The sequence below is a fragment of the Chionomys nivalis genome, chromosome 9, assembly GCF_950005125.1.
Source record: "Chionomys nivalis chromosome 9, mChiNiv1.1, whole genome shotgun sequence".
Lineage (NCBI taxonomy): Eukaryota > Metazoa > Chordata > Mammalia > Rodentia > Cricetidae > Chionomys > Chionomys nivalis.
In genome coordinates, this window is record NC_080094.1 from 60,008,515 (window position 1) to 60,152,693 (window position 144,179).

The following is a 144,179-nucleotide window of genomic DNA, read 5'->3' on the forward strand; positions in this document are numbered from 1 at the left end:
ACAAGAAAAAAATGAAAGTATCTCTTCTTTTCTCTATTGATTTTTATTGAGCTCTACATTTTTCTCTGCTCCCTTTCCTGCCTCTCCCCTCCCCTTAAAGTATCTCTTCTAATCAAAGAACAGAACAGAACAAAGTTATTCACTATTACTTATGGCAATGTATAAGAATGGCTTCCTCAATGGAAATAAGTTATTCCCTTTAGTAATCCCTTCATGAGCCCCCCCCCCCTTTATTCAATACAATATAGGAACTAAGTGCCATGAACTGGTGACCTAGACTGGCACTGGGTATATACAATAAAGCAAAAACCCTCCATCCTAATAACCACCTCCTCCTTTTCCTGAACCCTGCAACAGGAACACTAAACAATGGTAAACGTCCTTGAGTGCCTTCATTCAGGTGGACTGATACTCTTACACTATATTCTGAACCATTCTGTAGATTGCTTTGAAATACATTTCCATGTTACTCTCTGACTATTGTATGTTTTTGTTTCATTCTTAACTAGGAAGCCCAAAATCTGGAAATATTAAGCCCAGACCCATCCATCCTCATCATGTTTATTCTTCTAGTGGCTTTTCTGTTTTCACATGTCATCTTGATGGTAATTGTCTTTCTTCAGCTTCCAGGTAGAGAATTCCCTTAAGTATCTTTTGTGGAGTGATACAGTGATCAGAGATTCCCCTTACACTTTGGAAGATTTATTACTTGTTCATTCATTCATTTGGTTTTTCTAAACAGGGTTTTTCTGTGTAACAGCCCTAGCTCTCCTGGAACTAGCTCTGTAGGCCATGCTAGTCTCAAACTTACAGAGATCCCCCTGTCTCTGCCTCCCAAGGGCTGGAATTAAAGGTGTGCACCACCACCGCCTGGCCAATTTCCAAGATTGTGTGTGTGTGTGTGTGTGTGTGTGTGCATGTGTCCTTCAACTCCAAATTATAACCTTGTTAGGTGCACTAATAATGATTTTCAGATTGGCTCTTTCTTCAAGATTTGAAAAACACACTTCCATGTTGTCTGAGTCTGTAAAATTTCTTCTCAGAAATCTGCTATTAGTCTAGGGGCATTTTCCTTAAACTTCACCTAGTATGTTTCTCTAATATATTGAAGAATTAATTCCCGTGCACTTTTAAGATTCGGACTAAAAAGTTTTGCTGAGGATCCTCTCTGTTCGTGTCTGTTTGGAGTTGTACAGTCATTGGCATCCATTTATTTCCCAAGATTAGAAACATTTCCTTAACCATCATTTCTTCCCCTTCATGTATAGCAACAATGCAGGAGTTTGATTTTTTTAATGATCTTCCAATGGTAAATAACAGTTACACTTTTCCTCTTTTCTTCATGTTGGAACACGATAGATACTTCACAAGGCACAGGTTCATACTGTCTATGCTGTGCCTGTCTTCACTCTTCATTAACATCAGAACGCAGCTACTTTGGCCTCCCAATGGGGAACATGGACTGGTAATTTTCTAGGAATTCTACAGGTCTTCAGCTTCAGATTGGTATTGCTGTGACATCCTACTGGTGAACTTTGCAGCTATAGGTTCTTGGCCTCTCTTATGTGAAGACAGTCACTGTTGGCCTACCTAGACCATGTCATGTATGCCAATCCACTAAATCCCCTTGTGCAACTGTGAGTCTGCTTGCCTAGAAATGAGACCTCAGCCCCTTCCTAAGCTATGCACATCTGTGGATGAGGTAAAAGCTTGGGACTTGTCTATCCCAGAGTTAGCTATGTTTAGTGCCGGGTAGGTATCATATGCAATCTAATATAACACATCAGTTAATGTAATATAAAAATCTATGTCTATCACCCAAAAGCGTTGCTTATTTGTAGAGATTCTGGAAGTCAACAAAGAAATCATATTTCCACATGTATCTCTCATAACATGTAGGTATTTTAAGGCAACTAACCAGCTGCCCATTTGAATGGAAAATTATAGTATGGTAGTCAAGGGCTATCCCATCTGCAGGACTTATACAAGGCTGTACAACATTTTCACTTATAAGTAAAGAGCACAGTGACTCTTAGCCCATACATGTGCTGTGAGGTTTCAATGAGTTACAGGCCCACAGTAAACAATAACACATATGTTTATGTACATATATATGCATATGTAATATAATAGATAATATAATTACATACACTCCCATGTGTATGTCTTTACAATTAAAGTTCACATAATTATTTCTTTTCTCCTGGATGCTCAGGTTCTTGTTCATGCTAGGCTAGTGCTCTGCCTCCAACCTATTACTGTCGTATTCTGATGGCTTCCTGTTTGATATTTCAGGGGAAATACCACTTTTCTGGGCTGCTGAGGAATAACTACCTGTAGCATCACTTGACGTGATTATCGGAGTCTTTATCAATAAGTGCATCAGTGAAACATACTGCCAAGGCAGCAGAATTCAGTGACAGCTTGCAAGCTTTTATTACCGGCAACAGTATTTGGCTGTGGAGAGTTTCCTTAAGGAAACTGGCAAAGGACTGAGCTTTCGGAGGCAAGTTTTCTGTTCACCTGGCTTGTTGGCCCTCCAAGCGAGGCAGTATTCATTTGTATGTAATAGCTTTAGAGTGCAGAGCACAAGCTCACAGTGCATTTGAAAGGTGGATCTCGTGGAAAACAGCTCAGTGAGTTACAAAATAAAATCGGCTATACTGAAAGGAAACCTTTTAACTTGTTGCCATTTACTGGGTTAAAGTCATCTATATGGCATCTGCGTGGAAAGCTATGCATATAGGGTTCTTGCTAAATCAAATGTTCTTGAAATTTGGGCAAATTATGTGTAGGCAAATGGATAGTAGTTAAAAATAAGTTTCTGCTATTAACTTTTGGGAATTTTAAGAAACATTTTGCCAGGATCCACCATTAGTACGTTAGTTTGATCAACATTAGTGCATGTGTTTGGGAGTAAACTAAAGCATTTCTTTGAAAATACTGTTGTTTTTGAGTTAGACTCTCACAAATTTGGGTTGGCTCTCCTTCAAATACTATTCTTGGTTTGAATAAACTCTTCTCTGTACGTTTCTTGCTGGAACAGAGCACAATGTGAGAGTCTAAATTTCCTGCTCCTTCTCATGGGGTTTGGAGAGTCATTCTGTTTCACTGTAGCAGGCATGGAAGAGACGAACTCAAGAGCTAATTTAACATCAGTTATTAAAACCACAGGTGATAACCACTAGACAACAACCTTTGGATTCATCATAGAGCTCATCCAGGTCAAATTTTTAAGCTTCTCCTAACCTTTGACCAGGCATTAATAAACCTAAAACATTGGTAGCGTTCCATTATAGGCATGGAATTCCACTGAGTAGAGAATCCACACACAAACAAAAAAATAAACCTTGCTTCACAAAAAAGTAAGTACAGAATTGGGCCAGGTGCACAGTACCTAAGTAGTACATAGTGTGCTGTTTAGGTCAACTGAAGTCACTCATATAAATCAGCAGGAATCTGCCAGGCTGGGTGGTCATGTCTGAGGACACAGGCATAGTGAGAAACCAGAGATATCTATATATGACACTCACTAGGAGGAAAACACATATCTGGGAACCAAGGGTTGAAAATAATAATTGCCAAGGGCCCATTGGGGAACTTTGTTCCTTGCCTCTCACAAATTTAGCCAAAAAATATTTCTAGGTCTTGCTCTTCAAAACGGGCTGAGCAGGGATTCATCTTACTTCAGATTACATAGTCAAAAGTTTAAGCACCCTTTATGCAAGGACCTTCAGACTAGAGTAATGGATCATGTGGAGGAATGAGGTTTCTCAAGGTCACCCACCTACTGAATGCAGGAATCCACTTGGGTTCCCTTGTCCAACTGTACCTGTGAAATGACTGATGATGATCAGCTGATCCAGACTGCAAAGAATCTAATGCGCAATGACTGCGACCCATTAGGAATGACAGGGAAAGCAGTAAGGAATACATGCTTATGTGGTTGCTGAGCTTTACGGGAATATGGAGGGGACAGAGAGCAGTGCATGTACCAGTGAGGACTGAGGTTCACTGCATGTCAAGGGCTGTCATTTCTCAAGCTGGCTTCCATGTTAATGTCCTAGACAAGATTGCAGACACCATGGAGCAGCTATGTCACAGCCATTCTGACGAAGGGTTTCAGATTCTCTGGGCGCTGTGAGGTCCACTACAATGATCACACCAGATCAAACGATCCCTGAACAGTTCTCCAAGAGTAAGTACAGATTAGATCCTAGAGCTAAGCCGCTGTAGCTCACTTTGTGGTTCTTGTAAAGGACAACTTGGGCTTAGAATAAAGGTTTCTAAGAAGAGACAATACTGAAGCACTGGAATACTAGATCAACCGGGAAAGTTCATCCGCTGACAGAACATTGAGAAAGAAATCTCAAGGGGTTAAAAGGACAATGCAAAGGGGAATATAAAGGTGGTAGGTAGATGGTGGGGAAGCCTCTAAAAACTCGTTGACCTTGGTAAACCACCTGGCTTCATCTTCCATTACTCTCTCTGTCAGTCTTCTCCAGATACAGTAATCTGCTTTGTTCTTCTGCTACAAACTTGAGGATCACAACCTGTGCCCCGAGCCAAGTCCCTCCACCAGTCTTTAATTAAAATCCAATTAAAAGAGGCAAGTTAAAGTCGAAATCACAAAGGGAGATTTATTCTCATGGCTACATTGAGAAAATGGATTCGGGGAATTCACTAGATTTCTCTCTGTGTCTCTCTCTCCTCTCCTCTCTTCTCTCTTTCTCTCTCGTGTGCGTCTGTCCAATATTTTCCACGTTTTGCATATGACTCCCCGTTGAAACTGTACAGTGTATCACCTGCGTTCTTCAGCCCTGCACAAACTCTGTGCTCAGGGGTGTAGGGAGGGAGGTTGATCTGGGCAGCACCATTTGATTCCAGGAACCCCAATGATTATTAGTACTTCCATGATACTGAGTAAGTACTGAACAATGTATTGGAGATTAGATTTTCTTTAAGGTTAATGGAGTGCAAGTTTCTTAGTATTTGTACTAGGAAAATGATAAAAACAGCACAGGAGGCCTAGACCACGCAGCCTCACTGGTTCACAGGACAGCGATGGAAGTCTCAAAGTTAAAAGTGTTCCGGCATTAATGGTTTCTTCAAGAAACGAGAGAGTCTACGTTCCCTTCCAGGGGCAGTGTTTCAAAACTCAGCGCTAGTGACTTGACTTATGTCCCAGCCAAACCCAGACCCTCAAGCGGCTTAATAAGGACCTCGCCCTTTCCCCGGCAGCTTCACTGCCCTTACTTAGGTGGTTACGTTGTGCCTAAACTCCCCCCTTCCCCCCCCACATTTGGCCAGTATATCCATGTAGCGGGTAACGGGTGCTGAGACTACCTACCCTGGACGCCCGTTTGTTCAGCAAGGTGCTGAAGGGGCAGTAGGATGGTCGCGGACAGGCAGCGCAGCAGACACCCGGGTGAGGACCCGCGTGCGTCACTGGATCCGCTACGGGGCCCGGGCCTGGTGTCCGCGCCTGCCGCACGCACGCGCACTGCACCCAGCATGAGGGTCGCGGCCCTGATCAGGTAATGAGGAAGGGGGTCCATCTCCCTCCTCCCGGGCAAGGCTAGGCCCTGACTCTGCCGCTGTAGGCACCTCGGGAATGGCTTCTGAGGGAGCCGCGTGGGCGGGCCGGCGCCCCGGCCACCGGAAGAGGCGGGACGATCTGCTCCGACTGTCCCCGGCCTGCGCGCTTGCTCCCTGGCTGCCTTGGCAAAGCTGCACTGCGCTGCTGCCTGGGTCCTCAGCCCTGGGCGCATGCTCAGCACACCTGTTGGACTTTTAAATCGCTCTGAACTCTGAGGCCCGCTGTTAATGTCACTGACTTGTTTCCAGTTTTCATCCTCTGTATTTTCCATCAGTCTGAGAGGTCTTTCCTAGGCTCTCACTGGCCCAACCTTTCTCATAAATTCTCATCTCACTTCCCACATCCCGAGCTTGGCGGGGATGGCCTTAGGATCCTTAAATAGCTTATGATTGCTTATACGTGTTAAACCCCTGCATTGGAAAAACCTACTGACGAGTAATCTTCCCTCTGGGTGGAGTTGAGACTCTGCTGGTTTAGGCTAGAGTTGCCTGAACTTGTATTGGATGCAAAGAATTTGCCTTATCCACCTTTGGCAACCTAAGGATTATTCTAAAAGTAGTTTGAAATCCATAGTAAATTACAAGTCTGGATACTGTAACTGATAAGCAAACCCAGACGGATCTCTGTTTCAGTTTCTATACCTGAACATGATAATTGAAATACTAGCAATGTTAGAGACAAAGTTTGAAACCCTTAAATATTTTTGTTTCTTGAGATACAGACCCCAGTAAAGTGTAGGTTCCATTATATTGCTTCAGGCTTTCTTGTTACCACAATGAAGCATACATAGAGAGCCTTGTTTAATGCCAAGGTAAATGATGTTAGTCGATGGTGTCTTATCAGACTTTTGATAGTTCAGTGCCTCTTTAGTGACAGGAAAAAAAAATGCCGGTTCTGTTAATACCATGCCTTTTAAAGGAAATTATACTGTAATACCAATGTAATTTAATAAATTTTCTCCATAAAGTGAATAATGACGTTTTAACCATTATGATTATTTGGTGAGGAGAGATAAAAGGTGAAAGTAGGCCAGGAGGCTAGTGATTGGAATTTAGTTCACAAAAAACTCAACTGATAGAACAAGTGAAACTGGAGAGGGGGAATGGTTACTATGCTCTGTTCTCAAAATACTCAGTATTGCAGTTATCTTACATTGGTAATACGTTTCTGAGTAATGAAGTGCTATTTGAAAATTTGCCCCATTTTAAAGGACTGTATGCTAGAAGAATCCACAGAGTAAATATACCTATTTTTGTGTGTTGTATATTTCGTGATGTATATATATATATGTGTGTGTGTGTGTGTGTGTGTGTTGTGTGTATCACATGTAAATTTATTTAAATATATTTGTGTATAATGTAAATATACATTTAAGCTTCATTGTGATAAATAGTTGTATTGTGTATGTGTGTGCATGCATTGTGAATGTGTGTGTCCAACAGCAGATTTGGTATAAGTATATTTCAAGACAAAATGGAATACATTCATACATATCATTAGTTCAAGGAATTAAGTACCTCCCAGAATTTCACTGTTGAATGTAAACTTGAAGATTTATCTAGGCAGGATATTTTCAATGTATATTGAAGCATATAAACCTAAATACATTGTCGCTGAGCTTGCACTTGAACCCTTTCTCAAACAACAACAACAAGAAAAATCTGTTCTGCATGACTTACATAGTGTGCCCAGGTATTTATGGAAGATTGCTTCCAGGACCCCCAGGGAAACCCAAATCTTCAGTTGCAAAGTCCTTTGTATACAATGATTTGTACATCATTTTATGAACCTTTGTTCATCCTCCCACCATATGCTTTACTATCTTTACATGATGTGATACTGTAGAATAAAATTCTATGTTACTAGCCATTACGTTGCACCTTTTAATGAATTAACAATAAAATAAGCTATATGTTCAATAGATTATTATTAGAGGTGTCTGCCCCTAAAATATTTTTGATTTACAATTGGCTGAATTCATACATGCGAACCCCACTGCTATGGAAGGTTGGCAGAAGGGCTGACTGTACTTAGCTACTTTAGCGAATAAAGTTGTCAGCATTCATAAGATTCTTTAACCTTGAAAGCTGTTTGTTCTTTAAATACTCTGTGTTCTGCAGAACGTAGCTTGGGAAATACTTTGAAATCATATCTAAAGAGTTGACATATTTTAAACCATAAAGCTAAGTAATGATTTTGGGTGTTTCCCCTTGAATCCTCAATATATTATACAATGTTGTTGGTTTTTCTTGTTTGGGAGCAGCATAGTAATAGGTTCTGAGAGAGAAAGTTATAAAGACTTGCTTAGGAGCATATCTGAAAGGAAAGATCCTGGGCTTTCTAAAACACTCCTTTGTCCTTTGCATTCTCTCCCTCTTGAGGAGACTTACAGTGAAACTGACTAGGCAGTGATGGCTGGCATACTGATTATACTAATGTTTGACTATTGATATGTGTCAGCATTTGGATTCTCATTGTATAGACTTTAGAATCAATCATATCAGGCTCTATTACACAGTTTGGATTGAAATTTTTAATATCATTTGATGGGTATTGGTAGACAATAGTTAGGTTTCATGTAGTTGAAACAGATTAAATAATGCTTTATGTTTATGGGTGTTTTACATGCATGTGTATCTACACACCACTTGCTGACCTGGTGCTTATGGAGGCCATAATGGTATTGGATCCCCTGGAACTGGAGTTACAGATAGTTGTGAGCATTCATGTGAGTGTTTGGGATTGAAGCCAGGTCTTCTGAAAGAGCAGCCAGTGCTCTGACCACCAAACCATCTCTGTCCCCCCCACCCCAGATTTTTTTTTAATTAAGGACTTTCATCCAAGGAAGATATGGTATAAGCATTTAGCTAGGATATAGAATATCATTTTAAATAAGTTTTTATGTGCATAGCACTTTTTATCTTATGTAAAACCACTGTTACAAATATACTTTGATTAGAACTTCTGTATTGTAGACGCATGTAATTTTCTAAGTTCCTAGAAGTAGCAGCCTTAGACATTCAGATTCATGTGCTCAGTTTTCTTCCTATTTACAAATGTGTGCCATCTTATACTGTAATTGTGGTACAGTCCCTCATGGATCCTGAAAAGCAAAGTAGTGATGTGACCGATTTTAATGTCCATTGAATCTGTGTTTAATGATGATCAGGAGCCTGACATTCATATGCTTCTCTCTCCTGGCTTGTTTTTCAGTGGCGGGAAGGACAGCTGTTACAACATGATGCAGTGCATTGCCGCGGGGCATTGCATTGTTGCTTTAGCAAATCTAAGACCAGATGAAAACCAAGGTAGGGATCTGACTTTTTTGGTCCTTTCTCTAGATGACTGCAGCTCTCCTTCATTATTGCAGGTCGGTAAGAAATAGTCTGCTGCCTCACTGGCTCTTAGTTTACAATATATGAGTGCTACTGATGGAAAGGTGCCTTCCACTATGTTAGATGTAGGGAAGCCTGTAAGCCTTCCCTTTGTACTCACCATAGATGATGAGCCTCATGGGAGGGGATGTAGTATCTTAGACTTTCCTTTGAATGCCACCCAGCTCTTGGAGGCTCTGTACATCTAGTAGGTGCTTATTGACGGACTAGTGAGTACTGAACTCATTTGAATTAGCCAGTTTACTTCTGGGGGATATTTGAATAATTCTGGAAGTGATGTGGGAAGATGGAAATTGGGAGTATTTCATAAGAAGAAGGGAAACACGCTTTCAAAGGATGTGGGGTAAATCTATGCTTTAGGATTTCAGGCTGGGCTCTGCTGATGGGTGAACTAGGTTTTTAGACGTAAGGTTCCTGAGAAGGACTCTCTAGTGCTATCCTAAAGCATGAGAAGTCTCTGAAGGTGATAGGACTACTTTTGTTATGAAGGTGAAAGGACTGTGCTGCAGCTTTTATTATGAAGGTGGTATTTATTATGACGGTGATAGGACTGTGCTGCAGCTTTTATTATGAAGAAGCAGCAAAACCCTCATACAGACCGTGCTGTTACCAAAGGGGAGACCCTATCTATCCCTTGCATCAAGTTGGACAAGTGAGTCTTTTTGCCTGTCTTTAAAATTATTAGTACTAAAAAAAAAAGTTCATATGATGTTTACTGCACATATGAACTGATTTTCCTCCCTTGAATTTCTGTTGTGTCAAGCTTTCAACCTGAGCTATTTAGTGTGTAAAAGATCATTATTGTATAATCTTCCATGTGTTAATTTTGCTGAGAGAACAGTGAAACGACAAGCAAGTATATCTTTTGCACTTATTAATACAATGGAGGCCTTGATTAGAATATTGTTAGTGGTGGAAAAATTAAATGGTAAATGCAATTAGAATATTATGAATTAAAAAGCTGGGAATATCAACTTACCCTGTGTAATTGGTGTAGATCATGTTTTAAAAGTATGTAGGTAAATAAGTCTAAATAGATGAGTTTGTTGCAATTTTTCACAGACTAATATGCTCTGCGTTCCTCCAATAGAGGACAGAGTATGAATTACCTCTCAAAATGATCTCATACCATTTACATTTCATACAGAAAAGATATGGGAGAAATGATACTGAAACTAGTATTTAGTGCCATTGAAACTGTTTGGTTGTGACAGACACATATGTACATGCATGTTTTCAAATGTGGAGGGGAAGGACTAACAGTGTAAATGTCTTTCAACAACCAGGAGTACCATCACGTGCCATCTCACTTTCGCTCAACTCCCACAGCAGCGTGGCTTCTTACAAAACAATGGGTCAACAATGGACAGGGTTTGGTAGTATCGATTAAAGTCAGCAGGATGTTGGAACTGTTGAATGAGTCACCGAATGATTTTTTTTTTTTTTTTGGTACTCTTTAAATGGTCTGAAAGGAACCTCACTGAGAAATGCATGGCTCCATTGAAGAGCAAAGCTGGGTATAATATATTCTCAACGTATCATGCTTTTCACAGTATGGGTTTACAGTAGGTAATGGGCATAGTGTGCAGTTGCCATAAAATTCCCAGAGCCATCCCTTTCAGTCTGGAGTGGGAGGTTTTGTGGTGTGCTAATGCAAGTGCTTTAGGCCACAGTGGAGGCTTTGGTTTTCTTTGCTCTCACACCAGGAGCTGCTGTGTAGTTTCCACTCAGGAGGCTGCTGTGGTGAGGACTACATGGAGCCCTAACGAAAACAGATTGGGTTTTGAAGCCATTACAAGGTCTAGTAGATGTACTCATTTCAGGATGCTTCTTGCTATGAAGCTCGTTTTGTGGAATAAATTGATTGACCAATATTCTTTAGTAAAAACACATTAAAGACTCGCTAACTTGGTAGGATGGAAGATTGAAAAGTTTTAGGGTGAGCTGACTAAATCTCTGTTTCAAAGTTTAGGGTAAGGACTAGACTTACAGCAATGTGCGAATATTGTTTTGTAGGAAGCCACGCAGCTGTGGGAGTCGAGCGAAAGTGAGATGGCACGTGATGGTACTCCTGGTTGTTGAAAGACATTTACACTGTTAGTCCTTCCCCTCCACATTTGAAAACATGCATGTACCTATGTGTCTGTCACAACCAAACAGTTTCAATGGCACTAAATACTAGTTTCAGTATCATTTCTCCCATATCTTTTCTGTATGAAATGTAAATGGTATGAGATCATTTTGAGAGGAATTCATACTCTGTCCTCTATTGGAGGAAGGCAGAGCATATTAGTCTGTGAAAAATTTCAACAAACTCATCTATTTAGACTTATTTACCTACATACTTTTAAAACATATTTGACATGTAATCTCTTTCCATGTTTAAATATTAATATTTTATGGAATTTGTATTCTTGAGAATAGACTTCAGAAAATGCATCAAAGACTGCCTATCATTTTATCATATAACTATAATATATAATGAATGCTTTACTCATAATGATGTGTGTGGAAATTTGAGACAACTGGTGATTATATCATGCATTAGATTGACTTTTCCTATTTCCAAAATATGTTGGTAATTGCTCTAACAAATTGTGAATTATATGTATATGTTTTGTTGATATATTTATTATAAAACATAGCAAGTATATCTATTTTTTTCTGCCAAATATGATTTACTTACTAAGCAGATATTTATTTAAGAGAAGTTTTTATTAAAAGTCTAGATGATTTTTTGAATAACCTGAATGATTTGAATAAACTTATGTAATATAATTTCTAATTGAGTAAACTAATTAAAAATTTATTGGGTTCATTATTCTCATATTTAAGAATTGTATATAATTTTAAAAATATAAATGTAATCTTGTTACTAATTAGAAACCCTGATGATTAGAGCTGAGCTGAACTGAATTTAGCTGAGACAAATGTGCAGTGTCCATGTATTATCTCACTATAACTGCAGGGAGATACGGTACACTTTCAAGCTTAGTGTTGACTAGTCTTCAAATGAAAAAAGCTGCTTCCTAAAGCCTATTTGTTTTTACTCTGTCTTACTAATTATTTCTATTTAACTATTACAGTGGAGTCAGATGAATTGGATAGCTACATGTATCAGACAGTGGGTCACCATGCCATTGACCTGTATGCAGAAGCAATGGCTCTTCCCCTGTACCGCAGAACCATAAGAGGACGGAGCTTGGAGACAGGAAAAATGTACACCACACGGGAAGGTGATGAGGTTGAAGATCTCTATGAACTATTGAAACTCATTAAGGTATGCAGAGTGACTAACTATCCCTTTTGAACTTTGTAACTTTCATTTATTGAGTTATTTAATATTAAATAGTTCATATCTGTTCATAGCCCAGCTATTTTTTGAAAGGATATTTTTATCTTTTAGGTGGAAGGTAACAAAACATTTGCTGGCATGTCTTTATGTTAGACTGTGGAAAAGTAAGACTTTAAGTATAGATTTGCATCTAGGCTTATAACATGATTTTTTTCAACATATTGTATGTGTGTTTTGCCTGCATATATGTTTGTATAACATATGTATATCTGGTACCTACAGAGGCCAGAAAAGGGAATTTGATTTCCTGAACCGAGACTTACAGATGGCTATAAACCTCCATGTGAGTGCTGCATCCCAGCGCCTTTAACTGCTTAGCCATCTCTCAAGCACCCTCATCAAATGGTATTTCTTTTCCTTCAGGGTTTTGAAAAACAATAGCAGTCAATCTTTTTCTTTAACAGATTTTGAATCCTTACTAAACAAATTGATGAGTTCCATTTCTTTATTAGATTACAGTTTCTAGTTGCGAGAGTAAGACAAGGAACAGAAAACATGGCTGCTGTGGAAGAGTACTGTGAGAAGGAGTGAAGTGAGGCCAAGGTGACAGCAACTGCTAGCCTGCGATAGCCAGGGATGTACTGGCTGGGATGGCCAGTGAGAGCTCTCCCATAAGGTTAAGGTTACGCAGACTGGAGGCCAGAAGGAAGGCAGTCAGAGCTGAGCTTTCAATAAATTTGTCAGAATTATGAATTAATAAGGCATTATATGTATTTTTTGTTGTTGTCCGTCATTCATTCAAGAATAGTTCCAGCACAGAAAATCTTGGAGAGAAATGTGGGCTCATCTATATCCTAGATACCTCACTCAGTGAATGTACGATCATCCCTGCATGCTCATTGATAATCAGCTACTTGAGGATAGTTCAGCATTCTTCCTAAAACAAATGTTTATTCAGCCGCTGTACATATTCAGTCCACATAAGGCATCTGATGGGGGACTCAAGTCAGTGTGTACTGAATATCTCAATATTTTTACAGGGGACAGAAAAAGAGTCCCGTCCTTTCCTGCACCATTGCATTCGCTCTTTAGTTCAACCCTCTCCCAAGTGTGTAATGAACATTTCTTAATTGGAAATTTATAATATTAATCAAAATTTTATATTGGTTAACAGTTTTGATTAAGAAAAATACCAGATAGCCAAGTACATTTAAAGTAGCTTAATGAAAACAGTTCCTATTTTGTATGTCAGAACATTTTTATCCTCAAAAGAAGCACAGGAGCTGTTGTTTTGCAGTGTGCTGTTTAGTTTGACAGCATGTGAAGCGGACACTTTGCAGAGACTGGCGTTGGGAGCTGCATGCTCATTGTAACTACTGTGATTGCACAACAACGAGGAAGGAAAAGACTTGCTCTGTATGATTGTCTCTCTAGAAAGGTTGGAGATGTAAAGATGAGATCCAGATTTTGTCTTTTTACATTTGTTTTTCCAGACTCCACTGAAACTGGATGTCGACATTTCAGTATAAAACAATATTACAAAATGATGGAACGTGCACTAGAAATAATTGGGTTGCTTAAAAATCACAAATGTGGTAACTTTGAAGAAATCCTGTGATAATAACAGCCATCCAGGAAAGGGAATGATAATAAATTACTTATCAGTTTAATTAAAAGTGAGCAGATTAGTAGTAATTAAGAAGAAATCCCCTTTTTCTCCATGTTGTCTTTGGAGAAATGGATGCTTTGCCATTATCTTGATAGTAACCGTCAATTATGACATAAATTAATGCTAATGTTAAATCTTGACAACTTCTGCTTTGGAATTTCATACATGATAATTATAACTATAGTTGAAAGAGATGTTATCAAGTTGTCTGGGACTAAATAGTTTCTTTTCCTATGTAAAAATATTAATTTTACTATAGGATATTTTAAAGACATCAATATCAGTAATCCATTACTTTTATGAAAGAAATTGTATAGCTAAGCTTTTAAAGTTAAATCCATTTGTGAAACACTGGTACAAAGATTTCAGTAGAAGTCTCATAAATTCTAATGAATAATTGAGTAATTATAGAAAAAACTAACTTAGAAAGGGCTATAATTTCCAAGTTTGTCTCAACTTTCTATAAGCAAAAGAACTGCACTTTAAACTTTTGAATGTTAATGCAGTATTGAAGCACCAGGACTTCCTTTTGTTTCAATTGTTTATTCCTAACAGGTTTCTCACTTATTTCTTTTGTTACATATGTCTTTTGTTTTTATAGATTTTTCCCTTCAAATATGAGAGCTATGTTTTTCTAGGGTGAGCTTCATTTTGCAAATAATTCAATCTGTTTAAGTAGCAAAGTCCTAGGATTATAAACTCCAGGAAGGTTAGAATTACAAGTTTTCTGTTTTGTTGAAGTCAGAATCTTTCATCTCTCTTTAGTTGTTAGGTACCTGTGAGTCTCATATAGGTATCTGAAGCTATTTGCCGGGTGGTGATGGCTCTCGCCTTTAATCCGAGCACTCAGGAGGCAGAGTCAGGTGAATCTCTGAGTTGGAGTTCTGTCTGGTCTACAAGAACTAGTTACAGGACAGGAAGTTGGTTGTATGATGTCTCTTTTGTATTCTAGTATTGAAGTGTAATGTGATTCTCTTCTAGTTTAATATGGTGTAACCTTCTTTTTCTGAAACCAGTAATTTATGAATTGTGTTCAAGGTTTTTTTTATTGAAGCCTATTAAAAGATACAAATTGGCATCATTTTTTTCTATAGAATCATATTTAAGGATCTATTTTTTTCCTCTCTTTTGATTTGGCACTGTTTCTTTCTAGATATGAGGTTTCTTCCCACTATCCCCATGTTGGTGGAATGTTCCTTTTTTTTTTTTGGTTTTTCGAGACAGGGTTTCTCTGTGGTTTTGGAGCCTGTCCTGGAACTAGCTCTTGTAAACCAGGCTGGTCTCGAACTTATAGAGATCCTCTGCCTCCCAAGTGCTGGGATTAAAGGCGGCGTGCGCCACCACCGCCCGGCTTAGTGGAATGTTTCTTTATGACATTTCCAAATGGCAGATCCATTCAAAGTCTTACACTTTGAAAATGTTTGTGTTTTGCCTCACAGTTTTTGCTGAACATTAACGAATGCTTTCCTGTAAGTCTTCTATAATTGCCTAGTGATAGGATATCTCTTTGAAAGCTTGTCCCTGTTTGGTGACAGCCTTACGGCCCAAATGATAACCTTTATGTCTAGCCCACTTACAATAGAGCCTTCCTCTTCTGTCTGTACTGGACCAGGGATAGTTTGTCCTAACAGAATATAGCACTGGAAATTGACAGAAGCTGTGTTCTTCCACTTGTCTAGAGAGAGGTTGACTATGGGATATAGATATTTAATAGCCTTTGCTTTTCACTTTTTGTTTTGAAAGGGAAATAGTTAATGTCAAATATAATAGAAAAAATGGCAGAGCCAGATGACTTACAGTGTAAGGATGGTTCTGGGAAGTCCTCTTTTGTGACTTGTTTGATAATTTTCTCTTCTTGATTTTCTTCATGTCCCCCCCCACCCCACCCCGCACAAACACCCGGCACTGCCTAGTCAGAAATTACAGTTTGTAGGATGAATATTTATGTAACTTCTATTTTCCCAAATATTTTTCTTGGCTGTCATTAGTAAGGATAGATGTTCCTTGGGGACCAGAATGGGTCCTATCTGGTTTGTTGTTGTTGGTGGTGGTGTGTGTGTGGGGGGGTGGTGTGTCTGGGCACATGTGTACATGCATGTGGAGGCCAGAGGTTGATATTAGGTGTCTTTCTCAATGGCTTCTCTACCTAATTTTTTTGACACAGCACCTCTGAGTAGGCCAGGAGGTCAATAATTGGACAGAATACAGAATATCTGGCCAGCAAGCCCCAATAATCTTCCTTTTTTTGTATCCTCAGTACAAGGAATACAGGCAAGCTGCTATATCTGGGTTTGTTTGTTTTTTGGTTGGTTGGTTGGTTTTTGTTTTTGTTTTTTATCTCGTTGCTGGTAAACTGAACTCAGGCACTGCATAGGCTGCATGCTTGCCAGGAGGCCCCTTATCTACTGAGCCATGTCCCCAGCTGTGCCTTTTTGTTATTGTTTTTTTGAGAGTGCTTCTGGAATCCTTTTTATTTTTGTGTTGAGTTTTTTAAAGCAGTATTTCTCCAATAGCTAAGAACTTTCTTTATTCACTGAGCTTTCTTTTTCCTATAGATAATTTTCTTTTTCTGTAGTAGCCACATCCCTTGTATCATTCTTAAAATATAAGTACAAGATTTAAAATTCTATCTGGTGCTTCCTCACCTGTTCCTGTTTTCTTTGTTTTTTTTTTTTTTTTCTCGTGCTGTGTAAGAATAAGAGAAGAGCTGACTGTGACTACATTGGTTTTAGTTTTCCCAGCCATGGCTCAGACTTGTGAACTTGGAGTTCATGATAGTGTGGCTCCCCTGGCTCCTTCTCCCTTGTTCTTTTCCAGACAGCAGCAGATTATGCTTTCTCTACTGATTCATCAGTTATCAGTCTTTATCTTCTTTCTGATTCACGCAAGAAGTTGAGATATTCTGGCTCCGATAGATCCCTGCTGCTCTTGTTTTTGATAGATTGTACCTTTGTGTCATTTAATAGAATTTCAGCATCCAGAGCCCTGTGTTAACTTGGTTCTAATGGGACATATCTAATGTGCTTCTGACACTTGAGCATGCAGCCTCAGTCTTCCTCTTCTGACCTTACTGACACTCCTCTTGTACTCATTTGCTCATAGGCATCTCAGCTTGGCAATGACCTTAAATTCCTTATAACTTAAATATGGTTATTAATGAATAATTGCTTTCTTAAATGAATAATTTAAGAAATATTCGTTATGGGATAATTTCTTAAAAATGGAGTATTTACTGTTAAAAGTAAATTGTAAAATGCAATACAAAACCAAGGTACCTTCACCTTTGCTTTTAGAGAATATCGGTTGCTGTGTTACATTCTCTGTTGATTTATTTTTTGCCAGGGAGAAAAAGTTCTAGCCAATCACTTTATCACTTTTATTTTTATTTTTCTATTACTTTTTTCTTTTATTAAAAATAGATTTTTTTTTAATACGCTATATTCTGGTTATGGTTTCCCCTTACCCAGTTTGTCTGAGATCCTCCCTCCCTCCCCTCCTATCCTAATCCACGTCCTGTCTGTCTCTCCTTAGAAGAAAAACAGACATCCAAATAATAAAATAAAACCAGATAAGACAGAAACAGACAAATCAGAATAAGACAAAACAGACAAACAGCAGAAAAAAAAGTATGAGAAACATATAAACAGAGAGACACAGGATAGCACATACAGGAATCCCATAAAAACACAACACAGGAAGCCATAATACATATGCAAAGACTCTGTAAGGGGTAAAATACCCCGATAAAACATTATGAGCAAAGAATTTTCAGAGATGTCATTGTTTTCCTGTTGTGGGACCTACCATTAATAGTGGTTTGTATTCCCAGTGAGACTCTGTTGGGAGAACTATTTTTTCATTTACAAGTGGCTATCAATTGGAAATAGCTTCTGTGTTAGGAATGGTGCTGTGTCCAGTGCTTCTCTCAGTGCTGGAATTCCATCTGGCACAGGGCTTGCACATGCTCCCACAGTGCCTTGCGTTCATATGTGCGTCAGTCCTGCTGTGTTTAGAAGGCCTTGTTTGTTTTCTTGGTGTCCTTCATTCCCTCTGACTTGTATGATCTTGAACCTTCCCTTTCTCTTCATCAGGGTTCCTGGAGCCCTAAGGGGGAGGAATTTGCTAGCGACCTTCCTTTGAGGACAGCTGACTGTTCCAGTGTCTCCTACTCTCTCCACATCCTCTGCTGTGGCTCCTGGTTAGTTCCTATCTATTGTGGGAAGAAACTTTCCTTTCATGATTCTTTTAATGATTTATTTATTTTTGTTGTATTTGCATTAGTATTTTGCCTGCATGTATGTCTGAGGGTGTTGGATCCTCTGGAACTGGAGTCACAGAGCAGTGAGCTGCCGTGTGGGTGCTGGGAATTGAACTTCAATGTTTCAGAAGAGCAACCAGTGCTCTCAACTGCTGAGCCATCTTTCCAGTCCAGAGGAGGAAGCTTTTCTGATGATGACTGAGGAAGACACTGATCTATGAGTATATCCGAATGTCATGAGTAGTCATTTTATGGCTACGCTCCTTTATCAGAACGGTAATATTTGTTTTTGTTTTTTTTTTTTGTGCTGGGATTTTTTTTATTCCAAGTGACATATTATTATTATTATTATTATTATTATTACCATTATTATTATTACAAATTTTCACCTCCTCCCCTTTTCCCATTTCCCTCCCCCTCCCCCACTTCCCTCTTCTCCTCCCTCTTTAGTTCAAAGAGCAGTCAGGATTCCCTGACCTGTGTGAATTCCAAGGTCCTCCCCCCTCCATCCAGGTCTAGGAAGGTAAGCATCCAAACAGACTAGGTTCCCACAAAGCCAGTACATGGAGTAGAATCAAAATCCAGTGCCATTGTCCTTGGCTTCTTAGTCAGCCTGCCATGTTAGCCAGCAACTAACTAGTATCTGATTGGATTTAAGGCCCACTCCATGATATGGAGCCCATTCTGATACTGCTCAGGAGGGCAAGACCTGGGACATATAGGTCTGGAACCTAGGGAAAAACAAATATCATGGAGTGGGCCTTAAATCCAATCAGATACTAGTTAGTTGCTGCCATACATGTGTCACTATTGCCCTAGCATATCACTACAGGCAGACCATTGGATGCTGAAGAATGCTTTGGGGGTGTCATTTACCTTTCTGCTTGGTTGCTTGCAGACTCCCTTCTAGTACCATGAACACTGGTCCATATGGATAAAGGTTCTAGGCAGGTACCAACATAGCTGCTTCATGTTCAGTGAGTTGTGTATGGTTTGTCTTTAGCAATAGGGCCTTACTGTTAGTTTTTTGGAGAGTAATAATTGTCTGAAGGTTCTTATTGGCCCCTTTGGCCAACAACTCAATTACATGTGACCAATTCCTGGGACTGAAAGCTTTGTTTGGTGATCAGAGATATCCAACTGGGGCTCCATCTTCCCCGTTTAATCAATTTTAAATAAAATATAATTTGTTAAAAATACTGTAAAGGTAAGTTTAACAACAAGTGAAAATATAGGACCCAGTTAGATAATCAAATGCAGTGTTCTGTTTTATCCTGTTTTATTTTTTCTCTCTCTAGCCTCTGTTGACTATTTAGTCAGAACTCTTGCGGTTAGAAGTTAGTTCCTATTTACATTCTTTCTAGTGTAATTCTAGAAAAAGCTCTAGTCATCTTACACAGCTTAAAGAAAAATATCCAATTTTATGTCATTGTTCTTTGGCCTGACATAACATTCTCAAGCCAGTTATTGTTTCTAAAAGTTGATTTCATTTGTAAACCAATCATTTCTGGAGAAAGAAGTAGAGAAATTATTATTGAATTCTGATAATATATTCCAGGCATAAACAAATGATGAATCTTCAGTTTAGATCAGGTTCTTGCTGTTAGAAAGATGGACTATGGTAGGGGCATAAAGAGCAGCAGGTTTCCAGAATTTAATAGGTTCCAGATATGGGCAACTTTGGCAAGCATGAGAGGTGATTCTTTGACCATTTCCCTGTGTTCATGGCCTCTTTCCCACTGCATTCTTTCTTCCTTTCTTCCTTCATCCTCCTTTATGTATATTTTTTAAAATTAACCATTGGCTCCACAGCCTTGACTTTGCAATCTGATATTTTCATAATTTAGTTATTCATAATTTCCTGACTTTAATATCCTGTAAGCATAGTGAACCTAGCAAGTTGAAAACTGAAAGTTTCTATAAGAACATTTCAATTTTTGTATTACCTTCTTAGGAATTAGACCCCATCACTCATTTCAAAACCTGAGTCCCACGACCAAGCTTGAACTTTTGCTTAGCTCCTCCTTTACTTCAGTCGCTAGTATTCTTTCTTTGCAACCTGTTGATAATACTTTGACGAAGTATAAATCTGACACGTTGACTTCATTCTTGTCATGGCTGCTTGTCTGTCTGTGGTATATAGCAGTCTCCTAATGAGTCATTCACCGTGCTTTGTGTAGCTCTTCCAGCACGTTGTTGTCAGGGAGACTGTATGCATGCTTAAGACACCCACTGTTAAGACACTTAATCAGAAGTCCCTGTGTCCTATTAATCTGATCCTGTCATTCCCATATAAGCCTCTATGATAAAATTATAACCAGTAGGCACTTTAATTTCAACTTTTTTAAAAAAAAAGCAGTGACTTTAGCCTTTTTAAAAAAACATCTCATTTCTTTATTCTCCTGAAGAACTTCATCTTCATCCATTGTGAAATCTGTAATCTTCCTTATTTTTGGAGCTCTAACGGCAACTTGTCAGTTATTTAATTGTGGCCCTGAGCATGTCACTGTGATCATTTATATGGCTATACTGGCTGTTGGGCCATGAGACCTTCAGCACGATGTGCAATGCTCACTTTTTCTTTTGTGTCATAAGTACCTGGGAAAGGTTTTGGCATATGTAGGCTCATGAAGAATTGTTTTAAAGGGTAGTTAAGTCAAAAAATTATCAAATTAAATTTTTATTTCATAATTTATCTAATGTAGGAGCACTGGTATTATTTCATTATGTGATATAATCCAGTTTTTTTCTATTTTTGTCCAGAACTTAAGGGGCTTCGGCATCATGGTGAAATTTTATAAAATAAGACATCCTAGTATTTGTGGTGTAATTATTATCTGTATTAAGCGTCATCTCCAGCTGTAGTACATTTTATACAAATGCTGAGCAGAGACTTTTTCACAATATCCCTATATTAGGATACCTGCTTTGTGAGTCTTTTCACTTCAGATCTTAGGGGGAAATGGTCTAGAATCTTAAGTGACTTTGAGGTGAATCCAAAGTGTTTAAAGTGGGAGGAAAGTATAATACGGCTTTAAGATTTGTAGGGAGGACCCAGACAGTGCTGGCTAAACAGGACATAGCTCTGCCCAGATTGCTCCTGGCTCCTCAGCACTGCACAGATTCTCTCAAGCCCTGTCAGTCCCCAAGATAGTGGGGTTCCTTGGCATGATAAATGTGTTTCTAGTATTGACCCTGGTCTCTAAACAGGAAGTGTTGGCGCTGTAGTTAGCCAGTGTCGTTCCGCTCCCAGGTGCAGTGCCTTAAGACTGTGCACTATTTGGCCTGTTAAGATTGTAAATTCAGACATGTGTAAGGAAATAGAAGATGATGGATCTCTCTAGGAAGTAGAGATGGATGGTAATTTTCAGTTGTTAGAACTTCCTCATCTTATCATGGGATCAAATTTTTCTTTTGTCTTATTTTCCACACCCAGATAGGGTTTCTCTGTATAAGGCTAGGTGTCCTGGAACCCAGTCTGTAGACCAGGCTGACCTAGAACTCAAATATCCACTTTCCTCTGCCTCCTGAGTGCTGAGGTGTGTACCACCACTTCCTGGATCAGACTTTTTGTTTGTAGGTTCTTCCTAAAACTTCAACTTGAGATGCCTTCATTTTCACAAGTTGATTGTTCTCATCTGTGGACTGTCTCCACTTGGTGTTGCTGACAGTGTCTATATACTGTTTGTGAACCTTACCTCTGTATTTCTGTCGTTTTCTCATCTAGTGACCCTCTTGGAATTTACCAATTGACTTTATTTCTTGTATTTGTTTATGCTTTCCAACCTCTGGAGTCTCTGTCCCATTGACTTTTTGCCCTTTCTCTGAATGTATAACCATTATTTTCAAAGAAACCTTTTGTGGCTCTCTTCTTCTGTAATTGTGCCATCTAAGATGCTAGATTTATGTTTCTGTCCTCTAGTCTTTTTTTTTACACATGTAGTTTATCCTGTCACTATGATGTTCACAATTAAATGACTAAGAACGTATGACAGATTGATAACAGTTTCTTTATCCTTTTGTTGGTGGCCTTGCATTACATTTCAAGTAGGACTTTATTGATTGTCACACAACATAATCATAGATATTATAAAGATCTTTTTAAAAATACTGTTTTAGTTGTGTGTTTGTGTAGGGTTATGTTCATATGAGTGGGAGTTCCTATGAAGGCCAGAGGAGTTGGATCTACGTGGAGCTGGAGTTAGAAGTTGGTGTGAGCTCCCAACTTTGTATCTGGGTGTTAAACTGAGGTCTTCTGCAAAGCAGTGTTCACTCTAGCCCATAAAATGAGTGTTTTATGATGGATTTTTGTCTTTAAATTTAGAAACATTATTAGAAAAAAGATAATAAAGTGGTTGTAGGAAGCAGTTATATATTGGGTATGGTTTTTGACAAGAGATGACATAATAGAGACTTCATTCTGTATTGACATGAGAAGAAATGGAGTAATTGAAGGAAATTGTATTTGACGGTTTGTGATGTTTCCTGAAGTTTCCATTGGATACACACATACATATGTGCTATAGCTAGATCATAGGATAGTTCTACATACATTTTCGTTTTTTTATATATTTGTGCTTTGGAATTGACCCCAAGGCCATATGTATTGTGGTATATGGCTAGCTCTCTTTCACTTTTATTTTCAGACATAGCTTTACCAAGTTGCCCAGACTAACCTTTAATTCATATTGTGACCTAGGCAGGCTTTGAATTTGAAGCTCTTCTGCATCAGTCTCCTAAGTGTCTTAAGATTAATATAGACCTGCACTACTAGGGCTAGGTAATTTAAATTTTGAGTAATTTTTATATTTTTTCCACAATGTTACACTCATTTCCATCTTTATCAATAATGTACGAGAGTTCTATTTTTTCTATATCCTCACTTCAGTTTTTAGTAATAGTTATTTTTACATGGGTATAACATGTAGTTTTAATTTACATTTCTTTCATAGTTAATATATTGAACATTTTTTCATACAGTTGCTGCCTATTTTTATTTTTTTAAGAAGTATCTAGAATAGTTATTTTTAAGTTGGATTATTTGGATGATACTTTTATCAGTTTCTTATGTTCACTGGTTTTTAACCCTTTGTTGGGTGATCTATGAACAGTGGTTTCACTTATCTGATGGGTAGCCTCCTTCAGTCAATAACCGTTAAGAGGCTGGAGCAGGTGGGAGCATGACATTTTGAGTGCTCAAGAAGACTGCCAGTCAGTTCTTGCTCTCTCTTGTTCTCATGTTCCACACCTTGAGGTTGGACCCCTGTTCCAGATCCACGAGTTTTTCCCTTATAATAAAGAATAATCTTGGAATCTTTTGGAGTTAATTTGATATTATTTGACTCACACCCCACCCCCACCCCAGACATGTTCAGCTTCATTTATCCTGGCTCCTGTTTTTAATTTCACTGTTGTTTACTTTGTTGTGGAGCAACCTTATGGTATACTGTAATTCTATTAGTCTGTTGCTTTTGATATTAAAAATAACACAACAGAATAGCCTTTAATAATGTCTTGAGTATCTCCCTGTGTTCTTGTCTAGTGGTTTCTCGTTTGCTTTACTTATACTTGGATACTTTATCCATTTTAAGTTATTTATTGTCCATGCTGAAAATTGAGAGTCAAATTCAATCTCCATGTGGTTTTTTTGGTTTTCCTTGCACCATTTATTGAAGAAACTGTTTGCTCTTTCTCCAGTATGTGTTTGTGGTACCTTAAATCAGAGTCAGTAGTTTATAGATGAATGGACTTACTTCTCAGCTCTTGTTCTCATCTACAGGTCTCTTGTTTTCATGGTACTACTGAAGTCTTTCAGTTGCTGTGATTGTGTGTTGTGTTTTGTAATCAAGTGTTATGATGTGCACACATTTGACCTTCTTGTTAGATTGGTTTGGTTGTTGTTTAAGGTGGTTAGTGCTTTCATATGAAATTGAGGAACATTTTCAGTTTTTTGAAGAATACCATTGGTATTTTCATGAGAATTTAATTTATTCTATTCATTTGTTTTACCTAGTATGAACATTTAAAATATATTTTTTATAATTCATGTTTATGAGAGTTCCTTTCATTGCATTGTCTATACTCTTAAACTTTCTTCCTTCGGTGTTTTATAATTTTCATTGTAAAGATCTTTTACTTTCTTGATCAAATTTATTGCCAAGTATTTGTTATAGCTTTTGAGAATGAATATCTGTCATTATTTCTTTCTTGGAAATCTTACTATATAAAAAGGGTGCTATTTTTTATATTGATGTTTGTATCTTGTAAATGATGAATTTATCAGTTTGACAGGTTTTCTGGTAGAAATGTTAGGTTTTTGTGTATACAATATTATGCCATTTGCAGATAAGAATAATTTCACTTCTCCATTTTCATTTGTGTCTCTTTTATTTCTTACCTCTTTTTTTTTCTTAGTTGACTACCTGTTTGAGTACTACGTCTAATATATACATGCATATAATACTATCTGCATTTATGTATGCAGCTGCATGTTTATTTGTGTGTATTTACATACATATGTATTTCTTACTGTTAACAATTCTTAGAGTAAAGATTAAAAGCCACTACCCCGAAGGGTTACCCAAGGAGTGACAGACAGATAGAGTTGCAAGTTAACTTCAGAATCAACTGGTGGAGCAATGATAATGCAAGTAACAGATTAGAGAAATGCTATTCCACAGGCAAGTTCAGGTTGTGAATGAAGATTTCAGAAAGCTAGAAAGTTATGTGGGTAGTAACCAGGGAAATAGCAATCACACAAGTGAAGGGTGTATACTGCAGGGCACTAATAAAGCTCTTTGATGGTGTTTCAGTAGCAACAAGAAGTCTCTATGTTAAATGCACAGTGCAATAGCTAACTTACACAGCTTTTGCTGGATAATATTCATAGCCGAAGTCAATTATATAGTCATATATTATAAATATTGTGCTGTTAAATTTTATGACATTATGTTTTCTCCTTAATCCTGGGCAGCATGGTTTACAATCTGCTTCATATCATTCTGGATTCATTGACTGAAGTTAAAGTTAATTTTTATCTTGATAGTTCTTTTAATTGGATATTTAACAATCTCTTATTAAAACTTTGTGAAATATACATCACCTAAAATGTTTTGACTTTGCTTCCTAAAAATAAATTCTGTAAATTCTCAAAAAGATACAAAGTGATTGATAATAATGTATTTTATCATAATTGCATTCCCATGGAGATACATAGTTCAAATTACTGTTGTAACTACATATAAAAGTTATTCACAGTCAAATAAGCAAAATAAGGAGTCAACAGGTTTTGTAGCCCTTGGGCATGATAGCAGATAGGAACTGGCTTTCTGGCTGTAAGGGAAATATTGCCTTTGTGCTGTGTTTGTGATGTCTCTCCCTTGGTTTACTGTGCACAATTTATTCTACAAAATCCTGTGAAGTCCACTTTTCCTAAGTGTGTCTGGTCACATTGCTCTCTTCAGTAGAAATCATCTTTACTACTGTGATGGTTAAGATCCCTGCAAAACAACTTCTAATTATCTTTCATCTCTAGCTATATTCCCAATATGGACTTTCTATTCTTCCTATTGTTTATTTACGGTTGTAACTTGAAAATTTGAAGTTGTATTATATTTTTTCTCATGAGTCCTAGTCTAGAATAGATACTATATTGAACTCTGTTCCTCTTGAATTCAGTCATTTTGTCTGCAAAATATGGACCCATCTTTCCTTCTGTCTTGTTTCTCTGTTTTGAGAACATGTATAAATGCCTCTTTAAATTTTTTTGTTCTTTAATGTATATGGATATTTTGCCTCCATATATGCCCTTCAACAGTGTGTTTATGAAGTACCTGTGGACAAAGTAGGATCCTCTAGAACTGTTGTCAGATTGTTGTGAGCTGCCATGTGGGTGCTGGGAATTAAACCACAGTCTGTTAGATTAGCTAGGGCCCTTAACCACTGAGCCGTCTCTCTAACTCCATGATGACTCCTGAAGTTTCTAAAGCAAAGGAGCTACGTTAATTAGGTTCCACTTTCCGTTATCCCTTCACGTTCATGTCAGTCTCGGGTCTTTCTTCTCTTTTATTCCTTAGCTCCCAAAATGATCCATTAAAGTTCTGTAGAGTTATTTTGTTCCATTGCATACAGAGTTCCACTGGAATAGTAATATTTAATAGCTATTGTAAGGGAACACCAAGAAAAATGCAAGTATTGTTATATTTAGTAATGTTATGCACAGGAGAAAAGAGTGATAGCTATGTGGAAGAATTAGATTTATTTATACTATAGTTTGGGGTGAATTTATCCTTATCAATTCATTGCCTATGGGTTTTATCCCTCTGGAGTCTTCTTTAAGTTCTTTCAGTGTGTAATTCAGCTTTCTAAGAACTATGAAATTGTTTCCTCTCAAGTGTTCTATGTGAGTAGACTCACGATTGGACTCTTTTCACTGGACATACAGAGGGTTGAACCTAAAGATGGCAAAGGTCATAATTTAATGCTTTTTTTTCATTGAACTTTATTTTGTCATGTTCTTTTAGATCAATATTTGGGATTTCCTTAGACTGCATCCATGTGCTTCTGACTTTGAAAGACTATAAAACTTGAACTTGATCACAGACATCTAATAAGAATTGAACTTGTGGACTTCTCTGGAGGATATTGTGATTCTTTAAGAAAGGGTTTCTATTCGAGACCAGCCTGGTCTACAAGAGCTAGTTCCAGGACAGGCTCCAAAACCACAGAGAAACCCTGTCTCAAAAAACCAAAAATAAAAAAAAAATAAAAAGAAAAAAAGAAAAAAGGAAAAAGAAAGGGTTTCTAAATCTGAAAGAGCCAATTTTATGCAGACTTTTGAATATATAAGTTTGTAGGGAGTGAATTTTTTGTTTTTCTCTTAGGTATAATAGTAGTCAGTTCTTTTTAAAAGTTTAAAGCCAAGTTTTTAATCATTAGTTACAGAAAATCTTGGAACCTAGGCATATTATGACCCTTTAGTTGAGAATCAGTGGGGCTCTGATCATATGATCACATACTCTGCTCTGTATCTGGTGATAGACTCATTGTGTGGATGGAGCAGATGAGGATGCTGTAGATATATCTAGAGAAAAGATTAAGCAGTGCTATTTTACGTTTTTTAGGAATGGAATAATAAGGACTAATAAACACCATTTTGGCTAAGACCTCCAGTTCCAGTATTTCGGAAGCTGTGGTGAGAGGGTCACCATGAGTCTGAATTATGACAAACAAAAGAAGTGAGGGCACTGAGGCCTGTGAAGGAGCTTCTGGCTAGGAGACCTTGTTGTTAGGAAGTAGACCTATGGACTTTATGCACTGGAAGCTGAGAGGCAGTGATGTAAATGACATTGCTTCTGACCTCCCCAATTGTGTTTTTCCTTTCTGTTACTTTTACAAGTGTTTATCCTGTTATGCTATTTTTCATCATTATTTACATGAATAGCATATTCTTTCTATTCACTTATAACTTTAGCTAGAATTGCCTGATTTTCAGCTTTGGGCACTCCTCCGCATTCGTTGTAATGTCCTAATTGTAGGAAGTACTTAACAGTTTTTGTTGTATATTTGCTCCACAATGTTCTTAATGATTTTCATCAATCACATAGTCAATTCTATCACAAATTAAGGGTGGAATTTCTCTCAGGAATTACTGTTTGTAAATATTTTGCCTTACTATAATTGTGTACTTTTTATTATATTAGCTCTGTGAATCATATAGATTTTTCCCATTGTATCATGTATTGAAAAATCCACAATTATCCCTACAAACTTTCTAATTTATATTCTGATTTATGCATACATCATCTCAATGGGGCATATTACCTTTAGTTTGCAGATACTTAAAATATAGGTTAAGTAACTTGTCTAAGGTTATACAGCTAAAAAGTGATAAATCATGTCTTAATTAGGGTTTCTATTTCCATGAAGAAATACCATGACCATGGCAAATCTTATAAAGAAAAAAAATTTAGTGGGGTAGCTTATAGTTTTAGAGGTCTGGTTCATTATCACCAGTGTGGGACATGGCAGGATGCAAGCATAGTGCTGGAGAAGGACCTAATCTGCAGGAAACAGGAAGTAAACTGAAACACTGGGCATGGCTTGAACATATAGGAGAGCACAAAGCCCACCTCCACAGTGACACACTTCTTCCAACAAGGCCATACCAACTCCAACAAAGCCATACCTCCTTAACAGTACCCTATGAGCTTTAGGGGCCTGTTGTATTTAAAGTATCACATTCCACTCACTGGTCCCCATAAGTTTATAACAATAACATAATGCAAAATGCATTAGTCCAACCTCAAAAGTTCCCATAGTCTATTACAGCCTCAACAATGTTTTAAAGTCCAAAGTTCAAAGTCTGTTCCAAGACTCGTACAATCTCTTAATTGTAATCCCCTATAAAATAATGTTAAAAAATCACACACTTCCATGATACAGAGTTTCTGTTCCAAAACATAGGGAAGGGAGCATAATGAGGAAATATTGGACCAAAGTAAGACCAAAAACCTGCTGGGCCAACTTCAAACTCTGCATCTCCATGTTTAATGTCAATGCTCTCTCCATATCTCCAACTCCTTTCATCTTTGTTGACTGCAACCTACTTATTTTTCTCAGGCTAACTTCACTCCCTGTTAGCAGCATTCCTTGGCAGGCATCTCACAGCTCTGGCATCTCCAACATTTTAGGGTCTCCAAGGCAATCCAGGCTTCAATTTCACAGCTTTGTGAAATGGCCTTTCTAGGCCTCCATTCATGGAACCCCTGACACATGCCTGGCCTTACTGGCTTTCCTTAGTCCTGGAGGCAAATTCTGTAACCTTTCTTCTGTCCTTAACTCTAAAGCCGGAACCATGTGGCAGAAGCTCTGGGTCTGGAACATCTTCACCAACTTTTTGTTTTTGATGGTCACCTTCTCTGTCCTGTAACTTGCTCTGTGGACCAGGCTGGCCTTGAACTCAGAGATCCACCAGTCTCTGCCTTCTGAGGGCTGGGATTAAAAGCAAGCACCACCACTAGGGGCTCTAAGCTTTTCTTTAGTTCCTTTCCACAAATTGGAAATTTATCTGGGTGGGATCTTGCCCTAAGGTCACCATTCCCTTTAGTCCATTTCTTAATCTGTTTATCTCTTTGATCACAGTATTTACCTTCATTCAACTTCCTGTTGCTCCTTTTCTCCTCAATTGCTCCTTTTCATTATAAATCTCTACAAGCATGAACACTAGTAATCACAGGACAGAGTCTATACTAGGTTGTTTTGAGATTTCCTCTGCCAACAACTTGAATCCCAATCTCTTTTTGTTAGCCTAAGGCAGACTGTTTGGACAAGGGCAAAAAACAACCACTTCATCAAAATATCACAACACAATATCTAGGCAACATACTAAAATTCCACCCCATTGAAACCTCTTGAGCCAACCCCCAAAGTTCAAATCATTCTCAGTCAGCATCATTAATAGTCTTCCATTCTCCTAGTAGTGTGTCCCATTAAGCAGTGCTTAAAGCTTCCCATTGCTTTCCTAACACTCCAAAATCCAAATTCCTCCAAATGAAAACATGGTCAGATCTATCACAGAAATACCCAGTCCCTGATACAAACTTCTGGCCTTAGTTAGGGTTTCTATGGGTGTGAAGAGACACCATGACCATGGCAATTCTTATAAAGAAAATCATTTAATGGTGTAGCTTACAGTTTTAAAGGATTAGTCTGTTATCATCATGATGCATCATGATAGCTTGCAGACAGATGTGGTGCTGTAGAAGGAGCTGAGATTACTACATCTTACCCCTGCAGGCAACAGGAAGTAAACTGAAACATAGGGTATGACTTGAGCATGTTTGAGACCTCAAAGCCCAGCCCACCAAATTTATGCACTTCCTCCACCAAGGCCATACTTACTCCAACAAAGCCACACCTCCCAATAATGTCACTTCTTAGGAGTTTATACAGGCCTGTACTCCCACAACATACATTTGTACTCACAGTAGATACATTTATAGCAATACATGTACAACGGAATCCAGTATGCCATATAGATTGACAGTGTGGAAGAGGGCAGTCATATGACTTGGTAACAGCTACATAGGTACTTAATTCATATAATCTGTGTGTGTTTGATCTCTTAGGCTCTCAGAGTAACTTTGAGTTCTGACTTCTGAGAAAGATTTTCTAAGGGCTAATCGGGTACTTGCATGATGATTCAAGATAAGATATATGCAGGAAAAGCACATAAAAATTTACAGTAACTCCAATAAATAATTTTATATTATAATTTGTTGAATCTAGTAATAAAAATTTAGCTTTATATATTGCATTTTCCAGTAATTTTATTACCATTATTTATTTACTTTTATTATATTTTAAGAAATGTATTTTTAAATCTTTAAATTTATTTTATATTTATTTATGTGAGTGTGTGTCACAGTATACTTGTGCAGATCAGAGGGCAGTGGATGGGAGTCCATGCTTTATTTCTACCATCTGAGCTCCAGGGCTCAAACTCGCGTTGTCAGATCTGGCAGCAGATCTCTTTGTCCTGATGACTCTTATCTTTATGTTTTACAATATTGTGCTAGTTATATTGCCACTAACCAGTAGGATATACTGGAGAAGCTGAGGCAGGAGGATCTCGAGGTCCAGGGTAACCTGGACTTCCTTTGGAGTTAGGAGCATAGCTCAGAGGCAGAAGTTTACTTAAGATGCTTGAGGCCTTGGGTCAATTGCCATCTTCTACAGATGTATTAACAGATTGTTTTTTTTTTTTCACACTTAGTATTTCTTATAAGAATGGTGTATTTAATTAAGTCCTTGATTCACAATTAAAAATATGAAGATATTGTCCATCACTGATAGTTCTAGTTTCTATCCTTGATCCATTGATATCTCTAATAAAATAATTAACGTATTAAAATATGTTCACATTGTTTCATGAAATAAGAAAAAGTCCAGAGAAAGAACAAGAAAACATTGCTACTGATACTAGCTGAAGGTTTTCCACTTACAAACAAGAGGTAGCATTAGTGAGATAATGTTTGCAATTCCAAAAGATTTTAATTTACATTTTGCATGAGGTAAAGAAAAGCTCATATAATTCTCTTTGAACCATGCCTCATTGGTGAAATAAAAATTTGATGAAGAATTCCTTATTGTTTTTTGTTGTTGTCATTGTTTTTATGTTTTGTTTGTTTAATGTTTTCCAGCATGTATCTAAATAGTGATACAGACTAAGAATATGAACAGGCATTTTACAAAGAAAGAAATTCACATGGGGAAAAAATGTTCAAAAGTACCTTAGCAAAACAAAAGATAGTGTTCTTGAGAAGTGGGTGCTGTTATGAGTTTTCAGAAATCCTGTAAATTGGCTCAAGTTTTCTGGAGGATAATTTAGCAGAACTCACTAGACACAAAAATGTGGTTTCACTTGGGAGATTTATCCTAAAGAAATAAAATGTACTTGACAATTTACAAATGACTGGCAATCTAAATTATTATGCATCTATATGGTAGAATGCTATATGACATCAAAAATGAAGTTTTAAAAAATACATGTAAATGTACTACTCAGAGTGAGAAAATACATTGTCAATATTTGGTGTTATAATATTTTGTAGGATGCATTTTTACTGTACATATGGAGAACAATACCTGAAGGCTGTATTTTACGTTTCTATATGGACAGTATTAACAGGGTTTGCTTTTGCATTTTTTTAAATCTATAATTTTGTCTTCTAAGAGGTATGCATTGCTTTTGAGGCTTCTTTGTTGAACATATGACTGATATTTTTAAATATTCAGAATGATATGTGGGAGAGGAACCCTAATAACCAACAGGATGTCAGCCATTCCCTGGTCTCTGTGGAAGTTCATGAGGAGCCTGTTTGCCTTTTGGAGCTGGTCTGTGAAAGCTGTGTTTGAGAGGTTTTTGTTTTGTTTTCTGTGACGAATGTCTGTCATTTTCTAAACAAGAGAGCCAGTGTCCTAGTTAGGTGTGTGGAGTTCTTTTCATTCACTGAGGACCCTGTTGTGTTAATACTGAATAAGCAGAGACAGCCTGACTGCTGGTGAAAGATGGTAAGCCAGCCTCAGGGCTTTTCTGGTCAGTCCTAGCCCTCTGATTGCCACGCTTTCCTAATTTCCCATTTCCAGGGCATCGCTAGAGTGACCTTGCTTGCTCAATATGTTGCTCTGAATCCCCAAGACTTTCACATGCATTTGGAAGTGGGCAGCCAGGGATTGTTTACAGGAATCCAAATGAACTGTGCACTCACAGCAAGTTTGATAAACACACATTTCCTCCTTTTATCAGTGAGATTGCAGAATGTGAAGTATGAGTTTCCAGTTTTACTTATTCCCCTCAACCCTCTTCCTGTTTAAAAATGTAGACATAGTAATTGCATGTTGCTCTGTCCCTGTTTTTCATTCTGCTTACTGGTAGTTGACGGTTTATCCCGATACTTACCTAGGTATAGTTTGGAAAACTTGCAAAAATAAACTTTCCATGTATTTAGCTTAAAGGAGATTCATCCTAAGTAATGTAATGTGAGCACTAATTAACAGTAATGACTGCTAATCACTTTGCTTTTTATACTCCTTTAGGAGCCCTGCTATTATCCAATGTAGTTAAGTAAAATCGTTGTATATGAATCAACAAGGCTGCATCCTTTTAGTGGCTATTGCTCACAATCAAGCTTTGCATAAATTAGTAAACAAAAATTGATTTTAATGTGCTATGTTTGTAAAATAGTAAACTAAAATATCTTGTTAAAATTCTGTCTGTCAAAGGATATTTTCTGCTTGTTTTCCCAGTCATCCTTGTGGTAGATGAAGAATACCATTCCGAGTACACTGTCCACAGCTTGTGACAGTCTGTCCTTGATTTCTTTGAAAACACATGTGACTTATAGTCACAGCAGCACTTTGATTCTGTTGAAAGCATTTATTTTATCAAACAATGAAAAACAATAGGCTAATGTTTAATTTTTCTTAATTTGTGTATTGACTTCTTAGAGGATCTCAGAGATATTTAAAGCGATATAGCTTGTTTGTATAACCTTGATTCATGGGATTGCACGTTCAACATTCATTAAAAGGGGTTGCATAGTAATGTTTAGGCCCCTATAAAAGCTTTCTGTTTATTTACACACATTCAACACACCTACAAACTGCCTTGCCTCGGGAGGAGACTAAGTAAGACTCATAAATTAATAATTTAAGAGAGCAGTACTCAAGTAGCATTTTGGTTAAGCTAATAAGTTAAAGCCTCAGAGTCAGTACCAGCAACTTTAAAGGTGCTTTACTTTTGACTTTTATTGGCTGGAAATAACTTGTTAAACTGGGGCTTTTGTACTAAAATGAAATCTTCCTGCCTTCTAAATACCCCCCCACCCCCCCTTTGATTTACAAGCAGGTTGACTTGTTATTGTAGAATTCTAAACACTTTTACAGTTCCGTGCTTTGATCTCAAAGAAGGTGTTAATCTCCTGGAAGTTGGAGAATGACAGAATGTGTGGGACAGTGGATTTTCTTGGAAAATTTGGACTTTCAATTAGGAGTCCAGGCTTTATGATGCTACCTACGTAAATGGTGTTGTATGTACCATGGGATATGGTGGTGTGGTTGATGTATGCTAAAGGAGTACCTTGTCTCCTTTTTCGTGTTACCTCTCTTGGGACAAGATAATGCCATTCTCATAGGGAATAGATGTATTTCTACAGAAGTTCAGTAATTCAGGACACTGTATTTTAATTATCCAAATGAGCTAATTTGAGTTTCCTTCAAGTTTTGTTATTGGTGGTATCAAAAAGTTTATATTTGGATAAATAAGGAAATATAAAAAATAAGTGGTGGTATATGAAGCTTTATATCATATGTATTCATTTTACTATATGTTGAAAGCATAGGTATTAGAATTGGCACTGCATATAATTGAATTTAGTGTCAAAGAATTGTGACAGAAATGATGTAAATTTTTATTGAATACTATACATAGGTAATTACTCAATTTTTAAGTAGTGGGTAGCATTTGTTTTAGATCATGGAACTATTGTCTAGTAGATGTTTATGAGAAAAAAACATGCTTTTTAAAATTATGTTCTGATTTTGTGTATTATTGTGTGATAAAATGTTTAAAAAGGTAAGGATTTCAGTTTTCAGTATTGACTTTTTTCCAGTGTTTACTTTCATGTGAGAATGATTGATCTGTAGCTGTCATTTTACCCAACAAGGGGACAAATGGAATTGGCCTTTTAGACAAAAGTGTGCAAACAGGCTGCATCCTTTCTCTGGATAGGATTGTGGAAGGATTGCAGGAGGTGCCACATTCGTTTGCTGCTGATTGTGAGGAGGGTTCTGCAGGGGTGCTGTTTGCAGTGGATAAGGAGGTGCTATGATTAGTTACCTTGCCTGTGAAAGCGCCACAAAGGAAAATGCAAAGCACGTGCCTTGCGCTGCGCTCAGTTTGACAGTTGTTTTTGTTAAGTTTTTCCCCTCATTGAAGTCCGGTCTATTTTGGAAAAAAATACATTTTTTTCCTCCTTTATATTAAGCTTAGTAGATTTCCATGCATTTGACCCTTTAGAGAAATTATAGTATTTTTTCTTAAGGCCTCTATTGTAAAGCTTCAAAGCTGGTGCAACAGTGCCCTCTATAGTCTTTCAGGACTCAGTAGGTAAATGTGGATGATTCCCAATGACAGGTAAGAAGCTAAGAAAGGGGATGTTGAACTCTAATTTTTTTTTTTTTTTTTTTTTTTTTTTGCAAACAAGAGATCCCTTTCTCCTAGGGAGACATTCTTGGTTTTCACTAGTGGCTTTACATTAGACAAAGGGAACAAAAGGCCATTCTGAGTTTTCGTGTAGAATTATTGGCTACCTCTTGTTGCTACCCCAGTTTTATCAGACATTTATCAGAGTAATTTGATACAGAAGGAATATTACAAGCTGTATGGCCTCTTCATGAAATACCTTTTTGAGGTTGAACTCCAATAAGAGTATTTAAAAATAATTTAATTCTTTCATACTTGCTTCTTAATTAGAATCTTCGTGGGCTGCCTAGAACTTAACTTTTACTTGTTCTGGAATTGGATAACCAAAGCTTTATACATGTGATTATTTAAATTCAAACCAAGGCGGTTACATAATGACTAAAGTATTTTTCCTTCATTAGCATTGATTTAAATTGTAGATTTCCTTCCTCCCTTTGGTTAAGTATTTGGTATTTGTATGTGTTTGAGTGGATAGTTAAGTCTTTCATTGTAAAATACAACTAGATGTGAACTTATTAATTGATAATAAAAGTAGACATATTTAATAAACAAATATTTTATAGATTGAATTTATTATAATTTTAAAGGTTTTTTAATTTAAAAAAATCAACCTAAAGCCTAGATTCTGTAATTTTCACTAAGTAATATGGTAAGCAGAATTTCAAGTATTTGAGCTTGTTTTTCAGTCTGTAAAATGGGACTATCTTATCCTTTGAAAGTGTTGGAAAGGATACAGTGTGTAGATACAGTAGGCATTTTTCAAATGGTAATTTTTAAATTTCTCACATAAAAAATAAATGACTTTGTCTAACAGGAAAAAATTTTAATAGGAAATCTATAATGCACACTGTTTTTAACATTCCTCTCTTGAAACTTCTGGTAACTTACGTGAATCTGAAACTTGGCACAGAATTCTTTGATAATGTTCAGTAGCAAAATTAAATGTGCATTGACTTTTAACTCATACAAATATCATTTCCAAACATCTTAGTTATCAACTAAATCTCAGTAGATAGTCACAAACATAGCAATCTGTGAATGCCGATAATGAGTAAATGTTGGGAGATAATAAAATAGGAACATCTGGATTTCTCCTTTAGAGTTTCAGAACACTAAGGGTTCATTTCATAAATAACTTTGGTTGACTACTCATCTCCACTGTAACCAGGCAAACACTTGCATCTATCTTACCATATCAGTATTTTTAATAACTAGTGGTCAACCTAAGTTGAAAAGTTCTAAACAAACATACATGCATTATAATAAGAAATTTGTTTTTAATAAATTATTCTAGCTACAAATAATAATAGAAAATGAATAGCAGGTATTCAGAGCTTGCTTTCAATATCTTGCTGGTTAGCAGCTGCTGGATTTGCACAGTTGGATTTCCTTGAAGATTTAGACATTATTGTATCTGATCCATGGATAAAGCAGTCTCACAGAATTTCTAAATTGAATCTTCTCAACATTTAGTGTTGCTTTTCATTGTAGGATTTTTATTTATGTTTTATGACAATTTTGAGTAACTTTAAATTTAGCATTATAGTAAGTAATGCTATGTTTAGTGAATAGATGGAATTAAATTGGGAACCTTAAAAGTACCTATTTCATCATTGTAATAAAAACAATGTGACACATAGAAAAATGCAAATAACAAAGTTAATGAAATACAGTAGTTCTTTTTAAAAGCATGACCACTTGCATTAAGATGCATTTTTAAATTTAAAGAGTAACTTACAAGACTAACAAGATGCTGTCTGCCACAGGGAGAGAGAAGGAGACAGTAGAGAGATTTTTTTTTCCTTGCAGTGAGAGTACCAAATTAAGGATCTGCTTAATTAAAATAGTGATAAATGTAGATTACATTACTGAGGACAGTGAAATACAGCTGCTCTCCTTGGTGATGTCCTGCATAATTTACCAAGAGTGTACAAAGAAGCAACAGAGCAGCCACTGCAGACTGTTGGAGCAAACGTCCTGTTTATTCTACATACATTTCTTTTTTTAATTAAAATGTCAATGATAATTTTATAGCAGGCCTCAAAAAGATCCATCTTAAATTTTTTCAAGGTGGTAGAAATTAAATGAGATCTTTACTGCTGCTGAATGAAACAGATTAAACCTAAGGAGAAAGTAGCATGCTATTATTTTTTTATTAATTCAGTTTTTTTTAATTATAAGCTAGCATTGAGTTATATAATTGTTTTTCATGTGAGTCTTGCATGAGAGAAATGTGGCATAATTTTTGGCTATATATTTTATTCAAAAGTTGTATGAAGCACAAGCAAAACTTGGGTGGAGCCCGGTATAATATTGATGAAAAATAAAGGTATGAACATTTGTGCTGGGAGCTTTCGGTAGTACTGTCCCTCTGCTCAAAACCTGGCTTGTGAGCCTATTGGTGGTGGTGCACACCTTTAATGCCAGCTCTAGGGAGGCAGAGGCAGGCAGATCTCTGAGTTTGAGGCCAGCCTGGACTGTTACCCAGAGAAACCCTGTCTCAAAGAAAACAAAGCAAGCAAACGAACCAAAAACCTGGCTTGGGTGGGGGACACTCACATGAGTGAGTGAGACCAAAGCACTGTCTCAATGTGAAAGTGGTTTAGAACCTGTTTATTTCCTTGAATGGTGACCAGTGAGAGATTTGCAATTCCATGTATTTGAGAAAACCAGCCTTGTACTAAATAATAGTAATGATAATAATAATAATAATAAAGTTTTCAGTTTGCGTTGCACTGTTGTTTTTCAGTTTCAAGAATATGGAGGGACTCCAGGGTAGTCTTGCCTGTGTTCTAGGTGCCCCCAGATGGTCTGACCTTGATATGTGTTACAGTTCTGTGGCTTTGCTTTCATGTTTGTGAAGACTGATATTACTCCAGTGTAAAAATTAATGTATTTGATGAGATAATATCTGTTGAGTACAACATGTGGGGTCGTCATAAAGGTTAGCTGCTGTGCTCTTTGTAACTTGATACAATAATTTTTATTTCCCTGAGGCCGCAGAGCACTCACACTAGCTAACTTTATAGTGTCCTTGTTCTCTGTCGTGTGTGTTTCCATTGTGTTGAGTCAGTTCGCATTGCCTCTGCTTCCTCGGGTCTTGTTTTGTGGAAATGCTCCTTATTTATGTAATTATTCTTCTCTTCAGTATTGACCATAGGTTGGCACATGGGCACTGGTGAGTGTGATCTCAAGCCTGTGCTTTTCTGCTTTGGCTTTGCACTACTCTTGATACAGAGTTCACTTTCCTAAAATGATCTTTTAGCTGGCCATCTACTACATGATTCTTAACTTAGAAAGCCTGGGGTGGGGGGGGGGGGGGCAGAATATCAATTTATCACCAAGAAAAGAACATGAGGAAAAACTATAAGGAAGCCCCTTTTAAGATGATTTTGTTCTCTGTGTGTGTTTTTCCCGCGAGGCTTCATAAAGTAAAAGGGACGCCACATGCCGTCCAGTCACTACTGATAGTGCTCATCATCTAGAGTGTCAGCATTTTCATCATCGTCTTTATCTAATTTTTGCAGTCTCTTGGTAAGTAACTGAGGATGACCTTGAACTCATGATCCTCCAGCCTCAGCCTCCTCATTGCTGGAAATGCACGCAGTTCGAGCTACACTGATTTTTTTTTTTACCTCCATATCTTGGCGTTCTTCTAAGTGCTGGAGATGTGTCTGACTGAGGCATGTGTAGGGTTGATTGAAATACATTGCCTGTGCCAAAACAGAATTTTAAGGCAGAAAGTTCCAGCTGTAAACTGATAATCTCTTGCCAGTGGTGAAAGCATGGCTCTTTGTAATGATGTGCCTCCTTTGAATGTACTGCTTCTCTAACTCCATGACTTTTCTGTCTTGCCTGGCTGGCCAAAGTCATATGATTCAGAACTAAATTTGCATCAGATATTAGTTCTATGTATACTAGAGCCATGAGTAAAGCTATTTACTTCTGTTTGTGCCTTTCCTTCATTTATGCTTTGCTTCCTTCTTTTAAATTAGTTACCTTATGATGCCAGATACCTCTGTTTATCTATAGAAGAATCATCTAATTAATCTTACTATTTTATATAGTTTTAGAATCCATTCTGTGGACTTCAGTGTTAGATGTATATTAAAGAGCTTTGTTTGCAGAGGGAATTCTTGAACTTTTATACTTCTGGTAAGATTTTGACTTTGATTTTCCTTCATATCTTTTACATATGGTTTCTTTTAGACTATTACTTCTGTTCATTTTTAGAAAAAGAAAGACAAATAACAAGCAATGATAGTTTCTGATAAAATACTAAACATAGGTTTATACTTTCTGCTTTATGCTGAATTGATTGTAATGAGTCCCTGACATGTAAAATAAAATACATAAAACATACAAATAAACTATTCAGTCCTTATTCACTCAGTTCCCCAATTTATGTAGCAGATTTGGTGTGACTATAAAGTCCCACACCCTATCTTCATGCTTTATCAGCTTCAGATCAGCTCATTAACCAAGCCATCTATAATGGAAATAGTATAAAGTATTTGCAACCAAACAAGCTTCTAAGTAAAGAGAAGAGGAAAATGTTATGTTACACAAGACTTTAACTCATTAGCAAAGTAGCTGAAATATCTTCTGTAAAAAGCCACTTTACTTGCATTCATATTTAAGTGTACAATATTCACTATCTGAGCATATTAAAGATCTGTTTAAAATGTAATTGTGAAAAAGGAGGAATATTCTGTCTTCTTCATAATATACAGAATTTGGATATGTAAAGTTTGTTTTAATTTTTAATTTCTTTGTGTATAACCATTAAGTCCTTGGTTTAAGGAGACAAGATCTCATATAGTTTATGATGTCCTCCAACTTGGTATGGCTGGCTTTGAACTCCTGATCCGCTAGCCTCTACCTCCTGAGTGCTAGCCTTACAGAGTATACCACAGTGCTGAGCCCACTGTTTTCCTTACTTAGTGAATTCATTTCACTGTAACGTTCTAGGCCTCTCATTATCATTCTTCATGCCTTTTCCATATTGTTTAAATTTTTTCCTGGATTTCTTTGTCATTTAGAATGATTTTGTTTTCTAAATTAAAGAAAATAGATAAATGTGTAAAACATATGAAAATATTCCTCAAAAGTTAACCATTTAGAGTTAATTTTAACATATTTTATGTATATTTAATGTAACATACACATATATATGCAATGTGCATGTGTATAACTTTGTACGTTGTCTTTTTAACCAAAATATAAAGGACTTTTTCTATGCTATTAAAATCTTCATGAATATAATTTAATATCTACTTAATATTCTCTTGCATGACTGTATAGTAATTTCCTTAATGATTCCCTAATTTTGTAAATTAAGTTGGATGTAATTTTTACTATAAATAATAGCACATTGATATGGGTGCATAAATTATTGCCATTTAAAAATTAATTCTCTAGTATGTATTTCTAGGCAGATTGATGATTAAAATCGTTGATAATATCTAAGATCTCTGATACATACCGCATAGATGTTTCACATGAATATTATGCCCATTTATATGGTTATTGTTTGTATTTTAAAATTCTGAAACTTGGTTCACTTGAGAAAACTTACCTTGGAATCTGTTTTTATAGTCCCTAGGATTTGGAGAGTGTAAGCCGGGAATAGTATTCTGCCATGTTTGACTTTATTTCATTCTTGGAGCAACACTGAAGAGGTGTGTTAGAATGGCTAAGTTACATGAGTCAGAGCCTAAGAGGATCTCCCCCATTCTGTGGAAAGTTGGGTTCTGCTCATTTGATGGGACTGCCTTTGAGAGATAACATGCACACTCTGCTGTGTCCTGGAGGTGGACACAGCAAATACATACTCACATGGGCGTTTTGAAGCATTGTGTGATATTACGTATAACTTGTTTTTACAATAGGTTCCTTTTTCCATCTGGTCACAGTTATATCAGCCGACTTATTTTCTATCAGCATCATTAACTTCAAGAACATTTAGACATGATTTCACCTGAGTAAATAAATTATGGTATAATAATGGATTAGTTAGTTATAGTAATCATTTTGAATACATGTGCTTTGTATCAGATGTACCAGTTTTAGGATACTTAACATCATACAAATTATTACTGTATGTTTAAACACCATTTTAGGTCCACTGACTGTCATAGAAAATAGTTTGTGCTTTCCATATTTTCTTGTTAACTTTTATTTTAGTAGTGGCAGTACTACCTTGATATTAAAAGTAATGAAACAAACCCATGGAACCATTGTTTTAATTCAGCTCCTAGACTTAGTCCTGTAATTGTTCTTTTCATAATAACTAATCAGTGCTTACTTTAGATAACTATTACTAAATCGTTATTTAAGCTTGGAACACACTAATTAATCACACACTTGTTGATATTACTGCCTTTGACTGTCAGTCTCTAGTTGTCAGAACGAGTTCTTTCCGTATTTTCTTCTGTTGTGCAACCAGAAAACATCAGCTTCAGAGACACTTTGAAAAATGCTGTTCTGAGTAGTTTCTTGTTTGTAATATGCACGTTCTACGACTGCATGACTTGACTGAGTACAAGTGAATCTGTGTGATTGTGAATATACCTGTGTATGAGCAGACATGCGGGTGTGCATGCCCGTCTGTCTATGGGTGTGTCTATGTGTGTGAGGAAGTGTTGCTGAGAAGGAATGGCACTGCCTTCTCCAGCTGGGTGTCTGTGTTTCTATGTCTAGTGTTCTACTGTACACACTTAAATGCATACCGTGCCAACCAGCAGATTTCCATGTGCCCTTGTTCTTCTTCGTCTTCTTCTGTTTCCTTATGTCCTGTATTTTTCTCTCCTTTTTCACATGAGCATGTACGTGCACATATACACACATTAATGTGTATTAATGACGTTTTAAGAGTTGACTATAAAAAGAGCATGGTCTTTTTTTAATTTCACTGTTGAAGTGTTCCACCACTTAAAATGTAGCCATCTTTGAGGCTTATGTTTATATGAGTCCAGGTTGTTCTGATCCTGGCTGGTTTCTCAGTGAAGAATAATGGAAAACCAGTCCCACTCTTAGACTGTAGAGTCTTCAATTTTCTGCAGATACATCATTTTGATTCTTATTGAAACGTCAGGTTCTGAGTTAGCGTGGATACAGGGGATTTTTGATACATGCCCCAGTGATGCTGCTGCTTGTCCAAAACCTTACATTGAAAAGTCAGGTTCTGTGGTAGTGTAGGATGCCATTTATTTAGCATAAGAATATTCTGGTTTAAAGGGCAGTTTATTTAAACCTTAGCTATGAATCCCAAGATTTACAAGGATTTTTTTAAGTACCTAATTTCTACGTCTCAGTTTTCTACACTTTAGATGATTTTTAATAGGGATTTAAAATGAAATTATGATTCTTAGATCTGAGATATTCCTACGTACGACTTCCACTGTAGGCGACTGAAGGCATGAAGTAGCATTTTGTTTTGTTAAAATTAGATTTTATGGACTACCATCAACCATTGATGGTTCTCTGCTTTTCTAGTAGTTTGAGAAGATGAAATTGAAAGAAGGGAGGTAAGATGAGTAATTGGGTCAGAGATAGAGGTCCTGGGGCACATCTGAAAGCTAAGCTATGACATGGAATGGTTGTTATGCTTGATCTTCTCTATGCTTGATTCTTCTGGTAGAATCACATTCTGTCACACTTAAATGAATTGTCTGTTGAAAGGGAGACAGTCACCCAATACACCTGCAGAAGCAGTTGCCTTGTTTTGCTTTTCAGTAAGGTGTCTTTTTTGTCTTTTATATGAACAGAAAGCTACAGACTTTATTGTTCAAACTTGGACAGAACTTGCTGCAGTGAGGCAGTATATCATTAGAAGGGGCAGTTACTTTAGAAAGAGTTTTTGACCAAGTTCTACAGTTAGCCTGCCCAGAACAGTCTAATGGTCACATTTAGCCGTCAGCAAAACACCCATGTCTTTGAGGTAAAACTTTGCTTTACAGTATTCATGAGAAATGTGTTTGATCTCTCCAATGACTGTTACCTGGGCAGCAGACAAGGGTACACATCCCTACTGTAAACTCAAAGTAGGAGACGTTTCCCTTACCAGCAAGTGCTATACTGCAAGATTAATTGCATTTTAATTTAGAGCAAAAAAATTATCCAGCATGTTTTTTTTTTCCTTTTCAAACCTCCTTTTAGAACTAGGTACAACATTTAAGTTATATTTCCAATCTTATTTGTCTCTGTGATTTCAATGAATATAGATTACCTTTCCTTTAGTCAGCCTACACTTAAAAAGCTCATGTTTTGCCATAATACAGTAGAATTATTTGTGGTAATGTTACAAGTCTCTAAACGGCATGAACATTATCCTGCTGTTTTATTGTTTTATAATGTAAAAGTAAATGCAGGCATTAAGAAATGTGCAGTGCTGTCAGGCTCCTTGAGGATTTAAGAAAATTGCCCTAACTGTTGAAGAACTGAAAATAATCTTCTCAGGTCGCAGAGAGCAGTTGTTACAATACTGCCTGGCATTTGCTTCTTTTTCTTCCCTAACCATAGTGGTGATTTGAATCAATGCTGAAGAAACTCAGATTTTATTTGATTTCAACAAACTGCTATTGCCTTGTAAGAATTACTTATAAAACACCACAGTTAAAAATAGGAAGAAAATAAAGGGCTCATTCTTAGCTCTACCTAAGCCTAAACAACATATCTGTTTCTTGTAATTGCACAGCCCAGTTTCTTGATCCCATTTGCAAATTTGATATAATAGGCACATATAGTAAGCATTAATCACAATGCTGTGAAATCATATTATGCTGCAGGCTTTTACAGAAACGAGGGAAACACAGAAGCAAAAGCATCGAACTAAAGCCTTCCCCAGAAGTTCTTATGTGTCATTCTGGATTTTTAGAATATAAAGAAATAGGCATTTCTTTTGTCCTATCTATTTTAAAATATTTCCATTTAAATGCAGATTTTGATTTTCCATCTGGGACTAGGTAGGAGCCATTCCATTATACTACTAAGAGAGTAATCCACTTTAACACAGCATTTCTCCCTAAAGGGATGGTCTTCTCTACTCACAAGAAATTCTATTTCTCAGAGTGATATTAACATTCATAATGTGGTGATTTTATCTTGATTTAAAAGATGTTTCATTCTGACAGTAAAAGGATTAGGAGAACATTGTTTGTATCCTATTGCTAAAACATAGCCTTACCTTGCTTATGTTTGAGTATTAGTAATTTGCAAAGTAGTTTGAGGTGCATATTTGATTCATATATTATCATGTAAAAACTATAAGTCTACTGAAATGGAAACCAGTAGATTCATTAAACTGAATTCTTAAACCTTGAGTTGTATAGTTTTGTTTTGCTTTGTTTTAAATAAAACAAGATACATGTTTGGTACAGCACTTCTTTCATTTTCTTTATGCCCTGAAAAGAAGTCTTTTGGGTAAGGAAAAGTGCTAGAGCCACTAGTTACTCCATTCTTAGCCATGCTGATTTTCCCTCTACCTCAAAATGAAAACTTAAGCTAAAAAGAGATCCCCTTAATTAAACGGCATATCTCAGGTAGAAGAAGGAAGACTCTGAAGGCCTTACTGCTATTTGGCAGGCAAAGTCCTGGCATGCAGAATGTAGTTGTCCAAAGCTGGAGCACACTGGGGCCTGTGTGTCCAAAGCCCCTAAGTACACTGCCCTTGCAGATTATTAGCCAGGGGCCGAGCAGTTCTCTTAAGAGCCTGCTGCTTTCAGTCAGCCATTCTCAGGTCAGAAAATGCAAGCCTCTAAAGACCTTGAGCAGTCAAGAAAGTGTTGTTGTTTTTGTTTTGTTTTTCCCCTAACAAAATAAGAGAGGACTTAATGATACTTTTTAGGAACAGCTTTTTACACACAAGTTTGTGTATATGTATTTTGTATGTGTATTTTTTCTCATTGCATTGAGTGATTTTAACAGATTAAAAACTTTAAAACCTAACTAGTGCATGTATGACATGTGTAACCTCTAGAGAAGATTTCCTAATACCATACATCCTTAAAAACTCCTAATTAATGGCTTACTAATTCATCTTGTCTAGAAGGCTCTTAATTATGGCTTAATGGTACCAAATTAATGTCACTAATTCAGAACTATATCGTATGAATAGAATAATGCTTTAAATGACTTCATACTTATTTGAAATTTTTAGTTAAAAATTGTTTGGTGCTTAAAATTTGTAATGCTGATCTTCACATCATTGTTTCTAGAAATGGTCACATACTTTTGAAATTCAAACATCTGTCTATAAACTTAGGAGATTTCAACAACCAGCTTTACATATATAGCTATATGCTAAGTTGATTATTATGCTTATTCAAATTTCATTAAAGTATTTTTTATCTTCAGCATAAAACATTTCTATTCATGTGCACAGAAAATATCTTGACATAAAATTTTTATATGATATGATTTAAAAAATAAATTTAACATAGCTTGCCAATAAATCCATCTTTCGGGTGACTACATTAAATTTATTTTTCTGTACTTCAGGTTTTTTTATAATTATCTGAAGTATCAGTAGTTTATGGGTAATGTTAATAAATCTTATTTTCTAAATAAAGTCAAGAAATGTTAACAAAATAAAAATTTAACCTTAAAATTGAAGCAAATAAGTAGATAATACAATGTAATAAATGCGTATTCTTGTTTTTCATTTTTAAGAATGAAGAATACAGTTGTCTTCCCCTCCGGAACCTTTTTCTTTTCCCCTGACACTGTCAATTTTTTAGCAGTCTCACTGGAATGTATTTTGTTGTAGTAAATAAAAGACAAGTCATTATTAAACAGATTTTGTGGTTAATTCAATGTATGATTACCCTTTGCCATAGGTACTTTTAAGGGCTTTTATCCAAAATAAAATTCATTAAAAATGCAATTAAAAAATCTATTGTTAATGACTGCTTGAGTGACTAGCTCATAATTGGCTCATTACAATAAAAAAGCAACTGTTTAAAAACGGTGACAATGAGCTACACAGTACAGTACGAGCACTTCTTTGTGAGGCCCCTGTGCTCACAGGAGCCTGAAGGTGGAGCAGAAGCCTGTGCAAGTGAGGCCCCAGAACAACTTTCCCTTTCCAGTACAGAGAGAGGCCAGCGAGCGGGTCATGACCTAGCACGGGCTGTGCATGGTGCCCTTCTTATTTACAGTGTCCCAGGCTGAAGAGTAAACTTAGTTAATACAGTCCACTTAAATGCTGGCATTCAGGCTCTTCTTTGTTTCCCTTCCCCTGAAATCTTTTCAGTTGACTTAAATTACAAAGTTGTAATCAGGAGATCTTTAGTTCTGTTGGGGCAGAGCTAACAAAGACAATATTGTCATGTAAGCAGTCATTATTACCTGTCCCTTGTTAATGTGGGAAAGCATCGAATACTGTTTTTTCAAACTGAGAATTATTTTTTTAAAACATTCCTAGAGATTTATTTTTGTTTAGCTATTTTGGTGACTTAATATTGGTATTAGTTCAAATTAATTAATTTTGATTTATGCAGACAGAAAACTGAACTGTACATGCTGAGCTTTTTCCTTATCTAATTCAAGTCTTATTTCTCATTTGTGTTGTAGACTTGCCAGTGATTTGACACACTGTGTAAACTCTGCAATGTCAGATGTCAGCCATTCTCTCTATGGGATACGATTGTAAACTATTGCAAAGTATAAATGAAAATAGCTACTAAATCTCTTGCAGTTCCACACATAAGGCAGCAGTCCTAAATCCTAACAATAGTTGAAAGGGCCTCTTTAATGAGCCCTTTATTTCCAAAATGCTTTTCCTGTCCGAGGACTAGAAAAACAGTAAACGTTTAAAAGACCAGTGACTCCGGTTTGTGTTTAGTCTACATCAGCAAAATTAATGTTGCTTTGGTGTTTGGTGACTGACTCTGGGTAATTTTTCACTACCTATATTGAATGTTGAATTGTTTTGCACTCTGAACTTTAGGCCACAGTCTGTGGGAGTGCAGAGTGCAGGCAAGGTGGTGATGTTCGGTCAGAAAATGTTGTCAAGAGGCAGAGGCAGGAGGATATAGTGTTTGAGGCCAGTCTGAGACACTGAAACACACACACACAATATGAACTTAATGTAGATCAGGGTGCTCAACAGTTAGGTTTTGTTTTATTTTAACTGAGCTCTCATTTATAGCTTAAAATAGTGAATTGCTTTAATATCATCTAAGCTACCTTGCATTCCTCTCATCACCTTATTTTGAACCTGTGAGGTTTGCTTCTGTTTTAATGCTTGCAAAAATAAACAATTGTTTATAGCTTTGTGGATTTCACATTGCCTTCTCGCTCAATTTTTCTCAAAAATTACTTCTGCAGTTTACCTGTACTCCTCCCAGCAGACATGCGCAGTCCGTTCCCCACAACGAGGGCAGGGAGGTGGTAGCCCGAGGCAGGCAAGTGCATAAATGCACACACGCACCACAGGCTTATGGCCCTTGAGCATACAGTCCTGTGAGATTTATCTTTGTAATAAACAAGGCTTTGGTAAGGGCTGTCGTTGGGCATCCCAGTGTACTGTAGACATGCAAAAGGTGGTGAAACTGAGAGGCTGTTGATTCGAACACTTGTTTGATTCATGGGCATATTTTATAATATTTATAATATGGTGACTATTTATACTCAAACCTTGTGACCTAGAAACAGGTCTGACTGTTTTGCTTTCTTTTCTTTGATGTAGTTTATTATTATTTAAGCAGAGATATCTTGTATAAGATAGAGTCATTCCCTAGAACTTTAATAAAGAAAGATATATATCTTTATTCATATTTAAATAAAATAACTTTTATGGATTGCTACATTTTAGGCAAACTGATTAGTTAAGGTTGTGCTACCACCATTGCCATATTAATGCATCATTTTATAACAAGGAGTATATTGATTTTGACTGTTAAAAAAGAAAGTGCACCCTATTCTTTATCAAATGTGTTATGTGATAGCTGTCTTGTCCTCATGGATAAGATTGTAAGGTTCCAGCATCAGTAATGCAGTGACCAGTTCTATATAGTCTAGATGGTGATTGATCATATAGCACTGCATTGTGGTTGTAGAGTTGTTCTTTTCAAACCATTGCTGTGGGAATATAGAAGAGTGGGAGATTGGTTTTGACTTCAGGAAAGCACTTGGTAGTCAGTGAGAAAACACAGATGAGAAATGACTTCTCAAGAGAAGATGAATGACTCCTCTCACTTACAACTGCATTTTTCATGGGACAGAAATGTGACAAAGAATGGCACATACCTCAAGTTTGCTGTGACTAGACTATATATAAGTAGGAAGTGATGATGAAGGGGTTGGGAGTAGTTGTAGAAAGCCATGAATGTCTTCCAAGGAGTCTGCAAACCTTCACAATAAGTAGTATGGAGTCAGTGAAAGCATGTGAGTTAAGAAAAGTTGATGGGTTTTTGTGCCAGGGCCTGGGGTATTGGTCTGATAGTCTTGGGCATGACTGTATTTAGAGGAGTGGGGACTTTGGGACTTTAGATTGTAAAAGGTGTTGAATGCTTTAAGTGGGACTTAGTGGACCAAATTAGTAGGAGCATGGAAGACAATGGTTTTGAGGGTGATTTGAAGTGTGGGAGCCTGACTTAAGAGGTTTCAGAGAAGAGGGATGGCCTAGAGACTGTTTTTGTGATACTTTGGTTAAGAACATGGCTGTTTCTGCCCTTGTCCGAAAAGTCTGCTTGAGACTAAACTGAAGAGTTTTGAATTAGTTGCCGTGGTAGAAGAAATTTCAAGACAGTATTAACTCTGTCCTGTGGTTTTTACGTTCACTCTTATGAAGATCTATAATGAAAACATTGTTTGTAATAGCCAGAACCTGGAAACAACCTAGATGTCCTTCAATGGAAGAATGGATGAAGAAAGTATGGAATATATACATATTAGAGTACTACTCAGCAGTAAAAAACAATGACTTCTTGAATTTTACATACAAATGGACGGAAATTGAAAACACTATCCTGAGTGAGGTAAGCCAGACCCAAAAAGAGGAACATGGGATGTACTCACTCATATTTGGTTTCTAGCCATAAATAAAGGACATTGAGACTATAATTCGTGATTCTAGAGAAGCTAAATAAGAAGGTGAACCCAAAGAAAAACATATAAGCATCCCCCTGAATATTAACCTTCATCAGGCGATGAAAGAAGACAGAGACAGAGACCAACATTGGAGCACTGGACTGAAGTCTCACGATCCAAAGGAGGAGCAGAAGGAGAGTGAGCACGAGCAAGGAAATCAGGACTGCGAGGGGTGCACCCACACACTGAGGCAATGGGGATGTTCCATCGGGAACTCACCAAGGCCAGCTGGCCGGGGACTGAAAAAGCATGGGACAAAACCGGTCTCGCTGAACATAATGGACAATGAGGACTACTGAGAACTGAAGAACAATGGCAATGGGTTCTTGATCTATTGCACGTAATGGCTTTGTGGGAGCCCAGGTAGTTTGGATGCTCACCTTAATAGACCTGGATGGAGGTGGGTGGTCCTTGGACCTCCCACAGGGCAGAGAAACCTGCTTGCTCTTTGGGCTGAGGAGGAAGGAAGACTTGATTGGGGGAGGGGGAGGGAATGGGAGGTGGTGGCGGGGAAGAGGCAGAAATCTTTAATAATTAAATAAATTAATTAAAAAAAATCCACGAAAAATAAAAAAAAAAAGAAAAGAAAAGGAACAAGCTGAGCAAGGAAAAATACCAAATGTATAGTTCAGAGACAGAAAGGGCAGAAGGAAGTGGAATAGAGCTCAGCACCTAAAGAGAAACCTAGTATTAAATAAAATAAGGGAGTGGTGACCTAAGGGCAAGATCTCACCCAGCTAAGCTTCCAACTCGTGAAAAGGAATTAAAGGGCCAGATTCATGCCTTTAAATCCAAGCACTCTAGAGGCAGAGACAGGAAGATCTCTGAGTTTGAGGCCTACCTGATCCACAGTACAAGTCATAGGACAGACAAGCATAGGCAATGAAGGAAACTATCAAAAACAGAAAGCTGGTGAAGATGTAATTGAATGAGGGTGCCATTTTCCATCCCGAGCAAGCAACAGAACTTGGCAGCTTTGACCGTGTGGTTCTGGCTTCAGAGTCAAGAATAGAAGAAAGGGGTTATCGGCATGTGTCAGGGTGTCCTGGCATGGAAGCCTACAAAGGCCATTGCATGACATCATGAAGATGAAGCCTGGATTGCCTTGGAGACTCTAAAAATGTTGGAGATTCCAGAGTCTTGGGCTACCTACCTATGAAAGCTGCTAACAGGGTTAGCAGAACCAGCCCAAGAGAAAGAGTTGTGCAGTCAGCAAAGCTGAAAAGAGTTGGAGATCTGTAGAGAACCTTTACATAAGACATGGAGACCCAGAGTTTGGGGGTTTGGTCTTGCTTTGGTTTAGTATTTCCTATTTATGTTCCCCTCCCTCCCTATTGGAATAGTAATGTATATCTTGTGTCATTATATGTTGGAAATATGGGACTTGCTTTTTCATTTTGATTTTACAGTGAATTACTGTTAAGAGATGGCACGAGTCTCTGAAGATACTGAACTTTGGACTTTTAAACAATTTTAAGACTGTTACAAACTAGTGGACTTTTGACATTGTACTAAATGCATTTTGTGTGTGATATGCATACAAGTCTAAGGGGCCAGGGAGCATAATGTGGTTTGAATAAAATGACCCCCATAGGGTGTGACACTATTAGTATGTATGGCCTTGTTAGAGGAAGTGTTGTCACTGGAGGTGGGCTTTGAGGTCTCAGATGTGCAAATGGTACATGTGGCAGGCATTTCTCTTCCTGCTGCCTGAGGATCCAGATGTACAGCTCGCAGAGCCTTCTCCAACACCATAGCACCATGTCTGCCTGCGCGCCACCATACTTTCAAAAAACAAACAAACAAAAAAAAAAAAAACCACCCAACCAAAAGTTTTATTTTCTAAGAGTTGCTGTGGCCATAGTGTCTAAATAATCCAGAAGTTAGACAGACGGCAGACAGTACCACTTGGAAGGCTGAAATCAGAATTGTGTAAATCGATGGTGGAGATCATCAGCATAGAATCCTACCAGCTGCATGAGCAGGAAGGCTTACCCACCTTGGTGAAGCTGGTCGTGGTCATCCAGTTGCTGTATAGTTTTGGAGATATTACCTCTCTGCCTCAGCTTTCTCATCTAGAAAATGCAGATAAAGTCATCCACTTCCCAGAGCTGCTACGTTAGTGTAGTGCTACGGTGGTGGAAGGATGTAGCCTTGAGGAGGAGAAGCTGTAGTCTTGATAAGGAGGAGAAGATGACTAGTCAGTAGCTTTGCGAGATGAAAGAGCTCTAGATATTGTAAACTATGAAAGTGGAGGGCATCTGGGGGAATTGAAAAGAAATGTGAAAGCTGATTGAACAAGACCCGGAGGTTTTGGAAATAACAAAAGGAAAGTGCAGTAAGTGAGTTAGCTTTGGGCAGAATGTGGTGAATTTGGAGACAAGAAACAGGAAAATAAAGGCTTGTCCATCTGACACCTGCAATTTTCCTCTCTCCCTAGAGGCAAGAAGATTTACTATAAATGATAACGATCAAGAACAGTAAGGAAAGGAGACTGAAGGTGGCTAAACTACCCAAAGTCAGAGGGTTGAATGGACGAGGACCATGTTTAACATTTAACATTGTAATTTCAGTTACAATAAATAGAAATGTGTGGCTTCTTTAGGTAAGGACACTTTTTAGGAAGCTCATTACTTATTTGCTTTTCAGAGGTGGGCAATGATATATTTCATCAGGAAAGACACAAATAATGAATCCCAGGGATCATGATGACCTAAGTGAATTTTCTATGAGGACAAGTGTCTACGTTAATTTTCCCAGTGGTAGATGAAACAGGAGTGAGAAATTCCTAGGAAATGAGCCTCTGGGCATGCCCAGGAGGGATTATTGAGGAGTTTAGAGTAGCCTCTGGGCATACGTATCTGTGATTATCTTGATTAGGATAATTGAGTTATGCCAACTGTGGATGGATTGAGGCCCAAGATTGAATAAAAAGAGAAGTATGCAGTAACCTTCTCTCTCTGCTTCCTGACTTTGACTCAAGGTGAGCAACTGCCACCTGACTTACCTGCCACAATGGGCTTCACCTGGAACTGTGGTACAACGTGAAGTCCTTCTCCATGATGTTGCATTGGTCAGGGTATTTCATCACAGCAACAGTAAAAAATAAGATAGCAACTTTATATTCCTTAGAGAGGAAAATACTAAGTTAGTAGTAATGTAAATTGAGTACACCCGTTTAAAGGTGACATTTTCAGAGCAACAAACCAAACAAGATAGAGTCATCTTCGATAGTTTCACAAATATCAGTGATGAGGGGCTACCATGTAGGAGACTGATGTACAGGATCAAAAGAGTGAAGCCTACTACTTCTGTGTTGATAACAGTGTGAAATAGAAAGAGGTACCCACATTCATGCTTAAATGTATTAAAAACAAATATTTATACAAGTATCTTTCAAATATTTATTTAAAAATAATTTCCTATTGCTTATTTTATTATCAATGTCCCCATTTTAATAATTGAAAAGTTTTATTAAATACTCTGACCAGGTTTATATTACTTTTTGCTATAAAGGCTGTACCAGCCCCAAAGAGTTTACTAATGACTGTTTACTTCACTGACAAAAGGAGTACTCATGGTGTAGACTCCTTGTGCAGTCAGAACTCTAAGCAGGGGAGTTTGGGTTGCCCGAGGGAGCAGTGACAAGCAGTAGTACTTCAGAGATTGTGACCTCACTTTATTTTATGTTCCCTTCCTTCTGGTAACAAAGCAAGGTTTCATTGAATACTTCCCTAGTTTCCTTTCCTACTGTTTTAACTTTTGACTGAAGAAGAATTTGGTATTTGGAAGTAGAGAAGATCAATCATCACATAGTCTTCTAACTTCAAAATATTTGTCTTATGAATGTTTAAATTTGAGATGCATGAATTTGTGTAACATCTTGATTTTCATATATTACCTTTATTTAATTAATTGATATACTTTAACTGCACATATTTATGGAATACAACAAAATTTTGATACATATATGCAAAGTGAAATGGTCACATTTATAAATTTTGTTTCCTTGAAAAATATATATAGCTGGGCGATGGTGATGCACGCCTTTAATCCCAGCACTTGGGAGGCAGAGGCCGGAGGATCTCTTGAGTTCGAGACCAGCCTGGTCTACAAGAGCTAGTTCCAGGACAGGCTCCAAAACCACAGAGAAACCCTGTCTTGAAAAATCAAAAAAAAAAAAAAAAGAAAAGAAAAAAAATATATGATTTAAAAAGTTTTAACTTAATCCTTCTTCTGTAATTCTGTTTGGGTCCTCACTTTAACACCTCCATCCCTCTCCTATCCTCTGACGGTTATTCTGCTTTCTACGTCTATAAAACTGATTATCCTGCTTCCATATCTAACCAGGAGCATGCATTTCATCTTTCTGTGTCTACATCTTTCTTTTCCCCTTAACCATGTATTTCTGTGCCATGCCAAAAAATGGCAAATTTTTATTCTTTTATGGTTAATAATATTCCACTGCAATATGCCATTATTTAGTATGAATATACATATGTACATATATTCACAGATATAGGCATAAATATATATAATGCTGTAATTCATGGTGCTAAACAAACCTGGAAATGCAGACATTTCATTTGCTTTGGATACAAACCATGGAGTGGCATTGCCAGATCAGATGGTAGATTGTGTTTTGTTTTTAAAGTGTTCCATAGTTTTTAAGTATTCACTGTACTAATTTACATTCACACCAATTCCACCCATACCAGCTTTAGTTATTTGGATATTTTTAATTATAGCCATTCTAATTGAGGTGAGAGTTTCTTTTTCCTAAAAACTAGTGACACCTGGCATTCTGTTATGTACTTTTTGACTGTTTACATATTTTAGGGAACTATCTATTAAAATAATTACCCCAAAATGGTCATATATTGATTATAATCATAGAGAATACCAGAGCAGCATTTAAAATTGAGTATTAACTCACATGTATAGACATTCAATAGTTTACTCCCCCCATGCTTTGAGCATTTTTGAACTGTTGTTTTGAATATTTTTTTCAGTCAAAAATTAAAACATCATGGTTCTAGGTCATTTAGCACAAAGCTTGAATCCAATCATAAACATCTTCCAGCTAGATGATTAAAAGTGAACTGCTGTGGGAGAGTGCTCGGTCTGATCTTAAATTAGATAGCCTAAGGTCAGAGTTGAGGGCAGTCCTTTCTAGTCTGCTTTTTAGTCTGGTTAGAAAAGCTGCTAAAGGATAGTCACGCAGAAACACACACACACACACCAAACAAACAAACAAAACAAAAACATGTGAATAAAATTTAAAGCAGAATGGCTTTCTGCTTTTTCATAAAGACAGTAATTATCCAGTATAGTAATTTGTGTTTTTGAAGTTTATTAATGAAGTAAACGAAAACTAAATTTTATACAGAGATTTGTTTACTCTATTTAAAACAATAATAAAAAAGAGCCCAGCAAAATCTCAACTTTACTTTCCAATATTCAAATGTACTAAGTAGCTTCTAAAGTTTACATTTCAGTAGAAAATTTAAGCTGTGATACTCATTTTTTTGGTGTGTGTGTGTGTGTGTGTGTGTGTGTGTGTGTGTGTGTGAGAGAGAGAGAGAGAGAGAGAGAGAGAGAGAGAGAGATGTATATTATGATGGATTCCTAGGAGAATTTACATAAATCATCAGTAGGTGTTAGTGGATTTAAAAAATAACTTGAGTCTCTGACACTAGAACTAATGCCTGAGAATAAACAGTTGTGCAAGCAGGAGTGCTTCAGAACCTCTGGGTCCATGGCTATGCTCGAAGACATGGAACACAGTATTAACAGACATGGTTTTCAGAAGAAAATGATGTAAGTGTGAAGGAAATTATTAAATGTTTGATCGTATTTCTACTATCAGTTTAATTGTCACTATGGCATTGGGGAAATAACTTACATATGGGAACACATAAGAAGGGAAAGGGAAGGGAAAAAAAAAACAACAGTTGTAAAATCACATGACTAATCAAACCAAGTCCTATCTCACTTGATATTTTAAAACTTAGCTTTCACAAAAGTCTATATTAGAACTTGGTTTATAGCCGGGCGGTGGTGGCGCATGCCTTTAATCCCAGCACTTGGGAGGCAGAGGCAGGCGGATCTCTGTGAGTTCGAGACCAGCCTGGTCTACAAGAGCTAGTTCCAGGACAGGCTCCAAAGCCACAGAGAAACCCTGTCTCGAAAACCCAAAAAAAAAAAAAAAAAAAGAACTTGGTTTATAGCCTATTTCTAATAGACAAGAATCTTTATGATATAGCATATTTGAATAAGCATAGTGCTTTTTGGACAGTCCAGTTGTCATTAAATGGATAAATAATACAAGGGAACAAAGCAGTGGAAATTTAGCCTTTGTGTAAACGCATGCAAAGAGGCATAGCTCACACTACTTGTACAGTAATCACTTAAGCTATTAAATCACAAAAAGCTTCCTGAGGTAGTTAGCCTTCTTCTAACAACAATCTTATTCTATCCTTTTCTGTGATCACTGGACTGCTTTGCCAACTGATGCAGCTCTCAGGAAAAGGAGCAAATGTCAAATTAAATTGACTTGGGTTATGATGAATTCCTTGTTAGTCTCCTAGAACTCTGGCAAGCTGAGAACAGTTATTTACCAATGACCTATAAGTTGATTTTATCTGTTCATAGAAATGAAAACCTCATGTCTAATACAAACAAACAAAAAATAAAAAATCCATACAAAAAGTAAAACAAACAAAAACAGTGCTTCTGATTATTAGAGACTCTGTCAGCATCCTGGGAAAAATCTTGTTGACATCATGGGGGGTAATTCTGGTACTGATTATGTGGTGGCATCTCATATATTCGTTATCCTGAAAAATAAGAAATAGACGGCTGCTTAAACATTGGGTGAAACGGTCCTCATTTGGGGTGGGAATGGCAAACATCAGACATATACTTGTAGCCAAATATCTCATCAACCAGAACTTGGTAGGGATAAAGCAGGAAGGGTCAGTCCCTGTTTTGTATAAGTGCTGATATCCTGGGTGCAAGACTATTCCACTGGCTTCTACTTATAGCATTTCAAATGAAATTGATAAGGCAACAGGGACTACACAGAACCATAGGTAGTATGTGCAGCTGTATTATATAACTGGACAAAAAGGACAAATGTAGAATAATAGAACACTACTGTCTAGCTTTCTCACAAAGTAACAACTGTTAGAACTTCCTGTGCTAAGGGGATTAATTGGAAATGGCTATCCCATTGAAACAGTTTGGTACAGCCTTAAATGAAGTTCTAAAACCAATATGTATGTACGTATAAGATACAAAATTGTCCTTGTGTTTTGAGAGTATTTATGTATCACAATCACAGGATAAGAGACTTTCAAAAAAACAATATAGTGCAACAGTAACAGAAAATTAACCAAATAGACTTCGTTTTAACTATTTTTAATATATTTTAAAAATAGTTAAAACATTTAACAAGTATCCATTCTTTGGAATTACATAAGTATTTTGAAGGATGCTGTTTTATCTACTCCCATTATAGAATAGTTTATCCCCAAAGGAAGAAGCATTGTTTTTGCTGGCAGCAGTTCCTTAGCTGAACTTCCTGGGAGGCAGAGAGATGTGGAATGGGCAAAGGGAAGGAGTCGAAGAATCCTAGGTAATCTTAAACGTGTGCTTCAGTGATATGTTCCTAACCATATCAATGCTCTGTTTCTTATGATAATCAAGGAATAAGTGAATGTCTCCCCAAAAGGGATTTGATTTTTCTAACTAAAACTAGAGAGAGGGGTGAAGAGACAAGGTAAGTACAAACTAGGACCAATATATGCTTTCTGTTAAAAAACCAATGACCCACAGCTCAGGGGGTCTTGTCACCATTGTTGAATGTTTTATCAGCTCTGTCTATTTTAGGCTATGTTTCTCTGAAAGCTCTTAGGTTCTTGAACATGACTAGGGAAAAGATTGGAGGAAGTGTTAAGAGTGTGATATTTTATCTGGAAACTGGTGTGCAGACACCGTCCTCCACAGGGGAAGGTGACAGTCGTTAACACATTGAAGATACTCTACCTACTGATCTTGCATATGCTCAATTTATAGTCATTTGTGGAGGTTTGCTTCTAATGTTGAACAAGGGTGAGTATAGCTCAGTAACAGACATTATTTTACAGATGAGTATTATCAACCATGTATTAGATGTCTTGTCTAAACTGTAATATTACTTTTACATTCTTGTAATGTTAGGGTACTAGAAGTTGTTTAAATGTTTACTTTTAGCAATATACCTGCAGAACAAACAGATTAAAAGTGTTTGGGGCTCATTTTGTTTTGTTTTGTTTGTTTGTTTGTTTGTTAGCTAGCACTTAATTAGCCATGTACGTAGGTGTGTTTTCTCAAATTTCAACACACATATGACTATTTAAAAAACAAACCAAAACAAACAAAAACTTAAGGGAAACCCCCATCAAACAAGAAGACTTAGTGCAAAAGACTATGCTTTAGAGATTAAAGCTGATTCTCAACCCTACTGGATGGTACTGTATTTTAATATCAATAGTAGTTTGCACACTATGTCTGTGATGGAATAATCTTTTTGTACACAGTGAACATGAGTCGCTCAGATTGATTTAAAAATAGCTAGGCAAGATATTCAAGATTTTCAAGGCAAAGGGAAAACTGGAACGAAGGAAGTGTCTAGAGGAGACACAGGACTCAGAGAAAGCATGGGTCAATACAGAATGTGGTGATACTTTGTGTTTTAACAAATAAAGCTTGTCTGAACATCAGAGTGCAGAGCTAAGCCACTAGAGGCCAGGCAGTGGTGACACACTTTAATCCCAGGACACAGGAGGCAGAGGCAGACAGAGCTCTGTTAGTTCAAGTCCACCCTTGCCTACACAAAATTGATTCAGTCTAAAAGGGAAACAGAACTCACACAAAACTCACACACCTTTAACTCAGCACTAGGGAGGTGGAGACAGGCGTGATACGGATGGGTGGATAGAGGAATATAAGGCAGGAGGAGACAGGAGATCAATGCAGTCTGAAGCAGCAGTCTAGGCTGTCAGTCTGAGGTAATCTTTCTGAAAGTGCAGTCTGAGGATGCCATCTGATGACAGAATCGCCCTTTTTGTCTGAGCATTGGTAGAGGTAAGAACAATAGTTACTGGTCGCTCTGTTTCTTTGATTCTTCAGCTTTCACCCCTATATCTCACTCTGGGTTTTAATATTAAGAACAATTAGGTACAACAGAGTAAAGGTAATAAAGCCACAGGCAGAAAATAAATTAATAGAAATGGGCTAATTTAAGTTGTAAGAGCTAGTTCGAAACAAGCCTATATAATTAATAATAAGTCTCCATGTGGTTGTTTGGGAGCTGGCAGGCGGGACAGAAAAATCCACCAACATGTGTAAATAGTTGAAAATTCACTATTGAGAGCCAGTAAAAATTAAAACTATAGAATAAAGGGAAGCTCACTAATGCTTTTATGCAATTTTATGGTTTGACTTCATTATCTTTTACTTTATTCATTTGGCAAATGTTTGTTGAGGACTTATTGTATGATAATCTCTCTGTTCATTACTGGGGGATGATAAGGTAAAGAGATGCACTGTTTGTGAGCATCTGCTTAAAGCCTAGTAATTAATGCCTATGTTAATTACCAATTAATTACATAATTAACCATGAGTGTCTACAGACATTAATCAAATAAATTATCTAACATAAAATTGCAATTAAGAGAATTGATCCAGCAAAAAAAAAAAAAGTAGGAGCCATGAGAATGAATTATACAGCTCAAAGATTCCAGACCCTTCTGGAAGGTATGTTTGGGCATATGAGGTTGCTTCATTCTGGTAACTTCCTAGAAGCTACCAGAAATACATCTGTTTGAGAGTTGGGCTTGAACCCATCTCTACCAGGTGTCTTCCAGAGAGGAGAAGAGTCAAGTATGCGTAGTTACATGTGTAGAAAAAGATAGTGTGATTGTGATACGTAATAAAACTGAGAGTGATATGTGAGCAAGCTGCATATGGCTATTGCTTGATGACAGCTAAGAAGATGTTTCAATTTCTAGATATTTACCAAGTTACCACTTAGACAGTATTTTCTACAAATGCATTAATTTGTTAAGAAACTTTGGATTGAACATCACTGAAAGCTTCTTGTACCAGCTTCCAGTAACCACTGTCTCTTCTCCAAAGGCACCTACCATCCTGATTTCTGTCCCCTCATTTATTTTATCATGGCACTTGATTTTATGCAGTTGAACTCATGTTTGTAAATCCATATTTGTTTTCTTTATGTATATGTAGTACTTATTCCTTAGCCTATAGAAATAATCCATCCATTTTTATTGTTATGTAGTATCCCTGTCTGTGAATACTTTGGAATAACACACAATGTTCATTTGGACTTTTCTAGGTAGAAGCTATTACAGAAACTGCCTGTGAATATTTTTATAGAAATCATCACACACACACACACACACACACACACACACACGTTCTTATTTCTGTTAGGAAGAGACACAGGAGTCTGGATCAAAGTGCACACATATGTAGAGATATCATAGGTACTGCTATATAGTTTTCCAAAATAGGACAGTATGTACTCTCACCAGGAACAAAATTCCAGCTGTTCCATGACTGTGTCAGCACTTAGCATTGCCAATTAAATATCTGGTATGATCCTGTGCATTCAGGTTTTAATTTGCATTTTTCTGATGATACCGTTACTTTTGTTTTGTTTGTCTTCTGGGGAAGTACCTTATCAAGAGCAAACATGAGTTTGTTAAGATTAGTAAGAAGAAACTCCCGAGAGTGGGGAACAGGGCTTCCTTGTTTTTATGTGATCTTCTGGGACTGTGAGCATGTTACCTCCTCTCTGTGCTTTTGAGGATTCCAGTGATAGTGAAATAGAGTCCACAGCTTGTCCTCATGCCTTGATTATCTATTTGAAAGTCCTCTATTGACATTGGTAGGCCTCATTTATCCCCTTACCTGTAATTCATCTTCCACTGTACATAATTTCAATTTTCCAATTAACCAGAAATATAAAATTTCCCCTAAATAAGCTATTTATGGGTTTCAAATTGCATGCTGTTCCAGATAGTGCAGTGGAATCCTGTGTAAGCCCTGCTCTGACCCACTTGCATCCTGAATTGTCCCTTTGTGCAGTATATCAACACTGGATACTCCACCTGCCTTTAGCTGCTTAGCAGTCATCCAATTTTTAAAATTCTAGAGCGAATAAACTTAACTTGTACAACTTCTAAAAATACGTGACCTGGATTTCCAGGTATCTGACAATATTCCATTTTACTTCTTTAGCTTCTTTTCTGTAAAATTGTTTACTTAATTATTGTATAGTAATAAATGAGGTAAATGCTTTTTGGTTTTTAAATAATTATTTTTGTTACTTTTACTTAATTTTTAGGTTTTACTCACTACTTTTTAGTACTTTTCACAGGTATCTATTACTAAGTAGTCTAGAAACTAGACATCAATTAGAGTAATTTGTATGGGGTTGAAGGTGCATAGCTTAGTGGTATAACTCATACGTAAATGCAGGAGGCCAAGTCATATTTACTCCACAGGAAACTCCAACCCAAAATTCTGCAATAAAACAGTTATATATTTAGTTGTTTAAATCTCCAAGCCAGGTTTTCTTGTGGCTGTGGATTTGCTTTCCAATCATGAAGAACCATCTCAGTGTGATTTATTTTTATTATGAATGGTAGAATATTGATCAGTTAGCATGAGTGTAAGGGTTTTATGCAAATACCTTCAAGATAGTGGTTTTCCCCTTATAGAAAATAAAACCATACCCTCTCTTATGTGAAAAGATAACTCTAAAAATCGGATTGAAGTAATGTTAACTTACATTTGGCTCTATATTTGTAAGGTTTTATCTTATGCGCAGTATGCCAAAATAGAAGATTTCATTTCTTTCCATACCTTTGCTCTAATGTTGTACTGTATTTTCAAGATGACTTGAGAGCCACCTTCCAGAGTTTGGATCCTGGTACCATATAGTACTTAGAAATTGAATATTCTGTAAGACCTTACTTCAACCCTCTACTTCAGATTTCTGATTTGTTAATCAAAAGTTAAAAAAAAAATCACAAAATAGATAGATAGATAGATAGATAGATAGATAGATAGATAGATAGATAGATCTTTATAGAGTTTGTTTATTAACTGAATGATTGCTAGCAATGCTCTCACACCTAGAGTCATCGGTCAATAGTGAGTGGCAGAAATCATGCTTTTGATGAAGACTATGTTTCTATTTCTTAGGGAATCCTATTTTTAGAGACCACTGTAACCAATAAAAAAGAAAACAGCTTCAGTGGACTATCTTCTACCACATGGTAGATAATTTTCATTTATAAGCTCGTAGGTAATCAAAGGTGTGTATAGAAAACTTGAAGATATTAAATTATTGTCTTCCATAATAGCTAATTGTCAAAGTAAGGTTATATTTGTCAAGTTGACACACCTGAGAAGAGGGAACTTCAACTGAAAATTTTCCTTCATCAGATTAGCCTGTAGCCATGCCCATGGGGTCATTTTCTTGATTGCTAATTGATGTTAGAGGCACCAATCCAGTATCACCCCTGGCAGGTGGCCTGGAATTTATAAGAAAGGTAGCCAAGGAAGCCAGGGGAAACAAGCCAGTAAACAGCATTCCTCTGAGGCCTCAACCTTGACCCTTGCCTCCAGGTTCCTGCGTTTAGTTCCTGCCTTGGTTTCCCTCAATGGACTATCCTGTAAGCCAAATAAATCTTTTTATCCCCAAGTTGCTTTTGATCCTGGTGTTTATTCCTGCAACAGAAAGCAATAGAAAACTAATTTTCCATGCCAATTTACTTTGAGACAGAGATCTAGAATACAGATATGTGCTTTCTACACATGTCCTATGTCTTTGATGGCATTTATTAAAAATATTAGCATTTAATATGATAAACTGTGTAAAATGTTACCCTCCCTATTTGAGTAAACCTTATCAAATCCTTTGAAAGCCTGAATACAATAGAAGGTAGAGGGAAAAAGAAATCCTCCATCCTTCACCACCTGTGAGCTGACATCATTCTTGCTTTGCCGTTTTAGCTCCTCATTCTCTACTCTTTAGACATGGGTGAAAATCTACATCAGCTCTCTGATTAGAACCATTGCGCTCCTCTGCTCCCCTGTGTTTATATTCTCCAGCCTCAGTGGAGTGGTCACTGCCTCCTGCTTTGTCTTTGTACCTGTTGAAGCGACAGCTGCCTATTTCCAAGACAGGTTTTGAGGTCCTGGCAACCCCTCTAGAATCCCGGGACAGGTTTTGAATGCTCTCTGGCCGTCAGTCCTTCAGACCGATGTCTTGTCTTTCTTGGTTCTTGGCTGTTAGATGGTAAACTATGGAACTTTTCAGTCCCTGTTATCATGTAAGCCAGTGCATTATAGCAAATCACTTTATCTATATGTATAGTATATATGAATAGGCATATATATTTGATAGACTTATGCATGTATACATACAGACATGCACACATTACATTTTTCTAGAAAAACTTAATAGGATCATATATTTGATGTTGATCATGACAAGTCGCATTGAAAATTACACTGGGAAGGTAGTTGAATTTGCCCTAGAAAACTACTTAAATGGTTTGCTTTGTTTCTTTATCTGTAAGTTTAGTCGCTACCCTGTTGACCAACCTACGTCGCCAGCTGATCTTATTTACTTTACTCTAGATACTACATGAATATGGTGCATTAACTTTCTCTTGCCTATTGTCATACAGCCTTTTATAAGTCTTCATTTTTCCACTCTTGAACATGTGTGTGCATGTGTCTTTAAATTTTCTAAGCAAGCTGAGATAGCACAATGTGTTTAAGCAATGTAACTTTAGTCAGAATTCACATTTTCCAGATATATTTTTCCAAATGGAAAGATGGCTCAACGTTTTTCTATTATTATTTTAGATGAACTGTTCTGCAATATGTTGTTGATATCATACTGAAGTAAATACTGTACGCTTATGTCTCTCCGGGACCTTCATGGAAATGAGACGCATGTCTCAGGAGGCTATCTCAGAGAAGAGAAATTCTGAATAAAATACCCTGAATGAAGAAGCACACATAAATTTATTACAAGAATATATTCTTTTGTATAATCCTAGACGTAAAGAAAACGAGATGTTACTACAACAGATTGCTATCACTATGTGACTCTGTGTGGTCACATATGGCTTGAAAGCATCGTAGTTTATAATTGTTCCTTTTTTGGTCAAATAGACTCAAGGAATTTTGTGTTACATTGAGTGGTATAGCATATTTGCATGTCTTGTATCCTTATTCATTGAGTCTACTATAAACCTTTCTCTTTATAGCTAACAATTCAGCTATTCTCTTCTGCTATGCTCCCTCCCCCGGTGGAGTAGAAGGAGCCACAGGACTCTCAGACTTTGCTGCTAAGTGAAGTGCAAATTAGGACAAAGACTGACATGCAGTTGAAAAAGCACCAGTGAGCCTGGTATAGATTTAGGCTGAGTAAGGAGATAATTACTCAAATAGTCTTCTTTTAGCCGTGGGCTCTTTTTTTTAAGTTTGGGTGCCCTTCTGCATAAAGGGCTTTGCTTCTGGGCTTACGTATTTTCAGTGGGTTTTATAGAGTTGATTTTCCAAAAATACTTTTGCTACTTTTTTCAGTGGTAGTCATTATAAGCTTTTTAAAAAAAAAATATATTGTGTGTTGTGTGGGTGTCATTGAGATTATGGGTTCATAATTTTAGAAATTTAGCAACTGAAATATCTGTGTTCCTGAATTGTATCATTATGGTCCTCAGCTAGACTTCTTCATTCCCTTTTTCTGACAGTAATTTCCTCTCCCTATCACTTTTATCTCTTTTATTATGAAACTTTGTTTGACATAATAAATATTTTTTAAACTAGTGCCTTATTGCTTAAGCTCATTAGTAGTTCCCAGTGTTTTATATGGTTGACAAATCATTTGGTGGAAGATAGTGATGGTTGGACTGTAAGAGTCCTGAACTGAGAAACAGAAGTCTGAGTGTGAGCCTCAAAGTCACCTGCTCATGTCATCATTGTTCAGATAGAACAATGATGCAGTAAAAGGCTGGTTAACCACAGGTTCATTTTGAGCACGCCGGGTGAGGCAATGTGAATGATAGGACTTCATGAACTCAGTGTATTATATCCAAACATTTTGCCTTAACACACAGGGGAGTGAAAGGTGGAAACAAACACTTCAAATTCTGATCAGAGATTGTTGAAGGCATTGAATTTGGTGGAAGCAAAAAGGGTAATAGAATTAGTGATTTGTATAAATGGGAAAATTAGATTTGCTGTGGAGATAGGTGATGTCCATAGATAATCTATACTGATAAATTAGCAGGAGCGGTACCAGACTTTCTTGTGGTCCACCAGCCAGTTCCCAAATCATGACATGGAGACTTAAATAGAGCTTAAAATGCTCAACTTTATCTTATACTCATTTCTTGCTAGCTCTTATAACTTAACCTGTTTCTCTTTATCTGTGTTTTGCCTCCAGGCTTTTTATCTTTCTTTCTGTATGTCTTTCTTCTACTATGTCTTGTGTCTGACTGGTGGCTGCCTGGCTTCTGGCCCCAGGTGTGTCCCTGTTTTTCTTCCTTGTTCTCTTTATTCTTCTCCCTAGTCTAGATTTCTCCTATTACTTAGTCTCTCTGTCTACCATCCCCACCTATCACTTTGCTACTTAGCTATTGACTGGTCAGCTTTTTATTAGACCAATTAATTGCTTTAGGTAGGCAAGGTGAAACAGATGCAACACACTTTTATATAATTAAGCAAATACAACATAAACAAATGTAACACATCTTTGCCTAGTTAACGTAATAGTCCACAACAGGAATCACCTGTTTGGTTATATGTAATTTTATGTTAAAGTTAAAACCTTTTTTATTTAAACAGAAAAGGGGAGGTGATGTGGGATTTCCCTTTGTATGCTGTGATTACCATTCATTAATGAATAAAGAAACTGCTTTGAACCTATAGCAGGGCAGAATTTAACTAGGTGGAGAAAACTAAATTGAATGCTGGGAGGAAGAAGGCGGAGTCAAGAAGAAGCCAATGAGCTGGTGCCAGAGACAGACATGCAGAAGCTTTGCCAGTAATCTGGGTGATACACAGATTAATAGAAATGGCTTAAATTAATATGCAACAGTTAGCCAATAAGAAGCTAGAATTAATAGGCCAAGCAATGATTTAAATAATATAGTTTCTGTGTGATTATTTCGGGGCTGAGCAGCCAGGAACCAGCAAGTGTTCTCTTAACAACAGTCCTCTGCAAAAGCAGCAAGTGCTCTTAAACATTGAACCATTTTGTTTGCCCCTTGACTAATTTGAAAGGACAGACTTAATGTTATTAGATTAAAATTGAAATATTTTATTACTTTTAAAGGAACTTTTAAAATGTTTCTTCTAGTGATAACTTGTAAATCTAACAAGTCATGGTACTTTTATTTGGGTAATATATTAGCATGTAAGCATATGTACAATTGTGGTTTGTAAAGAGAAAGACTTGATACTATGACGTGTGCATCAAGGAGGCCATTAATCCTTAAAACCCATGTTGTAAGAGAAGACCAGAAATCTGTGGAGATTGCTAGTGGCAACCACTTCTTGACCAGTTTGATTTTCATTCCATAACAAAAATAGTTTTAAGTTACTCTTTGATGAACTCTAATTTATAGAAGTCTTAGTGAATTGTTAATCTAGCTTTAATCAAGGTTAGTTTTTAGTAGATCACCATTTCACAAAGTATATCCTAAAAATAATCTTGTTTAGAACAGTAAAGAAAAGCACACCACTTTCTCTTACAGACCTCTCGATCAAACAGTGACATCAGTGAGTCGATGTTAATGCTGTCAGTGTGTTGAGGATCAGACCTTAAAATGCAGTCATCCCATGTTCACAAATATGAAGAAACATAAAATGAGTCACTTTCTTTTGCTACAGTGAGTACCTGGTGTTCAGGAGCCTGTTTATGTATAATCAGATATAAAGGATTCTCCTCTGGGATTGCTTCTCTTACTGCATGTTGCACTTGGTAGAGAGGAGCGAGAATCTTGTCACAGCTGAAATGTTCTCTGATCACAATAGTGGAGCAGAATAAAGATGGTGGGGTATTAATTTGAAACTTTCTTTGTCAGAGGGTTTAGGATTTCTGTTCTGCTTTATAAATTGATTGTTCATAGCTTTTGCCCATTATGTCTTTCAAAGATAATTTTCTATTCTTTTCAGATTTAGTTAGTTCCTTGCAGTGAAAACTGATATATCAGTTTATATAATAACTGTCTTTTATAGTTAAAGCAATCTTAATTAGGAATCTGAGGATGCTTTGAAAATTGTAATATTCTCTGAAAGTTTAAGGGTTTTTCAGAATCTGGAATTAGAGTAGGGACTTTTCAATCCTCTTATTAAAATAGACAAGACTTTGATAATGGGAATTGTTTTATCTGGTAATATTGCAAATGATTCATTGTTCATTGTTGCAAGTTAAAACAATCTTAATTAATTTAAAGTTTTGCTGTAGTTATTGTCTATCTCAGATATGAAAGAAAACTGATGAAATTGTATATGGTTCGTTTGAGGTAATAGGAAGAATGGTGCAGATACATGACCTTGAATTCATATGTACCTTTTCTCAATAATCACAGAGTACCAGTCTATGCTGTGTAAGTGTGGAAACAGCCCAGTGTGAGAAACATTGATCTGAATTCTTATACATGGAAATCTCACTGAGAAGGCCCTTTTAAGAATCCTTATACTTTCAATGTTTTTTATATTGAATCATTTATATACATTTGTTATGTGTGTGTTTACATGTATATGGTAAAATTATCTTAGTCTTCTCTATATAACATATTTCCTTAAAAATGTAAAAGGTAATTTAGATGTTGAACGTAACATTCTTTTCAGACATCGCTTCATTGGTAGGCAGCTCTGTTTAGTTCTAGCTTATCAGTAACCTTTGCACATAATGTGATATTGTCTGAATGTCTTACTTTGTTCAGGCTTCCCTGGCACTGATGAAGCCTAAGGCTGCTGTTTCTTTGAGTTACTGATAATTTTTTATCTGATTAACTGACACATTTAGTTGAAATCAGACACAGCCCTTAGGCTGGGCATGGATTTAATTTAAAAAGTATCAAAGGTTTACTCTGTGTGCTATTTAATCATCATGTTTATCAGGCAAAGAGAAATTACCGGAAGGACCATAGGGAGAGGGTTATCTTAAGGAGCGGTAGCTTGGGAAATTGATAATGGCTACAAGGTAATTTACTGCTAACTTTTACATTCATTAATATAACATTTCCCGCTAATAATTACAGTGTATGTAATATACTAATTAAATTGAAAGCATTATCACTAATTTTCTTTTTGCTGAACCCTAAGATAGCTGGATAAGAAGTGAGAATGTGAAATTGAAGAAAGCCTATGTAGTCTCACCAATTTAAACAGTTGGATACTTGGACAGCTAAAATATTTTTAGCGATAGAAAATGAAACCCTACAAGTCTTTAGGAGAATTCATGATAGGCTGCAACGAGGAAATGAAATTTCCAAATGAATGAAATCACTATGTACTGGAGGTTTGTAAAATATTACACTGGTCTGACCTGTAACAGTCATACATCTACCAGGAGCCCATGCATCACTATCTTTGGTAGGGATAGTGACACCACTCTAATGAATGAATATGCCTGCTTGATGGAATACACTGAGGCTATGGGCCTTTGCAGTACCCATGTTTTTATATGGCTCTTAACACTGCAACATAATTCATTCTCTACTTGAAAACCTCATAGTACATAATAAAGCTTAGTATCCAAGCTAATATTTAAGAGAAAACCTATCTCCCTCAAAGATTCCTTAACAAAACACTAATAAATAATCTAAAGGGGGATGCATTTCAAATTTTATATAATTTGGACAATAAATGTTACGCTTTGATATATGGTTATACATAATTGTACACTTTAATCTAGCAGTAGCCTCCAGGGTTTCCTCCTACTTTCATTAATGATATGCATAGGGTTAATAAAATCTAAAATAATATAATCATTTTTGTGTGTGCAAACTGTAAAACCCATGAGAAGACTTGTCTTCATGGATATAAGTATTGTGCCACTTGCTAAATGCCTTTTGCCACAAATCACCAAAAACATTTCTCTTCTTTTGTTTGTTGAAAGTCTTATGTTGTACTCATTTTAAAAACAGAGAAGTTTAGAAGTTTCCTTGGAAAGAAATACTTAATATTAGAATAATAAATAGGAAAAAACCTTAAACCCTTTATATTCCACTAACGACACTGGAATCTAGAAAAATTAGACATTGATTAATCTGCCAGAACTAGTCAGTATCAAAAATATGTATATGTCAAAAATTCTATGTCTGTTAGGGGACCTGAATCAGTCAAAACTATCTATTGTATTTATAGAATTTATAAAGTTTTCATAATTTGAATTACCTGTATATTTTAAAGCATTTGATTAAAAAATAGTAAGCCTTACTTAATCTATACAAATATTTTTGTTTCATTTGCTCTATATAATTTATAATCAGTCACAGAAATGTTTGCTTACTTTTCTACAATTTTTGTCAATTAGTACTTTTTATTACTAAAGATATATCCATATATTTTAATCCAGCTACTTGAGACTAGAGATTGGCTTATATTGTTTTTTAACATTCTTTCTATTTTAATTTTGTTTGTATCTGTCTGTTTGCACAAGTGTGTGAATGCATATGTATGTGTATTAAGCGTCCATGTGGAAACCTGAGGACAACCTGGGATGTCATTCCTCGGGGGCCTCCCAGCTTCTATTTGAGACAGGGTATCTTATTGACCTGAAGCATAACTGAGTAGGCTAGGCTTCCTGTATAGAGAGTTCCAGAAATCTATCTTTGCCTTGCATCTCATCATGAGGGATTACAGTGTAGGCTACCACGGAAGGGTTTTTACATTAGGTCACTGCACTTTGAGGACAAGCATTTTCCTGAGGCAGCCATCTTCTAGCCTCCTCTTAAATGTTTGTTGAGATTACAGTTACTTTTCCTCTGCCACTTTTAACCTCATGTTTAGCTTTCTTACTCTTTTTAACCTAGTCATTTCACATTAATTTTTGGTTCACCTAATACTTCACATATTACTTATGTGATACTTATGGTAATGTTTAACATATTAGATGTTATAATGGTAAAATTTTGGTGTAAATAGCAATATACAAGTCCTTCAATACAGCAAAATTCCATTTAACTGCAGCAGAAAGTCTCTTTTTCCATACATAACTGACAACAAAATATTAAGAGCTTCTCTCAAAACTACATAATTCAGCTAAATATGTTCACATCAACATTGATGTCTCTTTAATTGACATGGGCTAGTTGGATAGTCATTTTACTCAGTTGATAGTCTTGAAAAAATTTAACAAGAAATTTAGAAAAATATTTTTGATAGTTCAGACAGAAGAGCTTAAAATACATCAATATACATAGCTTCTGTGGTGAATGAACATGGCCCCCAGGAACTTACATATGTGAATTATTGGTCCCCAGCTGGTGGAACTGTTTGGGAAGGATTAGGAAGTGTGGCCTTGTTGGAGGAGATGTATCACTGGGTTTTGGCTTCAAGGTTTCAAAACTGTTATTACCAGTCTCTTTCTCTTTTTCTCTGCCTCCTTCTTGTAGATAAGGATGTAAGTTCTTAGCAAATGCTCCAGGACCATGCCTGCCTGCTGTTGTCCTCAACGTGATAGTCATAGACACTAACCCCCACAGCTGAGTGAAAGCTTCCGTAAACTCTTCTTCAAGTTGCCTTGGTTATGGTATTTATCATGGCAATAAAAAAGTAATTAAGACAACTTCCAAAACCATTTTAAACCCTTGGACATATTTGGCTCGTGGACATCATTCTGTATCTATATGTTGTATAGGTGGTACCTGATTTTGAAACATGCACAAAAACCCACTTTAGCAAGTATCTTGATCTCTTGGCTATACCTGCAGCTTGACCAATCAAGAGAAGACCTATACAAGACCATCTCCATACTTTGTTAAACTCTTAATCCACAGTGGTCTTTATTTCATACAATATCACAGATTTTATCAGATTAGTGGGTTTTAGATCCTATATAACAATAAAATAGTATGAATATATGTCTGTATGTACAGCGCACGAGAGAGAGAGAGAGAGAGAGAGAGAGAGAGAGAGAGAGAGAGAAAGACGGACAGACAGACACTACACAAAATGAACTAGAACTGTCCAGGGAGGGAAGTACTGTGAAAGAGGGTGGGAGGAGCAAGGAGGTGAATGTGAAGGAATCTCATTGTGTAATGCATTAGTTATGTAATTATATTCACAAAACATAAATAAGAATTTTTAAAAATGGTAATGACAAGGATATGAGTAATAGACTATGTTTCTTATTCTTTATCTCCTTGTGAAAACTTAATATAAAATGTATTTTTTTAATTTGAAGAATAAAAGCAACCTAATAGAACTCTAAAATGTATTGATTTTATGTTAAAGAATAAAACATCTGGGCTTTGGGAGCTCAGTCCAGTGCTCCAATGTGGGTCTCTGTCTCTATCTCCATCCCTCGCCAGATGAAGGTTCTATGGTGATATGCAAGATATTCATCAGTGTGTCTATAGGAGAAGGCCAGTTCAGGCACCATCTCCTCTGCTGCCCATGGACCTAGTTAGGGAAATCCCCTTGGACACCTGGAAACCCCTCTAGAGCCAAGACTCTAGCCAACCCCCAAATGGCTCAACGTCCTTTGTTTATGGCTGGAATCCACTTATGAGTGAGTACATACCATATTCCTCTTTTTGAGACGGTGGGACTGATCTAATGGGAGCTCACCAAGGCCAGCTGGACTGGGTCTGAATGAGCATGTGATCAAACCGGACTCTGAAGTGGCTGACAATGAGGGAGGACTGAGAAGCCAATGATAATGACACTGGATTTTTGATTCTATTGTATGGACTGTCTTCTTGGTAGCCTAGTTTGTTTGGATGCACACCTTCCTAGGATTGGGGGAGGGGGCTTGGACTTTCCACAAGGCAGGGCATGCTGACTTCTCTTAGGACTGGAGAGCGACGGGGAGGGAGAGTGGGGGGAGTGGGAGGGAAATGGGAGGATGGAAGGAGGTGGAAATTTTAAATTAAATGAATGAATGAATGAATGAATGAATGAATGAATGAAACAAAGACTTCCTCTAGGACTAATTTGGCCAAACATTATTTCTCTACATCTCCGTGTATCTTCCATCTCTCTGTAGTTTGTGCTGCTGGTCTATGTATAGTCTCCCCTGTTGCAAATCAAAGGGCTTTTCTCTGTATTCACTGAAATGTGGTGAAACCAGGACTTGGGCAAAGAGTGACGAATTCTTTGTAGAAATCTTTAATAGACTGTTACAAGGGGAGAAGTCATTTTACTGACAAAATTGATTCAAAATAGCAAGCACACGATCAAGCTACATCTGCACATTGCTTCCAACATTTATGGGGGAATGTTGGTTGAGTATTTCTATGAAACTATTGACTGCTTTTAGCAAGTAATTACCACAACACATACATAAACCCATACGTTACTCTATCTCAGAGACATGGAAGAGTATATAATTTAAGATTAAAGCTTAGGTTGTAAAAACTGATTGCATGGGAAATCCAAAGCGTAGTAAAGTTGGTTGTTCCAGTGTTATCATAAAGCCAAATTAAACTTAAAGCAGTAGAATAGCAGGTTAAATATGTAGCCTTAAGTCATCTTGAAGTGTATTATTAACTTTGCTGTGAGTTCTGTTCAAAAAAACAGTCTCTTTCAATGTAAGAGATACTTTCATACAGTTCTGTCACTACAGGCATCAATATGATCAATGTACACAATATACTTGGGTAAAAATATTTCTATGAAATCTGTCACAATGCACAATGAACATGCCTTAATAAAACTGCTTATTATTGGGCTAGCGAGATGGCTCAGTGTTTAAGAGCAGTTGTTGCTCTTGCAGCGGTCCTGGGTTTGAGCTTAGCACCAACATAACAACTCACAACCATATCTAACTTCAGTTCCAGGGGACCTGACACCCTCTTCTGACCTCTGTGGGCATCAGGCACAGTACTGGTACACAGACATGCATGCAAAGAGAGCAATCATCATGAACGTAAAATAAAACATTTACATATGGGAGGGATCATGTAGTCTTTGTCTGGATTATCTCATTCAAAGTGATTGTTACCAGTTCCATCAATTTTCTTACAGATTTCATTTTTTATGACAATACTATTCCATTGCGTGCCACATTTTTATTGTCCATTCGTCAGCAGATAAACAGATCATTTCCATCTGCTGCTGTGAATAGAGCAGCAATGGCTGGGGATGGGCTGATGTCTCTAAGGCAGGATATTGAGGCCTTTGGGAATATGCTCAGGAGTGGGATAGCTGAATCAGGTGGCAAATCTGCTTCTAGCATTAGGGCGAACTTCAACACCGATTTTCCTAGTGGTGGAACCAGTTTGCACCTTTATTGATGATAAATAAGAATTCCTCTCTCCCCACCCCACATCTGTTGTCATTTGTTTTTGCTTGTTTGTTTGTTTGTTTGTTTTATCACACCCATTCTTACTGGAGTAAGAGGAAATCTCAAAGTAGCTTTGATTTGCCTTTCCCTGATGGCAAGAATGTTTTGTTTTTCTTTTGTTAAATCCCTTTCATGCTTGTTTGTTTTTTATTTGTTTGTTCATTTGTTGTTGTTTTTCTTTACTTTTTCCCTTTTATTGAAAATAGATTTTCTCACATAATATATCCTGCTTATGGTTCCCCTCCCTCTAACTCATCCTAGTTTTTCACCTATATTTCTAAACTGTTTCTCAGCCACTGAATTTCTTCTTTGAAAACTCTCTTTAGTTCCATGTCTTAGTTATTTTTAAACTGCTGTGATGAGACACTATGCCGAAGACAGCTTATAAAGCAAGCATATAATTTGGGACTTATAGTTTCAAAATGTGACTCTGTTCCTATCTTGGTTGGGATCATGGCAGCAGGCAGGCAGGCATGGTACTATAGCAATAGCTGAGAGCTTACATCTGATCCATAAGCATGAGGCAGAGAAAGAGAGAGTTAATTGGCTATGGCTTGGGCTTTTGAAACCTCAGGCCAACCCCTAGTGACACACCTTCTCCAACAAGGCCACATCTCCTACTCCTTCCCAAACAGTTTCACCAACTGGGGACCAAAATTTTATTCAAATATATGAGCCTATAGGGGCCATTATCACTCAAACAACCACACCACTTTTAATTGGCTATTTCCTCAATATATATTGAGCTCTGTGTATTATAGACATTGACCCTCTATATATGATCATGTAGTAAACTTGTTTCCTATTCTGTCTGCTGCCTCTTCACTCAAATGTCTTTGACTCTTCACAAGCTTTCTTTTTTATTTTAGTTTCTTTTATTGTATTTTTTAAAAAAGAAAGCAAACTATCTTTTTTCATTTTACATACCAATCCCAGTTCCCATTCCCTCTCCTCCTCTCATTCCCTGAACCTACTCCCTCCCCCTATCACCTCCTCAGAGAGGGTAAGGCAAATTGCTTTGGCAAAGGTCCAAGGCCATCCCTACTATATCTAGGCTGAGCAAGGTATCCATCCAAAGAGGATAGGTCCCAAAAAGCCAGTAAAAATTAATTAATTAAAATAAATCCTGGTGCCACTGCCAGTGGCTCCAAACTGCCTTTGCCCTGTAGTCAGACTGATGAATATCTTAAGTATCACCATAGAACTTTCATCCAACAACTGATGGAAACAGAGACAGAGACCCACAGCATAGCACTGGGCTGAGCTCTCAAAGTCCAGTTGAAGAGTGGGAGGAGTGAGAATATGAGCAAAGAAGTCAAGATCATGATGGGGACACCCACTGAAACCATCTACCTGAGCTAATGGGAGCTCACCAACTCCAACTGGACAGGGAAGGAACAAGCATAGGTCCAAACTAGTCCCTCTGAATTTGGGTGATAGTTGTGTGGCTAGGGCACACTGTGGGGCCACAAACTTTCTTAAGAGGCCCCATTTATCAGTTCTTGATCCAAATGACTGCACTAACTTGGGTTCTATCCAGAAAGTCCCTTCCTCTAACTGTAAGTTCAAGCATATTCCCTACCTTTTCTTCTATCAGATTCAGGGTATCTAGCTTTAAATTGAGACCGGTGATACATTTAAAGTTGAATTTCCTCCAAGGTGAGCAATTGAGATCCAGTTTCATGATTTTTTTTCCCTTTTAAGACCCAAAAAGATGAACATGGGATGTACTCACTCGTAATTTGTTTCTAGCCATAAATAAACGACACTGAGTCTATAATTTGTGATCCTAAAGAAGATAAAAAAGAAGGTGAACCCAAAGAAAAACATATAGTTATCCTCCTGGATATGGGAAGTAGACAAGATTGCCGGGCAAAAAATTGGGATCTTGGGGGTGGGGTGGAATAGGGGTAAGGGGAGATGGGGAGAGAAAAGTGAGAAGGGGAGGATGGGGGGCACTTGGGGAAATGGGATGGTTGGGATAAAGGAAGGGTGGATATGGGAGCAGGGAAGTATATATCTTAATTAAGGGAGCCATCTTAGGGTTGGCAAGAGATTTGAACCTAGAGGGGCTCCCAGGTGCCCAGGGGGATGTCCCCAGTTAGTTCCTTGGGCAGCTGAGGATAGGGAACCTGAACTGGCCCTATCCTATAGCCATACTGATGAATATCTTGCATATCACCATAGAACCTTCATCTGGCGATGGATGGAGATAGAGACAGAGACCTACATTGGAGCACCGGAATGAGCTCCCAAGGTCCCAATGAGGAGCAGAAGGAGGGAGAACATGAGCAAGGAAGTCAGGACCGTGAGGGGTGCACCCACCTGCTGAGACGGACTGATCTATTGGGAGCTCACCAAGGCCAGCTGGATTGGAACTGAAAAAACATGGGATAAAACCGGACTCTCTGAACATGGCGGACAATGAGGGCTGATGAGAAGCCAAGGACAATGGCACTGGGTTTTGATCCTACTTCATGTTCTGGCTTTGTGGGAGCCTAGCCAGTTTGGATGCTAAGCTTCCTAGACCTAGATGGAGGGGAGAGGACCTTGGACTTTCCACAGTGCAGGGAACCCTGACTGCTCTTCGGACTGGAGAGGGAGGGCGAAAGGAGTAGGGAGAGGGGGAGAGGGAAATGGGAAGCTGGTAGGAGGCGGAAATTTTTTTTTCAATTATAAAAAAGAAAATATAAAAAATAAAAAAATAATAATAGGTCAGACTTTCATACTGTATATTGGTTTTCTATCACCCAATTCCTCCCATATCCTCCCTACTTACCTCCCCACACAAATCCACTCCCTTCCTTTCTCTCTTATTAGAATCCAAACAGGCATCTAAAATATTATTAATAACAACTATACATAAAATAAGATGAAATGAAAACAAACCGGTATAGGACAAAACAAATGAGTCAAAGAAAAACCACAAGAAATACCAGTTCTGAGACACCCACATTCACACACACAGAAAATCCTATAAAAACAGAAGTGGAAACCATAATGTTTAAGCCAAATATCTATAAGGTTAAAAAAAAAATGCCCAGTCACAGCATTGTGAGACCAAAAAAACTCTAGAAATACTATTGAGTTCATTGTCTGCTAGCCATTTGCTGCTGGGAAGGGGGCTGCATTTGAGTGTGGTTTGTGTATCCAGTGAGACTTGTAAATTTTCTCATTTTGAATGATTATCAGTTGGAGATAGCTTATGAGCTAAGGATGGGGGCTTGTTCACCTTAGCATCACAGCACTGGGACCACATCTGCCATAGACTCTGCACAATTCGACACTCGCTAATCAGTTTGTCTTTTCTTCACTGTATTATTTCAGGCCCCTTTGTCAAATACTGGTGGTTATAGGAGCATGGATCCTCGGTTGTGTTCTATTGACCAGTGAATTTGTTTTTATGACAGTACCATGCTATATGTGTTACTGTGGTTCTGTAGTGTGACTTTAAGTAATAGTAATACCATTGAAAAAGATTATTCTGAATCTTTTTGTTTCCATATGAATTTTAAGGTTTTTTTTTTTAAATTTCTGTGAAAATTGCATTAGAGTTTTGATGGAAATTGTATAGGAAGTGAATGGATCTTGGTGGGAGGAGGGGTGGGGGTGACCTGGTAGGAGTAGAGGGAATGGAAAATGTAGTCAGGATGTATTATGTGAAATATTGAAAAATATCTTTTCAATAAAAGGAGACAAGTGAAGATAATAAACCAAGCTTCACGCGTTTCAGTATTCACTAACTCACCTTGGATTTATCTGCACACTATTCGCAACTATTGTGCTTATCATTAACAGCATTCTTTCTTTTTTTTTTTTTTTTGGTTTTTCGAGACAGGGTTTCTCTGTGGTTTTGTAGCCTGTCCTGGAACTAGTTCTTGTAGACCAGGCTGGTCTCGAACGCACAGAGATCCGCCTGCCTCTGCCGGGCGGTGGTGGCGCACGCCTTTAATCCCAGCACTTGGGAGGCAGAGGCAGGTGGATCTCTGTGAGTTCGAGACCAGCCTGGTCTACAAGAGCTAGTTCTAGGACAGGCTCCAAAGCTACAGAGAAACCCTGTCTCAAACAAACAAACAAAGAAAAACCCAAAAACAAACAAACAAACAGCATTCTTTCATTGGCTCTTCCCAGCATTCCTTCAAGGGAACTTTCAGAGAAATGTTCACAATGCCTGCCTTGTCAGAATAGCTATCATCCAGGAAAATAAAATTGTTCCGCAACACACACACAAAAGGACTCTTTATACACTGTTAGAAGAAGTGTAAATTAGTGCAACCACTGTGGAAGTTAGCAGAGGAGGTTCCTCAAAAACATTAGCAATAAACTGCCTTATTCTATCAACAAAAATGCCTTGGGCCTTAAAGAAAGACACTTAATTCTTTTCAGACTGATAATGTAAAAGTTTGGGCTGAAGTGATGTCACACTATCACAAATCAGGTGAAAAAGCAGAAGTAAAATAATGCAATGTTTGTTTTTAGATGGAAGTCACTGACAAATTATTTTATCTACTGCAATTTCTTTGTCATTTAGTTTTCTGCCTTAACAACTTTTTCCCTTATTTCTTAGAGAAATCTCATAAAACAAGATGATAATACTGCAAATTAGTGACCTAATATTCTGTCTTGAGCTCAGTGTTTAATGGGACAATGCCAGATGGTGATCATTTTCCATTTTAGAATGTTTCTATTGATTATGCTAAGAAAAAATAATATTTTTAACTTAACAATTTTTTGAGTGAACTTTATCTGGGAGTTTTAAAATTATTTCACTTAAATGGTATGTTTCTGTGGTTCTCTTTATTTGTCTAGAATAAATGAAGAATTAGAAGCTTAAAGAAAAAAACATATGGTACTTAACCAGCCATATTCATATCTGGTTTAGTTATCTAGGCTGCAGAACATCATTGATATTCATAAGGGTTCCTTTCGTACTCAGTAATGGTATGTTGCCAGAAGTCCAAATATTACTACTTAGAAGATAATGCAAGAGTTTGTCTTTAATGAATGAGTCATATTAAAAATTTTAGAATGCCTTTCAGATAAAAAAAAACACTTTAAATTCATCAGATCATTTTTTTCTCAACAGGCAAGCACTCATTAGCAGAATAATACTGATAACTGAGGCATTTTTCAAAGAAAATAGTATCTCTGATAGATACAGCATACATATCTTCTCAACTTTAGAATAATTAGGGTTCATTATTATTGACAAAAATAGACATCTTAGTTCCAATTCAGGAGGCTTCATGAGCCAAATATTCAACATTGAGTCCAGTGAATATTAATGAGCAAAATTATAACTTACTTCTGTATTTGTACCTTTAAACCCGCTAGATTCTGCTTAAGATTATCCCTATTGATGTATAACCACCTGTCTTCATCATTGTAATCCCTGTCTAGAGCTTTGTGTATAAATAAGAACACACAGCATTAGCTACGTATCACAGAAGAGTACACATCCAGCCTTGAATGTAGATATTCTTGGTGTACTCTTTTTAAGAGTACTTAACAATTCTGGAATACTAGTTCATAAACTCTAATAAGTAGATCCATGCTTATCCATCTCTCTATGCTAAAAATAACACCAGTGGCATCACAGAATCTTTTACTTGCTTAATATGGATGGTTCAGAAGTAGCTACCAAGTGGAGACTGACAATTAGACCTGTTCGAATTTATGTTAGTATAAATGTTAGTGCATAAGTTATTTATAGTTTTACAGCCATATTTTTTTCCTTTGGGGTTTTATATATAGATGCTATGCTAAGGAGAATACAGGGAAACAGTAGACAATTCTGAATGTCTAGTATTTGGAATGTAATTTTTATATTTAAAAATAAATAGTTCCTGTGTTAAATTTAATAGTACATTCCTGATCCAACACTCTGGAGGTGGATGATCAGATGATCAGAGGAGCTCAAGGACAACCTGAGCTTCATAAGCCCTTGCCTCAAGAAGCCAAAATTAGAGTAGTTCATGATGTTAATCTCCATCAACGTAGCTCTTGTTTATAGTCCATTAAGCGCTACATAGACATGTCAACAGTCATTATATTCCTCTATATTCGTGACCACAAGATTTTAATTCCCCAAGAATACCTGCTGTGATATTTTTAAATGTTTCTCCTTTCTTAATATAGTATGGAACACTGATGACCCTATTGTCGTTATGGGCAAGTGCCCTGCCCAGTGTTAATGGTATTGTAAGAGCAAGCCATATCCAAAGTTTCACTTCTGTCAAGATGTACCAGGTGCTATGATCTGCCTCTGGCTTAGAATGGAAGAAGGCAATAATCGGTGAATTCATAATTTGTGGCGACATGGTGTCTGATATATATGTGCAATTCATTGCCGAAGCTCTGGAGGCTGCCTGATTTGTGCCAACAAATACATGATAGAGTTTCATTTCAAGTGAGGCTCCACCCTTTTCATGTCTTCCAAATCAACAAGTTGTCCTGTTCTGGGGCTGACAGACTCCAGACAGGTATGCATGGTGCCTTTCTTTGGGAAGGCCCATGAAACAGTGCCGAGGATTCACATTGGCCAGGTCATCATGTTCCGCTACACCAAGCCGCAGAATAAGGAATAAGTGTTTGAGCCTCTGCATAGAGCCAAGTTCAAGTTCCCTGACTGCCAGAAGATCCACATCTCAAAGTAGTAGAACTTCACCAAGTATAATCCAAATGAATTGAAAATATAGTTACTAAGAAGTGGTTCATTCTTAATGGCTATAGGCGCAAATATATCCCCTGTAATAGTCCAGTACACCCTGTACCCTACCAAATCATGTTCAGTAATAAATCTCATATCCACATCCAATGTGCTAATATATGTATATAATATATATATATATCTGTGTATGTGTGTGTATATATATATATACACACACATATCTGTGTATGTGTGTGACACACTAGAATTTTAAAATTGGTGTTAGTAAACCTATGAGTAATTTTGCCTCCCAACATGCCAGGACATAGAATAAAGAAATGAATGTATATCTATGTGTAAATTTTGAGTGATTTTCCTATGATTAAGAAAATAATAATATGATATTTGAGATATTTGTGCAAATTGTAGTCTCATCTTCTTTAGATAGAATTTTAGACTTAGTTGTGTCCCCACAAAATTTTCACATTGAAGTTCTAACTCTAACCTGGTGAGCCATCTCCAGCCCTCTGAATTTGCATTTTAAATATATGCTTACTTTGTGCCTTATTTTATGAGTGGGAAAAAGAAATTCTCCAGAAATTGGCTCTCTGTTGACTTCCAAATATGGCCATAAACTGAACTTGATTTTTGTATTTCTTAATCTATTCTATGCATTAGTTCCTTGTCTGAAAAATTGCTGGCATAGTTTGTCTTCCATTCTATATGCTGCCTCTTCACTGTTGATAGTTCCCATTTCTGTACAGAGCCTTTTAATTTCATGCTGTCTTATTTACTGGTTCTTGGGGGTTTTCTTCTGCTTTTGAAGTTCTTTATAGCAAGCTCTTGCCTATGCCTCTACCTTGTCTTTGTTTCCATAATTAACAGTGTACTACACATGCATTTAAATATGCATATATAATATAAATTATTATATACACACACATATAATCCAGTGCTTCATAATTTATTAGGTTAGAACTTCCGAGATACAAAGCAGGAAGAGAACTGAAAAGCTTATCTTTTGGTACCTTCCCTACTATGTGATCTATTAATGAAGAATTTTTAGGGAAAGAAAATGTTTGGGGAGGTTAAAGAATGGTTAAGAGCTTCACAAAGTTGCTGATAGGGGAAATTTGGGGAAAACCTCTTTTCCTGAAATGTTATCTCACAGAAATAATCATTTTATTTTGGGGCAGTTTGGAAAGATATTTTTCTCTCATTAGAGTGGGTATATTTTAAATTCTTCAAAGTCAGGAAAAAATTCTCTTGCATAATTCTTTGTTTATTTACTATAGTATACTTTTAGGACAAACTGTTATTTCAGCATGTTAGGATTATTTTTTGTGCCTGGAAGCATGATTTGTTTTCTGTGAAACACTCTTACTTCCGTTGTTGAGCTACCATGATTGTAAACCAATGTATTACCAATGATGTTATCTCTCTGAAGTGATTCCTTCTATCAGTCTCTATGCTAAGATAGATTTTCTCTTACAAGTATTCAGAGAATTTCTACTCAGAACCATATTAATAATTACCCCTATCATTCCCTTCATGTCTCTGTCATAGATAACATTTCTCTGGTTCATAGCTATGGTGTGTGTTGTTCCTCCCTTGGTTAACTATATTTCACTTCTTTACAGTAAATCTCATTTTAGAACTGTTCTTTGACATTCCTAAGTTTTCTGTATCAGTCTTTATCCTCGATTGATCTTCTCTACCTTTTGATTCACTCTGGCCTCAAGGCCCTCTGCAAACATGATTATCAGTGACTTTACATTCTCCTTCAGTAAACTCATGAGTATGTTGGACAAAGTCTTTAACCCACTGGACCATGCTGATACTGTCACTTGTGACTGTGTTGGTGATAATCCATTCCTTACTGTATGTTAGGATTCTTTATTACTGTGTGATACTAGGCAGTGCCTCAATGATTTCCGCATTCTACATGCCTCTGTACTGCTCATCTTTTTCTGATCTATAGATCAGAAGCCAGTGTGTAGCATATCTGATGGTACTATTGTGTAAATTTTAGAAATTACTCAATCTGAGAAAATATTGTCCTTGGTAGAATTTCAGTGAAATTAAGTATATAAATGTGAAAACATTTTGGAACTGCTTCTAAGTCTTTCCTTTTTTTTTTTTTTTTTTTTTGGTTTTCTAGACAGGGTTTCTCTGTAGCTTTGGTGCCTGTCCCGGAACTAGCTCTTGTAGACCAGGCTGGCCTAGAACTCCCAGAGATCCGCCTGCCTCTGCCTCCTGAGTACTGGGATTAAAGGCGTGTGCCACCACCGCCTGGCCCTAAGTCTTTTCTTAATGAAAGTAGGTCTGTAGTTAAAATTAAAGTAAAGGAATAATTACTTTTTTGCTACTAGGAGGATGATTACAATGTATGTACAGATAATTGTCCTAAATGTGTATTTGCAGGTAATTACTTTGGTTTGAAGGTGGTTTCTTAGATAATATGCAGTTCATGTGTAATTTTCAGAGCATGATATAAACCACATGCCTATTTTTTAAGTTAATATGTTTTTCTTTTATTTTCAGGAAAAAGAAGAAATAGAAGGGGTATCTGTAGGTGCTATACTTTCTGATTATCAACGTGTGCGAGTAGAAAATGTGTAAGAGAACATTAATCTTTCTAATATTTTAAAATCACAAATAATTTTTGGGATTGAGGATTGAGAACCAAATTTAGTATCTGAATGTGTGCTCAGAATGTGAAAGGCAGGAGTTATAATTCCAAGATCTTCCAGTGGGGAGGACATAATAGTGGATAAGTAGCCTGCATTGGCCATATGCTGTGACCAGATTGATGCCTAGCCCAATTGTCATGAGAGGAGCATCATCTAGCAACTGATGGAGGCAGTTGCAGAGACCCACAGGCAAATATTAAGCAAAGTTCCGGGGTCTTGTGGAGGAGTCAGAGGGCTGTAGGATACCATGAGAAGGCTCACGGAATCAACTAACCTAGGCTCATAGGGGCTCACAGAGACTGAATGAACAACCTGGGAGCCTGCATGAGACTGTCCTAGGCCCTCTGCATATATGTTACAGTTGTGTAATTTGGTCCTCTTGTGGAACTCCTAACAGCTAAAACAGGGATTGTTTCTGACTCTTACTGTCTTTTGGGACTGTACTTCTCATATTGGGTCACTTTTCCCAGCCTTAATACATGAGGAGGTGCTTAGTATTACTGCAACTTGATATGCCATGTTTTGTTGATATTCATGGGAGACCTGCCTTTTTCTAAAGGGAGACAGAAAAAGAGAGGGTGGGGGAGACTGGGAAGGGAGAATGGAAGGCTGCAGCCTGAACATAAAATAGATGAAATTTAAAATGAATATAAAAATAAATAAATAAAAAGCATTGTTAATTAATAAAAAAATAAATAATTGTACCCAAATCACAAGCACATCTGTTATGGATGCTCTATAGAGCTAAACATATGTTTACCTAATTAACAAAAGTCGTACTTGTTTTCTATTTTTTAAATTTTTTTTTGAGAAATTCATGTGTGTATACAACTAAATATTACCATAACCCCAGTATTTCCTCCTAAACTCTGCTCAGAACCCCACAAGTGTGCATCTCTTCATGGGCAGAGTCTGAATAGAACCCCACAAGTGCCCCTGCGCCTTCTCTTCAGTAGCACAGAGTCTGAATAGAACCCCACATGTGCCCCTGTGCTTCTCTTCAGTAGCACTGAGTCTGAATAGAACCCCACAAGTGCCCCTGCGCCTTCTCTTCAGTAGCACTGAGTCTGAATAGTGCTGTCCATATGCTTTCACTGCGTGCTGATCCACCAGAACAGGAGCAGCTTTCCAGTGACCATATCCCCTGGATAAGCCAAGTCATCTTAGAGAGTTTCATCTAAATCAAGAACATAAATAAATAATACTTTGAAATGATGGCCTAAGGTATAGGTAATACATCTCTATTAGCAAATCAGTCCTTCTGAAACCTAGGCAAACTGTTTCAAAACAGTTAGGAATCTTTCACCTCCTCTTCCCCCTTGGCTTTTAGTGTATGGAGAATCTGATAAACTTGTAATGCATGAAATCATCACACCCTTCCCACTGAACTATGCCTTTCCCTATTTGCCAATTTATGGAAGTATTGAAAATGAGAATAATTATTAATTGTCATGGGATGCTTTTTGACACTGATTTCTAAGCTTAAAGTCTTAACTAAAGTTGATTATTTCCAGTCTTCCTGGAGATTGATTTTTTTTATGTTTGTTTATAGTCCATAAAAATTAAATGTGCAAAGCATTTTAAAATTTTTACTATGTTTTTTTTTTCATTGTGTTTGTGACTGTGTAGATGTCTACATCCCATGGTGCAAAGGACATGGAGTTCAAAGGACAATTTGTGGGAGATGTTTCTCTCTTTCCACCATGGGATTTCTAGAAATGAACTCAGATAGCAAGTGCCTTTATCCCTTGAGCCACCTCTCTGGCTTCACAAGGCATTTTAAAAAGTAGGAGTAGGAAGGGGAGAAAGAGCATTTTAAAAGTTAAAATCATTGAAAGAAGCATTATGTTTAAAATCAAATTGCTGGGATCCCTAATATGTCAATTTTTTTCTTTTTACTTTGTAGATGTAAACGGCTTGATCTCCAGCCTTTGACTTACTTATGGCAGAGAAACCAGGAAGACTTGCTCCGAGAGATGATAGCGTCTAACATTGAAGCCATCATCATCAAAGTAGCAGCTTTGGGTATGGAACCAAGTTTTCAAACTATTGTCTACTACCGCATAAATAATCCAAGGATGCATATTACATATGCACTGAAGAGGGGTCAGTGATTTAGTTATAAGCACGTGGAGTCACAAATGTTAAGTAAGCACTGTGTGTGTATGTGTGTGTGAGAGAGAGAGGGGGGAACATTTCAAAATTGCCCTTTACATATATGCAAAGACAGTACTAGTGAACATCTGTCCCATTTGAAGTATATACTTAACAATAAAAAACTGATATTATGGTTTTCTAAGTGTCTATGTGATTTGGAATTAAGGGTAATGTAAAACAGAAAATATAGGAGTTGTTAGGGGCAGTTTGTTTGGTGTTTTTCATTTTGGAAGCCTCTTAAGATACATAACTAACACCAAATTTTTACCTTGTGTTATTCATTGTGAATAATACAAAAAGAGAATAACTTTGTGTTATTTTTAAAAGGAAATTATTTTTTGTCAAGGATCATAAAAGAAAAAGCACATCTGGGAGTTTTATTTGATAGGTGTAAACACAGTGAGTTTGTCGTTTTTAATTTATATCATTGTATTCATTTTTGAAACATCTTTGAGGCTAATACATTTAATCCATGAACCCATTAGAGAGAATGCAATGAAGGTACAGGGTGTCAAAGCCTAAACTGCATACCACGCGTCAGAGTGTCCACCCCACCCATCTCTGAGATGATTTCATGAATAAATTCATATTTACAGATAATACTTAAGGAACGGTGACGTGTGTGCGGCACTTAGCACTTCTTGATCAGCACTGCTCTGCTCTGTCTGCTAAAGCTGTGGTGTATTCCAGTGGAAGGCCTTGTGTGCTCAGTGAGCAGCTGCTCTCTTTCGCTGCTAAGATGAGAATGATTGACAAGATGTTCTCTTTTATGAACAGTCTTCTGGGCAGCTCTTAAAGCCTGCGTTGAAGCCATATTTACTGCTGGGCTTCTGTGTGAAGCTGTGCAGAATGTGCTCTGTTGCTTTCCTGGATTCTTAATCTCTCCTGGATTTTCTAAGATGATACGTGCTGTACTCATCCTATACCATGCTGGAAGATATCATGTCTCTTTCACTACCAGATCTTCCACGGCATTAGGGCCTCATTGGAAGGACAGAGCCACAGAATTCAACATTGCCCCCTTTGTGATTAAACATAACTAGTGCTGTGTCTTTATTTAGTTTATGCTTCAGGAGGGAAATAGAAGTGGCGAGTTAATGGTTTTAAATCTTTGGACAAAAAAAATACAACTGAATTAATTTATTTGTCTTTTGTATCTACATAACAAAAGTTTAATATGATTTTAATATTTATAGCATGTGACTTCTATTCACTACCTGAAGGTATACATGTGTGAAATTTATTCTAACAAACACTACTATGTTTATATATATATAAACATTATATATGCATATAAATATATACATTACAGTATAGGTTTCCTATCAACTTTAATTCATTAAAATAATCTGAAAAAAAATAATAAGTAAAACTCTTATGGTTTAAAAAAAACATTTTTTACAGAACAATCCCATGGTAGTAGAAAAGAAGAAAAGATTCGATTCTACATGAACATATAAGATAGATCCCCAATAAGTATCCTGTGTAATCTTGGTGTATATATTTGGTAACTTGTTGTCGCTGCGTTAAAACACGATGATGAAAAACAACCTGTGGAAGAAGCAGTAAGTATTGTAAGAGTCCAGCATGGAGGGAAGGCATGGAAGCAAACGGCATGGCAGCAAGATCAGGGAACTAGATATCATGTCAGGAAACAGAACAAATGGGAAGTGGGCAATTGTATAAATTCTCAAAGCACAGCCCTGCTCCCCAATGATGTCCTTCCACCAGCAAGGACACACCTCTGGAAGGTTCTGTGACATCCCCCAAGCAATGTCACCAGCTGGCTGTCAAATGTTCAAATATCAGACTCTGTGGGGGATATTTCTTATTCAAACTATCACATCCCACTCCCTGGTCCCCAAAGGCTCATGGCCATATCATAATGCAATCTGTATTTAGTCCAGCTTCAAAAGTCCTCATAATCTTTCAGTCTCAACTCTGCTTAAAAGTCCAAAGAGTCTCAAGATTTGCGGTAATCTAACTGTAAACACTGATAAAATATAAAAGCAAATTTTAAATTTCCAACATAAATTGACGTAGAATATATACTACCTTTCCAAAAGGATGTATTGGGGCCATAGTGAAGGAATCCTAACCCAAAGCTTGGCTGGTAATAAAAGGCTAAATGGATCTGCCCTTACACCTTTCCTGCCCACAATCGTGTCTGACACGTACTAGTGAACTTAAGTTTTTAAGTATTAACATCTTATTATGTAAAGGATTTTCTTCCTACTACCATTTAAACAACCATACCTTGAAGAATTTAAGGAAATTTAACTTTTTAGAAATGTTTGGTTTTGATTGTATGTCAATGAGATTGAAAGAAAATATTATTACACCACACATTTTCAAAGGAAAGGATTCTAAGTATTTTGTTTTCATTTCTTTAGCTAGCCATCCCCTTCCCATAGCTCCAAACATAAGTGATAATTGATCATCTTTCAGAATTTTTATGACTATATTTATAGAAATATTCTGCTCTCTTTTTTGTTGTTTTATGAATTGTATCTTTTTCCACACATTGATCTGTAGCATACCGTTTTTGCTTTGCATTTTATGTAAGAGATTTTTGTTCATATTATGTAGACGTTCTTCATATTTTATTCTTTAAGAAATTTTGTTAAAACATAAGTACAAAAATACATCAATGCGGGCTGGAGAGATGGCTCAGCCGTTAAAGGCTAGGCTCACAACCAAAATATAAAAAATACATCAATGCTAAGTGAAGTATATACTTTGATGAAATATAACATAACTGAACCAAACTTCCTAATTTAGATAGTATTATAATCATTGTCTTCATTGACACTTGCCCTTTCCAAAAATCACACGTAATTTTGTTAGTTTTTCTTTCTTTCAATTTTAAAACTTTTGTAAGGAAGGAAGGAAGGAAAGAAACCCAGGGTCTCACACTTGCTACGCTAGTACCTCATCATAGATTTGTAATGTTTTACAAACAGAAGCATACTGTATTCTCTACTGTGTCTGTGAGTTCTTTAGCTCAAATGTAGTTATTGAGAGTCATCCCCACTTTGGAGACAGTAGTATTATGTACACTGTCATGACAAGATATTGTTGTTCCATTATAGCAATATAATTTAACTTAGTTGACACTGTACAGTAGTTTCCAGTTTGCCACTATTACAACAGAGCTGTTTATATTCTCCTGTTTTTTTCTTCACTCTCTGATAATACACTTTGAAACAGAAAACTTGTAAATTTTGGTATAGTTCAATGCATTCATTTTTGTAGATTCATCCTTTGATAATTGTATTAAGAAATCACTGCCTCTACCTTTTTAAACTTAAAGCGCTTCATACCCTTGGCCATTTTGGTTATACTGATGATTTCATGCTCTTTTGCCTGGCCCACTGTTATCTAAATTTGTCTTTACATCTGTTGTTTTGGTACTGAGGTCTTTGCCAAAGTAGAATTATATAATCATTATTTCCTAAAAATGCTCTCTGAAGAAAATTAACTTGTGTTGACATTTATAACAAGCATGGTCACAAATGGTCTGATCAACAAAATGGGAATTCTGCTTTGGTGTGGGAAGTCCTTTTGTATATGTGTTGCTTTTAATGGTTAATGAATAAAGAAAATCCTTGGTCTGTGATAGGGTAGAATAGAGGTAGGCATGAAAAACTAAACAATGCTGGGAGAAAGAAGGCAGAGTGAGGAGAAGCCATGTATCCCTGCTGGAGACAGGTGCAGGATGCCTGATAGAACTTTACCCGGTAAGCCACAGCCATGTGGTGATACACAGATTAATAGAAATGAGTTAAATTAAGATGTAAGAGTTAGCCAGTAAGAAGCTAGAGCTAATGGGCCAAGCAGTGACTTAATTAATACAGTTTCTGTGTGGTTATCTCAGGACTGAGCAGCCAAGAACAAACAAGTAGCCTCCTACAACACTACTTTTTGTAAATCTTGCACGCTCATATGGCCTACACTGCTGGGAGACGTCCTGATGACAATAATGAGTGCTTGATTCATTTTCTTCGCCCTATTTAGGATTTTTTTGTAGTCATGTTTGTGAGAAGACTGATGTAGAATTTTCTTTCATAGTAGTGACAGGTGTGGGTAATGTGGCTTCATGACACAAGCCTTGATGTGCTTCCTCCTTTTCTGTTTGCTGAAAGATTCCCTATGAGACTAGTATTAATTCTTTCTTAGTATTCCAAAGTGTTGATTACTTAAGCCATCTGGACATGGAAATTTCCTTGGGGTAAACTTTTATTAGAGATTCCTTTTCTCTGTTAGATAGACTTCAGCTTCATCAGTGTTTATTTCTCTTTTTTCTGTTTTTTTATTCTACATAATTTTTTACATTATTGTGTCTATTGAGCTATACATTTTTCTTCATTTCTTTCCCTACCTTGCTTCTATTCTTCTGCCTTCTCCTGTGACCCTCATGCTCTCAATTTACTCAGGAGATCTTGTCTTTTTCACCTTCCTATGTAGATTTATGTATGCCTCTCTTAGTCCTCTTTGTTGTCTAGCTTCTTTGGGATTGTGTCTTGTAGGCTGTTTTTTCTTTGCTTTATGTCTAAAAGACACGAGTGAAGACATATTATATTTGCTTTCTGGGTCTGGGTTACCTCACTCAGTTTTTTCTAGATCTATCCACTTGTCTTCAAATTTCAGGATGCCATTATTTTTTAATGCTGTGTAGTACTCCATTGTGTAAATGTACTACATTCTACAGTAGTGTTTATTTCTCTTAGATAAAGTGATTTTTCATCAAAACTTGTCTTTCAAAAATACTTTCTAAATGTTGACTATAGGGATAAGCTTGTCTGTAGTAAGTTACAGCATAGCCAGGGCTACGAAGTGAACTCCTGTGTAAAATGAGCAAGACGAAAGGCCAACCTACTGCTGATTGCGCATGGATTCATGTTGTCGGAGACTTTCCCTGTAGAAAGCCCCTTTGTTTTCAAATACTTGAACCTCACAGTGTAGGCTTCCTGACACTGATGACTAAACGGCCTTCTGTTAGGGTTTTCATGCTTACTTTGTCCTCAGCTCTCTTCTGCTCACATTCATCTTGGAAGGATTCTGTAGTTGAGCTTTTCTTTGTCGCTTCCAACTGGATTCAGATTTGTATAGTCAACTTATTATTTATCTGAATTATAAAAGGTATTTGATATGATTTTCCTTTTTTCCTTAACTTTTTTTAACTAAACCTTCCATTATTACATTTATTAGTTAACTACTTAAATATTACTTTTATTCTTGTCTAGTGGGTACTGTACATGTACTTTATAGTTACCTTGCATCTTAATCTAGACTCATGTTGTCCTTGCAGTGTATTATTTTGTTTCTATAACATTTATGTATATTGCCTGTATTCTCCCTCTCACTACACTTTATTCTCCTCTAATGTACTCGTTTAACTCTGTGAAAGCTTCCTACTGCCTCAATAACTCACTTTAATATTCTTCAGTATAGCTTTGCTGGTGAGAATCCCTTTCCTCAGTATGACTAATTTTTCTTTCATTTGAAATCCATTTTCATGGTACTATGGAGAACACAGCATTTATCATCATTGTAACTATATTTTACCTAGCACAAGCCTTGAAATATTTTGACTCATCTGCCTCATGATTTATATGTATATTTTTAAATTGTTTATATTTTACTTGTGTTTTTATGTCTGTTTTATGTAGGGGAGTGGAGTGTCACAAGCTTGTGTGTTTGTTTGCTTATCAGCTAGCTTACTTTTTTTTATCCAGGTCTTAATAACTGGTTCAGACAGACAGGGTTCATAGTCATCCTTCCTGGGCCTGGGATTAAAGGTACATACCACACTGTTTTATTCTTCATCTCACTAGTGGCCCGCTATTATTTTGATTTTTGCTACCTATTTTATGTAGGTAATATATAGGTGCCCTAAAAGCTTAGGGATATTTCTGCATGTCATTCCTTGTAGCATCTCAGATTTTCCTTTTGAATGTGGTCTTTTGCCCATTGATGTTTCCTACAAAGGCTTTCGAAGATAAGTACATAAGTAATCTTCTAGATTTTTTCTCTTTATCCTGTTTGTTTGTTTATTTATTTATTGTAGATGAGCTTTTTTTGATAGATCCATAAAAAGTCATTATCTAAACTGTGATTAATCATGGGGCTTTGTACTTCTCTTCTGTACTTGCCAGCCTCCTGTTCTTGCCTTGCTGAGGATGTTTCAGATAAGATATAGCAGTTCCATGTCCTAGGAAACATTTAGCAGCCTTGCTGCTTCTAAATAATAACATTTTAAACTAGCTTTCAAATGTTAAACTTGAAAGATGTAAGAAAGGCATTTGTGATTGACATGGTGATGGCTTACATTGATGATTTAGACTAGGTTTCCTAAAAGGAAATATTTCCACCAAACACTTTAAAACATAATTATAATGATGTTTCACAAAGCCTAGCTTTATAAGGGTCTTAAAGAGCAAATACAACAATAGTTTTAGATAGCAATTTGATTAGAAAACGGTGATTTTATTTCATTTTTTTTTAGTGCCAGTTTTTTTTTTTTTTAAAGATCTTATCAGTATGCATTTCTCACCTGCCTTGGGCAGGTATAATTAGACACAAGCAAATTTAATGGAGTCAGTGTGCTCTGGGGCCATTCAGCTGTAGTTCATAATTGCATTTTTTTAAACCAAGGAGGCTGTTTAACATATTGAGTCACAAAAAAAAAAATAAGTAAAGGTTTCCTGTTTATCTTTAGGTGCATTACCACTACTGTTTGTTTTAGCCCACAGTGGACATCAGACAGGAAAAACTGAACCCTGCTAGTAGTGTGTCCGTTCAGATCCTCCCTCTGCGTTTGTCACTGTCACCATGACTCCAAAGCCCTTCTGTCTTTGTCCCTTCATTTTTACTGAGACAGTTCCAGTTTCACTTGAGCAGCAACATATTTGAAGAGATTTGAAATATTTGAACATGTTTGAAATACAATTTATGATAATTTTTCATTTATTTTCAAATTTTAGTAATTAACTTACTCTTAGACTCAGCTCCAAAATAAAATATTAATCCCTAACCCTAAACCTATGACGATGAGACTTTTTTCTTTTCTCCAATAGTCTACCACTCCAGTTAAGTGACTACTTTGGTTTTACAGCTATAACTCATAAAAATTACATACAAGAAAATATTTCTGATTGCTTTCTTATATTTTTGGTTTTGAGCCAAGCCTTTAAGGGCTGAACCAATCTCACATTGCATCCTGCTGCTACTTAAAATGTGATTTCATGTACTTGCACTTTTCTAAGTCATTATCCTATGTGATGTCAGACTGTACCTACAACATGGAAAACAAAAGAGTTAAGCAAATGGATGTAATATGAACTTGATAATAAGTCAGCATCAACTGTGTAAGACCCCCTGATACTGACATCATTATTTCCTTATCTAACCCTTCTTACTATGCGAATGTGTGCTTAAATCGCATGATCTTTAAATTGTTGATAGCTTAGAGGTTGTTGAGATTCTAATACTTTTGATAATAGAATCAGTCCCGAGTCATATTCATTGGATAGACTTAGCTACTGCAGCTGCCCAGGGAGCATTCAGCAGGTATGTGTATACGGTATAAAACAGATAATGTTAACTGCTACCCTTGAGAAACAGCCTTAGCAATTTTCTACATTATGCTTAATTTGTGACAGTTGTAGTTTGAAGTGGCAAAACAGCTAAGCAGATTGGCAGAGTGGAATTAATAACTTAATATGGAGTATTGTGTTTTATGAGTAGTAGTTACATTTAAGATTGCTGGTCTAGTAATTTAAGAGAGAGATGATATAAACAGTTGGGTCTTTGTAGACAATATTAATATAAAGACACCCTAAACACAGAGATAACAATGCATTAGCAATAGAAATTCCCATAAATACAGAAGAAAAAAACCCTTAACATTTTTTGTGTGTTTCCTTACTATGGTTTGAAATTGCTTCTTCAAGAAGTGTGACTATTTTGAAGATGGCACAGAGAAACAACTGTAATTCACTGAGCAGGGAGTTACCAGAACAATAAAAGGACAGCAGTGGTGCTGCATGAGCACTGTTTAAGGAGTTGTGTATTTAGCTTGAGATGGAGGCAACAGTTTACTATGCCAAAGAGAACTGGGATTTTAGTAGCAATCTGCAATATCCCAAAGACTGCTGGTGTTTTTTTGTGGCTTCATAGGAAAGTGCTAAGAGCAAGGCAAAGTGACAGGTGACAGAAGTCTTGGTTTATTCTGGGAGCTTTCCTGCATCTGGTGCCATCATATAATGTCCTAGGAGGGTGCCTCAAGCCTTTGCATGGATTTCACTCTTCTACTTCTGGCCCTTGCTTTTCCCTATATAATTGTGCTCTTTTTTGAGAAAGAAAAGATAAACAAAGGTTGGCGAACTGAAGGATGAAGACTGGCTTCCCTTTTTCAACTTTTGAGTTACATACTACCGGCTATGAAGATAGTTTACAAAATTATTTTAAATAGCCTGGTCATGGACAAATGAGTGTATAGTGTAAAGTAAATATAGTGTCCAAAACTGACCCTGCTGAGGGAAACAGCCCTAACTCGATATGTAAAATCAGTCTACCGGTACTAACAGCTACGCTTGTTCTCTTTTAAGTATGTTGCTTATACCCGGCATAGTGATAAGTAACTTAAAGTGAATTTTCTTTCAGATTCCATTGCACAAATATAAGCTTTGTTATCTGCCTCTTTCCCTCTATTACATGTTAGACTTTGGTTTACTTCTTTGATCTGGGAGCTCATCTTCCTTCCACACGATCACCATGCCTCATTTTTTTATTTATTTATTAAAGATTTCTGCCTCCTCCCCGCCACCGCCTCCCATTTCCCTCCCCCTCCCCCAATAAAATCCCCCTCCCTCATCAGCCCGAAGAGCAGTCAGGGTTCCCTGCCCTGTGGGAAGTCCAAGGACCTCCCACCTCCTTCCAGGTCTAGTAAGGTGAGCATCCAAACTGCCTAGGCTCCCACAAAGCCAGGACGTGCAGTAGGATCGAAACCTGTGCCTCTTGACCTTGATGAGATCCTTCTCTTCCTAATAAAAAGGAAATCTATGTTACCAGGGAATTCCATTTCCTTTCTTCAGATTTTGAGCATAGACTTTAAGTCGTGTACCCTTTTGGTTAACATTAAAAGATGCCTAAGACCCAATGTAGGGAACAAAAGCGAAATTGTCCCTGAAACTTTGTTTTCCTTGCTTAGCAAGTTTTACAATTAATGGCCCAAGTTTCTCCTGTGGCCTCTCTTCCTGAAGACTGTGCTTATTTATTTCCCCCAACAGTCTCATGTGACCTTGTTAAAAGCTTCATGGAATTCCCGAATAAATTACATTTACTGGTTTGCTTCTATCTAGTATTTTATTGACATTTCCTGATAAGTTTAATAGGATGGAGAGAAACAGTGTTCTCTTTATAGACTCAGTGGGTGATTTGACCTCAGTCAGTTAACCTTATCCTGATGTAGAAGCAAGCTATTCTTAATTAGACTCTATCAGTTTCTCCATTATCAACACAAGAGCTTCTCATCTTTACCTCTATAAATCTTAATTTTATTGTTGCTCTTTCCTAACGAAAGCCTTCATATTACCAAAACAGCACCGTTCAGAAACAGTTGCTGGTTTTCGGATGCTCGGCCATGTCACACTTTATTTCCTTCAGAAATTCTCAGTTGAACACCATCTGGCCATGGTGATTTATTGCTGTGGAATTTCTCAAGTTGCTCTCGTCTTTCCCCTAGGAAATTGCTCTTGCCCCCGCACCGCTAGTTATTCTCCGAGTGTCCTTGGAGTAGTCCTTTCCCCACAGGCTGAGCCGCACAGCTCAGTGCAGCACAAGGCCCCATAAGTGCCCTGCTACCCTCACCTCTGCCTTGAGTCTTGGCTGAGGAGCCCAGCACCTTCACTCATGCTGGGCTTTGGCCTCCTCTTACTCTTTGTCCCTTTATAGCTCAGATTTTTCATTCCCCAACAATACATCTCTGGTACTTTATTTTTCAAATACTGTATTATTAAATGATCTAGACACTTTCAACAGGTTCGTGAACAGTTCTATGGAGCTGTTTCCATGTTATCTTTTTGCTATGCACAGATGTCTCTTCTGACCTTTCAGGTAAGGTCATAGTGCATAATCTCTTGTAACTACTGTCTTCTATTTCTCTTAAGTAGCTTGAATTGCTTTTAAATTCTTTTACTTCTCTCTCAGAAAGCTGCTTACTAGAATTTTCTTTCCAAATTTAATGTATACTTGTTAGTCTCACCTTCTGGGTTCACAGTAAGAGATGCCCATACTAATTAGCCATGTGCTTTAATTGTGCAACCTGCCCAGTTGCCAGGTTCCACTCCCACGCACGCTCACTGGTGGTACTTCTATACAAGCCTTACTCTGATTCTGCTTCTGACTGCCCAAATAAGCCATGCTACGGCATGTTAATTATTTCTCCCTCTCATTGTACTCTTCTGTCATTCATTTGGATAATAATGGACATAATTAAAACCATGCATTGTAATAGTCTTTCTAGAAAGAATGCTAAGCAGCAAAGGTTAGAAGCAATTTATGTTATTCTTTTATATTCTACGGTTAACAATTTTTATACCTGAACTTGGTTCAAATAATTATTTTGTTAAAAAAGATTATTTAATATGATTTAAAGTATAGTTAATTTTGATTTAAATGTATTCTGTCTTCACTTAGAGTAATTTAGTACAGATTTTTTAAGCTTCAGAGTTTTACCATACCCAATTGTATCATAAATTATTTATCATTTTCATCTTATGAAATAAAATCAAGGATTATATATCAACTTTTAAGTATTTTTGGTATAATTATCAGTTTGAAAAACAAGTATAAGTAGTCATACAACTGGCTATCTCTGAAGAGAAGCATCATTTTCTTAGTTTTATAAATGGAAATACAGATTATAACAGCATAGAAAAGGAATACTGGGTTGGATTATTTTAATATTAGAACATTTTTCTTTCATGTAAGGGAGGCTGTTCTAACAAAGTTAGCCTTGTAATATCTGATTCTGATATGCATATGTTCCTTAAATTTTTTAATAAATTGAGATTTCATACTCAAAGTACTTTGCATTTATATCTTCAAACATATGATATATGTGAATATTTATCTTAACTATATATGTGTATACAGGAATATTTGTGTATATATAAATTTCAAGAAATGTTTACTAAATAGTCATACATTATGCATGTGTATGTTCATTTGCACCTGGATACACAGCTGTATGTGGATGGGTGTGCACATGTCTGTGCATGTGTGTTTAGGCTGGACAAGAACTGCAGTGTCATCCTCAGTAACAGCCATCCACCTCCTTTCAAAGGAGCTTTTCATTGGCCTAGACATGACCAGTTAGGAAAGAGTGTCTGACAAGGGAGCCCCGTGAATCTTCCTGTCTTCACCTCTCCAACACTGTAATTAGACATGGGCATCACCATGCCCAGCATTTTTATGCGAGTTCTGGGGATCATCGTATAGGGTAAGTACATTACCAACTATGCCAACCCAGCCCTTAAAATTTGAATTTTAAACCTATCTATTGGCCTTCACCTCTTCTAATTATCATCCCTCTTAAATTAAAAAAATACAATATTCACAAATAGATGTGAAAGGATCCTACAATAATGCATGCTACTCTAAAAGCTAACCCTCTCTGTCATACATATGGAAAGGGTATATCAGATAACTTGCACTAAAACAATGCCCATGATAATATGTAGTAATTAATTGACAACATCTCCCAAAAGAAGTCAGGAAGTCATTTTTGTCTGTGTAGCATATTATTTAATGAATATACAAAATTTACTTTCATTATCTATTTTTTTGTGATCCAGAGAATGATCCATGATAGATAGTGTGGTAGTTTGAATGAAAATGGCTCCCATAGTCTCCTAGGAAGTGGCACTATTAAGAGGTGTGGCTTTGTTGAAATAGGTGTGACCTTCTTAGAGGATGTTTATCACTGGAGGTGGGCTTTGAAGTCTCAGAAGCTCAATCCAGGTCCAGTGTCTCACTCTTTCATCCTGCTACCTCCCAATCCAGATGTAGAACTCTTAGCTCCTTCTCAAGTACCATGTCTGCCTGCTTGCCACCATGCTTCCCACTATGATGATAATGGACTGAACCTCTGAACCTCTAAGCCAGTTCCAATTAAATGTTTTCCTTTATAAGAGTTTCCATGGTCATGGTATGTCTTCACAGCAATAGAAACACCAAGACAGACTGATAGGTATTAGATAGTATATAGACAGCAGAACATCATGAAATAAGGTTCTCAAAGCATCCTGCAGATATAGACAGGACACTCAGCTGGGGTTCCTGATACTCTTGGGTGAGGCTTCTAAATAAAGCTGTTAAAAACACCAGAAAGTTAGCAACATCAAATCAAGATTACAAACATCCAGCAGAAATCAAGTGGGGGTGCCAAGACGCTCAGCTGGACTTCCAATTTAGCTTTCTCTTCATGAATGAGCTTCCAGTTTTCTTTCCTACTGCAGGCACTTTTATACCATGAGGATAAACAATAGGAACATCCGTTAGAAATGGTTTACCTTCAAGCACTTGTCAAGGACAGTGTTTTTACTCTGGCTATTTGCCTGTTGGTTCCTTCTCTGCCACAGAGTCAATGAGACCAGTCCATTACCAGTCCATTGGGAAATACTTTGAGACAAACATGCTTGAAGAAAAACATGGGGTGTTGCGGGGAAGACTCTGTTTCCAGAGTCAGCTTTGCAGTGAGCTCAAATAACATGTGATAATTTACCACTGTGATATTCATAATATAGATAGTCCTTATTTGGAGTGATTGAAAATGAGATAACCCATTTTGGCTGAGATCACAGCATAATCTATTAAAACTGTATAGATCAAAGGTGTGTTATAACATGTATAAGATTTATCCTCTAATGAATCACTTAACATGGAAGAGATATTTTATTGTTAATCTCTCATCTTATGCTAACTAATTTGTATAAGTTAAAATATGCAGAGTAAATGTACTTAAAAAGCAGGGGGTAAATTGCATCTCTTGGTAAAAGTTCTGAGACAGGCTGTAGCCAGTGTTTTCAGCTGTGTGCTCTTCATTTTCTAGCAGGTTATTCTCACCCTGTAAAAGTCTAACTACAGCCCTTATCATTTCTTTTTCTTTATTCCATAATCCATTAGGAGCATAGGATACTGACGAAATGAACATGGTTGAATGCTGGTGCTCATATATTTATCATGTATAAGTGTGACAAGGACCACAATATAAGGCAAGGTTACCCATTTTTACCTCCAGTCAGCATAATACTAGAAATCTTAGCCGGAGCAATTAATGGAAAATAAATAAATAAAAAGCACCAAGGCATAAACAGTAGTTATTTCTGTTTGCAAATGGTATCCTGATGGATATAGGAAGCTCTGAAGACTCAGCAAAACTTTAAGATTGGCTAACCAGTAAAACTTCATCACACATAATCAGCATACTAAAAAGAAATTGCATCTCTACATACAAATAGTGAACAATCAGAAAATGAAATCTGGAAAACAACCTCATTTAAAATGACAACATGAATAAAATATCATAGGAATAATCTCAACCAATGAGATAGAAGATTTGGACACTGAAAATTATTTTTAAAAATTGAAAAAAATAGTAGAAGCACAACTGATGTTAATGATTTAGAAGACTTAAAAATTGTTAAAATATACATATTATCCAAAGTAAATGAAGAGATTCAATGCAGCTTTATTCTCTATTGACATTCTGGGTGCTCTCCATGGGAGGCCTGCCCTTTTCTGAATAGAAAAGGAGGAGGAGTGGATGTACCAGGCTTCTTTTTTTTTTCACTATTTTTTTTATTTTATATTAATTAATTTATTTAATTATTAAAGATTTCTGCCTCTTCCCCGCCACCACCTCCCATTCCCTCCCCCTCCCCCAATCCAGTCTTCCTTCCTCCTCAGCCCAAAGAGCAAGCAGGTTTCTCTGCCCTGTGGGAGGTCCAAGGACCACCCACCTCCATCCAGGTCTATTAAGGTGAGCATCCAAACTACCTGGGCTCCCACAAAGCCATTACGTGCAATAGGAACAAGAACCCATTGCCATTGTTCTTCAGTTCTCAGTAGTCCTCATTGTCCATTATGTTCAGCGAGACCGGTTTTGTCCCATGCTTTTTCAGACCCCGGCCAGCTGGCCTTGGTGAGTTCCCGATAGAACATCCCCATTGCCTCAGGGTGTGGGTGCACCCCTCGCGGTCCTGAGTTCCTTGCTCGTGCTCACTCTCCTTCTGCTCCTCCTTTGGATCGTGAGACTTCAGTCCAGTGCTCCAATGTTGGTCTCTGTCTCTGTCTTCTTTCATCGCCTGATGAAGGTTAATATTCAGGAGGATGCTTATATGTTTTTCTTTGGGTTCACCTTCTTATTTAGCTTCTCAGTGTGGCGGTTTCTCAGGAAAGTCGGGTTAACCTACCTCTCGACCCAGCAATACCACTATTGGGAATATACCCAAGAGATGCCCAAACATACAACAAAAGTATATGCTCAACTATGTTCATAGCAGCATTGTTTGTAATAGCCAGAACCTGGAAACAACCTAGATGTCCTTCAATGGAAGAATGGATGAAGAAAGTATGGAATATATACATGTTAGAGTACTACTCAGCAGTAAAAAACAATGACTTCTTGAATTTTGCATACAAATGGACGGAAATAGAAAACACTATCCTGAGTGAGGTAAGCCAGACCCAAAAAGAGGAACATGGGATGTACTCACTCATATTTGGTTTCTAGCCGTAAATAAAGGACATTGAGACTATAATTCATGATTCTAAAGAAACCAGGCTTCTTTTAAACCACCAACCAGATCCCAAATCATGACATGGAGACTTATTATTAGTTTTGAGTGCTCAGCCTACCATAGGCTTGTTTCTGGCCAGCTCTTTTAGCTTAAATTAACCTGCTTTTTTCTTTATCCAGCTCTTGCCTCAGGCTTTTTGCCTTTCTTCCTTCTGTATATCTTGCTTTTCTGCTGTCTCTTTGTCTGGCAGGCAGCTGCCTAGCTCTCGCCCCGGGTGTGTACCTGTCTTTCTCCTTCATCCTCACTGTTTTTCTCCTTCTCTTTTCTCAAGCCTCCTCTTTATTCTTTCTCCCCACCAATTGGACATTCATCTTTTTATTAGACCAATCAGGTGCTGTAGGTGGGTGAGGTGAATCGGCAATATATCTTTTCATAATTAAGCTAAGGCAACAAAAACAAATGTAACACATCTTTGCATCATTACCAAAGACAACAGAAGCACATGTAACACATCTTTACATAGATAAATAGTCCACAGCAAGAGGATGGGGAGCAGAGAAGTGGTGGGGGAAGGAAGAAAACTGTGGCTGTGGCTGTGTGTTAAAAATAAATAATAGTATAGTTATTAAAAATATTTTATTGTTATATTATATTAATATATTATGTTATATTATTAATATATTTTATTGATACTGTTATTGTTAAAAAAGACCCCAGAGTCATAGGAAAGAACAGAAGATCAGTAGCTAAATCAAACGTGAGCAGTAACAAAGCTATGAATTATACTTAATGATTTCAAATATATATCTATGGTTTCTTGTATTTTATATTATTTTTCAATATGATGTTACCATTAAAAATAATACAGAAAATTATACATAAAAATCATACATCAAAAAGATTATACAGATGGACTAGAGTATGAAACAAAGAATCCAGAAGTCAGTCCATACCTCTGTATCCACTTCTGCAAGAGTGCCAGTAGCACACAAAAGAACAGACAATCTTTTCAATCAACAGTGCTAGAAACAGGAAAAGGACAAATACTACATAACTTCATTTACATGTAGAATCTACAAATGTGAAACTCGAGGGAAAAGTACAAAACTGTTGAGTAAGAAGGGTTTGCATTTTTAGTTGTACAACATGAGCGAATTCTGATGATCTCATGTGCAGCGCTGTGTGATAGCTAATGGTATTGTTTTGTGCACTTGAACTTTCCAGTGTTTTTACATTTTATAAACTTTCAGGTTTTATTTGGGTAATGGCTTTGACATTATATTATGATTAACTGACCTATAAAAATTATGTAGACTTATAGACTAAAGAGGGTAAATCTTTACTTTTCAGAGGGACAGTTGGAAGTGTCTCACCTTGTTGCTCAGGCTGGCCCCAAACTCAGTATATAGCCAAAGGTAGCCTCAGATTTTTGGTATCCTTATTGTCTCAGACTCCAGAATATAGGATTATAGGCATGGACCACATACCTTGTTCAGGAGGGGGTTTTACCAAGTTGAAAACATTAAGTAGCACTTGGGATATGTGGGGTTCACTTGCCTAGCAGCAGGAGAGCCTGGTTTCAGTCCTTAGCACCCACTCCCCAAAATAAATACAGTTATGCAAGGTGATAGAAAGTTAACTCGCTTTAATGTGATGAAAACTTAAAGTATATATATATAAAATTATTAAGTTGAATACTTTAAGTATACATGATTTTAAACTGTCAAATATACTTAAATAAATTTGGCACGGAGGGAGGAGAAAATGACTTGATCAGATCTGAATTTTAAACAGTTCATTCTTACTGTCATTAAAATTTATATTCCTCAGGCTCTTTCCTGTATTTTTTTTTTTGACTCACATAGAGTGTTGTCCTACAGTCAGTTCATCTACAGCTTCTGTTTCTATTTCTGTATCTCCAGTCCAGACCTCTCTGCTGGGCTCTGACCCCATTTACCTCAGTGCCAATCAGATGTCTCTTCTCTGGCGAGTGTTAGGAAGTGCAGCATGCTCCTAGACTGATATTTACCCAGCGTTTCCCTTCCAAATTTTACATGCTTTGTTGCTTTGCATCTGAAGTAATGGTAGCTGGTAGTATTATCTTTTAATTTACTCCATACTTAAAACCTGCGAATCATCTGAACTTTTCTCTCTGCTACTTTATTAGTTCTGCAAGTACTGTTTGTATCCTACCCACCATGTGTTGCCCTCAAATTTGTCCCCTTCATTTCTGATTAATGGTTTTGTTCTAGTACAGTCTCTCTCACTTACATCTCTGGTGTGCCATATTCATTCCCTTTCCATCTTTCCTCCAGTCCTCTTTCCACTGAAGGAAGTGGGCTGAAGCTAGAATGACCTTTCTGAATTCCAAACTGGATCAAAGGTCGACTAGATCACAGCGCAGTCTGCTAGAATCTATCAGTCTTCTGTAATTCAACTATAAACTCCCATAGTAAAAACCAAAACCATAAGGACTGGTATGTATGTATGTATGTATGTATGTATGTATCTATCTATCTATCTATCTATCTATCTATCTATCTATCCATCTATCCATCCATCCATCCATCCATCCATCCATCCATCCATTCATTGTTTTTTACCCTTAGCTCTTTGCTTTCCCAATACCTCTACCCTTACCCGGCTTCCAGGTTCCAGAAGTCCTCATGTTTAAAACTAGTAAAAACAAGTGATCTTAAAGAGCTATTCCAGTATGCCCCTTCTGTTGTGCACATATCTTTTATTTTTATTTGTTCTTTCCATGTTAAGAACTGTACAATATTTTTAAAGTAGAAAATCAGAAAATTTTGTCCGTTATTAGTTAAGTATTGATTATATAACCACATAATTATACTCAATGTGATTTACTGGCCATTAATTTAATATATACCATGGATTTTAAAGTGATTCCAGGGTTGGAGAGATGGCTCAGTGGTTAAGAGCACTGACTGCTCTTCCAGAGGTCCTGAGTTCAGTTCCCAACAACCACATGGTGGCTCACAGCCATTTGTAATGAGTTCTGGTGCCCTCTTCTGGCAAGCAAGCAGACAGACAGAACACTGTATACATAATAAATAAATAAATCTTAAAAAAATTAAAGTGATTCCATAAAAATGAGTCTACTTGTTTTTAAAAATCTCAGTTTATAGATTTAAGAAAGAAGACCCATGTTAAAACAAGCCTTGACACAGTGACTAAGATAGTTAAGAATTTGGTGGCCTAATTAGAAAATGAAGAGTATAAATGTTGAAATAATGTCCTTGCTGGAGTATTCACTTTCGAGTGTCAGCTCATTTTATTTTAGAGATTGTATAACCAGTCTTTTTTCCTATCTGTCATTTCTAACAAAAATGTTTTCATTCCATTCCCTAAATGCTCAAATATGTTGTAATGGTGAAGGGTTTTTACATCTGGGAGCAACTAAATGTTAACATTTATTTTTTAAAAAATTGAACTTTACAAAATGAGATTACTTGTTCTGGTAACTCGTGAATGTGATAGAGACAGCAAGAGATTATGTGATGTGTTAAGTGTGTGTGTGCTAATTATGAAGTTATATTAGATTCTCAGTTCCTGCTTACAATGTATTAAACAGAAATTATAGGCAGGTCGGAAATTGCTTCTCAGATTGATTATGCCTTTTCTAATATTGATAGTGATTTTACAGTTAAAAGTGTGCATTGCTAAAGTTAAGATAGGAATAAGATTCATTTCACTGGAGTTTGTTAAAAATAGCATTATCAACTATTTTGTGATGTTTCCTTCTCCATATATTGGGCTGTCCTGAAGAAATAAACCTCCACTTGCTTTCATGCCAGTAGATAATAAATTGGCCGATATAATTCAGTTGAGATGTTGAAAACTGCATTGAAAATAATGGGGCATAACATTTTAGGGTTAACATTTATTCATAGATGATGCAATTAAATAAAGCACGCATTAACTTCAAGGTCAGTCAGTAAAGTAATAAAATTGAATATTTTAATTGAATTGTAATCGCTTCCCATTGATACATGCAACTAAAGTAAAATGGATGTCAGCTCTGCAAATTATAGTTCTTCCTCCTAATTAATTTCTTAATTCTGCATGGAGTTATCCAGTGCCTAGGTCTTGTTGTGGGTTTATTCACCCACCCAGCTTCCATCAAGGAATGTCTTTAAGTATGATTGAATGGTTAGATGTCAGAATTTACAGTAAATCTTTTCCTATACTTTGGAGAAAATCTTGTTAGTAACTTAAAATAATCTCATGCCTATGAATTAAAACGTTCTTGAAATGAAATGACATCCTACATACTCTGGACTGTTGTCTTCTCTGTTAATATTTTATTTCTTGATATCAGTATTTATATCAACATTAATAAATGGCTCGGTGACTGAAGTTTTTAGGATACATGAATACATTGAGACAGCATTCCACAGCTGACTATTGGAGACGATAAACTAAAAAGATTCTGTGTGATTTCAGTGAAGTGCAGTTTGTGACTATTCACGAGCTAGGCTTTCCTGGCTAACAGTCACTGAATGGAATGAATCTAAGCAAGCAATGTCTCTCTTGCAGAGTGAGATGAACTGAAGCTTTTGGATAAAGTTTGCATTAAAGAGTAAATGAGCTATTCTGTCTTTTCTGTAATATCCCAAAGTATTTGATGTAATGTTGCTTTACATAAAATAAATAAGAAACATGTAACCACACAGATGCTCTCAGTTACAACTGACATTGTGTTGGATAGAGATGCTGTTTTTTAAGAGAGAGAATATTGTACCTTTTAGACCAGATGCATTAGTCATTTAATACTGAATTTTTTTTTAAAAAAAATGACTATATAGGATGGATTTGGACATTACCAAATTCTTGTTATTAATATACCTTCAAATATTTCAAATAATAACATCCTAGAATCATTTCAACACAAACAAAGCTCTGTATCAAGACTACTGTTAAGATGCCCCCTCTTCCAGCAAAGCCAACAAATTAAACTCAGAAGTGATTCATACATTCCAAGATTCACGTTTAATTTCAACTCAAGCATTGACTTGATCATTTTAAAAACTTCTAAAGGCCAATGATGAATTTATTTAATGACGCTAATGTTACACTTCAATTCTCAATTATAAACATTCCTGAATATTAGAAATATCTGTAAGTAACATCCAGTCAGAAAGTCCTAGTCCCTGGAAGGAGTAGAGGGAGGGGAAACTGCAACCAGGATATACTGTGTGAGAAACAAATTCATTTTCAGTAACAGAAAAAAAATCATGAACACATACACACACACACACACACAAAAAAAACAACCAAAAGACCAAAATCTTAGAACTGCAAATTTATTGAAAATTAGATGATAATTTTATAAATTAAGGTGATCCATTTTACCAGATATTTACTTTTAAGACATTCTTCATAAATAAAAGTCAGTTATATGCAAACTGCATATTGAAAGGTAAAATATATGAAACTGTAAGAAAAATAAGAATTCAATTATATTGGGTTTTAACTTGCATGTTATTAATAACTTATGGAGCCATTGGTGCTCTAGTAATTTAGAGTTCATTGAGAGCTCCTCAGCATCTGAATATTTGGGGGGAATAGGACAGATAGTCTTCCTCCCACATCCACAACTAATATAATGTTTCTGTGGTAAGCCTGGGCTGATTTAAAGATAACAATAGGCTTAGGCCATCAACTTCTCAAGGACATTAGTGTCAATCCCTAGAGGTCTCTGGCTCTTATCCAAGAAATGTTGTCTCCAAACAACCTGAATGTGTCTCGTATGGATAGTAATCATGGGCTTCCTAATGACTTGTCACTTTCTAATGAACAGGGAAAAAAATGAAACAAATGTGGAAATATCTGATGGAGTTCTCTGCTGGGTGTGAGAAGCAAAAGACCTAAGTAGGCATTATTGAGGGCAGAGTAACATATAAGCCTGACATAATATTACTATATACAGAAAAGTACCTATATTACCATATTGAATTGAGGAGACACTTTAATTACCAAAATCAGGATATTTTTGGTAAAGAATTATAGTCTATTTAAATAGACACATTGTTTTGAGAGTAACTATGATTTGATTTCTTAATACAAGTGTATCATATTGTACTATTAAGTGAACTAATTTTATAGGTGTAGCAATCTAATACTATTTCGTTTCTATTCTGTCGTTACATTTAAAGTTAAAATAAGAATAAAACAGACAAATCACACTGCTGTCTTTAAATAAAATAAACCACAACAACTAAAATGCTGAGAGTTTGCATTTTCTGTCTTTGAAATTATACTATTTTCATCTTAATTAAAATTCCTGAAAAAGAAAGTCAAATTGAAGGAAGCATCTGCCCATTGAAATAAACTAAAACTTATTTTTTTTAGGAGCAAGAAATCCAGCTATCTTAGGGAAATAAGAAAGTAATTGCTGGTGAAGTACATTTAACTTTAAAATCGAAACAATTTAAAATACATACACATTGCTTTCCTAGGAGAGATGGGGTCAGGGGAAGGGAACTCTGCCTTTACAGTTTTACTCTGACACTTACTAGAAAACTTTGCCCTTTTTTCCACAGGCTTAGATCCTGATAAGCATCTTGGGAAAACCCTGAATGAAATGGAGCCTTATCTTTTCGAGGTAAGAATTTATGTTCATCTTTAAAATATCAGTATCTGAAGGAGGAAAGTATTATCATAGCATAATGACGATAAGAATGGATTTTGTTTTAGAAAGGCTTAGATGAATTCATTTTATGATTTGTGAAAAGGTTGAACTTCACAGTCTATATAGACGTGTGCTTAAATTTATATAAAATGATTACCAGTTTGTTGACCCAAACTAGAATGAGTCTGTTATTGCAGGGTAAGTCAGAACAAAGGAAAATCCCTTGAGGACATGTGCTTTGTTAAAAGGGACCCACTAGCTGCATGAGTAGCGCTGTGCTACCAAAGCCTCTGCAGTGGCTGTCTGACTCAGCCTGTCACGCAGCAGGGTGGGAGCTCCTGGAGCTCACTGTGTCTAGACCTCTTTACAAAGATGAACAGACTTTCCAAAAGCAAAGGAATTAACCCAACATTTCAGATAACCTCCTTTGTCTTTGTCTTTACCATTGTCAAGTACAAAGTGGGTTATACATACTAAAATAGTATTTATTTTTATTATTCCTCCCTGTTAATTCTGTTGAATTGCTTTTGCAATTGAGGACAGGTGTTGGGTTTGATACAGCACAGGTTCAGTCACTGAAGCAGTATGATTGTTAGATTGTGAGATTTTTAACTTACAATCAAGATAGAGATAGACAGTGACTGTTTTTATGGGAGAGCTGGGCTCTGCCTAGTGTCTCTGGGTGTTGTCAAGGAGAACACTATGGCAAGAGTTGCAATTCTCCAAAATAACTTTATGAACTTCATATTGTCCTTTGGAATTATTTGTAATTGGATATTTTGTAGTTTATCAGTATATACCAAATGCCTAAAAGTCCCTAAAATATTAATTCCTTCTTTGATTAAATGAAGCTACACACTTGTTTTGTGACAAACAGAGAGTAAAGATGAAAAGAAAAATGGGAAGAATATATACTTACGACAAATTATGTTTGGTTTCTAGAAAAATTAGTGTCATTTGAGATTTTTGTTTGCTTGCTCCCTGTGTTCACATAAGCATCTTGCAGCCATTTGTTTTACGGCCATGGTTCTGTTTGTAGTCATATCTACACCCTGGCACCAGATTGAATTAGCTTCTCTCTCCTGAAGCAATATTGACATACAGTGAAGTCAAGTTTTAGAAAGTGAAAGAAAGGAAGTGAAAGACTGTGGCTTTGACAAAGGAAGTTTTAGAAGCCCTCTCTAGATTTCAACATTATGAGTTGAAGGACTCTACAGCAAAACCACCTAAGTAGGGCAACTATAGATAATAGTAATGTACTATGTGTTCCATAAACCTGGGAGGAAGGAATTTGACTGCTTTACGTAAAAATATAGCTAATTGAGAAGGTAAGTTTGTTTGTCCTTAAAATATTATATGATATGTACAAATTTTGAAGTATTATATGATACCCCATTAGTATGTCCAATTATGTGTTTCTGTTTAAAAGGTATTTTTAATTCTATGAGAAAAATAAAATGTTCTTAATGTTTTAGAAAGTGTGAAGATGTTGGTTATGGGTAAACCAGGATATTGCTATATAATATTCAGACACAAAAATGATCTATAAGCCATGTATAATTATGATACACATATGTATATGAAGCAGTACATTTTATCTTTACACTTAGGGCTTAAACCAGAATATCTCATTATGTATATATAAAGACTGCAAAAAATGAAAATCTGAAAATTGAAACACTTGTGGTCCCCAGAATTTTAGCTATTCACTGTATACCAACACATAATCCAGAAGAAACAGTTCTTCAGACATTAGTCTCCTATCTTTGGAGTATATCTTAACTAAAGCTTTTCTGGGGAAATAGAACCACATGTTTAAATGTTTAGAATAATGAAGTAAGGATTAATTATCTAAACAGCGTGCAGTAAATGAAGACTTTCGAGGAAGGGAGAACAATTATTAAGTAGTTTGAGCAGCAGTACCTGATTGTAGTATTTAAAGAGAGACATAAAAGTCATGTTAGTTCCCAGCTGTCCTAATTTGTGGCCCTCACATTTTTCTAAATGTATATTGTAAATGAGCTCTTGGTCTCTTCTGTCATGTGATATTTGTAGAATTGAATGTTGAGTATTTTCAGAATCAACCCATGTTACCAGTTCTGTGCAAACTGCTGAGATGGGAAGAAAACGAATTGAACGTTTTGTGTTTTTCATGGAATGTGTACTATAGCAAGTAAGGGAAGAAAAACTCTAATAACCTGTATCAGATAGGAACCTGGTTCCTAATGGAAGCACGGGTAGAAGCTGCTAGATGCAATAGGGCCACAGGTCCTGAAATAATGGATAAGATCTTAAACAGATTGGAATGATGGGTGAAATTTACCTGGGCAGTGGCCACGAAGTAAATCAATATGAATGAAGACTCATTAGCAGGAAGGCACACAGAGACAAGAAGAAACTTGATCTAAATGAAATCAAACTGGTGTTGATAGATTGGTAAGGAAAAGGTAAGATCGAAATGTAGGGAAGTCTTGAAGGGCCTTCAGGTATAGGCCAGGCAATTTAGGATAAGAAATAATAAGATTTAGAGTACTCCTCAACAGCAATTCATGCTATTAAAAGAAAGGTGAGGAAACATAGTCTGCAGCTGTTCACAGATTAGCAGTGGAAAAATGGGAAGTAAAGTCCATGAAACTGTTCTAGGAAGCAGATTGTGATAGAACTATATGGAACTAATGTGACAGGAAGACAAAAAGACATTGGCATCAAAATTTGCACAAGCTGAAAAATGAAGAACCAACAATTACTCACACACAATATCAGCAATTACTCACATGTGATGAAGGTAATCAGAAGCACTTATTATTATAGAAGGCAGAAGGGTTTAGCGAAAACTCAAGACAAGCTTGGTTTTTGTTTTGTTTTGTTTCAAGATAAGGTTTCTCTGTAGCTTTGGAGCCTGTCCTGGAACTAGCTCTTGTAGACCAGACTGGCCTTGAATTCAGAGATCTGCCTGCCTCTGCCTCCTGAGTGCTGGAATTAAAAGTGTGCTCCACCATGGCCCAGCCACAAACTTAATCTTAAACAGACTAGATTTCATGTTATAACATATACCCCGAAGACAAATGTTTTTAACCAATGAGACTGGCGTATAGTTGAGATGGTCAGACAGAAGGCTAAGGTTGTTATTTGTCGGTACTGCACGTAGTAGGTGAGTAATCCTCACGTGCTTCTGGTCTCTTTGTCAAGCAGCTGTGGAACATTGCTTTTATTCTACCCTACTACATGAACTTCATTGTCTCTCGTAGTTGAGCCTTGTGGTAACTCAATGCTGAGTGCATATCGTGCCAAGTGGTCTTCATTCATGACTAGTTAATTATCTAACAAACCTATGAGGATACAAATCCTGGCATATGTCTCTGGTGGGGCTACATGGCTTCCCTCTGACTCCACCTTTCTTTCTCCCAGCATTCAGTTTAGTTTTCCCCACCTACCTAAGTTCTGCCCTGCTATAGGTGCAAAGCAGTTTCATTCTTCATCAATGGTAATCACAGCATACAGAGGGAAATCCCACATCAATAGCTGATTTCAGAGAATGAACTGTTCTACACAGAAGTCATTTTGAGGTCTAACTAAAATAAGAATAACCCTGCCTTAGCCATAGAACAAGTAGTATGAACAGTAATGTTAGCAGCAGGAGAATAGTATCAGCCATAGAGAAGCCAGAAGAGTAATGCATATGAGAGGGTCTGTATTGACAAAAGACCATACTAGAAAGAGCTCATAAAGGGGTATGTGTAACTTAGGAACAGCAGTAGGGAAAAGGAATAGGAAAAGAGTGTCTTCAAATCTGTAGTAATCTGGAAGCCCACGGAAGGCTGTCAGAAAGACATGAGAGATGAATAACGTTACAGGCCACATAAACTGGAAAACTGTAGAGCAGGTGGGTTCCGACAACAAATGGATAGCATAAGCGGACGATCATCCACCCAGTTTCCTCCTGTAGAAAGGTGGAAATCTTCCTAATACAGCGATACATTTCACTAATCATTCATGCTGATGGCATTCAGAATTAACGTCTCAAAACAAGATACCTTGACATTTGAGCAGAATCAAAAAAAGGTCACTCTGACCTTCTTTGCTCTTGTCCCTAGAGCAGCCAATGAAGGAATGCTTTGACCTTCCTCTAAAGTAAGTATGGGACTTCTTTGCAGATGTGCCCTCTCTATGTGTTACCTTGAGGAAGCTAACATGAACTAGCCTGAACAGACAATCAGTATGCTCTTCTTTACAGGATCTGTTTGTCTGATCACACTGCAAACCTCTATATCTAAGGCAGTAGTAGGTGATACCCAATAAAGAAGTAAATCCTCTGACTCTATGTATACAGCATGAAATTATATGTTAAAAACACCATCTGTGAAATGAAATTGTGGTGCTTTGTATAAGCCCTGTGGGCTTCTCTAGGTGAGAGTGAATGAGAAGTCCATTTGATTTGGCACTCCCCATCTTAAATTGAGTAACAGAAAATGGGATTTATTTAAAAACAAAGCTTCATGATTTAATAAAAATGTTTTATAGTTAATGTTAATATTATATGTTAAGGGGCTAAAAATTTAAACATGGAGATTATAAACCCCTTAACTTTAGTTCTGTACTTTTCTACATATAAGATTATTGTAAATGTGTATATGTAAGTAGACAAACTCATGTAAGTCATTCCCTTTTCATATGTTGAGAATTCGCTTTTTAAATGCTGAGATTCCAGAATATTTCTATGAGCTATGAAATGTCCCAAGACCAGCACATCTGCTCAAACAGTTTCTTAAAAACCTTACTCTAATAATGAAATGACAAACTAATATTTCTCAAAAAAAATGTTATCTAGAGGACAATATGATCTAAATATTTATGAAGCATTAAACATGTTTTTATGCAGTGAAAGTTACATTAATACATATATAAAAGTTATCTTCTTTCCTTATGAAAAGCAGTGTAACTGGTTAGAAAATAGCAACTTATTCCTTAATCAAGCAAAATACAGAAAAGTAACAAGTGTGTTCATCTTACCCATTGGCCATATGATCTCTATAAATTTCTGTGTTAACTCAACTCCCCAAATAATTAAATGTGAGGGAGGAGGAAAATAGTGACATCACCTATTCAATGGCTAATAAAAAACATTGATTGTTCACTGCACTAGATCTCGAAAAATGGAAAATTTGTATCCTGTTCCCGAGGGTAGAATAAAAGACATCAGTGACTTTTCCTTCTTATTCTTGATAGACAGGGGTTATTTGTTTCTTGTTCAAATTGAACTTGTCAGTGCACGCCAGTCAGGCTTTTCTTATGGGGCATGCTCACATCTGAACCATAGTGAGTCTCAGAGCAGGATAAGGTACCATAGACTGATTGTCTATGTTGAAGAGAAGGAGACTCATTTGGGTCTTATGTTCCTCACTTTGAATTTTACTTTATAAAGTTATTTTTTTTTTATTTTCTCAAGTCAATCAGAATCTTTCAAAATCTGCCTATTACTCCAGTGCCTATATATTCGTGCATAGGACAGGACAGAATGCTGGAAGCCTTCGGTTATGACTTAAATAGTTAACTTTACTGAGAAGACAGTGATTGACCACCCAAGATTTTGAGCAGAATGTTGTACATATAGCATTAAGAAAAATTAGCAAAGTCATATTGAGGGAATTGGAAAGGTGAATATAGAAGGCAAGAGAGGAGCTTGTTTTTGAGAGTTGAGTTGCAAAGTGGTCATCAGAGCCTTAAAAGTGGTGCATTCTCTGCCTTGTTCATGGCCATGCTTCTAGTGTACATGATAGAATCTGCAACTGCAAAGTTCTTGGTAGAGCTATCAACTCAATAAATGAATTAATGAACTTTCAGAAATCAGCATGCATGTAGAACAGAAGCACAGACTTAAGCTCTCCACTAGTATTTCATCCCTTGTTTGCATTGTTGTATTTAGAGAATTGGGGTGTGGGGAGTTAAGAACATTCTTTTATGCATATTAAATTTGAAGAATGTAAAGAAAAGGAAAAAGTAAATCTTAAAAAAATAGAAAAGAATAACAAAATTTTATTATGATGCTAAACTAAAGAGAAACATCATTTGGTTTTTCCCTTTTAATAATGCTGGCAGAATATTATCGAGGAGTATCTAAGTAGAGCATGTGATATTTCCAGTTTGAAGATGTAGCCAGAACTGAGATGAATGAGGACTGTTGCTGCTTCGTGTGAACAGTATAAACATGATTTACCAGTCTTAGAAAAATATATTAAAGGTATACTTCATGACTATTTCTCTGGAATATATACTTTTGGATCCTAAACTTATAGAAACTTATGGAAAGTGTCATTTTCTGTACCATGGATATTTCATGCTTTTATACTACTAGAATCTTTTGTTTTAGTAGAGTGCCAATTCTCTGAACAAAGTAGATATGATTAACTTTCACCTCTGAAGAATATACTACCACGTTATCAAGAACCTTACAACTGGTATTTATAACTCACTTATATTATTGCATGAAGCTAATTGAACTTAGAGAAGCAACAGAAATATCAGGATTCAGTAAGAACACTTAGTGATTTGTCAGTCTTAGAGACCACTAGGGCTTTTATCCAAATTTCTTAACTAGAAATCTATATTTCTATATTGGTAAATTAATAATAGAGAAGGAAAGAAGGTTCTGAATATTGGTTGATATAGGCAACATCATGGTTTAATCATTATTTTGTGGCACTGCAATGTGAATGCATTATATTTGTGGTGAATTTCAAGGACTAAAGAAAGTGTTTTTTTTTTATTTTTTAATGTCTCAGTGCTGCTCAATAAATATTTGTTGAAGAGATAGTTGATAGGATAAATGAATATTAATAATATTTAGTGTAATTAAGGATGTTGCAGAGCACATACAGATGTCTTATGTACCTCTTGAAAGCAAATGTTGAAGTAACATAGCAGCTTATGTTACCTTTACAGGGACTAACAGAATCACTTCTATAGGCTGTAGCAGTCCCACAGACTTTAACACTGCAGTTATTCTTTGTATTACAAAAACAACAGAGAGTTTCAATGAGACATTTGGCAGTGAAGAAAATCTAAGTATTGATCTTATATACTCTCCACATAATCTGGCCAGTGAGTCATAAAGGTGAAGTTAGAAGGTCCATGGTGGGAAGTTGTTAGAAAATCAGTTGAACACCGAGTGCGGAACAAATAAATACCCGGAAATCCATATCTCATTATTATTGCTGTATGGTTTTTATTGCAGAAAAGGCATTAATTTAATTTAGTTTGGTATGACAAAGCAGTCTTGTCCTATTATTTGGTCCCATAGGGACCACCTCTCATCATTTGGCTCTGCAGAGTCTCTGCTTTATGAGCCAGGCAAAAGTTTATCTATCTTGCCCTTTGGAGCCCTTATAGAAAACACTATCCAGTTCTCCTCCACACTCTCCCTACTGTTTGGCTTTACAATGTGTCTTGCTTAGGACTTTTATTGCTGTGAAGAGACACTGTGACCACAGCAACTCTTATGAAGGAAACATTTAATTGGGGTGGCTTACAGTTCAGAGGGTCCTTCCATTATTATCATGACAAGGAGCATGGCAACATGCAGACAGACATGGTGCTCGAGGAATAGCTGAGAGTCCTGTATCTTGTAGGCCTCAGGAACTCAAATGATAGACTGAGCAGTATCCTGAGCGTAGGAAACCTCAAATCCCACTCCCAGAGTGGCATTCTTCCTCCAACAAGGCCACACCCACTCCAACAAAGCTACATGTCCTAATAGTGACACTCCTGTGAGGTTATGGGGGCTGGTGCATTCAAACCACACCCAGTGTCATCCACATCACTTCTGACTCTCCGTGAGGAGTGGAATGCTCACAGGTCTACACTCAAGCCACGAAGTCGGAAGAGCAGCACAAGTACGAAATCCTCAGATAAGCTTGTGACATGCAGGGAAAACTGAAGACACATCACTGATAGTAAGGAAAAGAACTCCCGCCTCCAAGCTGAAAATATTTGGACTTTTGGCACCTTTGAGCATGAAAAGCTATTACATTCTGAAGCAAGGAGCCTTGGAATTGTGATGGCTTCCTACAGAGAATCTGAAAGATCAGTATCAATGACAGCCCGTGCAAGCGACCTCAACACTGATGCCCAGTATGTATCAGCCTTAGGGCTTGCACTCAGTATCAAGATCACCGCATAATGGCTTATAGTGAAAACAAATTAGACAGGTTTGTTTGTTTGTTTGTTGTTTTGGAGCTTTTTAGTTTATTTTCTTTGTTTTTTCTTGCTTGCTTGCTTTTTTGTTTCCAGATTTTATTAGATGGCTTCATAAACTGAACCTTATTAAAACATAAGAACTTTTTAAAAAGACTTTCTACAACTTTGGAAATTCACTGTTTTTAGTATCCTATAATAGTCCTTCTGTAGCCTACAATATATTTTAGAATCAATGTCCTGAATTAGTTTTTAGGAGTGGATAACCTGCTAAATGAGTATTTTGAGGGTATTATCTTACTGATTTCTTTATTTTTCATGATTCTCAGCTTTCTAAGAAGTATGGTGTCCATGTATGTGGAGAAGGTGGCGAGTATGAAACATTCACTTTGGATTGCCCTCTATTTAAGAAGAAAATCGTTGTGTAAGATACCATTTCAGCTTCTTCCCTTTTCTTAAATTTAAGTGATAGAAGCAACTCAGCATTTAGCTTGAGGCAGCTTTGGTTGGAAGAAATAGAACATGTCCCTAAAGTTCACAAACACTCAATTTGTTTAATCCCAAGGAAGTCGTGTGAATACTTAAATCAATACCCGACAAGGCGAGGCCTTCATAGAAGGCTGTAAACTTTTTAGACATTGCACTTTCGCTTACTTGCTGATTATGGCCTGCAGTAAAACTGGTGCCTACACACTGACACTTTTATCCTTTCCTGAAGTGTGAATTGCCTGTATTATTTATCTTTCATTACAGCTACATTTGATAAACTACCACATCAGTAGCCCGTGGGTTCCATTAACTCCGTCCTCTCTTTCCTCTTTCTTGGCTTTAACAAATTAGAATGATGAGACTAGACATTTCTATTGAGTTCTGGGGGAGGGGTATTTTTACATATAAACTTTTTTGAAGCAGATTCAGTTTATTATGAGCAGTGTGGTACCTCTGCCATAAATCGTAAAAGTTGGTAAATGAGACAATGGGAACTTAGTCTAGTTCATCACCTTATTAGCTATGTTATGTGTCTGCTGGAAGAGTATTTCCTGTGTTGTTTCTGTTTTTGTTTTGTTTCTCCTACACTCATGCTTTCTGAAAAAGATGCTTGATGGATGACTAGCTCTGCTACTTTCCAGCGTTAACCTGGGCTGTGGTGCTGCAGACCTTGAATCTTAGCGTGGGAGGCAGAGAGGCAGGTGAATCTCTGAGTTTGAAACCAGTCTGGTCTACAGAGAGTTCCAGGACACCCAAGGCTACAAAAAGAAACCCTGACTCTGAAAGAAAACAAACAAAAAGACTTGAGTTCTTTGAACAATTAATAATGGGCAAGGGAATAATCTCGGTAATTAAGACTAAAACTGTTTCATCCCCAAATCCAGTATTCATGACTCTTGCTTTCATGTTCTCCCAACTTCTTTTGAATTAGTAATTAACATCACTAATTTATTTGGCATTTTTTTATGGAGTGTCTGTTGTTTCTATCAAACTCTGCTGGTCACTATTGATGCCTATTTTTTCTTCCTTTATAAGCTCAAAGTGAAAACATATCTTTTTATTAACTTTGATAGAAGAGAGCAAAGTTATTTCCTAAAGTTTGTAGATGGGAGAAAATTTTTATGACCATGCAGATAACAAAAGGATTTTGTATACAGGAAGTATATTTCCATGAAACAGTGCTGCTTATTATTAAAAAAAAATAATTTGCATGTTTTAGTAAACAGAATATAATTGAAAAAGTAAGAATAGATTTACGTATTAACACAAGATTAAACACAGAGAACAAAAAGCGAGAAATGCAAAGGAATGATACTCGACCTGTCCTTCTGACAGACTGATGACTCTGAGAACACAAAGGTCTTCATAAACACCTAATTGTAAGAAGTACTGCTTTCCACTTTGTCATGAAAGGATCTCAGCATTGTGGTACTTCAACAGTGAAACAATTCAACATCTTCACCTTGTAGCTATAGCAACTCAAGCCCTACGCAGTTCATGACACACAAATACTAGTCCTGCCACTGTGTGAAAGGTGTCAGAAAAATGTCTGTTATATAAGACCCTTCTTCCTGTTTCTCTGTATGTCTGTGTGTGAGTCCGTCTGTATGCCTCTCTCTCTCTTTCTCTCTCTGAAAGCATCTTTATGTTGATGTAATCTGTGAAAGGTAGTTATATCTTTTTATCCCAAACCTGATTCTTTAAAGGGTCAATTTATATAAGTTTCTTTTCTTCCAACATTGTCTGTTTAATGTTAATTTATTCAATTATGCAAAGATGCATTTTTGATAGTAAATATTCATGAATATGTATTGTTTTTAATCATCATATATGCAGTTTTAATATTTTACATTTTGCAAATGAAACAAACATTTTCTTGTGAAAATTTAGTATTCTGGACTCAAGTATTTTGTGGTTCTTTCTTATATATATATATATAGTCAGAATAACTGAACTGGAGAGATGGTTCAGCAGGTAAGAGCATCTGGTGCTCTACCAGAGGACCCAGGTTTGATTCCTAGAACCTACATAGTGACTCAAAACCATCTTTAACTCCAGTTACAGGGAATCCAATGACCTTTTCTAAGCTCTGTGGGCACCAGACATGCACATGGTACATATATGCAGACTATAAACACTCACACACAAAAAATGAAAATAAATCAATCTGTTTTTTTTTCCAGTTTTAGGGCTTTATTTCTTTTTTTTCTTTTTTTTTAAATTTATTTATTTATTTATTAAAGATTTCTGCCTCCTCCCCGCCACCGCCTCCCATTTCCCTCCCCCTCCCCCAACCAAGTCCCCCTCCCTCGTCAGCCCAAAGAGCAATAAGAAGAAGAAGAAGAAAAGAGTTAAAGATGAGCTTTCCAATCTTGCAATCTCCAGCTGCTAATAATATAACCAAATGGAAATGATTCATGAGAAATTAAAAGAGATATTTGGAATTTCTATTTTTATATTTTCAGTTGAATAGAAAAACATTATTGCTGTATTAATAAACAAAAATAGTTATTAATTTCACAAATAATCTTAGTGATTTATATTTACAGGGTATCGTTATTAAAACTTTAAGTAAATTTGCATGTGCCCATATGGAGGCAGCAAGCAGTCCATACCGTGTTACCTGAATGTAGTAATTACCCTGTCAAATAAGCAGTGTTGACAGCAGTGACCCTACAGTGTGAAGAGTGCAGCCAGAGCCTTCCACCTCAACCAACTTGCCTTTGTGAAGGATGACTTAGACTGTGTCTGAAGCACCAAGTCTTAGAAATAAAGGCACATTGAAGACCAAGCAATGACGCTTAATGTTTAGCCAATGTCAAGCACATTTGTGAAGTGCAGTTGAACAGTTGCGGTCTCCAAATCAGAACTTCAGAGAATTGCAGAAACTTAAATGTGAACTGTGGGTCCCTTTACATAGGAAAAAGTGTCAGTGTTTCTTAGTATTGGCAGATTTCAGGTGTCTGCTATTGGCAACTGGAGTGATTAGCCACAGGTACGGATTTGGTAAGTATACTAAATTATCTGTGTTACAGAGACTCCTCAGAAGTAGTCATACACTCCGCTGATGCATTTGCACCTGTGGCTTATCTGCGACTTTCAGAGCTGCACCTGGAAGAAAAGGTGAGTAACTGTCCAATTGCAGTGACTCAGACAAGTGACAGGTATAGGTTAGTTCTCTTGTGTGATTCTCTAACAGTAGGCAGTGGAACAGAGAAGTAGATTTCAACATCAGTCAACAACTAATACTTTTACAAATACTTACAGTTTTGAAAAATGTTGTCTAACACAAAAAGCCTTACATTCTGAAGAGACTGAAGGTTAATTGATAAAAGAATGATAAACACTAAGAAGACAAGAACAGTATAAAACCAGTAAGTCATCTGGCATGATAATCAGGTTGCAGTGCATGAGCATTTGGGGAAAGGCTTGATGGTTAGTTGGATTTTCATTATGCAAGGCTTTCGAGGGGAGAAAAGGAGAGAGAGAAGTTCTCTAGACACTATAAATGAGAAAAATGACAAAAAGATGGAAGAAGAAACAAAATGCAGGAAATAAAACAAAGTTTTATTTTCAGTACATTGGTGGCGATCAGGATGGAGCAGATGCCTGTTGAGTCTGTCTTTGGGGATAGGTGAAGATATGTATTAGATATTTGTATGAAAGACCTAGAGAGTTACCCTCTGTCTTCAGTGAAGTTATATAAGGAAAAAGAGAGTCATGATAGAAAGCACAAATAATAGGAAAAGGTCTTGTGTCCTAATTTTCTTGCTTACTTCCTGAGGCACATGCATAAGCTGTCTATGTTTCAGGGAATCACAATGATGTTTTCAGATGAATGGCTTCTCTAAAAGTAGAAGGAAAACAGTGGTTCCCCAAATCTCAGGATGAAGTCAGTAAGAAAAGAGTACTTACTAGGGCCAGCAAGATGACTCAGGAGTGGGTGTTAGGAAGGAGTGGGAACTGTGATTGGTATGTAAAATAAGAAGAGATAGTTTTTTTAAATAAAAAAAAAATAGTGAAAGCATTTACTATGAAAACTTCATTATCATTATCACACACACACACAACACAACACACACAAATAAGTAAATAAATAAATATGCATGTAAATCTCGCAGAAAAATTAATGATGAACAGGTTTGGATAGCTATAGATCATTGGATTGAGCTAAAAGTAGACATTGGTGACCTTTTATCAAAAATTGGTGACATCAAAGGGTTATTTATTCCATCCAAACACTTTCCAAATTTAAAAAAGAACCCCTTATTTTAGCCTTCCTCTACTTCTGCTACCATGAGCACAGCTAAGAACCTGAAACACTAACCCCTCCCTTAAGCATTGTTCAGCTCTAAGCTTAGCTTCACCATGTAACCCACTAGGGTTCTCTTGGTAGTTCATTGTCTTCACAGGCCATTAGCCCGCTGCAGAGGGCTGTTGTTTCTTTGAGATATGATGTTATTGACATTAAGAATTATGTCAAATTTTCCTTCTTTTGTTTTCTTGTAGGTGTCTTCAATACCTGGGAATAACGAAACAACTAATTATGTACACAATTCTTGAAAATTTATGGTGCATTTTAAAAATTATTATGACCAACTTTTCTCATTATGGTTTTGTTCCTTTTCAAAAAATATAATGGGACACTGGTTAACTGGAAAAATTTCAGTAAACCCTTCTCTAATAGCGCCAATTTCCTCACTTTCTTTTTTAAAAGATAATTTATTTTTTGAGATTATAATGTAATTACATCATCTTCCCCCTCTCCCTTTCCTCCACACCCCTCTTTGCTCACTTTCAAATTTAAAGCCTTTTTTTCTTCCTGTTGTTATATACATAACCCTCTCTATGTCTCTCTGTTTCTTTCTGTCTCTGCCTCTGTCTCGCTCTGTCTCACTCACTCTACACACACATACACATGCACACCTTCTTAAGTACATAAATGCAACTTTCTTAATCTGTAGAAAGATGCCTGTATGTATGTTTTCAGGCCTGGCCATTTCTTATTGGATACCAGTTGGTGTGCTCTTCCCTGGGGAAGACAGTTTCTTCTGTTCTCAGCATTCCTTAATTGCCTGAAGTCCTTTGTGCAGGGTTGAAGCAGCATGGTGTCCTGCTTGTTGAGCTCATGTTTAGGCAGCCACCTTAGTAAGATATCATGGGTGCAGCTTCAGATTCCTGAAAGAAGCAAACCCCGTGATCCTCTGGTCCTTAGGTCTTTCTGCCTCCTTTTCTTTTTTTTTTTTTTTTTATTAATTAATTAATTTAATTATTAAAGATTTCTGCCTCTTCCCCGCCACCACCTCCCATTCCCTCCCCCTCCCCCAATCCAGTCTTCCTTCCTCCTCAGCCCAAAGAGCAAGCAGGTTTCTCTGCCCTGTGGGAGGTCCAAGGACCACCCACCTCCATCCAGGTCTATTAAGGTGAGCATCCAAACTACCTGGGCTCCCACAAAGCCATTACATGCAATAGGATCAAGAACCCATTGCCATTGTTCTTCAGTTCTCAGTAGTCCTCATTGTCCATTATGTTCAGCGAGACCGGTTTTGTCCCATGCTTTTTCAGTCCCCGGCCAGCTGGCCTTGGTGAGTTCCCGATAGATCATCCCCATTGCCTGGAAACAACCTAGATGTCCTTCAATGGAAGAATGGATGAAGAAAGTATGGAATATATACATATTAGAGTACTACTCAGCAGTAAAAAACAATGACTTCTTGAATTTTGCATACAAATGGACGGAAATAGAAAACACTATCCTGAGTGAGGTAAGCCAGACCCAAAAAGAGGAACATGGGATGTACTCACTCATATTTGGTTTCTAGCCATAAATAAAGGACATTGAGACTATAATTCGTGACTCTAGAGAAGCTAAATAAGAAGGTGAACCCAAAGAAAAACATATAAGCATCCCCCTGAATATTAACCTTCATCAGGCGATGAAAGAAGACAGAGACAGAGACCAACATTGGAGCACTGGACTGAAGTCTCACGATCCAAAGGAGGAGCAGAAGGAGAGTGAGCACGAGCAAGGAACTCAGGACGGCGAGGGGTGCACCCACACACTTTCTGCCTCCTTTTCACTTTCTTTTTTGATAACAAGTCTTAGAACCTTTTTATGGCATACTTCTTTAATACCTGTTTTTATTACCCACCTCTCTCTCGGACATTTCCTTTTCACACTTCTTTCCCCCCTTTCTTTCTTACCCCATGTCTTGGAGAAGAGGAATCAGAAAATGAAGAAAACTTTTCTATCTAGACAAACAAGCTTATTGTAATCAAGGGGTCACCAACATGATTTTCCAGAATATCATATATTACTATCAGTTATTAATATGCATTTGGTTCCCTTGTGTCTTGTTATGGCTGTTTCTACTTTTGGTGACTGTGAATAAAGCTGCTATCAACACTCATGTACAAATTTTCTATAAATGCAAATTCAGTTCATTTGTATAACTATTAAAGAGCATAATTACTTGATGGTGAATGGTCTGGCTTATTTCCATTGCTATAGTAAATATTCTGACAAAAAGCAACACAGTGGAGGATAGACTATTTGGCTTTTATTCCAAGACATAGTGTGGAACTCTGGCAGCTAGTCCCATGCATCCATAGGAAGGAGCAAAGAGCTCCTTCGTATTGCACTTACATGTTTTTCCTACATCATCCCATACTGTAACAGGAGTGGGGGCCTGCTTGTTGTTGGGGTTTTCTGCCCTGCCCAGTTCCCCACAACTGTTTAGCCCCAAAGAAAACACACACATAGGTCTTCATAAATTATAAGCTGATTGGCCCATTAGCTCTAGCCTCTCACTGATTAACTCTCACATCTTGATTAACCCATTTTTATGATCTAAGTTAGCCATGTGGCTTAGTATCTGTTTTCGGTGGGGCAGATCACATCCTGCTGCTTCAGTGGTTTGGGCAAGAGTGGGAGGAATCAACTTCCTCCTCCCCAGAATTCTCCTGTTCTCATTGCATCATTTCTACTTCCTGTCTGGTTTTCCTGCCTATACTTCCTGCATGGCCAATCAGCGTTTATTTAAAACATGATTGACAGAATATAGACAATTCTCCCGTACCACCATACTCCTGTCCATCTCCCCTTGAATGTTGTGTCTTCCCTGACATCTCTTGAGTTGGCCACTTGCTCTTTTACTCTTTATATGAATTTCACTGCCATGTTGCTTTCCCTCTATAGCAGTGGTTCTCTACCTTTCTAATGCTGTGATCCTTGAATACAGTTCCTCATGTTGTGGTGAACCCCCAACCAAAACAACAACACCAAAAAGTTGTTTTTGTTGCTGCTTTATAACTGTAATTTTGCTACTGTCATGAATTGTAATATAAATACATGCGTTTTTTTCAAAAGTATTAGACAACCCCTATGAAAGGGTCCGTCATTCAACCCCAAAGGTGTCAAAACCCACAGGTTGAGAACTGCTTCTTTGTAGTGGTTGGTTCCCACAGTTGGACATTGTTCTCTACTTTAAGGAGATCATCATCTATAAACTGGAAACCATGTGTCATAACATTGTAAGGTCTTTTAGCAGTGTTGGTCTCTGGGCTCCTTGCTTATCAGACAAAACCAGTTGATACTCCCTTGTTTTGCCATTACTTCCTTCCTCCCTTGACCTTTCTTCTTCTGCCATATACACTTTGCATTCTTCTTCTTTTAAACTGATTGTATCCTATCCATGGAGAGAAACTGAATTCAAATACTTACATTTAACCACAATAGTTAAATTGTTCCAATGCTTTCTTCTCTTTCTGTGGCAACTTTATTTTAAGCAGTCGTTTTAAGCATTGATCATTTCTACTCTTTTGCAGATTTCTTGTGGACTGGTCCGTTTTCATCTTCTTGTCATCTGAATCAGCTATGAGATCCAGATATAACTTTAAAATTAATTTTTATATGAACTGTCATTTTTTAAGCCTCATTTTTTTCTTCATGAAGAGTTTTATATATGCTTTTCTGTTATATGTCACACACAAATTTACAACACTTTCCTCTGTAATTGTTAGAAAAAGATGTCTAGAAAACTGTAGTACACAATACAGAATATAGAGATTGGTAGTAAACATTTTAAAGATGATACTTAAACACCTTATAATATAAAATAGCAAACTTAATTTACTTAAATTTTATGTTGCTGTAAGTTATTGATTTAAGTATGAAAGTGATACCAATTAGACATGAGATCCCTAACAGCAAAACTGAATAATGGAAAGACATGGATTAAAAATTGAGAAATCACTATTAAAATTTTTTGGGCATCCTGGCTTTATTGCTTATAGCAAATTTGATGTTACAGTGTACCATACATCACACAGTGACAAGCTTGAGTAAATGAAAAGTACAAAGCTTTACATAAATCAATAAAAGATTACATCGAAATGCCTAAAATTTAACAGAGTCAAGCCTTTTACTTGTAACTAATCAGACACTCATCTCGTATAATAGTCTCAGGACCGTAGCTCTTTAAACAAAAAGAGGTGCTTAGCAGTTAAGAACACTCCTCTTCCAGAAGGCCTAGGTTCGAGTCCCAGCACTCAAATGGCAGCTCACAACCATCTGTAACTTCAGTTCCAGAGGATCCAAAGCCCTCTTTTGTCCTCCACTGATATCATGCACATACCTGGTACACAGACATGCTTTCATGAAAACTACCCATACTCTTAAAATTAAAAATAAAAGAATTTTAAATGGTCATAGAAATTTATTCTCAATATCGTTACTTTCCTCCAATGCTGGGGGATAATACTCTTGTACACTGTAAAGATTTGTCACTCTTATTGGTTTAATAACACACTATTTGGACCTTAAGAGCTCAGACCGTTGCTCCAAATTGAGACTCTGTCTCTACCTCGATCCATCGCCAGATGAAGGTTCTAAGGTGATATGCAAGATATTCATCAGTATAGGACAGGGCAGGGAATTTGGACTGCTCTTCAGTATCGAGAGGGAGGGGGAATGGAGTGGGGGGAGGAGAAGAGGAGTGGGGATAGGGGGAGGGAAGTGGGGGGAGGGCAATATTTGGGAGGAGGGGAGGGAAATGGGAAATGGGGAGCAGGTGGAAATTTTAATTAAAAAAGAATAAAAATAAATAAATAAGTAAAAAAAAAAAATAACACACTATTTGGCCAGTAGAAAGGCAGGCAGTATATGTGGGGTGACAGGACTAGGAGAATTCTGGGAAGAGGAAAGGTGGAGACCCAGTTGTGAGCCAAACAGAGAAAACAAGATGATAATGCCTTACTGAGAAAAGGTACAAAGCCACATGCCTAAACATAGATAAGAATTATGGGTTAATTTAAGTTGTAAGAACTAGTTACTAATAAGCCTGAGCAATAGACAAAACAGTTTATAATTATTATAAGTCTATGTGTGTTTATTTGGGATTGAATGGCTGTAAAGACCAGGTGGGACAGAAACGCCCGTCTATACTCCAATACCAACTCTTCCTTAATTCTGTTTCGTTTGGAAATAGCCTTTTAGTTCTGAAGTATATGTTGTCAGTTAGTGCTTACCTTTGTTTTTGCGGAAAATATCTCATAGTAGCAAATTATGTTTTAAGTAATTATAAGAGCCCCTATTCCAACATCTTGTAGCTTTTAAAGACATCATCATTGTCACCCTTACTTTGCTTTTTTTTTTATTTTACTGTTTGTCATTATTTCAACTATGTCAACAAGTTTCTCAAAACAGTATAAACATTAAACAACCTCTGTTTTGATTTTTCTCTTTAGCATACATCTATCAGTCTTTGCTTTGCAAACTTATTCTGGCTATTTGACAATCACTGTAGTCAAATTGCAAAATAATTCTGATTTAACTTTGTGTTTAAGTTTCTGCCTATAATCATTACACCCATTGCTTTTTACAATGACAAGCCCTATAAGATGTACCAGTATTTACATTGCCATGATATACTATTGCTACAAAGTGAAGAGTAATGATTAAGTTTTGGAACTGTTTTTATTAAATAGCAATGGGGGCTGTGGGTAAAAAGTTATAGGTGCATGTATGGATGAAGATAATACCCCAAGAATGCCCAGATTATATTGTATTTTTTTAGGAAGAGGGGAAACAGATTAATTCATCAAATTTCCATAATTTTGGCTTACTAAAAAGACTGTGGGAAGGGGCAGGAGATGCTAGACCTGAGGTTAAGGAAAAATAGGGTCTCTGAAATCCTACGCATCTAGGTTCTGTTACAAGTGCCTTAATGGGAGTCAACAGCACTTTCCCATTGCTCTTTGCCACACTGAATGTAGGAAAGTGTGCTATGGCTACTTTGTGTTCAGAGAGAGGAGTCCATTGCAGAATTCAGCTCTCCTGCACCCAAAGCAAAGGCTAACTCTCCTGCAGCTGGGGCCCTAAAAGAACTTCTAAATGCCCTTTGGGGATTTCAGGGAGCTTGGAAAAGGCAGGAGGATCCAATGTCTTGCATTTCTCCTCCTGTCCACCTTCTGCCATCCTTGAGCAACTGTTGATCAGTGTTATGTTCCAGCAGCTGGGAAGAGCAGGACCTTCTCCTGATCTGTTCTACAGAGCCCAGAGCAAGCCTGCCACTAACCCTCTCTACCAGAGCACTTGCTCCCTCTTGGCTTTGGCCTTTATGGCCCTTGTGGAAGGAAGTATCCTATGCCAGGTCCAGAAGAAGATATGAAGACTAAACGCCCATTTTTATTGATAAGGTTTAATGTGGAATCATGACTGCCAGGATACATATTTTTATCAGTGCTTGGTTGGTTTTAAATAAAGTAACACTATTATTTTCTTCTGAATAAATAGTATTTACTCAAAAAAACTTTTTCATTCAGTGATAAAAAATAATGAAATCTTGAAATCTGCAGGCCAATGGATGGATCTAGAACAAAGCATATTGACCAGAAAGACAAATATAATATGTACTCACTCATAAGTGGCTTTTAGACCTAAAGCAAAGATAAACCAGCCTACAGTCCACAACCCCAGAGAAGCTAGACAACAAGGAGGACCCATACATGGATCTAAATAGGAGAAAAAGAGTAAATTGGGATCATGGGGGTCACAAGAAAGGGTAGAAGGGGAGAGCAGAAGAGAGGAGGGGAGCGGGAAAAAATGAATAACACAATAAAAACAAACACCTGTATGGTTGTCACTTCTGTGGATGATCTGTCATTTCTCTTTCACAAGAGGTTTCTCTTTTTCAAACTGAATGTTTATCCATTTTGATGGTATCCATAGCTTTCCTTCTCATGTGTAGACAAGAGCAAAACCCCTTCCCCAATGTAGCACAATTTTTGATTTCCATTCCGAGGTGAACACATCCTTAAAATACACCAGCTGACTTAATTCAGAAGTTTTTTCTATTATCCAATGTCTCTCTGCTGCCATTATTCCTTTCTCATTAGCGTTAATAAAATTCAAGGGGCAGGGGGGCTCGAGCATGGGAATTTGCCAAGTTACCATGCGGCAGGCCTGCCAAAGAGCTCCACTGCAGTGGTATTTTGGCAGAAAACCACTTAGTAAGTGAAATTGGACCACGTGGGCAGGAGTGGAAGACCTCGGCTGCAGACCTTTTGGGCCCATGAAGTCAGGATCCACATGGGGTGCCAGATGTAAATGGATGTAATAGAGTATTTCCACACTAGCTCAGAATTGAGAATAATAAAGGGCCTTTATTTAGAGGTAGACTCACAGATCACACTAAGAGAGAACGTGCAAGATTTATGTCTGCATTTATAGTATGAGACCACGCCCAAGTGGATTGTTATTTTAAAGACTATTGGCTGAAGGAGTTCCGACAGCATACAATAACACCTAAAATATATTTAGAAAAAGGTTCTAAGGAAATTTGAAGCCCTAGGTAACTATAATTACAAGAAAAATCTGAACACAAATAAATGACTTATAACACAACTCAAAAATTTGGAAAAACAAGACCAAACTAAACCCAAATCTATTTAATGGCAAAAAAAATAAAGCAGAAATTAATTAAATAAAAACAAAGAAAATAATACAAACAATCAATCTAAGAAGTGATTTTTGAGAAGATCTACAGATGTTTGGCCCACCTAATCAAAAGAATGACATGTTGCACATCAATAGATTCAAAAATGGAATATTACAACAGACAGCTAATAAATTCAGAATACATAAGAGAATAATTTCAGAAAAAAACTGTACTCCATTAAGTTGACAATCTAAAAGAAATGAATAAATTTACAGATTCACCCAAGAGATCGTCCTAAGCAACCCAGTAATAAATGAAGAGACTTAAACTGTAATAACAACCTTCAGAGTAGTGAAAGTCCAACCAAGAAATACAAACGCATTCAAATAACATCTGCCCCTTTCAGGTTGCAGTGATTGTCAATGTCTTGAAACAAAGCTGCTATGACCAACTACATGAGAGACTATTTTCTCTCCCCAGTAACATGTAGAGGTGAACAATATATTGAGGTGGGATTCAACAGCATTATAACTGTCTTTAAGTTGTGCATCTGCCTTTGACATTCCGACTACAATCACTGGATAATCATGCTGGACTTGAAAGACCTTGATCTGTCAGCATTTTCTGGGTTCTGCGCTAAACACTGGTTTCTTCATTTCTCCCCACAAGTCTCAAAACAATAAGACTCCTTTCCTCCCTGAGACACAGAAGGCTACCGGAGGAAGATTGCTATGAATCGAAGACCTTATCTGCAAAGCAAGACCTTATCTCAAACAAAACAGCTATAAAAATGCTGTCTTCCATTTTCATGTCAAATTGCTGTTTTATGTAGCCCCTCTTGACTCAATTTACTCATGTGCAATGCAAGGGATATTAATACTCTATTTTCATGACTTCATTTTTCCATGGTTAATTGTATTCCACATTTTATCATATTTTCCTTGTACTTTCCTTGGTCACATACAAAACATGTTTTCTTCTCAAAAATTGCTTTTATTCTCAGTTGACCAAAAGCAGATAATTGAAGTCACCACTTTAAAAATAGATTTGCCTATTTCAGAAGTACTTTCTCTAGACCAGTTCCAAAAGTGGTTGAAATTTAGTTTGAAATATGATAGGGACTACTATTTGTTTGTATTTAACTCATAATTTAATAAGCAAACAGAATTTTCATCAATCTTTGTAACTGATAAGTTAAAATAGAGGTGGGAACTACAATAACCTACTTTTGTTTGACCATCATATACTATTTATTTTTTATTGATTCAATCTGACATCTTTAACTATTTATTGTACTACATAACTGAATATCTAATAAGGAGACTTTAATTTGTCAGTTACACTTATAACCCAACTAAGAATAAGCTAAGGATCATTTCCATGGTTTATAATGGGGCTTTCTGCTTGGAGCAAATATTTTTAAAAGGCAGAGTACATTTGTAAGATCTAGAACCTAGGATTGGAAATTCATTTTCTTCTTTGTAGTTCCTGCCAGCTTGTCTTCTTTTTAATCTGACCTCTTTAACACCAGCAGTACTGATAACCCATCTCATAACTAAGCAGAGATTTGATGCTTCACACTTAATTACTTCTTAAACACAGTTAACTATTATTAAAGATGAAATGTACTGCCTGCTTATCTAGGAAAAAACCTAGGTTCATGAGTTGTTTCTCTCCAGTGTTATTAGAGTGGCTCTGTCATCCCTTATATATTACCTGAGTGAAATAAATGTTAACTATTTTTAAACTTCACATTTGTTAAATTTTGGAATTCAATGTGTGGGAGTCTTTTTGGCATATTCTTACAGTTCTATCAGATTAAATTAAAAGCTTCATAAAGAAAGAATTTTTTTTTACTATTGGCTGTTAATGTCAACAGTATATATATATATATATATATATACATATATATATATATATAAAACAGTTAGTAGGCAGTCAATAAATGTTTATAATATTAAGTTGAATTGACTTAGCCTTTAAATTTGTCAGAGGATAACTGATTTATCTATGAACCATATCTGAAAGTAGTCTAGCGTCCTACCTATTCATCACTACAACAGAGAAGTAGTTAGTGGAACAAGAGGCAGTATATAATAAGAAGTGGAACAGCCATGTTTAAAAGGAAAATATCATAGTCGTCTGTGTGGTGCCCTTAGAGCAAGATCCATCATCATCCTTTCTTAACTTGTGTGAGTCTATAAATAGATAAAGCTGGTTATTCACAAGGAAACCAAACCACTAGTGTTCATTTGTGAATATAAGCTTGTAATACCAGAATTCTTTTGACTTCTTATTAAAATTACGTCCCTTTCCCCTGTTTTGGGTCTTTTTAGTATATTTATCAGATGATAATTCACATGGAAACAGCATTCCAGCAATTACTAAGTGTATCTTAAAAACTAAGGCACATGTACAGATTAGCTAAGATTTTGCTCTGAGTCTTTGAATTTGACTATTGTTTACTATTTCTTATGTAGTAAGAGACTGCTTGTTTGTTCCCGGCATCTCTTTCACTCTGCCTTCTTTTCTCCTCTATCTCTGCTTGGAATTCCCAGCTTTCTCTATTCTGCCCTGTTATAGGTCCAAAGAGATTCTTTATTAACCAATGGTGATAAAGCTTATTCATAGCATACAGAGGGAAATCCCACATGAGTCTTCCATATTGTACTTCATTCAATTTTGACATGAGAATTTAATGAATATTTTAGGTATTATAATAGTATTCAGGTTGTATAACAAAATAGCAAGATTTCTCTACCTTTTCTTATTAAAATGAATTCAGATGGCTTCTGTGAAATGGGGAATTTTCATATGCACAATTGCAGTGGAAGTAAAGAAAATGGTGAGAGAACAGACAGAAAGTTTAACCTTGCCAGGCGGTGGTGGCACACACCTTTAGTCCCAGACAGTGGTGGCACATGCCTTTAGTCCCAGACAGTGGTGGCACACGCCTTTAGTCCCAGACAGTGGTGGTACATGCCTTTAGTCCCAGCACTCAGGAGGCAGTGGCAGACAGATCTCTGTGAATTCAAGATCTGCCTGGACTACAGAGCGAGTTCCAGAAAAGGCTCCAAAGCTTCGTAGTTAAACCCTGTCTCAGACAAATATCTATATTTCTTGAAGAGAGAATTACTAAAGCACCTGGTAGCAAGGGTATACTGAACTGAATTCTCATTTGACTGTATTCTGGTGTGAAGGAATTCAAGTAACTTAATGAATTACTTAGTTTCTACTTAAAATTACATTACAGAGGAAATCCTAATGAACATGAATTAATCATCTTGACTTTCCTAAAATTTTTAACTTATCAACTAATTTTATAGAAAACATTTAACATTTTAATTAAGATTAATGCTATGGAAACTCATATAATAATACCATATTTTTGTTAAAAAGTCCAGCTGAAAGCTTATTTCAAAATTACTTTTAACAATGAGTAAATTCTACTTTATTTCACTGTTTTGCAATGTTTATTTTCTTTTTTCTTTTTTCTTTTTTATTATTTTTATTATAAATTTCCACCTCCTCCCTTCCTCCCATATTCCTCCCCCTCCCACCAGTCCCCTTCCCCCTCCCTCTCCAGTCCAAAGAGAAGTCAGGGTGCCCTGGCCTGTGGGAAGTCCAAGGTCCTCCCCTCTCCATCCAGGTCTAGGAAGGTGAGCATCCAAACAGACTAGGCTCCCACAAAGCCAGTACATGCAGTAGAATCAAAACCCAGTGCCATTGTCCTTGGCTTCTCAGTCAGCCCTCATTGTCAGCCACATTCTTAGAGTCCGGTTTGATCACATGCTCCATCAGTCCCAGTCCAGCTGGCCTTGGTAAGCTCCCATTAGATCAGCCTCACCATCTCAGTGGGTGGGCGAACCCCTCGCGGTCCTGACTTCCTTGCTTATGTTCTCCCTCCTTCTGCTCCTCATTTGAACCTTGGGAGCTCGGTCCAGTGCTTCATTGTGGGTCTCTGTCTCTATCTCCATCCATCACCAGATGAAGGTTCTATGGTGATATGCAAGATATTCATCAGTGTGGCTACGGGTGCCAGTTCAGGCGCCCTCTCCTCTGCTGCTCAAGGACCTAGCTGGGGACATCTCTTTGGACACCTGGGAACCCCTCTAGAGTCAAGTCTCTTGCCCACCATAAAATGGCTCCCTTAATTAAGATATATACTTCCCTGCTCCCATATCGACCCTTCCTCTATCCCAACCATCCCATTCCCCCAAGCTCTCCCCATCCTCCCCTTCTCCCTTCTCTCTCCCCCTCACCCCTCCCCCCACCCCACCCCCACCCCCAAGCTCCCAATTTTTGCCTGGCAATCTTGTCTACTTCCGATATCCAGGAGGATAACTATATGTTTTTCTTTGGGTTCACCTTCTTATTTAGTTTCTCTAGGATCTCGAATTATCGGCTCAATGTCCTTTATTTATGGCTAGAATCCACTGATGAGTGAGTACATACCATATTCTTCTTTTTGGGTCCGGGTTACCTCACTCAGGATAGTGTTTTCTATTTCCATCCATTTGCATGCAAAATTCAAGATGTCATTGTTTTTTATTGCTGAGTAGTACTCTAATGCTTATATGCAATGTCTATTTTCAAAACTGTTCATCAACCTATTTAAAACCCAACCTTGTTTGAAGTTTGGGGTTGAAACCATTGCTCTCTGATAAAGAAAAAGATACTTATTGTTCTTACAGAGAGGACCTGCGTTCCATTCCAAGTATCCATGAGGTGGCTCACAAAAGCTTCTAATTCCACTTCCAGGGCATCCAATACAACCTTCAGGCCTTTGTGGGCTCAGAGACACATAAACTTATATGGGCATGCACATAATTTTTTATTTTTAATGCAAAATAAATCAAGAAGTTTGCTAGAGTAAATGATAAAAGCTGTTCTATAAGGTAAACTAGTTTTCTTTTGAAAACTTTGTCAAATAGAGCTAAAGTTAAAAGAAATTTTTCCAATTTACTTCTAAATACAAAATTAATCTGGTGGATTAAAATGGAAATGTCTTATCCATTTGGTGTCTATTAGATCTTAATGGTATTCTATTATCCATTGTATCATATGAAACTACCAATTTATCCCAACTGTTAAAAACTTAATTTATGATATGCGCTGTTTGTTCATTTGTGTTTTATGTTATCTCCTTCAGACAATCTGATTAATGTATATAATAATCCATTTATACAATTATACTCATTTGTTAATGGTGTTATCCTATAATTTGGGGGTGGTCTATGTACTCCAAGCTGACATTGAACTCACTCTCTCGCTTAAGCTGGCCTCAAACCCATATTTCCCTGCCTTAGTCCTGTAAGTGCTATGACCGTATGCCTGCTCAACTATATTCATCTGTCCTATGACTTTTTAAAGAGGAACCACTTCTGCTTGATTAACGTTCTTCCTTTTGCAATGACTTAACTGATGTGCTTTCTACTGTCTCTTTTGCCTTTAGTAGCTATGATATTTTCTCCTTGCTTCTCTTTGAGTTCTGCAAAGCCTAACTCGGTGCTGTTATAGTATGCTTTTGGTCCTTGTGTGATGGCAATGTACAGAGGATGTGTGTGTGTGCAGTGTGATTCTGTCATTCATACTGGTCACCAATCATTTGCAATGTCGGTATTTACTTGTTTGCCACTCTCAGATATCGAATTTTACTGAGTGGATGAACTTCTCACTTCTACTTTATGTCTTACTTTGAGTAGATGCAAATTGCCCTTACCTGACAGCTTCCTTAAATTTCCTGATTCATCATTTGTTATCCTGCCCACTGGCTTTTTCTTGGCACTTAGCATCCTCAAACAAGTTGTTCCTGAGTAAACTGCTCATATGAAGCAAACTGTATTGAAAATAACACATTTGATAGAAAAAGAGGACCACCATGAAATTCTATCCCTCCACATAGAAATTATGCACTTCTTTGGTAAAACAATAATGAAAATTTATATATATATTTATTATGTATATGGGTGTTTTACATACATGTATGTCTGTGCACCTTGTGAGTGCCTAGTTCCTTGAGAGACCAAAAGAAGGCATCACTTTTCCTGGAACTTGAGTTACACATAGGTGTTAGGCTCCATGTAGGTTCTGTAAGCCAATTCTCGTTCTTCTGGAAAAACAACCAGGGTTCTTAACCTCTGAACCCTCTTTGCTCCTTCTTATATTCTCTTTACTTCCTTTACTTCCTTATAATACAATTTTATGTAAAGTTGCTGTTTTTACTTCCTAATTCTCAGTTTTTTTCCTAATTCCTAATATTATCAGTAATACTCATTATCTCTAACAATGCTCACTATTTACTGAGATAGACACTTGTCTGAGTGATTAGAAAGTGTTATGTATTTCAATCTTAAATGTAAAGTTACTATCTTATTAAGTATTGTCATATTCACTATTTTTGCAACTTATAAGTTGTAAACTGAGAACGCAAATTCAAGCGTCTGACATAGACCTGAGCAATTTTAACCATTGTGCTATATGAGCTCTTAATATTTTGTACAATTATTTATTTATTTATTTATTTATTTATTTATTTATTTATCTATGTGAATGGATATGTGCAAGCATGCATGTGGAGGAAGTCAGAGGATAACCCAACATAGTGGTTTCTCTCTTTCTGCATGTACATTTTGTGAATTGAACTCTAGTCATCAAGCTTAAAAGCAAGCACTTCATTCACTGAACCATCTTGCTGACTCTGGTAATGTACTGTAGAAAGCTGCATCAAGATAATGTGTTTATATACCCAATTAGGATATGGATATTGTTTATATTGCTAGAATGAACTATGCATGGTAGTGACAGAGAAAAGTAATCACCTATATCAAACAACTACAAAATCTGTGATCTTCAACAGTGACTTTCCTGCATGATATCCTGGTGTAATGGTGGTGTAAATGTTATAGTAGGAAGAAACCACTTTTTTATTGCAATATAGGTTCATGTCACAAAATGAAACCCACACCTGGAACTGCTAAAATTGCTGAGAACCTGAAACCAGGCAGGTAATGGGCCTAGAGAAAAACCTGCCACTATTATTCAGCCAAATCTGTGGTTCTTAACCTGTGGACTCTGACCCTTTTGAGGGTTGAACTACAGAAGCACATATCAGATATCCTGCATGCAAGATATTTACATTATGATTTCTAACAGTAGCAAAATCACAGTTATGCAGTATCAACAAAATAATTTTATGGTTGGGTGTCACCACATGTAAGAAACTCTGTTAAATGGTCACAGCATTAGGAAGGTTGAAAACCGCTGTACTAAATGAACAAAGAAATAAAAATGATCAGCATATCTGGAGATTCTAATCAAAGAACCTCTTCTTGCTAAAGATAGTAGTTATAATAGAGATCAACCTGGACAATGGGCAGAGAGTGAGAGACTTCTTGCTATAGATAGTAATTATAACAGATCACACCGGGACAATGCACGGAGAGTGAGAGACTTGGGAGCACTACCACCTGAGTGGAATGTCTGTCAAATCAGTGGAGGCCTCCAAGGAAACAGCATCTTCCAGACAAAATAGGCCTTGATGCACATATGATCACAGGAGTGATGACAGAATGCACAGGACCTGCCCAAGTTCAAGCCAGACACATGGAAAGGGGGAAGTGAGCACGAAGTCCCACCCCTAAACAGGAAGCTATTTTCAGTTGATACCTACTGAAAAAGAAAAAAAATCAGTTTTCTCTAATGAAGTGACTCTGGGTATAAAAACATATTCCATTTGGCCCCCTGATTAGGAATATTTGACCAACACAGAACAGATTATATGGTTCTTGTGTGCTTTTTAAATTTTTGTTTGGTTTGGGTTTTTGTTTTTATGGTCTCTTGTTGTTTGTTTTGATTTTGAAGGGAGTTTGTTTTGGGAGTGGGGGAATAAAACATGAAGTTAGGTGGGGAGGGAGGTATGGAGGGTGGAGGGAGAGATGAGCATGGGAAAGTGTAGATGATCACCATAAAGTAGGCCCACACTAGCTCAGAATTGATTATAATAAAGGGTTCTTTATTTAGGGGTAGACTCACAGTCCTCTGAACAAGCGGGGAGCAGGAACCGAATCCAGAAGCCCAAAGAGAGAACACATGTTTTTATGTCTGTTTTTATAGTGCTCCACGACCACGCGAAAGGCCATTGGCTGAAGAAGTTCCCACAGCAGGAGAGAATATTATCAAAATATATGGCATGAAAAAAATTTAAAAGGAGATTGTTATAGAAAGCGCAGTGTGTTTATGACAATAAAACAGCAGGAAAATTGTGCAAGTAATCCAAACCATACCATCATTGACTACTTTTTTTTTTAGACCTATCTTAGTCATCATTTTGTCTAGTATTGGCATCATTTTCTCATTTTGCATGTATTTATCCTTGTGTATGTATATGTGCGTGCTTTGTATGTTTTTTCATGTAGAGGCCAGGGTTTGACATCGTGTGTCTTCCTCCATTACTCTACACCTTATATATTGATGCAAATCTCTCCCTTGAACCTATAGCTCTCCATCGAGCCTCTTGCACTGGAGTTCTCCTGTCTTCACTGTCTTAGATTGTAGTCAGTCTTCACATTTCCCAGGTATTTATGTAGATGCTGGGGACCCAGCCTCCAGTTCTTACCTTAATTTCTCAGCTCTAACATTAATTTCTTCTGAAACCCCCCCCACATTCACATTCTAAAAATATATTAGTTGCCAAAGTATCCAATTAGTTATATAAATATGTGAATTATTGTTACAAATGAAGTTGTTTCCTAAGTATTTGATAGCATTTAAAACATTGGATTTATGAAGAGTCCTACCAGTCTCCATCCTGGGGAATTATTCCCAACAGGGCAATGAAAGCTTCACAAGTGTCTTCACACTTGAGCACCAAATTCAATGTGTCATCAGATGCTCTTCCCCATTTTACACCCCAGTACTTGGCTAAATGACATTTTCCTGCCATAGATTTAGGCTATTTGTTTCTCTTTTCCAGTACCTCCAGCCATTCACTGTAGCCAGAGGGATTGTTCAGCTTCTCCCTGTGTGGGAAGTTACTAAACTCTCAGCCATCCTCAAAAATTGGAGATGGAACAGAAATTTGGTACATATAATTCCATTATAGTATCCTTCTAATAAGCATGCTTGAAGCATGTATTACAGAATTTGTTGGTGAGTCCTTCATAATGCTCACCAGTGGTTCTCCTAATCATGAGCCAGTTTTGTAGGGTTTGTATAGACATCTCCTTCTCCGTCTCACACCCTATGCTTCCTTATTACATTGCCCTGGGATTATCTCCCAAACAAATAATGACCCGGATCCAAGTTCTGGTTTTAGGCATTCTGGGACAACCCAAACTAAGACAGGAACTTCTAAGAGACTCTCCAATTATCTTAGAGAAATTGTTGTTCTTTCGGGTGGTGCTTTTTAGTTTCAGAGATTCACTAAAACACTGTCAGCCCTGCACGTATTATATAATAGCCTTATCTGTTTCAGGAAATGATAGGTTCACATTTACTTTATATGAATATTTAGTGTTTAAATCTACATTTAAAAATAAAACTGTTTGAAAAACATTTATTACTGTACAATTACCACCTCTAACTATGCACAGTGTACTTTTAAAAACCCTTCTTTTGCAGCCCCTCCACCACTGTGGGGGCTCTATTTTATGGGACTATCAGAATACATTAGGGCTGTGTTATAAAAGTGTTAATTTGACTCCTGTCATTATAAATTTCACTTAATGGATTTTAATATTTGTTTTTTTTAAGGATACAAAAAGTGTTCAGAGAGACGACACAATAATTTCTGATAGATGAGTGCCACCACAGTCCTCTCCTCCTAGAGAATGAAGACAGTGCCTTCTTAGCTCCTTTCTTCTTTCAATGTGCTTCATGGTCAGTGAAGAAGGAACTTACTTTTGAAATACAGAGTTAACAGGTTCACATCTTGTATATTTTATCATCTCCTAAACCTAAATTTAGGAATATCTGGTATTAAATGGCCTTTAATGATTAAAATAGACTTTCTGGTGATATGCCTTTATTTGGAAGCTCATTAACATGAAGATTAGAGAGAACAAAATAGTGTATATTTGAATTATCTGAAATATATTCTACAGCTTAATGCAAAGAGCTGTGGCTCCTTCTATGGTCAGGTCTCCGGGATGCATGTGTGGATGTCTGCCTCCTAAAGTGCTTTTGTTAACACCATAATTTTAAATTAAGTTTTCCAGAAAGCTGTTCCTGCTGTACATTGTGGCATCTAAGATTAGGTCAGTAGCCATAAATCTCATTTATGTACTTAATGCAAAGGAGATACAGCCGCCTTGGGAATAGTGGAGCCAGATTCCTTGCTTTGCCCGTCTCACAAGATATTGACATATAAAACAAAATGTTCCCATTTTGCTTTGCATCTCTCTTCATTTAAAACTTTAAATAAAGAATGTTTATGCAGGGTTCTTTTTCATTCATAAAAATGGAAATCACCCTTAGTGTCTGCATGAGTAGGCTTGTATTCTTGTTCACGAATTCACATGATAGATTGGCCCATAAAATCTTTACGTTTGGCTTGTGCAGCTGAGTTCATGACTGAATACAGAATGATAAAGAAGTCTTAGCATTTTGTAGAAAGCAAAGAAATCATGCCTCCTAGATGGCCCTTAAGCTAGCTTTTAACTGCCTGGAAATCAGCTAGAAATGCATAATCAAACTTGCCATTAAAGGCACAGTATGTAGCATAAATCTTGGGAACATAATCTGCAAATGAATGCAAAGAGGTTCTTTCACGTTCTTTGGTTTTCATTATATTTGCATGGAAGTCTGCCAATCCAAACACATTTTTTCCTACCTTTCTATCCATCAGAAGTTAGAACAGAAATGATGGATGGTGTCACTGACCAGTCCAACAGCCTGTTCCTTTCAACACATTACTGTGTATTTACTGTTTTAGGTATATTGTTTTCAATTTCTGGCAGAATAGTCAGGTTTTGATCCTTGGTAGAAAATGTCAGTGCTCACATTTCCTGTGGGGTTTTGGCCTTTTTTGTGAAAAGGTAGAAGGAGCTAAATGAATTATGATGCTGTCATCTGAAGAAACCACGATATATTTCTTTGCCAAATTTTAGCAAGAACATAGCTGATCATCTGCTCGTACAAGCCCTTCTCTGAACTCACCCAGCAGTTCACCCAGGCTGCTGCCTGCTCTTTCTCGTGCTGGGAGAATGCAGCCTGCACACGTCCTTTTAACCTTCCTTTTGAAAGGTTAATGGATTTAATAACCCCCAAGGAAGATAGGTTTTGCCACAGGGACTTAGGAATCTAAATTTATGAATTTAGAATTTCATAACTGAGCTTAAATAAAATGAACACCAAGTTGCTTCATACTGCAAACACAGTATTGAGAATACACTTGTCTTTCATCTGTTTTTGGAGAGTGGGCACTGATGTCCTAGTTTTCAACTCAGTATCCTTATGTTATCTATGCAATAACACATATTTCCTGGCAGTGTTTATGCAGTAAACAACACATTCTGAACATTTGTGAGAGTGTATGGACACTGGTCATGTGGACTATAATTTACAATACTTAAATATTCCACGGTAACCATCAGTTCATATTACCTAATTTCTTGTACTGGCCCTTCAGGAAATGTCTTTTCTTGGGTAAGCTGCATTATTTTTCAACCAATTCATAAGATATCATAATTAAAACAGTCTTAAGGATTTCTTGAGGATGGCTTAGTTTGATTTGTTAGACTTTCTCTCTCTAATTTTAAACTACTTTTTTCATTTGACTGCAAATTATCTTTCATGAATAATAAGTTTAAGTCTCTGAATTTTTTTTTATTTTTGGTTTTGTATTTTATATTTGTCTCATTACTTTATTCCTTTGGCCACCCATGGTCTAAGATGTCTCCTTTCCATGGCATTCATGTAGCAAACATTTTATGGCATACTCTGTATCATGCCCCATATGCTACATGTTAGCTTTAGTGTCTAAGATAAAATACACTTATTTCTTGAACTTACATGCTTTAATGTCTTTCGGATAAAAGTATATAATTATAATAAATAAATGTAGCAAAACAGACGTCCAGACTAACATAGAGTTGGATAAACAGAGGGATACATCATGTACTTTTAGATTGCCAATGTCAGATAGTTAAGTAAAGATGGTAGAAATAAAGAGGAAAATAATACCAGTCAGGCAATAAGTGATCAGGGCTAGTAAATGATATTGTTAGGCCTAAACGCAAAATGGTGTGATAACATAGATGACTTGAAAAAGAATGAGGGTAGAAAATCAGTTATGTAAGCCAACGACACAGTCATTGGGCCTGTCTCTATGTTGTTCTTCTGGACTAGACAAACTGAAGAGCAGCGTGTACTCTCAGAGACCTGGACATCTACCAGCAAAAGGGCCTACAACTCGTGTCTGAGCTAGAGTATAGACGGAGGAAAAATAAACTCTGAGGACTATTTGAGAAATACTTTTACTCCATGAGTGCTCCGAACCACATTACCTACCTTGGCTATACATCAAAAAGACAACTGATTACAAATTATTCAATATATGTTTAAACCCAGACATGACAGACTCTACTTTAGGGCACTGAGGAAATTTGAAAATCTCTTTTTTTCTTTGTTTGGCTAATTCATCCAAGCAGGTTGAGGCCATAGTGTTTCCCAGGGTAATGGAGGGAAAGGGAGTAAAGAGAGCAGCGTTTTGTTGTTGTTGTTTTAATTGAAAGAGAATTTAACTAGACACATCATGGCCATTGCTTTGTGTTTAAAACTGTGAAACCCTTCAGAGTTCATCCAGCCAGGAGATCGGCAGATAGCAAAGTACGGACGGACAAAGTCCCACTTGTAGATGGCAGACTTTAGTGAGCCTAAGTAGGAAGAGACAGAGAGTGGGGGAGTTCAGGCTCAGTCTTAAGTTACTCAAGTACTCTGTTCCCTGAAGAAGCATGTGGGGTGACTCTTCAGCTAACCCACCTGTTCCATTTCCAGTGTAAGAAACTCAAGGCCAGAGAAAGTTAGAGATCAAAATCTCACAGCAAATGTGATGGGTACAGAGATGATGAAAACCCATTTACTTTCACAGACTCTCAGCATTGTTAGCAGAAGTGTCTTTGTCCATCTCATGCACTTGAAGGTAAACAAGGCTGCATCTCCATAGTTAGAGCAGTGGCTAACTCCAGTGTGCTGGCTTAAGCTACTGCTTTGGCAGCAGGGACCAGCCCCTAAGTCTGATGCTGAAGGATGAAGTGAGGATGAACATACTTTTCTTATGTTGCTTGCCTCTGAAGTTTCCAGTAATAAACTTACAGAAAAATAACCCAAACATAATTTTGATAATAGTTTCTCAGTACTGGTACTTATCAAAATCCTGTTAGATTCTGATGCTGCATTCAGTTTATAAGGAACTAAAAATCATTCCCCCGTGATGTTCAAATATTTTTGTGATGGAATAATTTTAGGACATAATCCTTGGTTGTAAGTAAATTCACCTTGGGCGAGCAACACACAAAGAAAAGATGGTACAGCTTTGGGTAAACAATAGCCTCTTATTAAAGCATCTAAATATGGCAGTGATTAGGGAGGTCACCGGCAGCACAGCTACTGTCTTTGCGAGCAAAATGATGCTGTCAAAGTCATCTCTGCTGCTCAGACTTGGACATCTGATGACATCCTGTGTTCTCTTTAAACAAAAATAGCCCCAGAACAAAAAAAGGGAACAAAGCAGCGCCCCTCCTTCCCCTAGCAGAGCGTTCTCTTTGTGAGAGTTCCACAAATATGCTCACTGAAACAAAACCAAAAATGTGTTTAAAGACAGACCTAAAACCAAACTCCCCATCAAAGAAAGCTGCTTCAGAGCCGTTTGCGGGAAAATACTATGTCCACAGCCTCACAGCTGTTAACCTCTCTCAATTTAAAACGAAGACATCAGAACTCGGCCTCCATCTTTAAAAACCATTTTAGATACTTGAGACGGGAGGATTTCAAATCCCTCTCAAACTCATCCAGGAACATTGCTTTCATGACTTTGATTTTGTTCTTTCACTTGTTTAAATAAGCAATGTTTCAATAAAAATAGTTAATATTTAATAAACAGTTCAGAGGCATTCATAAATTCATCCTGAAATCTATAGTTTTAAGATTTGTTTGGAAACCTGTCATCAAGTAGATATGGTCTGAGACTGTAATAGTTCTTAGGACTTTGCTACGACACAGTCTTGTGTATAATTCAAACTGTAAGAAAGAGTGGAGATACTCAGATAGTTTCACATCAATCAAGAATGTGTCAAAGAATATGAAACAGGTGCATATAGCCTGAGAGAAAATGTAGGACATAGCCATAGTTCTTACTTCCAAGTAAAGAAGATACCAAATAAGTGGTGTTGATAAAATTTTTTTAAAGTAGAGCACTGGTATTTGTTTTTTAAAGATATAATTCTTTTTTATTTTTAAAACAATCTTATTTTACATATCAATCCCAGTTCCCTCTCCCTCCTGTCCTCCCACTCTCCCCGCCTTCGCCTTCTCCTCACCCCACCCCCTCCACTGCTCAGAGAGGGTGAGGCCCCCCATGGCGATTCAATGAAGTCTGTCCTATCACTTGACATCACTTGAAGTAGGACCAAGGCCCTCCTCCCTGTATCTAAGCTGAGCAAGGTATACCTCCTTAGGGAATGGGCTCCAAAGAGCCAACTGTTTCTACTGTTTCTATGGCTAATGGTCCCACCAACTGTCCCTAACGTAACTGTCACCCTCGTCCAGAGGGCCTAGCTCAGTCTTATGCTGTTTCTTCAGCTGTCAGTCTGGCATCAGTGAGCTCCCACTATCTCAAGTTGGCTGCTTCTCTTGGTATCCCTATCTTGGTCTTGACCTCTTTTCTCATAATGTTGCTCCTCCCTCTCAATGACTGAACTCCAGGAGTTTGGTCCAGTGCTTACCTGTGGATCTCTGCACCTGCTTCCATTAGTTACTGGATGAAGGTTCTATGATGACAATTAAGGTAGTCATCAATCTGGATTACAGGAGAGTTTAGGTGCCCTCTCCACTATTGCTTAGATTTTTAGCTGGGGTCATCCTTGTGGTTTACTGGGAGTTCCCCTAGTGACTGGTTTTTCACTAAATCTACAAAGGCTCCCTCTTTCAAGGTATCTTTTTCCTTGCTCTCTCTCTCTGTCCTTTACCCAACTAAATCTTCTCGATCCCTCATGTTCTCCTCCCTACTCCTGTTCAACCCTTTTCGCACCTCTACCACCCTCCCTGCTCTTCTCATGCTGCCAATACTTCAAAGATGCATACCCATACCACAAGGACATTTGCTCAACCATGTTCACAGCAGCATTATTTGTAATAGCCAGAACTGGGAAACAACCGAGATGCCCTTCAACAGAAGGATGGATAAAGAAAATGTGGTACATTTACACAATGGAGTACTACCACTTGTAAAATAACAACAACTTGAATTTTGCAGGCAATTGTATGGAACTAGAAAAAAACATCCTGAGTGAGGTAACCCAGACACAGAAAGACAAACACGATATGGACTCACTCATAAGTGGATATTAGACATAAAGCAAAGTATAGCCAGCCTACAGTCCACGACCTCAGAGAAGACAGGAAACAAGGAGAACTCTAAGAGAGATACATGGATCCCCCAGGAAGGGGAAGTTGACAAGATCTCCTTAGTAAAGATATGATTCTTACAGCCACTGTGGCTTTCTTACAAATCCTTCATAGAATAAAGCCAGCAAACATTCTAGCATGGAAGAAACTCATGGGCCTCCACCCCTAACAGGCTTTGTTGGCAGTTAATGGCTTCTGGAGCACAAGTTGAGGGAGGATCATCAAGACTGTAGAGCTCCACTCCTGCTTTGCACCTTTGCTTTTCACCATCCTTTCCCACTTTGCTGAAAGAAAAAATCATAATCTTCATTGTTTTATTGGGTTTTATTCTATATTCAAAGTATTAGGTATCCTTATAAATCTTTCTTTCCTTCTTACCCTGATATGTGGTTACAAACTCATCTACATCATCACGTGAATGCTCACTTTTCTTTATTTTTTCTGAAATCTATTTCATCAATGAATATATGACAAGTTGTCCATTCTGTAGAGAACATTTGGGTATTTACACCTATTACAAATAATGTCACAGTGGGTTGTGGTGGTGCATGCCCTTAATTCTAGCACTTGGGAGGTAGAGACAAGCAGAACTCTGTGGGTTCAAGGCCAGCCTGCTCTACAAAAAAAGTTTCAGGACAGACTCCAAAACTACACAAAAACCCTGTCTCACAAAAACAAAACAAAAAACCAAAAAAAAAAAAATTAAATAAATAAAATACTGAAAAACAAATAATGTCACAGTGAGCATTATACTCAGATCTTTCAGGCAATGAAGTATGCACTTTTTCTGATTAGAGTTATTTGCTTTTGTAAGGTGTTTAAACAAACTGCACTATTAACCACAGTATCTTAGAGTTCCTCTTGTTCCATTCCTTCACTAACATTTTATATACTAGTTTAATATATGCCATAGTAGTGCTTTTAAAGATCTTCATGTGTTTGTGTGTGCACACATGCAGGCACTCATATCACACAAGCATGTGTGGCTGGGTGGGGGTGGAGGACAACTTGCAAGATCTCTTCTTCTCACGGACAAATTCTGAGGATCAAAGCAGGCAGGCCTGGCAGCAGGTACTTACCTTCTGCTAAGCTGTCTCCCTGGCCTCAAACAGATTCAGCCAAGTTATCTTAATGTTTTAATCTGCAGTTTGCCCAATTTGATTATTTGAGAATTCTCTTAAGAAAACTACATTTTCAAGATTCTTATACAAACATAGGATTGTCTGCTATAGTTTTAGTTGAATGATAAGAGTATATTAGTAGGTAATACTATTTTAATTAATGTCTATATATACAAATTTAATTAAGACTTGATTTTACTAGTTAATACTGATAAAATTAGTTCTATTTGAAATGGGAATGCATTGTCAGATATGTGTTTACACAGTAGCTTGCCATTTCTCTCTGTAATAACTTTTGATGAATTTGTGTATTGTCATTTTAAGTTAATACTTTCCATGTTTAAGGAAAACCTTTCCTTGCATCAAGGTTATGAAACCATATAATATTGTCTTTTGGTATTTTACCTTGTTCTGTATCAAGACTGAAATCAGTGGAGGTGGCCAGTTCCATGGGAGCAGGACTGAGCCACAACCTAGGTGGGAGCAGGCCTGAGACAGCAACCTCCTCGTGAGCAGGAGTGAATCCAGACCAGGGACATTTACAGAAACAGGACTGATCAAGCAACCTAAGCTAGACCATGCCTGAGGCATTAAATTCCACACGAGCAGGACTGAGCCAGCGACCTTCGCATGAGTGGGAGTGGATCCATACCAGGGACATTTTCAGGAGCAGGACTGGGCCAATGACCTAGGCTAGAGTGGGTCTGAGATGGTGAGCTCCATGGGAGCAGGAGCAGATCCAGACCAGGGATATTTGCGGGGGTAGGACTGAGCCAGTGACCTGGACCAGAGCAAGCCTGGGGATGGTGAAAGCCACAAGAGCAGGACTGAGCCAGTGACCTAGGCCAGAGCAGATCTAAGACAGCAAACGCCACAGGAGCAGGTAATGAAATGCAACCATTGAGAGAGTAGGCCAGAGCCAGAGACCTCTGCAGGTCTAGGCATAAGTCTGGGACCTACAAGGGTACAGGCAGAAACCAGAGACCTCTGTGGGTCTGGGCATTGGTCTGGAACCTCTGAGGGAGTTGTCAGAAACCAGAGACCTCTGCGAGTCTGGGTGTGAGTCTGGAACCTCTGAGGGAGCAGGCCTAAGCCAGGACCTCTGCAGGTCCAGGCACACCCGTGTCTGGGACCTCGGAGGGAGTATATCAGAGCCAGAGACC

General features: G+C 37.1%; 1 protein-coding gene across 1 annotated transcript; it reads left to right on the forward strand.

Moving 5' to 3' along the window:
* The first annotated feature begins 5,371 nt into the window (after nucleotides 1-5,371).
* Dph6 (diphthamine biosynthesis 6) lies at nucleotides 5,372-120,070 on the forward strand. The gene is made up of 9 exons (XM_057780837.1): nucleotides 5,372-5,537; nucleotides 8,813-8,907; nucleotides 12,081-12,274; nucleotides 81,886-81,959; nucleotides 83,941-84,059; nucleotides 105,565-105,626; nucleotides 114,173-114,267; nucleotides 117,368-117,455; nucleotides 118,842-120,070. The coding sequence occupies exons 1-9, from the start codon at nucleotides 5,395-5,397 to the stop codon at nucleotides 118,893-118,895; spliced, it is 924 nt and encodes a 307-aa protein (XP_057636820.1). The 5' UTR covers nucleotides 5,372-5,394; the 3' UTR covers nucleotides 118,896-120,070.
* Nucleotides 120,071-144,179: the final 24,109 nt, after the last annotated feature.

Excerpts from the sequence above, each read along its gene's own strand:
- Dph6 (XM_057780837.1), top strand. The coding sequence starts at position 5,395 with ATGGTCGCGGACAGGCAGCGCAGCAGACACCCGGGTGAGGACCCGCGT. Across the intron at positions 84,060-105,564 it reads CATCAAAGTAGCAGCTTTGG|GCTTAGATCCTGATAAGCAT; the intron begins GTATGGAACCAA and ends TTTTTTCCACAG. Across the intron at positions 117,456-118,841 it reads AGCTGCACCTGGAAGAAAAG|GTGTCTTCAATACCTGGGAA; the intron begins GTGAGTAACTGT and ends GTTTTCTTGTAG.